We start from the raw sequence: 117103 nt of genomic DNA, 5'->3' as shown, positions 1-117103 counted from the left end.
CCGCCCCCCCCTCCTGCCGCAATCGGGCTGCAGAGAAATTGTTTGGGAACCGCCTGGCTGCCCAGGAAAACTAATCTTGGTTTATGCCCAGTATTGCCTCGCGAGCAGCCTTGGCGCGTTTTCTAACCTTGGGCTCTTACACATGCTTAGATGAAATCCCAAACCTGTGTTCTCGATCACCTGGCGGTGAGTTCCGCAGGTTAACGGCCCGCTTGGGATTCCCTGCCATTTTCTCAGATCACACCCACACAGGCCTGCTTCCCTCCAGCAGGGGCAGCCCGGCTCGCTCAGTCTTTTACATCCACAACAAAACACGCATGCAGGGGATACACACCTCTGGGGTATTTTTCAGAAGATTATCCTGTCAATTTCGACAGGTATGAAGAGGGATGCTCCCAAAAACACAGAAGCGATCACAACTCATTGCCCATATATTGCTTCTCATTCTGTGTGTGTCTGGGAGGGGATAGGGTTGTGTGTGTGTGTGTGTGTGTTCTGTGTGTGTCTGGGAGGGGATAGGGTTGTGTGTGTGTGTGTGTGTGTGTTCTGTGTGTGTCTGGGAGGGGATAGGGTTGTGTGTGTGTGTGTGTGTGTTCTGTGTGTGTCTGGGAGGGGATAGGGTTGTGTGTGTGTGTGTGTGTGTGTGTGTGTGTTTTGCAGTCAGTAACATACACACATATATTCCTAGTTCTAATTCCATGCACATGGAATGACAGAGGTCTATAAAATCAGGACTGGTGTGGAGACAGTGAATAAGGAAAAGTTATTTACTTGTGCCCATAACACAAGAATGAGGGATCACCAAAGGAAATGAACAGGCAGCAGGTTTAAAGCAAACCAAAGGACGTTTTTCTTCACACAGAGCACCGCCAACCTGTGGAACTCCTTGCCAGAGGATGTGGTGAAGGCCAGGACTTTAACAGGGTTAAAAAATGAGCTAAATAGATTCATGGCAGTTGATCCATCAATGGCTGTTAGCCAGGCTGGGTAGGAATGGTGTTCCTGGCCTCTGTTTGTCAGAGGCTGGGAATGGGTGACAGGAAAGGGATCACCTGATGGTTCCAGGACTCGAACCCGCGACCCTGTTCACTCCCTCTGGAGCACCTGGCACTGGCCATACAGGACTCTAGGCTGGATGGACCTTTGGTCTAACCCTGTCTGGCCATTTTTATGGTCCCATACACACCTCCACTGGGTGCTTCTAACCCCCCTCCCAACCTCCACCATATTCATCCCCCAGACAGCAGCCGTCTCTCTAACCCTTCTCACACGCAGACACAAGCCTCCTTTACATTTTCATCCGAGATCTGCACCCACGTCACCTAGGTAGTGCTCAGTTTGCCCTCTCTTTATAATTTAGGCCGCGAGCAATGCTTGGTTTTAACCCCTCCTCCCCCTCGTTTGCATCAAGTTAAATTTTCATTGTTACAAAATTATGGACTAGAAACCTCTCTCCCTTGCAGCAATTTACATTTTTACAGCTGCGGGAAAGCTTGGGAGTGGTCCAGGCAGTGGGACGAAAATTAATGACCGTCCAGGGCGAGATCCCAAAAGTTAAGGCTTTGTCCCCATAAAACCCACACACTCTTAACAGCATGTGGCCCAGTCCCCTGAAACGAGTGACATTCGCATGAGCTCTCCGGCCCCCCTTTGCAGTTTGATTGTCGGGCTGCGTGTGGGCACAGCGAAACCAGCACACCCTGCTAAAAATCAAACCCTTGCAGACGTAGCCATCTCGCACACAGCTCTGACCGTGATCAGAGTCTGAAAGCCACACTGTCAATTCCTAATCTCTCTCACACACAAATGACTCACAATTCTAATCTCACACACATGCACACGGTATTTTTAATCCCACACTTCAGGTGGCTATTCGCACACATGTTGATGTGTGTCCAGCTGTACGTACACACACACACACACACACACACACACACACACTATAAGGGAACCCTGTTTCACTCAATGCACGCTTTGTCCTCACTCTCTGCACACACACACACACACTAACAAACTCCAACATTCTCGATTTTTCTCTGTAGAAAACTTTTTACCAAATTTCTACCCTTTAACCACAAAAAAAGCCAGAGCCCACCATCACACCCAGGCCGGTTACATCCCTACGGATACAGGGCAAAGTCATTCACAAGACGCCGCGCGGGCGCAGAGCGGAAAAGATTCCTACGCAACCAATGCTCCCATGACATGAATCACACATAAATAAATCAGTCAGTTCCAACAGCTTAACCACATGTTGCCGCGCGCTAAGCAGGGAGGCTTATGCGCTTCTCTGGGGAGGGGAGAGAGAGTTTAGCCCTGAGTGTAATGAGTGAAGGAGACACTGTCATGAAACAGACAATAGGCAGATACAAGGGTCTGCATGGGGCCGGAGAGGTAGCAGCACCACAATCTAACGAGGATAGGTAGATAGATAGTTAGAGGGGGTGTATGGGGGGAGAGAGAGGGATAAGGTGTATGGGGATAGATAGATAGATAGATAGATAGATAGATAGATAGATAGATAGATAGATAGAGGGGGGTGTGGGGATAGATAGATAGATCGATCGATCGATGGGGTGTGTGGGGATAGATAGATAGATAGATGGGGTGTATGGGGATAGATAGATAGATAGATAGATAGATAGATAGATCGATCGATCGATCGATCGATGGGGGGTGTGGGGATAGATAGATAGTCCAAAGAGGAAGTCAGACAGTGTACAGACATACAGACTAGAGTCCACTCAGAGACAGGACAGACAGACAGACGGAGTATTACTGACAGAAGGACAGGAATCGCGTAGCCATGGCTCAGTGCCAGAGCAGCTGTAAAATGCCCAGGAGGCGGGTGGGGTGGAAAGCCCGGCTCAGAGCCCCCTTTGCCCCACGGCAAGGCTGGCAAGTGGGGGCTCCATTAGCACCCGTGTCGTACATCTGGGACCTCGGGCAGCAGGTGTGGCTCCTGGGAGCTGGGAATCTCGCAGGCAATCACACGCTTCCCGTCTACCTTGGGCTGAGTGCAGTTTTCAAGCCCAGCCTGGTGCTTATTAACGCCCTTTCCATGCCACAAATCCGCCACGTGGTACCGTGCCGCCAGGGGCACCAGGCACTGGAGGAGTTCTGGCACTTCAAGGCGCAGTACCCCTCCGGGCCACTAGTAGTGCTAGAAGGGTCCCGTCCCCAGGAGCTGCAATCCACCTGGGACACCACTTGAGGGACGCCGTCTGTTGCTTCAGAGCCAGGCTGCAAGTAGCAAAGAGAAACCCTAGAGCAGGAAATCAAGGGCTCTGTTGGGGGTTATTCTTTGACCCCCAGAGGTAGAGACGAGAGTGATTTCGACAGTCCAGCTGGCTTCCTGGGCCAGGCTGTGATCCAGTGATTTTTTGGAGGGGAAAATTTTACTTCCTTTTTGCACTAGACATCACCAATTCCCACGGACAGGGTTTTGGCTGGAGGAAATTGGCCAGTCTGGGGAAGAGACAAAACGGGGATGACACGGCAGGTCATTCTCCCCAGACTCTTATCAATGACCGGGCATCATTCACCCTGGCCCGTCACCTCACGGGAGAGCTAGACAGAGAGAGAGAGAGAGAGAGAGAGACAGAAGCAAGGGGAAATCTTAGCTACATTGTCTTCAATCTAGTGATGCAAAAGCAGGAATCTCATCCAAACGTCAGGGCCGATTTTCATCAACATTTGAAATGTCCACAAACAACTTGCAACATTTGGAATTTCGATCTTTTCCATCCAAATGTCAAATGTGTTTGATTGCAGTGCTTATTCACCCACATTTGGAATCTCAAAACTTCTCAAAACGTTCCTATTTCTCAGACACATTCAGAACTTCGATCATTTTCATGAGAATTTTGAAGGTCATTGAATTTTTTCCCCACTCACAATTGAAAATGCTAGTGAAATTTTTCATCAATTTCAAATTCCAAGAAAATATTTTGACATTTCAAATTTTGATATTTATTTTCCATCCAGATTTCATCATAATATTTTCATCAGAAATTGAATGTGCACCTTTCCCATCAACCCTTCGCATGCCAGTAAAAATTATCAAAAAGGTCCAATTTCAGTAAAAATGTTCAACATTTCTACAAAAAAAATTCATCCATGTTTTCAATTTCAGTATTTTATCAGAATTTTTAATCTTACTGAAATTTTTCCTCAAAAATTTGAATTGCAACATTTCTCATCCACACTGCAAATATCAGTGAAAACATTCATCAGAATTTCAAATTCACACAAAACCTTCCACTGACATTGCAAATTTCTGTTTCCCATCAGAATTTCAAATGTTGTTGAAATGTTTTCATCATACTTTTAAAAATTCCAGTGCATTTTCTTCACCAATTTCAAGTATCAAAACATTTTTTGACATTTCAAACTGGGACTTTTTTTGTCAAAATCATCAATCTCACTGAAATATTTGCTCCGAAATTTGAATTGCAACACTCATATTGACTTCTTCAAATATCAATGAAATTTTGCATCAAAATATCAAGTTTCAGTGCAAATTTTTCAGTCACATTTCAAGTTTTGTTATTTTCCATCTCAATTTGAGTACCCACAAAATTAAAATTCCTCTTCAAAATATCACAAGCATTTCAACCAAAACATTCCAGTGACACTACTAATTCTGACATTTTCCATCAGAATTTTGAATCGCATTGAAATTCCCCCCCTACAAACATTAAAATTCCAATGACATTTTTCATCAGTTTCAAATTTCAACAAAACATTTTCACTGGCATTTCAATTTTGATATTTCCTATCATGCTGGCAAATCTCATTGCAATGTTTCCCAGTTATGCTCTGAAATTCCAATGATGCTTTGCACCAGTGTCCAATTTCAGCACCATATTTTCATCGACATTTTTAATTTCAGTATTGCCAGCAGAATTCTGAATCGCTCAAAATATGATCTATCCGCATTTCTCATTGCATGTCAAAAGCTGTAAAACTTCATAGCCCAATAAACCCAACCATATTTCAATGAAAGGTCTCCACATGGATAAAGTTCATTACTACTTCAAATTTACATGGTGCGGAACAAAAATTCTGCCCCCAAAAATGTGGAATCTCCATCCCATCGCACTAACAGCCTCCGAAATGGACACAAATATTTTAAAGCAGAAATGCAACCCTGATCTCTTTCGAGGGGAATACGTTCGTTCTGACCTCATCCCTATGCACCAAAAAGGAGCAAAGAATGTTGTAAATTAACAGTATTTATTATCTGGATTGTGGTAGCGTCTATGAGCACCAGCCGTGGCCTACGACCCCTTTAGCACCCCCAGCAATAGACGCTGTACGGACACAGAACAAAAGAACTTGTACTCTGATGTCTGCGGCATTCAGCTTGTGCGTGTGGCGGAGGCTGGCGAGGTAAGTCCCAGCCACCGGAATCTAGTTCAGATTCCATGTACAGTAGAGGATGAAATCAACAAGGAGCCAGTTTGCAGCTTCAGAAGAGAGTAATATCCAGTCCTCCCTATGGCATCTCTTCCCAGTCCAGAACAGTAGCCATGTTACACTCCACAGGCCCTCTTCCAAATCCCACAGGAATACCGGCCCCAGAGCAGAACAACAGGCCCAACTACTCCGGTATCCTATCTCTATCCGTGACAGTTCCCAAAGGCCGAGAAGGGGCGATAGGGGATGTTTCCCTGGTCTGTTCCCTCCCGCTGGGGCACCTGGCGTTGGCCACTGTCCAAAGACAGGACACTGGGTTAGAGGGATGTCTGGCCTGACCCCGTCTGGCTCTTCTGATGTCGCAGCTGCTTCAGAGAAATACAGATGAACCCCCCATCCCCACCCTGGGGGAAAATCATTTCCAGCAAATCAAAAAAAAAAATCCCATGTAGGTTCAAACAAAATGTTTCCTTTTGAGCTGTGGTTGGGAATCAGGACGCAAACTCTTTGGGGGGATTATTTTCTGGGGGCTTTTTCCAACCCAAACCATTTGCCGAAATGGATGAGAAACCGCAAAATGTGTCGTGGCTTTGGCCAAAAAAAAAAAGAGTCTCCCACCATAGTTGCCGATTTCTCGTTTTGTCATGGGCTGGCCCCGCCCCCACCTTGCCTCTTCCCCCAGTCCTCCCCCTCCCTCCTGGAACCTGAGTGCCACAAACCAGCTGTTCACGGCGTTCCGGAAGCACTGGGAGGGAGGGGCAGGAGCCGATGTACTAGGGGCGTTGAAGGGGGCACAGGGAGGAGTTTAGTGCTGGGGGGTTCTCCCTTCCCGGGGGCTGCCACCGCTGGGAACGCCCGCAGTATCCTTCCCACAGCCGGATCCCTTCTTGCACTCGTTGTCGTGCTCGGCTCGGCCGTTACCGAGTGGCCGGCCCCCTGGCTCCGCAGAGCATGGGGGGGGTGAAATCAACACACCCCTGGGAGCCGCCTCCAAAGAGCTGCCATTGCTTTCCGAGGGGAAACGGGCCCCCGCTGGACTCCTCCTCCCACGCCAGGAGACGAAAAGTCACGTTTCACCAATGGCCCGGGGGGGACAGGATCGGGGGACGGGCAATGGCAGAGCCAGTCCTGGCTCCCGGGCCCTCTGCTCTAACCACTAGGCCCCACTCTCCTCCAAGCACTGGGCCTAGAACCCAGGAGTCCTGGTTCCCTGGCCACACTGCCTCCCACGACAGCCTGGAGGCCCGGGAAGGCTGCCAGAGAGAGGAAGAGGCTTCGGCCGACAGGAGCAGCGACGTGATTCCGGCCTCTGGGTTTGGGAGGACGGCGGGTTCTTGGCGCTCCCTGACAAAGGCCGAATGGGAAGCAGTGGGCAGGAGGGGAGGGGTAAGAGCCACACCAGAAAGGCTGGCCCAGTGCTGAAATGCGGCTGCCTCTGGGGCGGGGCAGCGAGGGGACAGTGACACCACTCACGGGCTCCCGTAAAGAAATGCAATTCCCCAGACAGATCCCAACATGGTCGGAGTCAAGTCCCCCGAATATATCTCAGGCCTATCCCCCACAAACCCAGCCCAACCCCCCCACAAACCCAGCCCTGAGATCCCAGCCGGACCCCCCCCACAAACCCAGCCCCCAGATCCCAGCCTGACCCCCCCACAAACCCAGCCCCCAGCCTGACCCCCCACAAACCCAGCCCCGAGATCCCAGCCTGACCCCCCACAAACCCAGCCCCCAGCCCGACCCCCCCCACAAACCCAGCCCCCAGATCCCAGCATGACCCCCATGAACACAGCCCCCCAGTCCAACTCCCCACAAACCCCATCCTCGCCCCCCACAAACCCAGCCCCCCAGATCCCAGTCCAACCCCCCCACAAACCCCATCCTCGCCCCCTGCAAACCCAGCCCCCCAGATCCTAGCCTGACCCCCCACAAACCCAGCCTCCCAGATCCAGCCTGACCCCCACAAACCCAGCCCCCCCATCCTAGTCTGACCTCCTGCAAACAGCCCCCTCCCCGAATCCCAGCCCAACCTCCTCCCCCCGGAACGCCACCCCTGAGAGCCCAGCCACGCCCCCACTAACCCAGCCCCCCGATCCCAGAGCAACCTGCCCCCTGCCAGACCAGATCCCATTCAAACAGATCCCGAAATTAGCCTCCCTTCCTTGCCAGCCCCCACAGCACCGCAGGCCTCCCTTGCTGACATCCGGACCCCCAGCTGCCCACCCCCCCGGCGGCCTCACGCCCTGTCCCCGACGTGGTTCTGGAGGTGCTGTAGGAGCACTGAGCCCCCCTGGGGGCCTTTGCTGCACTCCGGGCGCCCCAGAGACACGCTCCCGAGCCGGCGGGTGGCTGGGGCCGAGCTGCGGCCCGGGGGCTGGAGGCGTGGCCGAGCCGGGCCGTGGCGGGAGCCAGGAGCCAGGAAGTCGCCTGGTGCGTGGCTCTTGGGGCCACGCCCGGCCACGTGGTTTCCTTGGCTCAAGAGGACGGCGGAGATCTCAGCACAGCTCTTGCGGCGGTTCCCCCCGGGCCCGGCCGGCTCCCCTCCCGCGTGGACTTCCTGGTGCCGGGCCAGGGCGGCGGCGTCCGAGAAGCCCCGCCCACACTCCGGGCACCGGCAGGGCTTGGGGTGGGAGGCCAGGTGGCGGGAGAGCCCGGAGCCCTCGGCGAAGCTCTGGCCGCAGTCGTGGCACTTGTAGGGCTCGGTGGCCAGGCGCTGGATGAGGCTGGCGATCTCGCCGGAGCCGCGGCGGCCGCCGTCGAGAACAGGATCCACCGCGGGCCGGCCTCCTTCCTGGGACGGTTCCCCCCTGGGGCAGCCTCTTTCCCGGCCCTCGAGATCGGCACGGTCGGGGCCGGGCTCCACCTCGGCGGGGTTTCTCCCGCGGGCCGGGCAGTCGTGGGAGGGCTTGGCCGTGGCCTGGCCTCTCTGGTGGGCGCCCGGCGCCCCGAGGCCCTGCCCACAATCGGGGCACCGCAGCTTCTCGCGGATGTGGCTCCTCTGGTGCTGGGTGAGGGCGGCGATGTCACCAAAGCTCTGCCCACAGTCCGGGCACCTGTACAGCTTCTCGCGCATGTGGGTGATCTGGTGCCGGGTCAGGGCCGCGCTGTCCGCGCAGGCCTGCCCGCACTCGGGGCAGATGCACGGGGCGTGGGTCTGCCGGTGCTCGGCCAGCGCCGCGCACCCTTCCAAACCGAGCCCGCACTCACTGCAGACGCAGGACCCGTGGCGCTCCTGGTGCTTGGCCAATGCTGAGGTATCTCCGAAGCTCTGCCCACACTCACTACAGATGCAGGAGGCGTGGCTCTCCTGGTGCTGGGCGAGGGCGGAGCTGTCTCCAAAGCCCCGCCCACACTCGCTACAGATGCAGGAGGCGTGGCTCTCCTGGTGCTGGGCGAGGGCGGAGCTGTCTCCAAAGCCCCGCCCACACTCGTTACAGATGCAGGAGGCGTGGCTCTCCTGGTGCTGGGCGAGGGCGGAGCTGTCTCCAAAGCCCCGCCCACACTCGCTACAGATGCAGGAGGCGTGGCTCTCCTGGTGCTGGGCGAGGGCGGAGCTGTCTCCAAAGCCCCGCCCACACTCGCTACAGATGCAGGAGGCGTGGCTCTCCTGGTGGTCGGCGAGGGCGGAGCTGTCTCCAAAGCCCCGCCCACACTCGCTACAGATGCAGGAGGCGTGGCTCTCCTGGTGCTGGGCGAGGGCGGAGCTGTCTCCAAAGCCCCGCCCACACTCGCTACAGATGCAGGAGGCGTGGCTCTCCTGGTGGTCGGCGAGGGCGGAGCTGTCTCCAAAGCTCCGCCCGCACTCTTTGCAGACACAGGACCCGTGGCTCTGCTGGCGGGCCCTGCCTCCTGCCCCGCCGCCGTGCCCCTCCTCCTGGTGCCGCCGCAGCGCCGCCTCCTCGGCAAAGCGCTGCCCGCACTCGTGGCACACGTGGGGCCGCTCCTCCATGTGGATGCGCTCGTGGGTGATGAGGTTGGAGCTCTGGCTGAAGGCCTTGCCGCACTCCCCGCACCGGTAGGGCTTCTCGCCGGTGTGGGTGCGGCGGTGCTGGATGAGGTGGGAGCTGCGCACGAAGCTCTTGCCGCACTCCCCGCACTGGTAGGGCTTCTCGCCGGTGTGGATGCGCTGGTGACGGATGAGGGTGGAGCTCATCCCGAAGCTCTTCCCGCACTCCCCGCACCGGTAGGGCTTCTCGCCCCGGTGGATGCGCATGTGCAGGGTGAGGTTGGAGCTGAGGCTGAAGCTCTGCCCGCACTCGGCGCAGGCGTAGGGCCGCTCCTCGGTGTGGCAGCGCTGGTGGCGGGCCAGCGCCGAGCTGAGCCCGAACGTCTTGTGGCAGGTGGGGCACTTGTAGGGCTCCACGCCCATGTGCAGCCGCTGGTGCTTGACCAGCGTGGCGCTGTGCCCGAAGCTCTTCCCGCACTGCAGGCATTCGTAGGGCTTCTCGCCGGTGTGGGTGCGCTGGTGCTGGATGAGCTCCGAGCTCTGGATGAAGGTCTTCCCGCACTCGGTGCAGCGGAAGGGCTTCTCCCCGGCGTGGATCTTCTGGTGCTTCACCAGGTTGGCGCTCTGGGTGAAGCCTTTGCCGCACTGGGCGCACTTGAAGGGGCGCTCGCCCGTGTGCGTGATCTGGTGCTGGATGAGGTCGGAGCTGCGGTAGAAGCTCTTCTTGCAGTCCCCGCACTGGTAGGGCTTCTCGCCGGTGTGGGAGCGCTGGTGCTTGATGAGGTTGGTGCTCTGGCTGAAGGCCTTGCCGCACTCCCCGCACTGGTAGGGCTTCTCGCCGGTGTGGGTGCGCTGGTGCTGGATGAGGTTGGAGCTCCAGCTGAAGGCCTTGCCGCACTCCCCGCACTGGTAGGGCTTCTCGCCGGTGTGGGTGCGCTGGTGCTGGACCAGGTGGGAGCTCTGCGTGAAGCTCTTGCCGCACTCGGAGCAGGTGTTGGGCCGCTCGCCCGTGTGGATGCGCTGGTGACGCACCAGCTTGGACCACTGGGTGAAGCTCTTCCCGCACTCGTTGCAGATGTAGGGGCGCTCGCCCTTGCGCTGCGGAGGGGCGGGGCGGGAGGAGGTGGTGGCGGGGGATGGGGGCTCCAGCGGGGCAGGGCGGCCCCCTTGAGTCCAGGAACGGTTCCCCCACTGCCACTCGGCGCTGGCAAGCTTGGGGTCCGGGGGAGGTTTGTCCTCCGGCGACGTGCGCTCAGCTGTGGGGGAGAAAGAGAAAGATGATGGGAATGTGTCCGGAGGCCTGGGCTCCAGTCCTGGCTCTGGGAAGGGAGTGGGGGCTAGTGGTTAGAGCCAGGACTCCTGGCTTCTCTCCCCAGGTCCTAGTGCAGCCGTGGCCAATCCGTGCCCGCGAGCCGCATGCGGCTCTTCCCCCACATGTGGCTGGGGCTTTTCTCTTTTGCTCAACAACTCTCCCCACCCCGGCTCTTTGCACTATAGGCACAACTATTTTGGCTCTTTGCCTGTAACGGGTTGGCCAGCCCTGGCCTAGTGGGTAGAGCAGCTGAGGCTGCACCCTCCCTGGCCTGCTACAAGGCCAACTAGAGAGCCAAGGAGCTGTGAGACCCAACCCCGATCCCCAGCCTCAGGTTACTGCTGGACATTGTCCAAGCCGGCCTGGCTCGTTCCTCGCCCGCGTGGTTACCTCCCGAGATCTCCCGTTCCTCGGAGCCCTGGAGACCCGGGGCGCTCGGCTCTGGCCCTCGCTCCATCCAGGAGGTCACAGCAGGAGAAGAATCGGGATAATCTGTGCATGGAGAAAAGACAAACAGATAATGGGACAGGGAGGACCAATATGGGGAGTCCTGGCTCTCAGTCTCCCTGCCTTAGCCCACTTGACTCCGCTCCCCTCCCAGAGCTGGGGGCAGACCCCAGGAATCCAGGCTCCCACCCCGCAACCACACACTAACCACTAGACCCCACTCCCATCCCAGAGCTGGGGAGAGACCCCAGGAATCCAGGCTCCCACCCCTCAACCACACACTAACCACTAGACCCCACTCCCCTCCCAGAGCTGGGGGGAGACCCCAGGAATCCAGGCTCCCACCCCGCAACCACACACTAACCACTAGACCCCACTCCCCTCCTGGAGGTGGGGAGAGACCCCAGGAATCCCAGCTTGCAGTAGGGATGGGGAGCTGCCAGGCGGATCAGATTAACCCTGTGCCCAGCCGTGTAGCGCTTTCCCTGCGGATCTCAAGGCACATAACGTGGGCAAGGGAGGCGACTGGTAACCATTTTATAGTAGGGGAAACTGAGGCACGGAGGGTTCATTCATACACATTCAGAAACTGAACCCAGGAGTCCTGGCTCCCTGCTCTAACCATTAGCCCCCACTCCCTGCCAGGCCCTGTCTCCACTGGTGTCTGCGGGGACCACACCGTGTTTACACAGAGGTCACCGAGCTCCGGATCCGCCCCCACAGCTGATTCCAGAAGTGAAGCAGGCTCCCCGACCGCAGCCCAAGGGGTGCACAGCGCCGCCCTCCCGGCCTGGCTGCGTCCGACCAAAGGAACAGCTCCCTGTCAGTTTCCACGCAGGGTCTGGGGGGTTGGTTTTCTTGACTCGTCAAAGCAATTAGAGCGCATTACCTAATTAATCCTGCCCGCAGCCCTGGGAGGTAGGTATTCTTAGCCCGCCCTGACACACAGGCGGCTGAGTCACACCAATGAACTCATCTGCCCGGAGGACACAGGATGAGCTGGTGGCAGGGCGGAGATTTCGGCTCCGAAATCCCTGGCTGCGAGTCATGTGCCCGGCGCCTCCGTGGTTAGCGACCGGGCGCCGAGCCCCCCTCCGGCAGCGGGAGCCGCGGGATGCGCACCAGGGCGGCCCCGCTCGGAAGCCGGCCCTGACGCCCTTCGCGCCGGATTTCGCCGCCTCGCGGCCGGTCCTCAGCTCTGGGAACTTGGACCGGGGCGTTTCCCCTAAAAACCCGGCTGCGTCTTTTCTTCCTCCTCGTGTCTTCAGCATCCTTAAAGCGCCTTCCGAGCCTGTAGTCAGTTACCACGGGGAGTTCTGCGCAGCCCCGCCATGCGACTGGCAGGTAGACACACCCTGAGGGAAACCCAGGCCCTGCTGCGCCAGGAGCTGCACAAACCCAGATGGGGGCGTGGGTCTCGTTTTACACTGTATAAGACCTCACTTCTCCCAGAGATCAAGAGAGGAACCAGGAGTCCTGGCTCCCCTGCTCTAACCACTAGACCCCACTACCCCTAGATCCCAGGAGTCCTGGCTCCTCTGCCCCCTGCTCTAACCACTAGACCCCACTACCCCTAGATCCCAGGAGTCCTGGCTCCCCCACCCCCTTGCTCTAACCACTACACCCGAGTCCCTCCCTGAGCTGGGGTGAGAAGCCAGGAGCCTGGCTCGCTCCCCACCCCGCTCCAGCTATAAAGACAGATACCGATTTGGGGGAGCATCGATTTTTCCGCCCCTCTCTGCCATCTTGAGGAGGGCCCCCTCCCCACACAGCCGGCTCCTACTGTGGGGGAGAAAAAGCGGCCGATTTGCTAGGCGATGTCGTTAAGAACAACTGGCCAGCCAGGCGCCGCAGCTGCGCTTTCAGCCAGCGGGCCTGCAGCATGGCTGCTGGTTTGCTGCCAATCGGTGTTTATTATCACCGAACTGCCCGGCAGCGGGCTCTCCTCGGTCACCCAGCCCAGCACAACGCCAGGCCACCGTCTCTCGTCCTGTCCTCCGGCAGGGAGAACAATTAATCACCCTCCGCTTCGTAACCATCTTCCCCGTGCCTGACACCCGTTTTCCTGTCCCCGCGGGGGCTCCTCCCCACGCTACGCAAGCCCGTTTTCCCCGCCTCGCGCGTCAGCCATGTTCCCGAGACCAGCCAGCCTTTCGGCGCGCTCTTCCGGACTCTGCCACGCGGCCGCGTCGTTCCCAAGGAGCTGGACACCGACCGGCCTTTCGGCGCGCTCTTCCGGACGCTGCCACGCGGCCGCGTCGTTCCCAAGGAGCTGGACACCGACCGGCCTTTCGGCGCGCTCTTCCGGACTCTGCCACGCGGCCGCGTCGTTCCCAAGGAGCTGGACACCGACCGGCCTTTCGGCGCGCTCTTCCGGACTCTGCCACGCGGCCACGTCGTTCCCAAGGAGCTGGACACCGGCCGGCCTTTCGACACGCTCTTCCGGACTCTGCCACGCGGCCGCGTCGTTCCCAAGGAGCTGGACACCGGCCGGCCTTTCGGCGCGCTCTTCCAGACTCTGCCACGCGGCCGCGTCGTTCCCAAGGAGCTGGACACCGGCCGGCCTTTCGGCGCGCTCTTCCGGACTCTGCCACGCGGCCGCGTCGTTCCCAAGGAGCTGGACACCGGCCGGCCTTTCGGTGCGCTCTTCCGGACTCTGCCACGCGGCCGCGTCGTTCCCAAGGAGCTGGACACCGGCCGGCCTTTCGGCGCGCTCTTCCGGACTCTGCCACGCGGCCGCGTCGTTCCCAAGGAGCTGGACACCGACCGGCCTTTCGGCGCGCTCTTCCGGACTCTGCCACGCGGCCGCGTCGTTCCCAAGGAGCTGGACACCGACCGGCCTTTCGGCGCGCTCTTCCGGACTCTGCAACGCGGCCACGTCGTTCCCAAGGAGCTGGACACCGACCGGCCTTTCGACGTGCTCTTCCGGACTCTGCCACGCGGCCGCGTCGTTCCCAAGGAGCTGGACACCGGCCGGCCTTTCGACGCGCTCTTCCGGACTCTGCAACGCGGCCGCGTCGTTCCCAAGGAGCTGGACACCGGCCGGCCTTTCGGCGCGCTCTTCCAGACTCTGCAACGCGGCCGCGTCGTTCTCAAGGAGCTGGACACCGACCGGCCTTTCGGCGCGCTCTTCCGGACTCTGCCACGCGGCCGCGTCGTTCCCAAGGAGCTGGACACCGACCGGCCTTTCGGCGCGCTCTTCCGGACTCTGCCACGCGGCCGCGTCGTTCCCAAGGAGCTGGACACCGACCGGCCTTTCGGCGCGCTCTTCCGGACTCTGCCACGCGGCCGCGTCGTTCCCAAGGAGCTGGACACCGACCGGCCTTTCGGCGCGCTCTTCCGGACTCTGCCACGCGGCCGCGTCGTTCCCAAGGAGCTGGACACCGACCGGCCTTTCGGCGCGCTCTTCCGGACTCTGCAACGCGGCCACGTCGTTCCCAAGGAGCTGGACACCGACCGGCCTTTCGACGTGCTCTTCCGGACTCTGCCACGCGGCCGCGTCGTTCCCAAGGAGCTGGACACCGGCCGGCCTTTCGACGCGCTCTTCCGGACTCTGCAACGCGGCCGCGTCGTTCCCAAGGAGCTGGACACCGGCCGGCCTTTCGGCGCGCTCTTCCAGACTCTGCAACGCGGCCGCGTCGTTCTCAAGGAGCTGGACACCGACCGGCCTTTCGGCGCGCTCTTCCGGACTCTGCCACGCGGCCACGTCGTTCCCAAGGAGCTGGACACCGACCGGCCTTTCGACGCGCTCTTCCGGACTCTGCAACGCGGCCGCGTCGTTCCCAAGGAGCTGGACACCGGCCGGCCTTTCGGTGCCGAGCCCGGCAGCAGAATTCTCTCTCGGGTCTTGCTCTCCACGCTCCTGCCGACAGCCCCAGAGCGATATGTACGGGGCTGCCTCCTGTTCCGTCTGTGAGCCGCTCTCACCCCCGGATCGCTGGCTGCACACGCCCTCCTAGGTCAGGTTTTGGGCCAAGCTGCATTCCTGCCCTTAGACTTCCAGCCTATTTAACAACCGTGCCTCGACCGGGTCCAACTTCCTGGAGAAGCGGGGCCGGAGAATAGCACCTGGCTGCTCCAGCATGGAGCCCGATCACCTGTGTCTGGCTCCGGCATCTTCCAGGAAGTCAGCCAGTCTAGAGTGGAAGGCCTCAAGATGGGAATTCCACCCCTGGCCTTGGGAGGTTGTGGCCAGGGCTGATCACGGAGTGTGGAAAACGTGCTGCCTTATTGGGATCTGTTTGGCTTCTAGATGCAGGCCATGGATTTCTCAGCTGGATTCCAGCCCTGACAGGGCCTGGGATGGTCTCTGACCTCTGGGGATCTCGGGGCCTTTCCATCTTCCTTTGGAGGTGCATGGGCCGTCTCTCCCTCGTTTTCTCCAGCCCTAGCCTCGTTTTCGTGGGTCCTCGACCGCTCGTGCTGCCCCATAGCTGCGGGCCCTACGCCGGTAGCGGTGTCAGGTACAAGCACCCCTGTTTTCTTGTTCACACAGACCAAGGTGGAATCAGCCCTTTCCATCATGGGGAGCACATGCTGAGTTGGGTGCCCAGTATGAACTCCCTTAGCAGGGCTGGGGAGAGAACCCAGGAGTCCTGGCTTGCTTGCTGCTCTCACCACTAGACCTCACTCCCCTCCCAGAACTCCTGGCTTCTGGCGGGGCCACTCTGAACCTGCCCAAACATGGAGCCACACACACAAGCCCGGGACAGGGTGGGCCTGGGGCAGTCTCACCAGCCTCACACGAGCAGGGGAAACCGAGTCCCTGTGCTGCGCATCTCCATCCCCGGACGCCGCTCGCTCTCCCATTTTCACGGAGATGAAAACCTTGCTCACCTGAGGAGTAGCTTGACCACCCCCCTCCCAGCCCAGCATAACCCCGGCTCCCTGTGGCGCGAGGGAAGCGATGGGTAAGGTTTGAACATGCACGTTGCTGGGAGACCCGGCACCTCCAGTCCCCCCCGCCCTGGCTGTGGGGACCCTGCTGGGCTCAGCTACACAAAGCTCTCACTAGGACTGCTAAGGGGTGAGGGAACTGGGCATCTGGACTCTGGGTGCTAACCCCAGCTCGGGGAGGGGACGGGGGCCCGGACTTCTGGGATCTCTCCCCAGGACTGGGATGGGAGCGAGGGGGCTCGTGGGTTAGAACAGGGGGTTTGAGAGCCAGGACTCCTGGGTTGTCTCTTTGGGAGAGGAGTGGGGGCTAGTGGTTAGACGGGGGGAGGGGAGCTGGAGCCAGGACTCCTGGGTTCTCTCTTTAGGAAGGCAGTGGGGGCTAATGGTTAGAACGGGGGATGCGGTGGGGAGCCAGGACTCCTGGGTTCTCTCTTTAGGAAGGCAGTGGGGGCTAATGGTTAGAACGGGGGATGCGGTGGGGAGCCAGGACTCCTGGGTTCTCTCTTTAGGAAGGCAGTGGGGGCTAATGGTTAGAACGGGGGATGCGGTGGGGAGCCAGGACTCCTGGGTTGACTTGTTGGGAAGGCAGTGGGGGCTAGTGGTTAGAGCGGGGGATGCGGTGCGGAGCCAGGACTCCTGGGTTGACTTGTTGGGAAGGCAGTGGGGGCTAGTGGTTAGAGCGGGGGATGCGGTGCGGAGCCAGGACTCCTGGGCTGACTTGTTGGGAAGGCAGTGGGTGCTAGTGGTTAGAGCGGGGCGCTGGGATCGAGGACTCCTGGGTGCTCTCTTTGGGAGGGCAGTGGGGGCTAGTGGTTAGAGCGGGGCGCTGGGATCAGGACTCCTGGGTTCTCTCTTTGGGAAGGCAGTGGGGGCTAGTGGTTAGAGCGGGGCGCTGGGATCGAGGACTCCTGGGTGCTCTCTTTGGGAGGGCAGTGGGGGCTAGTGGTTAGAGCGGGGCGCTGGGCTCAGGACTCCTGGGTTCTCTCTTTGGGAGGGCAGTGGGGGCTAGTGGTTAGAGCGGGGCGCTGGGATCAGGACTCCTGGGTTCTCTCTTTGGGAAGGCAGTGGGGGCTAGTGGTCAGAGCGGGGCGCTGGGATCAGGACTCCTGGGTTCTCTCTTTGGGAAGGCAGTGGGGGCTAGTGGTCAGAGCGGGGCGCTGGGATCAAGGACTCCTGGGTGCTCTCTTTGGGAGGGCAGTGGGGGCTAGTGGTTAGAGCGGGGCGCTGGGCTCAGGACTCCTGGGTTCTCTCTTTGGGAGGGCAGTGGGGGCTAGTGGTTAGAGCGGGGCGCTGGGATCAGGACTCCTGGGTGCTCTCTTTGGGAGGGCAGTGGGGGCTAGTGGTTAGAGCGGGGCGCTGGGATCAGGACTCCTGGGTTCTCTCTTTGGGAGGGCAGTGGGGGCTAGTGGTCAGAGAGGGGCGCTGGGATCAGGACTCCTGGGTGCTCTCTTTGGGAAGGCAGTGGGGGCTAGTGGTCAGAGCGGGGCGCTGGGATCAGGACTCCTGGGTTCTCTCTTTGGGAGGGCAGTGGGGGCTAGTGGTTAGAGCGGGGCGCTGGGCTCAGGACTCCTGGGTTCTCTCTTTGGGGGGGTAGTGGGGGCTAGTGGTTAGAGCGGGGCGCTGGGCTCAGGACTCCTGGGTTCTCTCTTTGGGAGGGCAGTGGGGGCTAGTGGTTAGAGCGGGGCGCTGGGATCAGGACTCCTGGGTTCTCTCTTTGGGAGGGCAGTGGGGGCTAGTGGTTAGAGCGGGGCGCTGGGATCAGGACTCCTGGGTTCTCTCTTTGGGAGGGCAGTGGGGGCTAGTGGTTAGAGCGGGGCGCTGGGATCAGGACTCCTGGGTTCTCTCTTTGGGAGGGCAGTGGGGGCTAGTGGTTAGAGCGGGGCGCTGGGCTCAGGACTCCTGGGTGCTCTCTTTGGGAAGGCAGTGGGGGCTAGTGGTTAGAGCGGGGCGCTGGGCTCAGGACTCCTGGGTTCTCTCTTTGGGAGGGCAGTGGGGGCTAGTGGTTAGAGCGGGGCGCTGGGATCAGGACTCCTGGGTTCTCTCTTTGGGAGGGCAGTGGGGGCTAGTGGTTAGAGCGGGGCGCTGGGCTCAGGACTCCTGGGTTCTCTCTTTTGGAGGGCAGTGGGGGCTAGTGGTTAGAGCGGGGCGCTGGGCTCAGGACTCCTGGGTGCTCTCTTTGGGAAGGCAGTGGGGGCTAGAGGTTAGAGCGGGGCGCTGGGCTCAGGACTCCTGGGTTCTCTCTTTGGGAGGGCAGTGGGGGCTAGTGGTCAGAGCGGGGCGCTGGGATCAGGACTCCTGGGTTCTCTCTTTGGGAAGGCAGTGGGGGCTAGTGGTCAGAGCGGGGTGCTGGGCTCAGGACTCCTGGGTTCTCTCTTTGGGAGGGCAGTGGGGGCTAGTGGTTAGAGCGGGGCGCTGGGCTCAGGACTCCTGGGTTCTCTCTTTGGGAGGGCAGTGGGGGCTAGTGGTTAGAGCGGGGCGCTGGGATCAGGACTCCTGGGTTCTCTCTTTGGGAGGGCAGTGGGGGCTAGTGGTTAGAGCGGGGCGCTGGGCTCAGGACTCCTGGGTTCTCTCTTTGGGAGGGCAGTGGGGGCTAGTGGTTAGAGCGGGGCGCTGGGATCAGGACTCCTGGGTTCTCTCTTTGGGAGGGCAGTGGGGGCTAGTGGTCAGAGCGGGGCGCTGGGCTCAGGACTCCTGGGTTCTCTCTTTGGGAGGGCAGTGGGGGCTAGTGGTTAGAGCGGGGCGCTGGGCTCAGGACTCCTGGGTTCTCTCTTTGGGAGGGCAGTGGGGGCTAGTGGTCAGAGCGGGGCGCTGGGCTCAGGACTCCTGGGTGCTCTCTTTGGGAAGGCAGTGGGGGCTAGTGGTTAGAGCGGGGCGCTGGGATCAGGACTCCTGGGTGCTCTCTTTGGGAGGGCAGTGGGGGCTAGTGGTTAGAGCGGGGCGCTGGGATCAGGACTCCTGGGTTCTCTCTTTGGGAGGGCAGTGGGGGCTAGTGGTCAGAGCGGGGCGCTGGGCTCAGGACTCCTGGGTTCTCTCTTTGGGGGGGCAGCGGGGGCTGGTGCAGCGGAGCCGCCCCTCCCTCCCTGCCCGCCTCGGAGCCGCCCGCCGCCCCCCCTCCATTGTTCCCGCTGCCTGCCCCGGGCCCCACTCACCGCTGCGGCCGGGGGCGCTAGGCGGGCGGCAGCCCCGCGGCCCCCTGGCCGGGCTCGCAGGCGAGCTGGGCGGGCTCAGGGTGACTGCCTGGCGAGCGGAGGAAGGTCCCTTCTCGTATCCTGTCCCCAACCCTCCCACCCTCTTACGCTACTTCCCGCTCCTGCCGCCAGCCGGGAGCCAGCGAGCTCCGCGGGCTCGAACAGCTGGGCGCCGGGTTCTAGCCCCGCCCCCGGACTCCTGGGCCCGCTGCCCCGCCCGGCCGGGGTGTGCGGCTCCCGCTGCCTGGCCCGGCTCCGCTTCGCATCCCCCTGGGGGGCTGCCCGATGGGTGGGAGAAGGAAACATACCGGAGAGTTCGGGGGGGGCGCCTGACACAGTCCCCGGGACCATCATGAGACTCCAGGAGTCCTGCCTTGTCAGCCCCTCACCTGGGCCTTGAATTTGTCAGGAGAGACAAGCTAAAAAAGGGGTGAATAAGAGGAGAGGCCCCATCCCCAACCCAGTCTGGTCTGCCCCTGCTCCAGCTGTCCAAGGCCGCCTTCTGCAAGTGGGCTGCCAGAAGATAACAGCCCACTACTGCTGGCAGCTATGGGAGTCACTCCCTCAGCTCTACTCGTGTCCAGGGGCTGCTCAGCTAGAGGGTAACAACCTACTACCTCTGCCCGCTGATGGAGTCACTCCCTCAGCTCAGCTGGGGTCTGGTAGCTGCTTCAGTGGATGGCCTTACTCCTCTAACATCAGGGCTCCATGGAAGGTAACATGGGCTGGAGGCCACATTCACATAGGGACGGATGCTGAAATCTTTTGTCTTCCTCCCCGCGGTGATTCCTCTATTTATCCCCATTGGCATCGCTTCCACCCCTCTCCGGCCACTGCAGTGAGCAGCAAGAGGAATAGTAAATGCCAAAGGCAGAGATGGAGAAGCACAAAGAAGTTCAGAGCAACGGACTCAGGCTCTCTGCAGACCCAGGCAGGGGGCAGCCCCCCATCTTAAGGCAATTAGCTCAGGAAGGCAACAAAGTTCCCCCTTTATCCCCTCAGGGTGGTTTCCAGGGGAAGGAAACCCCTGTTGTTCTTCAACGCCACCCTGTGTATTTACAAAGGGACGCAAAGTCCTGTCTCCCTGACCCTAAGGGGAACCAGAACAGCAGGAGTCGGTGTCTTTGCTCGCAATAATCCCACGCCTCCTTCCGGGCAGAGCTTTGCCCAAAATCTCGCTCGGAGCTTTCTCCTCGGGGTCCTGCTCCAAGTGCTTTTTGTCAAATGAAACATTTTGATCAGTGGAACTGAATCTGCTTTCCGGGAGAATTCGAAAAGTGTCGACGTGTGTTGGACTGGATTTTCTGTTCCCTGCACGGCCCTACCGAGGACACTGGTGGGCCCTGCTCCCTGAGCAGAAGCTGTGATGCTTAAGAAGGTTAGAACTCTGACAGAAGTCCCGACACTGGTGCATATGCCACTGGGTGTGGGTCTTCTGAGGCTATGGCTGTAGCACCTCCCACACTGGAAGTGCTGGGAGGGGGGCTTCTTCCCTGTATGAATCTGGATATGTTGGGAAAAGCCCCACATAATCCCCTTTCTGCAGTGGTGGCACTTGTGTATGTGTATGGGAGGGGGGTGTCTCCATATTGGTGTCAGCAGTGGGATCTCTCACCAGTGTGCTGTCTGTTCTGAGCACTGGGGGACATCCACTGCCACAATCTGGACAGAGATGGGTTCCCCTGCTTGCTGTGCAACCTGCTGGTGGCTGAGGTATGGGTGGTACTGGAGGAGGCTGGAGAGATGGGGGAATTCTGGCTGCACAGGGAGTACCAGTAGGGTTTCTCCGTCGCCTAGTGAGGGCAGAGCCATTCCCGCAAACATGGGACGTGCATGCCAAGAGCGCTGTCACGTATGTCCTCCAGGATCCCTAGACGGTCCTAAGCAGATCTGCTGCTCCGGGGAATTCTGGGATACATCCTCTTGGGATCTCATTGGGAAGTCCTACCAGATCTGTTCCCTGGGGATTCTGGGATGTGTCCTCATAGGCTCTGACTGCGAATGTCCCATGCACACCCTCTCCCTCAGCATTCTGGGGTACACCCTGGGGGTGGGGGGAATCCAGCCGGGGTTCCTCCCCCGAGCTGTGAAGAGGTGGGATTGGGGCAGGGGGCCACCCTGTAGTATATGGGGGGAGGGATGGCCCAGTGGTTTGTGCATGAGCCTGCTAAACCCAGGGTTGTGAGATCAAACCTTGTGGAGGCCATTTAGGGATTTGGAGCAAAAATTTGTCAGGGATGGTACTTGGTCCTGCTGTGAGGCAGGGGACTGGACTTCCGAGGTCCCTTCCAGCTCTAGGAGATAGGCAACCTCCATTATAAAATTACAAAGAGCCTCTGGCCAAGATCAGGGGCGCTGCTGTGCCAGGGACTGTGCAGTGTAACTAGCCCTCCTGCTGCTGCCTGCACTTTGCTTGCAGCACGACCCCGGGGAGGGTCATTTCCAGAGCAGCTGGTGCCGATGGCGAGGGTTAGAGCCGGGACCCCTGGGTTTTCTCCCCAGCTCTGACACAGACTCCACTGTGTGATTTCCTGGGTAAGTGACTGAATTTCCCCGGGCCTCAGTTTCCCCTTTTAGTCTGACTGCTTGGGGGGGGGGGGGAAACACTCCCGCACAGAGCACCTGGGTGGGGGTGCAGCGAGGGGGGCCCGATCTCGGGGCGCTGGACTCCGTGCACAGGTCCCCAGCCCTGCCGGCCGGACCCGGGAGCGCCACGCGCCGGGCCGGGAGGGAGCGGAGCGCGGTTGCACCGGGCGGAAATGGAGAGAGCCCCGCCGCCCGCCTGCTACCCATAGGGACTACAATTCCCAGCATGCCTCGGCCTCGTTAACCCTCTGCGCGCTGCAGCCCTGGAGAGAGGCCGGGCAGGGCTGGGGGACTGGCCCTGGGTTTACCTGCCGCGGACCTTCTTCCCCACGCGAGCCTCCCTAAGTCCCGGAAGCGGGGAGTGTCCCCTGCTCTACCCACTAGGTCCCACTCCCTTCCCGGAGCCAGGGGGAGAACCCAGCATCCTGGTCCGCAACCCTAGCTCCTGCTATAATCAGTAGCCCCGCTTCCTTGTGGGGAGAGAAACTGGAGGGCTGGCTCCCAGCCCCCTAGCTCTAACCACTAGCCCCCACTTCCTCCCAGAACCAGGCACAGAACCCAGGAGTCCTAGCGCCCCCCTCCCGAAATGCAAATGCATCAACACTCTTATTTCCAGGCCAGATCCTGCCCTCGGAGCCCCCGGCACAGAGCCAGTGCGAGTCCAGCTGGATTCTGATCGCTGCTGGCGAGCCCACATCTCTGCTCTCCCCTACCCTGGCTGAGCGCGACTGTTTTACTTCTCACACCCGGGGGCGGCTGTAACAGCCCAGAGGCACCTGAGGTGCGGGAGGGGTATTTCGGGTGCGGCCTGGGCATACAACTCCAGCCAGGCTCCCCCCTAAGCTAGGAGATTGGCCCCTTCTCAGCGGTGCCCGCTTGGCCCGGCCCGGCCCTGCCCGGCTCAGTGGATCTGTGCACCTAGGAGTGAGCAGACGCGGGAGGAGCCGAGATGGTGCCAGGGGAACAGAGCCATGGTCCTTATGGGAATACCAAGCCCAGGCTGGCAGCAGAGACCAGGCCATGGGCAGTCATGCCTAATGGCTACAGCCAACCTCAGGCCCAGGCGGCAGAGCAGCAGGTGTCGGTAGCCCAGGGCCAGTGGCCAGATGACAGAGCTGAGGAATGGGGCCAGACAACAGAGCACCGTCCCAGGTTGGACTCAGGAGATGGGGCTGGTGTCCGTGGGGGTGTCTAACCCCCCCCGCTGCACAGGGCCCTCAGACCCTCCCCTTGCCCTGGTTTCTGCTGACGAGGTGGCACTCAGATGGAGAGGTGGGGGATGCTTTTGATGTCTAGTGAGAACCCAGATTATTGTCTCCTCTGACCTCCCACCCCCCTGCATCTAGCCCCATAGGCTCTTGGGGCCCCTCAGAGCACATCGCACCCCCCCCCCCACCCTCTCTGAAATTGTTGGACTCCCCTCCCAGAGCTAATAATGGAACCCAGGAGTCCTGGCTCCCAGCCCACCCCACTATATCCCAATGCCCTTCCAAAGCCATGGCGGCCTGTTTTCTCCAGATACTAAAACACACCTAGCGAATTAAAACAATGTCACAAAGATCTTACAAGCCATATATTCTTTTAGCAGAGCTTTTCAAACAGTCGTACCAAGTTGTGTTGAAATCAGACAGCTAGACAACAGTCACTAAAAGTAAACATTTTTAACTCAGTGGGGCTGGCTATTGTATCCAAGAGTTTTAGAAGAGTTGGCCGAGGAGCTGCTGGCTCAGGAAGTTCCAGAAGACTGTAGCGGGGGGTGAGGAGGGATATTGATCCTGGGCAAAACAATGGAGCAGCTGATACAGGACTTCATTCATAAACTCAAGGAGGGTCCTATAACTAATACCTATTGCCACGGGGTTATGCAAAACACATCCCAACAAACTAACTTGGTAACTGTTTTTGTGAGGAGACAAGTCTACGTTTGGGTGATAAAAGAAATGGAGCAGAGCTAACAGATTTCTGCAAGGTGCTTGACTTGGCACTTTGATTGCAGGCTAGAATGATATTCTACGACCAAGCGGGTGCGTATCTAGCGGGGTCCCACCGGGCACGGCTCTTGGCCGCATGCTATTTAACCCTGGTCTCAGTGACCTGGAAGACAATGTAAAATCTCCACTGGGAAAGTCTGCCGATGCCATGCACGTTGGGGGAGGGGCAGCTAAGGCTCGCTCGGGCAGCTGGGCACGAGCGAACAGTGCGGGTTTTCGTACAGCTAGCCGTAAATGGCTCCATCACGGAACAAGAATGCCAAGGCCAGACTTGGAGGGGAGCTCGCTTGCTCCTGGAAAGCGGTGACCCTGTGAATGATTTGGGGGCCACGGTGGACCCAAGACAGGGCTCTCCAGGAGTGCAGAGGTTACTTTACTCTGGATTTGGCCCTGGGGCGACTGTGGCTGGAATCCTGCGTCCAGGTCCGGGGCCCACAATTCAAGGCAGCCAGGCTGGCTGGTCACAGTGGTCCCTTTTGGCTTTGTAATCTGTGACTAGATCCCAGGAGTCCTGACTCCCACCCTGCCCCCGCCCTAACCCCCAAGACCTCACTCTCCCTCCAGAGCCATAGTAGCACCCCGGAGTCCTGGCTCTGCCCCATGAGCTCACAGCCCGGGGAACAGCCTTCCTCGAACCAGGACAGGATGCGCACGGAGCGGGGACGTGCTCGTGGAATTGTAGGAAGCCCCCGTTACAGTCCAGAAGCACCCGCATCCTGTGGACCAGACGCCGATGGGGACACCAGAGCGGTGTCTCTAAGCACCGGGTGAGCCATCCCCCTGTACGTCTGTTCCCCGCTGCCCTGCCCCAGAGGCGGCTGCATCTCACTGCCAGGCTGCAGAGCAGCTGGCTCAGTTTCAGAGGGCCGAGGCTGGTAAATGAGTAGCACAAAGCCACCTTAGCAGTTTCATAGCAAAGTCTATTGTTCAGACCAAAAAAAAAAAAAAAAAAAAGTATATACACAGAGGGTGTAAAATTCACCCCTGGCCAGGCAGCAGGGGGCACTGTGGTGCAGAGGATGCTGCCCAGCTTTCCCTACCCACAGTCCGTCTCCTCCCACTCCCCTCCCAGAGCTGGGAGAGAACCCAGGAGACCTGGCTCCCAGCCGCCCTGCTCCAACCACTAGACCCCACTGCCCTCCCCTCCCATCCCCAGGGTCCTGACCCAACTTCAATACCCTCTTCAAAGCGTCTTTGGTCCCTTTGCATTTGGCAAGCGTGATTCACCTCCTGCCCGGCTCCCCCTCTGCCCACCATGCCCCCTGTAGGGCGCAAAGCCGGGGAGAGGGCAGGGATGAAGCAAGGTCTATGGGGAGTGGGATGCGCCCATTTCCTGCTCCTCGGGGCAGATGCGCTTCAGGGGAGGTGCCCCCATGGACTCATCATCCTCTTCTTCCAGCACCGGCTGGGGGAAGGCTGGGGCTGTCTCGAAGGGCGGTGCATCGTCCTGCCCCTTTGGGGAAAAGGGGAATGGGTGTTAGACTCTGAGAGAGGGCAGCCAGAGGGATGGCACCCCAGCAACCTAGGTACGGCAGCCCTGATCCCACCCCGAGGTCCCCAGCAACCTCCCTGCTTTCTCCTCTGCCATGGGTAACCACCATCCCCAACGTAAACAATGAGACCTTCTGGCCAATGGCCCAACCTCGACCCAACCCAACTCAACCCAACCCTCACCAATGGCTCAACATCCACCCAACTCAACCCAACCTTCACCAATGGCTCAACATCCACCCAACTCAACCCAGCCCTGCCAATGGCTCAACATCCACCCAACTCAACCCAACCTTCACCAATGGCTCAACATCCACCCAACTCAACCCAACCTTCACCAATGGCTCAACATCCACCCAACTCAACCCAACCTTCACCAATGGCTCAACATCCACCCAACTCAACCCAACCTTCACCAATGGCTCAACATCCACCCAATTCAACCCAACCTTCACCAATGGCTCAACATCCACCCAATTCAACCCAACCTTCACCAATGGCTCAACATCCACCCAATTCAACCCAACCTTCACCAATGGCTCAACATCCACCCAATTCAACCCAACCTTCACCAATGGCCCAACATTCACCCAACTCAACTCAATCCTTCCAAATGTCCAACCTCTACACAACCCAGTTCAACACAACTTTTGCCAAAGATCCAATCTACACCCAACCCAACCTTCACCACTGGCTCCACCACCGGCTCCACCACCACCACCACCACCACCCAACTCAACCCAAACCTGCCAGTGGTCCAACCTCCACCCAAGCCAACTCAATCCAGCCTTTGCCACTGACCCTACCTCCATCCAACTCAACCTATCCATTGCCAATGGCCTAGCCTGCACCGCCCTAACCCAATACAACCCAACCTTTGCCAATAGTTCAACCTCCATGCAACCCAACACAACCCAACTTTCACCAACAGCCCAGCCTCCACTCAACTCAGCCCAGGCAGTACCTATGCCCCACACACCACCCAATCCAACCGTTGCCTATGGCCTAACCCAGCCACCACCAATGATGCAACCTCTACCTAGCTCACATGAACCCAGGTTTTGCCAATGACCCAACCTTCATCCCACAAAGCAAAATCCAACTTTTGTCAATAGCTCAACCTCCACACAAAACAACCTCTACTTGGCCTAATCTTCCCCAATGGTCGGACTTCTATGCAGCTCCACCCAACCTTCACCAATGGCCAAAGTCTACCCTACTCAGCCTTCGGCAGTGGCCCAAGCTCCAAACAACCCAGCCACTGCCAATGGCAGTGTTTCCATCCAACCCACACCCCAGTCTCCACCCCACTCAGCCCACCCCCACGCACCATTCACTCCTGGACACCTGACCAAACTTCTCAGTTCCGTGCATCCCCTATCCCTTGGTTCCACTCCTCCATGCACTCTCCCCAACCGGTCACGCCCCAAGCTGCACCCCACTCCATCCAACCCATCTCCACGCCTCACCCCTCAATTCCCGACCCTTCCCCACGCACCTGTGACTCCAGCAGTCCTGGAACAGGGTCCTCCTTGGTCAACATGGGGGGCTCATCTGTCCCCTCCAGCAGCAGCACCCCAGGGTCTGGACCCAGAAAGGAATGAAAACAGTGGGGTACCCTGGTGCCAGCTCGCTGCCCTCTCCTGTAGCCCTCTGGGAAGCACGGCCCTCCCCGCTGCCTGGGTCCCACCCCCTCACTCCCTGGGGGCGCCGAGTGATGCCATGCGGGGAGCTGGGGGTGAAGTGGTCCCGGACTCCTGGGTTCCTCTCTCTCCTTCCCTCCTTGCAGGACTGGCAATTCTGCATCCCTCTCCCCCACCATGGCACTTACCCCCTTCCTGCCCCAGCATGGGAGGCTGCGAGTCCTCCGCTTTCAGTTCCCCCAGCGGAGTGGGGGTCGCCGTCTGGCTGCGGTCAGGGGTGGGGCTGGAGCTGGTGTCGCCCCCCTTGGCCAGGGAGGTCTCGGACAGCGAGCTCTGGTTGCTGTTCTCATCTGCAAAGCGGACAGGGTCGGGGGGGTGTCTGAGATGCCTACGTCCTATCCTCAGTTCTTTAGAGGCACCGCCAGCACGGATACCTGGGCCCATCCCTTCCCTCCAGGTGTGCTAGGCACACGGCTGTCCCGGACGCCTGGGTCCCTTCCCCTCACTCCAAGTACGCGGGGCACGCCGCCGTCCCGGACACCTGGGTCCCTTCCCCTCACTCCAAGTACACGGGGCACGCCGCCGTCCCGGACACCTGGGTCCCTTCCCCTCACTCCAAGTACGCGGGGCACGCCGCCGTCCCGGTCGCCTGGGTCCCTTCCCCTCACTCCAAGTACGCGGGGCACGCCACCGTCCCGGACGCCTGGGTCCTGTCCCCTCACTCCAAGTACGCGGGGCACGCCACCGTCCCGGACGCCTGGGTCCCTTCCCCTCACTCCAAGTACGCGGGGCACGCCGCCGTCCCGGACGCCTGGGTCCCTTCCCCTCACTCCAAGTACGCGGGGCACGCCACCGTCCCGGATGCCTGGGTCCTGTCCCCTCACTCCAAGTACGCGGGGCACGCCACCGTCCCGGACACCTGGGTCCCTTCCCCTCACTCCAAGTACGCGGGGCACGCCACCGTCCCGGACACCTGGGTCCCTTCCCCTCACTCCAAGTACGCGGGGCACGCCACCGTCCCGGACGCCTGGGTCCCTTCCCCTCACTCCAAGTACGCGGGGCACGCCACCGTCCCGGATGCCTGGGTCCTGTCCCCTCACTCCAAGTACGCGGGGCACGCCACCGTCCCGGACACCTGGGTCCCTTCCCCTCACTCCAAGTACGCGGGGCACGCCACCGTCCCGGACACCTGGGTCCCTTCCCTTCACTCCAAGTACGCGGGGCACGCCACCGTCCCGGACACCTGGGTCCCTTCCCCTCACTCCAAGTACGCGGGGCACGCCACCGTCCCGGACACCTGGGTCCCTTCCCCTCACTCCAAGTACACGGGGCACGCCACCGTCCCGGACGCCTGGGTCCCTTCCCCTCACTCCAAGTACGCGGGGCACGCCACCGTCCCGGACACCTGGGTCCCTTCCCTTCACTCCAAGTACGCGGGGCACGCCACCGTCCCGGACACCTGGGTCCCTTCCCCTCACTCCAAGTACGCGGGGCACGCCACCGTCCCGGACACCTGGGTCCCTTCCCTTCACTCCAAGTACGCGGGGCACGCCGCCGTCCCGGACACCTGGGTCCCTTCCCCTCACTCCAAGTACGCGGGGCACGCCACCGTCCCGGACACCTGGGTCCCTTCCCCTCACTCCAAGTACGCGGGGCACGCCACCGTCCCGGTCGCCTGGGTCCCTTCCCCTCACTCCAAGTACGCGGGGCACGCCGCCGTCCCGGACACCTGGGTCCCTTCCCCTCACTCCAAGTACGCGGGGCACGCCACCGTCCCGGTCGCCTGGGTCCCTTCCCCTCACTCCAAGTACGCGGGGCACGCCGCCGTCCCGGACGCCTGGATCCCTTCCCCTCACTCCAAGTACACGGGGCACGCCGCCGTCCCGGACACCTGGGTCCCATCTCCTGAGTCTCCAATGAGGGCCACTTGCACTAGTGTTCACTGGAGGGTTTTAACCTCCCTGATTTCTGCTGGAAGGTGATTTGCAGCCGCGCACGCTGCCTCCTGGGCAAGGGGCAGTTTTCGGACCCAGAAAGCTGAGAGGAAACCACCCAGGGGCATCCCCTGCGGATCTGGTTTTGACCAAGAGGGATGGATTGGTTGCGGACAGGAAGGCGGGCAGGGACGTGGGAGGAAGTGATCACCCCCTGGTAGATTTCGAGAGCCTGCGGAAAGGAGGCCCCGAGAGCAGCCAAACAAGGAGAGCGGGGCCGAGAGGTGGATTTCGGCCGACTCGCGCCACAGGAGACAGGGTCCCGTGGACCGATGGCGTGGGAGGAAGCAGAACCGAAGGGCAGCTCCCCAAAGCCGGCCGTGCCAGAGACTCGCCAACAAGCTACCCCGAGGCCGAGGAAAGAAGAGTCACAGGAGGCTCACGTGGAGGCTCACGGCGTTTTTAGCAACCTCCGCCCCAAAAGGGGCCCATCCAGAGAAGGGAAGGGGGGCAAGTCACTAAGGAAGGACACAGGGGTCCGGAAAGCCAAGGCAAGGAACGAGTGACAGGATGGTGTCGGTCCTGCAGGGATGGCGACAGACTTCACCAAGGCCTGGGCAAGGTGGGGAGGGCGGGGCCTCTGGTGGAAGGGGTGGGGCATCTGGTGGAAGGGGCGTGGCTAACAGGCAGCAAGCCCTCAGCGCTGCCTGGACTGGGCTACAGAGGGCTCCGGCGGCGATTTAAAGGGCCCAGAGCCCAGGCAACCGACTCCTTTGCCTTCCAACTCCACTGCTCCCCCCCCCATTGGTCCTGCTCTGTGGGGGAGGGGTGCTGGCGGCAGGGGACAGTAAGGCAGAGCCGCTCAAGGCCTACGTTGCTTCAGTCTTCTCCCCATGAGACTGGACCACTAGAGACGCTACCCCCGAGGGCTGCAGATCGGGCACCGACGCAGGGCCGGCCTTACCAGGAGGCAAACCGAGGCAGCCGCCTCCGGTGCCAGACCGTGGGGGGCGCCACGAGGACCCGGAGACTTGAGACCTTTCAAAGTTTTGGCCCAAGCGAGGGGCTATGGGGGCGTCATTTGAGCTCCCCGCCTCGGCTGCCAGAACGTTGTGGGCCGGCCCTGTACCAACGCATCAGATCTTCTGACCGATCCGCCCCAAGTCAAGTCAGCTGGGCCGGCCGCTGTCATCGCCCCGGGGCGCAGAAGGAAGGAGCTGGAGAACTTCTGGCAAGACGCGTTGCCAACTTGGGGTTCACAGGCCTCAGAAGACAGGAGAAGCGCTAACGTGGTGCCCATCTGGAAACAGGGGCGAAAGGAGGAGCCGGGGAACCATAGACCAGCCTGACTTGGACCCTTGGGAGGCCACTCGACCAACGCATAAAATATTCAATTTGCAAATCCGTAAGAACGGCCAGACGGGGTCAGACCAAAGGCCCATCCAGCCCAGTCCTGTCTGCCCACAGTGGCCAGTGCCAGATGCCCCAGAGGGAGGGAACAGAACAGGGAACCATCCAGTGATCCCTCCTCCATCGCCCACTCCCAGCCTTGGATAAAAAGAGGCCAGAGACACCATTCCTAGCTAATAGCCATTGATGGACCTAACATCCATGCAGTTATCTTGCTCTTTTTTGAGTCCTGGTCGTCCTAACATCCTCTGGCAAGGAGTTCCACAGGTTGGCGGTGTGGCTGGAGGGAGGCAGATACCTGGAGAATGGCGCATTAATCACTAGCAGCCAGCCTGGGTTTACCAGGAGGTTGCCAAATCAGCCAGGTGTCTGTCTTTGACAAGGTAACTGATTTGATGAAAGGGGCCATGCAGTTGACCTAACACACCATGCCTCCAGGCAGGCCGCTGACTCACTGAGATAAGTAAGCAGGGGAAAGGCGGTTAAATGGCTACCTAATTGGTTACAGGGTGGTCTTCAGTGGGGATCGGTCGGGAGCTGCTCTGGGTCTGGCGTGGTTTAATAGTTTTACTCATGCTGATGGGCCGATGGTGCCACACTGGGGCGGGGGAGAGAGATGTAGAGAGACGGGAAAGGCCCCAGAGGTGAGTGCCAAAGCTGATCAAGGGGAGGGAGACGCCAGCCCTGTGGGCCAAGGCTGGAGGGACATGGTACTTTAGTTTGCAGAGGAGATGACAGGCGCACATGACTTTTATAGAGAACTTTCTGGGTGTCTGGCTGGTGAGTCTTGCCCACATGCTCAGGGTTTAGCTGATCGCCATATTTGGGGTCGGGAAGGAATTTTCCTCCAGGGTAGATTGGCAGGCCCTGGAGGTTTTTCGCCTTCCTCTGTAGCATGGGGCACAGATCACAGCTAGAGGATCTCTACATCTTGGGGTCTTCAAAGTATTTGAAGGCTTCAATATCTGAGATACAGGTGAGAGGATTATTCTAGGAGGGGTGGGTGAGATTCTGTGGCCTGCACTGTGCAGGGGGTCAGACTAGATGATCATAATGGTCCCTTCTGACCCTGGAGTCTATGAGTCTATGAGACAGCGGTTGAAAGCCGGCCCTAGGAGGCGGGGGAAGTTGTTTTCGCCTGCCTCAGAGAGCAGGACCAGGGGCGATGGGTTCCAATGCACTCTCCCCGCCCGGCAGACGGAGATGAAATCGCAGGGAAAACTTCCTAAGCGCCAGCCTGGCAGGATGAGGGAGCAGGATGCAACTGTGCGGGAGGTTTCGGAAGAGGCTGGAGAGAGCCGTCTGTCCGGGCTGGTTTAGACGCAGCAGATCCTGCATCCTCTCCGGAGGGTGGATGACACGGCCCGGGCGGTCCCTCCCAGCCCTCTGCCTGAATTCCCACGTCCCAACGAGAGCCCCTCAGGATGGAAGACCGTGCGTTGCTGTCCCGGACGCCTGGGTCCCCCCCCCCCCCCCACAGCCTGCAGCGTACCATTCAGATCCAGCATGAGGAGGGCGGGGTTGGTCCGGGGGCTGGGCACGCGCCCCCTCCTCTCCCGGCCCTTGTGCCTCTCCCCGCTGCCAGCCAGTCGCCGCTTCTCCTGCGGGGGTGGGGGCAGAGAAGAAAGGGAGTACAGATGGCATCCAAATGGGGGGGAGGGGAGAGAGGAAGAAGGGGGCCGGGGCACACAGCAGGGATGGCCAGACAGACAGGGTGGGAGCAGACTGGCACCCCGTCTCCCGCTTACCTCATCTCGGGGGTCCACAATGGGCACCCACTTGTAGATCCTCAGAGATGTGTCCCCCACGGTCACCCAGCGCTTCTCCCTGCGGGGGGGTTGGAGATGAGGTGGATATAGCCCCACACAGAGCCCCTCACCGCCAAAATTTGCAGCCACTCCCATCTAAACCTGTAGGTGGTGCCGCTCACTGGCAGAAGTAGTAGGTTATTATCCCCCAGGCAGCGCTAAAGGGCTGAGGCCATGAGCTAGCAGCCGTGGCAGGTTATCTTTTGTCTGTCATGAGGGCGGAAACCCTCCAATCGCATCCTCCCCAAGTTAAAATACAGACTCCCTTAAAGAGCAGCAATAGTAAGTTGTTATCTTCTCTTGTCCAGCAGATGACTGTCTGACATATTATCCAGAGTAAAGAACTTGACAGCTAGTCACATCTCAGAAGCAATTTCCATAGAGAAAGGGAGGTGAACAATACACACAATAATTAAATAATGGACGAATAACTAATTGCCATAATTAAGAGCCTGCTCCTGCATTTGGCCACAGGAGTTACTTTAAAGAAGATGGCACCACCTCTGGGGTAGGATAAATGGGGAAAGCCACCCAGCGAGACTGCATGGGGCTGGCTGGCCCAGCGCTGAGATGCATCTGGTTCTGGGGTGGGGCACTTGGGGGAACAGCCGCACATAACACCACCTGGGGCTGACTCGCCTGGCACTGAGATGAAGCCAGCTCTGGGGCAGGGCAGCTGGGGGAACGGCCGCACATAACGCTGCGTGGGGCTGACTCACCCGGCTCTGAGATGCAGCCAGCTCTGGGGCAGGGTACCTGGGGGAACAGCCGCACATAACGCCACGTGGGGCTAGCTCACCCAGCCCTGAGATGCAGCCAGCTCTGGGGCAGGGTACCTGGGGGAACAGCCGCACATAACGCTGCGTGGGGCTGACTCGCCCGGCTCTGAGATGCAGCCAGCTCTGGGGCAGGGCACCCGAGGGAACAGCCACACACAAGGCCGCGTGGAGGTGACTCGCCCGGCTCTGAGATGCAGCCAGCTCTGGGGCAGGGCACCCGGGGGAACGGCCGCACATAACGCCGCATGGGGCTAGCTCACCCGGCTCTGAGATGCAGCCAGCTCTGGGGCAGGACACCCGGGGGAACGGCCGCACATAACGCCGCGTGGGGCTAGCTCACCCGGCCCTGAGATGCAGCCAGCTCTGGGGCAGGACACCCAGGGGAACGGCCGCACATAACGCCGTGTGGGGCTAGCTCACCCAGCTCTGAGATGCAGCCAGCTCTGGGGCAGGACACCCGGGGGAACGGCCGCACATAACGCCGTGTGGGGCTAGCTCACCCGGCCCTGAGATGCAGCCAGCTCTGGGACAGGACACCCGGGGGAACGGCTGCACATAATGCCGCGTGGGGCTAGCTCACCTGGCCCTGAGATGCAGCCAGCTCTGGGACAGGACACCCGAGGGAACGGCCGCACATAACGCCGCGTGGGGCTAGCTCACCCGGCTCTGAGATGCAGCCAGCTCTGGGGCAGGACACCCGGGGGAACAGCCGCACATAACGCCGCATGGGGCTAGCTCACCCGGCTCTGAGATGCAGCCAGCTCTGGGGCAGGGCATCCGGGGGAACAGCCGCACATAACCCCGCGGGGGCTGACTCACCCGGCCCTGAGATGCAGCCAGCTCTGGGGCAGGGCACCCGGGGGAACAGCCGCACATAACGCCGTGGGGGCTGACTCACCCGGCCCTGAGATGCAGCCAGCTCTGGGGCAGGGCACCCGGGGGAACAGCCGCACATAACGCTGCGGGGGCTGACTCACCCGGCTCTGAGATGCAGCCAGCTCTGGGGCAGGACACCCGGGGGAACGGCCGCACATAACGCCGCGTGGGGCTAGCTCACCCGGCCCTGAGATGCAGCCAGCTCTGGGGCAGGGCACCCGGGGGAACGGCCGCACATAACGCCGTGGGGGCTGACTCACCCGGCCCTGAGATGCAGCCAGCTCTGGGGCAGGGCACCCGGGGGAACAGCCGCACATAACGCCGCGGGGGCTGACTCACCCGACTCTGAGATGCAGCCAGCTCTGGGGCAGGACACCCGGGGGAACGGCCGCACATAACGCCGCGTGGGGCTAGCTCACCCGGCCCTGAGATGCAGCCAGCTCTGGGGCAGGGCACCCGGGGGAACGGCCGCACATAACGCTGCGGGGGCTGACTCACCCGGCCCTGAGATGCAGCCAGCTCTGGGGCAGGGCACCCGGGGGAACAGCCGCACATAACGCCGCGGGGGCTGACTCACCCGGCTCTGAGATGCAGCCAGCTCTGGGGCAGGACACCCGGGGGAACGGCCGCACATAACGCCGCGTGGGGCTAGCTCACCCGGCCCTGAGATGCAGCCAGCTCTGGGGCAGGGCATCCGGGGGAACAGCCGCACATAACGCCGTGTGGGGCTAGCTCACCCGGCCCTGAGATGCAGCCAGCTCTGGGGCAGGGCACCCGAGGGAACGGCCGCACATAACGCCGCGTGGGGCTAGCTCACCCGGCTCTGAGATGCAGCCAGCTCTGGGGCAGGACACCCGGGGGAACAGCCGCACATAACGCCGTGTGGGGCTAGCTCACCCGGCTCTGAGATGCAGCCAGCTCTGGGGCAGGACACCCAGGGGAACGGCCGCACATAACGCCGCGGGGGCTGACTCACCCGGCTCTGAGATGCAGCCAGCTCTGGGGCAGGACACCCGGGGGAACAGCCGCACATAACGCCGTGGGGGCTGACTCACCCGGCCCTGAGATGCAGCCAGCTCTGGGGCAGGACACCCAGGGGAACGGCCGCACATAACGCCGCATGGGGCTAGCTCACCCGGCTCTGAGATGCAGCCAGCTCTGGGGCAGGGCACCCGGGGGAACAGCCGCACACAAGGCCGCCCGTCTCCCGCACACCCTGCCGCTCACCATCGGCGCACTCTCTCGATGGCTGCCATCACCTTCTTGATGTCATCCTTGGCCCGGCTGCGGGTCTCGGCCCGCACGGTGCGCCCGGCCATGGGGACGGGACCCCGGGGCGCCGGGCGGGTCACTGCGCGCGGGTCCGGCTCGCTGGCCCTGGCTCCGCGCAGAACCGCCCCGCGCCGACCGAGCTCGCTGCGGGAGGCGGAGCGGAAGCGAACTCGGGCTTCCGCGGGCAGAGCCGGGGCCGGGCGGGCCTGGGGGGCGGGACTCCGGCTTCTCCGCAAGAGACACGCGCACCCCCGCGAGCCGGGCTGGGTCCCGCACCCCCTGCCCCCCCACAACCCCGACCCCCCCACTATATTCCCCCCCGCCAGCGAGGAACCCGGGTGTTCGGCCTCCCCCCCACTATATCCCCCCCCCCCGCCAGCGAGGAACCCGGGTGTTCGGCCCCCCCCACTATATCCGCCCCCGGCAGCGAGGAACCCGGGTGTTCGGCCTCCCCCCACTATATCCCCCCCGCCAGCGAGGAACCCGGGTGTTCGGCCCCCCCCACTATATCCCCCCCGCCAGCGAGGAACCCGGGTGTTCGGCCCCCCCCACTATATCCCCCCCGCCAGCGAGGAACCCGGGTGTTCGGCCTCCCCCCACTATATCCCCCCCGCCAGCGAGGAACCCGGGTGTTCGGCCCCCCCCACTATATCCCCCCCGCCAGCGAGGAACCCGGGTGTTCGGCCTCCCCCCCACTATATCCCCCCCGCCAGCGAGGAACCCGGGTGTTCGGCCTCCCCCCCACTATATCCCCCCCGCCAGCGAGGAACCCGGGTGTTCGGCCTCCCCCCCACTATATCCCCCCCCGCCAGCGAGGAACCCGGGTGTTCGGCCTCCCCCCCACTATATCCCCCCCGCCAGCGAGGAACCCGGGTGTTCGGCCCCCCCCCCCACTATATCCCTCCCGCCAGCGAGGAACCCGGGTGTTCGGCCTCCCCCCCACTATATCCCCCCCGCCAGCGAGGAACCCGGGTGTTCGGCCCCCCCCCCACTATATCCCTCCCGCCAGCGAGGAACCCGGGTGTTCGGCCCCCCCCACTATATCCGCCCCCGCCAGCGAGGAACCCGGGTGTTCGGCCTCCCCCCACTATATCCCCCCCGCCAGCGAGGAACCCGGGTGTTCGGCCCCCCCCCCACTATATCCCTCCCGCCAGCGAGGAACCCGGGTGTTCGGCCTCCCCCCACTATATCCCCCCCCCCCGCCAGCGAGGAACCCGGGTGTTCGGCCTCCCCCCCACTATATCCCCCCCCCGCCAGCGAGGAACCCGGGTGTTCGGCCCCCCCCACTATATCCGCCCCCGCCAGCGAGGAACCCGGGTGTTCGGCCTCCCCCCACTATATCCCCCCCCCCCCGCCAGCGAGGAACCCGGGTGTTCGGCCTCCCCCCACTATATCCCCCTCCCCGCCAGCGAGGAACCCGGGTGTTCGGCCTCCCCCCACTATATCCCCCCCCGCCAGCGAGGAACCCGGGTGTTCGGCCTCCCCCCACTATATCCCCCCCCCCGCCAGCGAGGAACCCGGGTGTTCGGCCTCCCCCCACTATATCCCCCCCCCCGCCAGCGAGGAACCCGGGTGTTCGGCCTCCCCCCACTATATCCCCCCCCGCCAGCGAGGAACCCGGGTGACCGACACCCCCCCCGCCAGCGAGGAACCCGGGTGACCGACACCCCCCCCCACTATATCCCCCCCCCGCCAGCGAGGAACCCGGGTGACCGACACCCCCCCCACTATATCCCCCCCCCGCCAGCGAGGAACCCGGGTGACCGACACCCCCCCCCACTATATTTCCCCCCCCCCCGCCAGCGAGGAACCCGGGTGACCGACACCCCCCCCACTATATCCCCCCCCGCCAGCGAGGAACCCGGGTGTCTGGCCTCCCCCCCACTATATCCCCCCGCCAGCGAGGAAGAGGATGTCTGCCCCCCCCATATCCCCTACACCAGCGAAGAACCCGGGTGTCCGACTCCCCCCCCCCCCACTATATCCCTCCCCCGCCAGCGAGGAACCCGGGTGTCCAGCCTCCCCCCCCCACTATATCCCTCCCCCCCCGCCAGCGAGGAACCCGGGTGTCCAGCCTCCCCCCCCCACTATATCCCTCCCCCCCCACTATATCCCTCCCCCGCCAGCGAGGAACCCGGGTGTCTGGCCTCCCCCCCACTATATCCCCCCGCCAGCGAGGAACCCGGGTGTCTGGCCTCCCCCCCACTATATCCCCCCGCCAGCGAGGAAGAGGATGTCTGCCCCCCCCATATCCCCTACACCAGCGAAGAACCCGGGTGTCCGACTCCCCCCCCCCCCACTATATCCCTCCCCCGCCAGCGAGGAACCCGGGTGTCCAGCCTCCCCCCCCACTATATCCCTCCCCCCCACTATATCCCTCCCCCGCCAGCGAGGAACCCGGGTGTCCAGCCTTCCCCCCCCCCACTATATCCCCCCCCACCAGCGAGGAACCCGGGTGTCCAGCCTTCCCCCCCCCCACTATATCCCCCCCCACCAGCGAGGAACCCGGGTGTCCAGCCTTCCCCCCCCCCACTATATCCCCCCCCACCAGCGAGGAACCTGGTTGTTCGGCCTCCCCCCCACTATTTCCCCCCCACCAGCGAGGAACCCGGGTGTCTGGCCTCCCCCCCACTATATCCCCCCCCCCGCCAGCAAGGAACCCAGGTGTCCCGCCTCCCACCCCCCACCCACTAGATCCTGCCCCCAGCCAGAGAAGAACCCAGGTGTACTGCCTCCCCGCCCCCCCACTAGATCCCTGCCCAGTCAGGAGAGAGCCCTGGTGTCCTGTCCCCCACCACAGGACCCCCCCAGTCAGGGGAGAGCCCGGATATCCGGCCTCCCCACCTTGCTGCAATTCCTAGACCCAGAACCCAGGAGTCCCGGCTCCTACCCCTTCCCCCCCCTTTAATCCTGGCAGTAGCTCAGCAGGGATTACAATGGAGGGGCCTGGGGTTAGACACTGAGCTCATTGTGCTGGGGTGACTCACCCTGGAGCAGGCTGGGGGGGTCACCATTACCTCAGCCGCCCACGGGCAGGAACCTGCTGCGGGGGGGGGGGCTATAGGTCTGGAGTGAGGGAAACGAGGGGGGGGCTGGGCTGGCAGGGGCTGCGGGGTGGGAGTGAGGGGCAGGACTGGGCTGGGGGCAGGAGTGAGGGGCAGGGCTGGGGGGCCGGGAGTGAGGGACAGGACTGGGCTGGTGGGGGCTGGGGGGCAGGAGTGAGGGGCACTGGCAGGGCTGGCGGGGGCTGGAGGGCAGGAGTGAGTGGCAGGGCAGGGCTGGCGGGGGCTGGGGGGCGGGAGTGAGGGGCAGGACTGGGCTGGCGGGGGCTGGGGGGCGAGAGTGAGGGGCAGGACTGGGCTGGCGGGGGCTGGGGGGCGGGAGTGAGGGGCAGGACTGGGCTGGCGGGGGCTGGGGGGCGGGAGTGAGGGGCAGGGCTGGGCTGGCGGGGGTTGGGGGGTGGGAGTGAGGGGCAGGACTGGGCTGGCAGGGGCTGGGGGGTGGGAGTGAGGGGCAGGACTGGGCTGGCGGGGGCTGGGGGGTGGAAGTGAGGGGCAGGACTGGGCTGGCGGGGGCTGGGGGGTGGGAGTGAGGGGCAGGACTGGGCTGGCGGGGGCTGGGGGGTGGGAGTGAGGGGCAGGGCTGGGCTTGTGGGGGCTGTGGGGCGGGAGTGAGGAGCGCCGGCAGGGCTGGGGGGCGGGAGTGAGGGGCAGGGCTGGGCTTGTGGGGGCTGTGGGGTGGGAGTGAGGGGCACCGGCTGGGCTGGGGGGTGGGAGTGAGGGGCACCGGCAGGGCTGGGGGCAGGGCTGGGGGGCGGGAGTGAGGGGCGCCGGCAGGGCTGGGAGGCGGGAATGAGGGGCACCGGCAGGGCTGGGGGCGCAGCTGGGGGTGTGTACCTGCAGCTCGGTGGACCCTGTACCTCGCTGCCTCCTGTCTTTGCACGTAGAGAGGCTTAGGAAAGCCCAGAAGCCCCCTGCTGACGGGTGGGGGGGTCTGTGGATTTCCGCAGAGCTGGGTCACATAGGGAGGGTCCGAGGTGTTACCCCTGCTCCCAGCCACCCCTCTAACCACTGCACCCCGCTTCCCTCCCAAAGCTGGGCTGGAGCGCTGCACTCCTGGCTCCCAGCCTCCCCCACTCTAACCACTAGGCCCCACCATCTCTCTCCAAAGCTGACTAATGGGAATATGGGGGTGGAGGGCCGGGGGGCGGGGGAAAGGAACTGAGTTTCTTCCAGGTACTGTTCTATTGCAACCCAGGGCCTTGCCAGCCCTTCCCAGAGCTCCCTGCTGGCTCTTGCCGGGCAGGGCACCGTGACGCCCCCACTTACTTCCTCCTCGGGGAGGGGGCTTTGCAGCGCTGGGGGCGGGAGGAGCAGGGGGCGAGGCCAGAGGGGTGTAGGACGGAGACACGGGACCTGTGCCCCCCTCCCGCCCCACGGCCCCTTTAAGCCGGCTCAGGAATGTGTTTATGCCGGAGGCTCCCCCCTGCCAGGGTGGGGCGTTGGCCCCGGGTGCCTCCTAATCAGGGGCGCAAAGACTCACGAAGTAAAACTAAGGAGCGTGGGGCGGGCTGCCCGCCCAGGGAGAGACGGGACGGCGGCTCCCCTCCCCCACGGCCCTAGGGGGGGCGATCCGCCTGGGCCGCGTCCCTGCCGGACCGCGCCAGGTTAGGATCAGACAAATCATTCACTGCACAGTCCTACAGGAGCAGCTCCAGCCACCGGACCGTGAGCTCAGCCTGTTGGCATTCCCACGGGCGCTGGGAAAGGGGCGTGGGCGGGGGGTGGGGGGGGCAGGGCTGGGAGGGGATATAAACCCCGGCTCCCGCCCCCAGACCGGGCTCTGCGGGACAGCAACAAGTGTGCGCGGCTGGCACAGCATGGAAGTGCTGAGAGGTAGGGGAGCCAGGACTCCTGGGTTCTCGCCCTGGCTCTGGGAGGGGAGTGGGGTCTAGTGGGTAGAGCAGGAAAGGGGCTGAGGCCAGGAGGCCTGGGTTCTCTCCCCAGCTGTTATAACTCAGTCCCTCCCGCCCCCACCAGACACAGCATTTGGGGATGTTCCTTGCAGGGGCAGATCCTGATCTGGGGGCAGGAGCAAGGCTTTGTGGGGGAAAGGGGGCTCAGGGTGGATTGGAAGGGAGGGGTGATGGAGACAGTTGGGGGGCATCGGAGGGGAGACCTGGGGTACCTGCAATGAGCTGAGGCAGCCCCAGAAAATCCCCTCGCCCATAGAAACTTCCCCCTCAGGAGCTAACTCCTTCTGCCCACCCTGCCCTGCCTCGGGGGCCTCTCCGGGGCCAGGTGTGGGCTCTGCTGTCCACCCAGCCACTGCGGGCTCCATCTCTGGGCCGCCTGCCTTTGGCTAATGATTGACAGATGCAGCGTCTGGGCGCCAGAGGGATCCGGGGCGGGACGAGCGCGCTCGGGTCTCGAACCAAGAGCCCGCCACATGCTCTCCGAGATGTGGGAGTCAGGTCCCACTGGTGCGACCCCTCCTCCCCCCGAGGCCGGGGGGCTGATGTGAGGGGCAGCCGCAGAGCTGTGGCCAGACGCACTGGGGCTGCTTTCAGGGGAATACTTGTACGTGCTCTAACCACTGGCCCATACTCCCTTCCTGAGAACCCAGGAGTCCTGACATGCAGCCCTCCTGCCCATACCCACTCGACTCCGCTCCCCTCCCAGGCTGGGGACAGACCCCATGAAGCACTGGCAATGTTCCCCCGCCCCCAAGGAGACTGGCATCTGCCAAGGCAGAGAAGGGCCTTGAACTATGACGCTTTCCTAGGGGTCCCACTCTCGGCCTTGGCCAGCTCCTGTGGCGTGGGCAGGGGCCCGGGACAGAGCCAGCCGGGCTGGTCTAGCAGGGTTCTCCAGGTTCCTGGCCCGCCCCCCTAGCCATTGGTCTGGCTGGGAACCTGGGGGTGGGGGCGGATGGACGTGATGTGACCAAATATCTGTGCTGGGGCGGGCATGGCCCTGCTGAGAGATCAACGAAAAGGGGAAGTTAGGGGGCTCTGGGAAGGGGAGGGGAGTCTAGTGGCTAGAGCGGAGGGAGGGACTGGGAACCAGGACTCCTGGGTCTGTTCTCCCTGCTCTAACCATTGGGCAGAACTGCCCTCCCGGAGAGCCTGTGGTCATTCTGCTCTGCTGGGTCAGAACAATGGGCTCTCTGGGGCTTGGCGGGGAAGTAGTACACTGGGTACAATGAGGGGCGGGGTGCACCTGACACCTAGGGGAGGAAATGGGTCAGCAGCGGGGTGGGGGGGGGGCTTGCTCTCCCGCAGTCTGTGCTGGCTCCAGTGCCCCCGGGTGGCAGGAGGAGGTGCCATGCTGCAGGCAGACAGAAGGACCCGTTGCATGCAGCTGTTTTCCCCACCGCCCCACCCCAGAGGTGGCTGCATCTCACCAGCATTTTTCCAGGGGGCAGGGAGAGGGATCTTGCGCTGAATTAATTTTCCCTCAAGGCGGCCTCTGAGCCCAGGAGCTTGCTCCAGAGGTTGGCGGCTCTGGGCATGAGTCGAATGACCCCTTTGTGAACTTCCTCTCTCCAGTTGATCGTGCCAACCTGCGCCCTTCCGCCGCCGCCTCCTCCTCTGCCCAGCAAGAGGTGGCCACCAAGATCAAGCAGACGCACAGCCTGACCGTGCTGCTGAAGCGCTGCTCGGAACAGCTGCTGGCAGAATATGTGAGCATGGAGGGGTGGGCCGGGGGGGGAATCGGGCTCCTCTCTGTGTGTGTCTTGCTGTCCCCTCGAGCCCACTTGCCTACACATTTTTGTCTATTGCCTGGCTTCAGTCCTAGGGGAAACCCCCTCCGTCTGTTCCCCTGTTGACTCTTGAACCTAATGGTGGGCCTTCAAGCATGAAATGTGTCATGGATTTCACTGCCGCTCTTACAGCTCAGTGCTTCAGGCAGTTCTCTGGGATCCCAGGCCATGCCCACCGCCCCTGCTGTAACCACTAGACGCTGCTCTCTTCCCAGAGCTGGGGGTAGAACCCCGGAGTCCTGACGGAGTCTCTCTCCATTCCAGGTGCGCCACCAGGGGGAGCCTTTCAGCAGTGCTAATTTCCAGCCCCCTGCAATGACAGTGCCTGGCCTGCCCTCGCCCCCCGTCTCCCTGGAGGCCTGGCTGGCACTGAGTGACGGGGAGCGACTGTGGCACCTCGCCGTGGCCTACGCCGCCCTGCCCGGACTCCTGGGTGCCGTGCAGCAGCAGCAGGACGACCTCAACCCTCTGGCTTCGGAGCTGCACCGGCAGCTGGATGCGGCAGCTCGTCAGTGCCGGGGGCTGGCTGTGAACCTGGAGGGGCTCATGGGCGCCTTGGGGGTGCCTGGCCCCCCCTCTCCTGCCCCCAACCTGGGCTCTCCCCCCCCCAACGCCTTCCTGGCTAAGCTGAGAGGGTACCACGTGTGCCGGCTGCACCGGGACTGGGCTGCACGGAGCCATGACGCATTGGTGCGTCTCACCACCAAATACCCACTGTGAGTGTCCCTCCCCCATCCTCCCCTCTGCCCTGTCGCCCCCCCCCCCACAAGACTCCCTGCATCTGCCCCCAAGTAACCCTGCCCTAACCCTCCCCCACGGAACCCCCCTAACCTTCACACTGCTGGGGGGTCTCCCTTCCCCCAGCGGATCCCGCATCCCCCACTCCAGAGGACTCGTAGGAAGGCCTCCCCCATTGAGTTCTGGGGTGAGCATCTCCAATGCCCCCCTCCTTATCACTACAGACAGTTCCCCCATGATTTATGCAGAGGGGTTAGGAGGGGTCCCCTCTGCACCCCCCGTACTGAGGGACTTTACGCCCATAACAGTAGTTCAGCCTGAGGTATGTTCCTAGACAATATCACAGTGTAATAATAATTAATAAAGTATTTTTGGTAGAAGCTGAAAGTGTATCATGTCCCCCACCCAACCCAGGGATAGAACCCACGTTCTTCCGCCTCCCTGCTCCAACCCACCCCTCTCCTCTCCCTGAGTCAGGGAGAGATCCCAGCACAAGAGTTTTAGCTCAAAAAAATCAGAACTTTTATTGGGTGTCAAAAACACCAATTTAAAAAAAAAATCTCGTGACACAATTACAAAGAGACATGAGTGGGTACTTGTGAGGGAGAAGCATTCCCCTCCACTGGCTAGACTCAGAATTGCTCCTCTGTGTGTCATATGCCCTGTACTGCTAACAGAGATTCCCCGGAGTTCAAACGGAAGCAACCCATGTTTTTAAGGCCGAGAACCTCCTTGCTGTACGTGAGGCTACCCGCTCACCAATGAAATGCCAACCACGAGCGGATACAGAGTAGAGAGAGACAAATGTGTTGTACAGTAGTAGCAGCTAGGCTTACTGTAACAATCAAGCAGTCACAGCCACTAAAATCAGTACATTTATAGGCAATCCGAGGAAATTACACAAGTAACAAGACATTTGACAATGACTTTTAAGGCATCAAGTTTTAGGCTTCATTACAGCCTGATGCAGCATTTCTGGGCGGCTCTTCCCAAGCTGTCCAACCCCTGGAGGCAGCTGCATGTCTGCACTGGCTTGGAGTCTCACGTCACTTTATAAAGTGCTTTTGGAACATGTATTTTGGTTTCCTTCCGTAAACCTACAGCAATTTCACCTTGATAAGGCCTCAAGAGGTCTCCAACTATTAGAAGCCCCAAATTCAAGCCAACATTCAGCTAGTCTGTTAATTAGTATAAATAATCCAAATTCATGTTTCTTTTGGACATAAACACAAGGGGATTTTAAAACATCTATTAATGCTGTTCACATGCCGACTGTAATGGATTTGGGGGCCTATGACGTAAACCCGTGGACCTTAGGACTCCTGGGTTCTATCCCCGGCTCTGCAAGTCCCCTGGCTGTGACTCAGTTTCCCCATAGGTAAACTTGGGCTAATTATATTTCTCTCTCTTTGAAGTGCTTTGAGGTCTGTGGATGAGAGCTGGGTGTTATTGCTGTGATAATTATCATCACATCTGTCACAAGAGGAACTTTCCCCATCTCGGTTTGGGCCAGAACTGATGTGAGGAGGAAAATCGACTGACCTCATCAACCCCTCAAAAAAAAAAAAAAAAAAAAAAAAACCCTTTCGAATCATTTATCTTTGCTATGGAGGGGAAGAAATAGGGTTCATAGGAAATGTAGGACAGAAAGTTCATGGGCCATGTTATTGGACAACAGGAAGTGCATTGGCCATCCTCCAGGCATAGAGGAAGTGCATGGCCTAGCCAGTAGGCCAATAATTTTATTTGGGCCCCATGCATATGATGGATTCCCTGAAGCAGACACGAACAGGAAGTGTGCGGTCAAGTCAACAGGAAGTGTATTGACCATTCTCTAGGCCAACAGGAAGTGCATGGTCCAAGCCATAGCCCAACAGGAAGTGCATTGGCTATCTACTAGGCCAACAGGAAGTGCATGGTCCAAGCCATAGCCCAACAGGAAGTGCATTGGCTATCTACTAGGCCAACAGGAAGTACATGGTCTAAGCCCTAGCCCAACAGGAAGTGCATTGGCTATCTACTAGGCCAACAGGAAGTGCATGGTCTAAGCCATAGCCCAACAGGAAGTGCATTGGTTATCTACTAGGCCAACAGGAAGTGCATGGTCTAAGCCATAGCCCAACAGGAAGTGCATTGGCTATCTACTAGGTCAACAGGAAGTACATGGTCTAAGCCCTAGCCCAACCGGAAGTGCATTGGCTATCTACTAGGCCAACAGGAAGTGCATGGTCTATGCCATAGCCCAACAAGAAGTGCATTGGCTATCCACTAGGCCAACAGGAAGTGCATTGGCTATCCACTAGGCCAACAGGAAGTGCATTGGCTATCCACTAGGCCAACAGGAAGTGCATTGGCTATCCACTAGGCCAACAGGAAGTGCATGGCACAGGCCATAGGCCAACAGGTTGTGCGTAGCCCCCTTGATATGTTAACAGGAAGTTCATGGCCCAGGATTGAGGATCACAGGAAATCCATGTCCTAGCCAACAGGAAGTATGCTGGCCATGCTCCGGGCCAACAGGAAATGTATGGCCCAGTCTCTATACTCACAGGCAATGCCTGGCATGACAGCAGCCCCTAGGCAGGGTATTTGGCCTTGAGTAGTGTGAAGTCCCTCACGGTCCGGTCAATCCAGCCCTGATACTCCCGGCACACCACATAGCCCCGGCACTTCCTCTCAAATGCCCCCACCCCAGTCGCCTCCAAGCTCAAGGAGTCTGCAGCAGGGGGCGCTGGGATTCCCATGGTAGCCATAATGGAGGTCAGGTTGGCCAGGAGGCCTCGGGTCCGGGCCCGGGCTGCGCCCAGCATGGCCAGCAGCTCAGAGCAACCGGGGCACAGCTCGGCTTGGTCATCCCACACCAGCTGGAGGAAGGCGTCAAAGGCAGCGTACGCCCCGTAGCTCCGTGTCAGCCGCTCTGCGTCGCCCATGGTGCGCCAGGCCAGGAACGGCAGGGTGGCCACTGGCACGCCCGCCCACCGCAGCCCCACAGCGCTGAAACCAGGGTCGCTGAATGGGGAGCCCTGGGCGCTCAGCTGGGAGGGGAACACAAACAGTGGGGAGTCAGGGCATGTGCTGCCTTCGCCTAGCGGCCTCCCCACCTCAACTCCCATCCTTCCCCCAATACCTGTCTCCTCCCCCAGCTCTGTCCCAAGATTGCATCCTATCCTCCCTGCACACCCCCTTCCAACACCCCCCAATTTCCCCACCCTGGAATGGGGACTGTATGGACATGCAGAAGCAGAATGCCAAGGGGAGGGCATCTCTGGGCGCGATGGGGGGCTGCCTGGGGTGGGAATTCCCATGGGGCTAAAGGGGCAGCCTCAGACCCTATCCCATCACCGTCCCGCACTCTGGCATTCCCAGGGTCCAGGCATACCAGCACATCCAAGCTGCAGAATTGCTGTCTGGGCCACATCCCACCGCCCCCACCATCCCTGTGCTCTGGGCTATGGCTGTGATCCAGGCCTGTGGACTGGGTAATTGGCTGGGCTGGGGATGGGGATGGAGCCAAGGGACCCCAGGTGGGGCAGCTGAAACACCCTCCCACACATACGCACACACCCACCCACACACACACACACACACTCTCCAGTCGTCAGGGGGAGAGGGACCTTGGAGGACTCACCAAGAGACTGGAGTGAAATCTGTCATCTGTGTTTTCCCTGAGTGGGGTGACTGACTTGGGGGGGATGGGACAGGAGGCCTTCCCCCTCTGGGGCGCTAGAGACAATGACTTCCCGGACCTCCTGAGGCCACAGAGCCCCTGGCACCCTGGGGGCCCAGCACTCACGTAGGTGTTGAGCAATGCTGTAGAGTTGGCCTGCAGCAGCCGGGCCAGGTTGTAAGTCTGGGCGATAGTCGTAGCGCTGGGATTGGGGTCGGGCCGGGCCAGCTGGACCAGGACCAGGGACACAAGCAGATTCTGGGCTGCAGGAGTAAGGGGGGAGAGAGGCTTAGTTGGCAAGTCAGCCATTGGCCTGCCCAGTCACAGCACTTTCCCTCAGCGGGAGACACACTTTTGCTGGGCTGCCATCATCTCTCTGCTCTGGGCAATGGCAACCACTTCTTGCTCTGCTGGGATCCCACCGCCCCCACCATCCCTCTGCTCTGAGCAATGGCAGCCACTTCTTGCTCTGCTGGGATCCCACCGCCCCCACCATCCCTCTGCTCTGAGCAATGGCAGCCAGTTCTTCCTCTGCTGGGATCCCACCGCCCCCACCATCCCTCTGCTCTGAGCAATGGCAGCCACTTCTTGCTCTGCTGGGATCCCACCGCCCCCACCATCCCTCTGCTCTGGGCAATGGCAGCCACGTCTTCCTCTGCTGGGATCCCACCACCCCCACCATCCCTCTGCTCTGGGTAATGGCAGCCCTTCTTCCTCTGCTGGGATCCCACCGCCCCCACCATCCCTCTACTCTGGGCAATGGCAGCCACTTTTTCCTCTGCTGGGATCCCACGCCTCCACCATCCTTCTGCTCTGGGCAATGGCAGCCAGTTCTTCCTCTGCTGGGATTCCACCGCCCCCACCATCCCTCTGCTCTTGTCTATCACAGGCTCCTCCTCTAGCAGCCTCTTTTGCTGGGGTTCTACCCGCACAACTCTGGGTTATACCGGCCATCTGCCCCCTGTAGGAATCCCTGTCTGGCTTCTCTGCTATTTAGTCTGCCTTATGGATCCCCAATCCAGTGCAGAGCCATATTCCACTCTGGAATTTCCATGTGACTCTCTCAGTTGGGCCCCTGCATTTGCTAATAGCCAGAGGATGGGGAGCGATTAAATCCAGAACCAGATTTACACAGTGGTTTGGATTGGAGGCTGTGGATCATACATTACCCACTGGGAGGGCAGTGGGGTGTAGGGCGTTAGAGAGGGGGTGGGTTGGAAGCCAGGATTTTGAGGGTCCATCCTTGGCTCTTGAAAGGGAGCAGGGTCTAGTGATTAGAGCAGGGAAGCTGGGAGCCAGAGGGGAGTGGGGTCTAGTGGGTTAAGAGCAAAGGTGCTTGAAGCTCAGTTAAATCTTCCCAGAGACCCTGCTGCAAGGGCACTTACCTAGGGTGGGCGGCATTTCTGGAGTGCTGGGATCCAGCGGGTGCCAATCAAGATTTAGCTCCCAATCTATTTTCCTGTCGCCCCCTAGTGGTGTGTCCCAGCAACGTCGCCGGTTGCCCCCTGGTGGCTGATCGCAGCAACGTCTCCTGTCACCCTCTAGTGGCTGATCCCGGTATCTCCTCTTCTTGCCCCCCAGGGCTGATTCCAGCCACCCCTCCACCCTCACTGAATTTGCTGTGTCAGCAGGGAGCTTCTCATGTGCTCCTCTTGATCCAGGCTTCTGCTGTTACCTGAGCCCCAGGTGTGTGGCTGCTTTATAGGCAGGCTGGGCCCTGTCCCCACCTGCCCCCCCCCAAGGCACACGCCTCCTATGGGGTGGGGAATGGGACAGGGAGGGGGGCACACCCCAGCCTGAAAGTCCCAAAGTCACATGATGGGGGGGAGTTATATCCTGAAGATTCTTCCTTCTTCTCTGGCCTTTTGTCAGTCTCGGCTTCTTGCCTCTGCTGCTTCCTTCCCCTATGCTTCCCCATGCCAACCCCTCTAATCCCCCTTTCTCGTTCCTCCCCTCCCCCCAGGACTCCCATCCCCCTCCACCAGCCTTGAGCAGCGTGCCCCTGGGCCCGAGGCCAGAGGAAGCCTGACCCACCCCACAAGTGGGGGGGGGGGGGGTCTGGAGGCCAGGCCCTGACTTGAAGGGAGAAATGTGGGATGAGAAGGGGCCAAGGCTGGGGGAGGCAGTGCGGGAGGGGGCAGGGTGGGGTCCCTTTGTGACAGATACAATAGGTGCCCAGGCTGTGCCAGCCGACAGGGATTGGCGTTGCTGCACGTCCTCACCAGATCGGGTTTCCAGCCACAATGTGAGCTGGGGGCAGGAAAGAAGCCAGCTGGGGAGAGGAGCGTGGAGCCAGAACTCCTGGGTTCTGTTCCTGGTTCTGGGGGCGGGGGGAGTGGGGTCTAGTGAGCGAGAGCTGTGGGGCAGCCAGGACGTCTGGCTCTGGTTCTGGGAGTGGGGTCTAGTGAGCGAGAGCTGTGGGGCAGCCAGGACGTCTGGCTCTGGTTCTGGGAGTGGGGTCTAGTGAGCGAGAGCTGTGGGGCAGCCAGGACGTCTGGCTCTGGTTCTGGGAGTGGGGTCTAGTGAGCGAGAGCTGTGGGGCAGCCAGGACGTCTGGCTCTGGTTCTGGGAGTGGGGTCTAGTGAGCGAGAGCTGTGGGGCAGCCAGGACGTCTGGCTCTGGTTCTGGGAGTGGGGTCTAGTGAGCGAGAGCTGGGGGGCAGCCAGGACGTCTGGCTCTGGTTCTGGGAGTGGGGTCTAGTGAGCGAGAGCTGGGGGGCAGCCAGGACGTCTGGCTCTGGTTCTGGGAGTGGGGTCTAGTGAGCGAGAGCTGGGGGGCAGCCAGGACGTCTGGCTCTGGTTCTGGGAGTGGGGTCTAGTGAGCGAGAGCTGGGGGGCAGCCAGGACGTCTGGCTCTGGTTCTGGGAGTGGGGTCTAGTGAGCGAGAGCTGGGGGGCAGCCAGGACGTCTGGCTCTGGTTCTGGGAGTGGGGTCTAGTGAGCGAGAGCTGTGGGGCAGCCAGGACGTCTGGCTCTGGTTCTGGGAGTGGGGTCTAGTGAGCGAGAGCTGTGGGGCAGCCAGGACGTCTGGCTCTGGTTCTGGGAGTGGGGTCTAGTGAGCGAGAGCTGGGGGGCAGCCAGGACTCCTGGGGTCTAGCTTGTGCCCTGGGAATGGAGCAGCAGCTGCAACTGAGAGGTCCCAGCAGAACAAACGAAAAACCAAAGTGTTCCTAGCACTGGCTCACTCTTTGCATGCACGCATCTCTCTCCCCAAGTGCATCCATCAGCACCCCTCAGCCTGCATCCCCATTACCCCAGCCTGCCAGCTCTGGGGGGGGGGGGGGGGGTCCTGTGTGCTCAGCTACAAGACTCACAGACCCATCAATTGTGACTCATGGTGAGAAGAGGAAACAGGAATCACATCTCTTCCTGTGAAGGTCCAGTGGGGCAAATCCCTCCCCACTCCAGCACAGGGGTTTGCTCTGAGTAGAGGGTGATTTCCAGGCAGCTTTGGCATGAGAGGACTCTCCCATGTCCAGGACTGAACATCCCAAGGCATCCTGGTCTTGCCCACTCATTTGCATAGTGAGGTCACTTCCTTGCCCTTCCCAGACCCCCCACTGACATCAAATACAGAATTACTTCCTTCCCCGCCACACACACCTCCAGTCGCTGGTGGGGAAGCTGAGTCAGCTGAAAGCAGGGAAGGCCCGGAAGCCAGAACTGTTTGTGGAAGAGATGTTCCACAAAAACCTCTTGTGCAAGAGCACGTCCACACTGCCACATCCGCATTGCCACGGATGCTCTTGTGCAAGAAAGCTCTGACGGCCATTCTGTGAATGGCCATCAGAGAGCACCTGTGCTTTTGCTGATAGGGGTTTCTTGCGCAGAAACCCCTGTTGTCCGTCCACACGCGCCTTTTTGTGCAACAGCTCTAACACAAAAAGGCGTATTCCTTGTGGAAAGAGTAACTCTTGCGCAAAAAGCCCTGTCTTCTGGCGATCGACTGTACTTTTTCTTGTGCAAAAATGCACTTGTAATGTGGACACTCTGCGAGTTTTTGTGCAAAAACGGCTGGTTTTGTGCAAAAACTCTGCAGTGTAGCTGTAGCCCTGGGTTTTATTATTGGCTCTGGGAGGGGAACAGGGTCTGGTGGGTTACAGCAGAGGAGTGGGACTCAGCAGTCTAATGTTTTCCACCCATGTGTGGAATAAATTTTATTAGGTGCACCAAGGCATGCTAGCTGTGGGGCTCTGCTAAGCAGCTGAGTGGTCGCCCAAGCACTCAGCTTACAGGGAACATTGGCGGGAGCCAGGATTTCTGGGTTCAGTCCCCAGCTCTGGATGGCTAGTGGCGTTGAATAGGGGAGCTGGGAACTGGGACTCCTGGGTTCCATTCCCACACTCAAAACCAACCCCCCCCCCAATTTTGTCCACACCCGGTACCATCTCGGGTATGGGGCTGGGAGCCTGCAGAGAGCACATCCCCTGCTACAAACAGGAACTGTAAGAGTGTCTAGCCGGAAATCATAGAGTGTTTTACGATGGGGTAAAAGCAAACAATGCACCCAGCCTCTTTCCTCTCTGCCTGGAACTTAGCACCTGCCAGGACTCTCAGCCGGTTTTCCCCTCACCGTCACCTTTATTTATTCTAGAGAATTTCCTTTTTGTAAACCTGCCTGCATGGGGACTGGAAAGTGGCATGAGAGATATGGGTCTTTCCCCTGGAGGGGGTGCTGGGTCCGATCCAGCCCCAGGGCAGGGGACCGCTCCCCTTAGGGGGCGCTATGGGGCAGGTGAGCTGTCTGGCAGAACTGGTCTGACCGGAACAGCTTATGGTGTATTCTTTCCAAGAATCCAGACCCAGGGGGTGGAGGCAGCCAGGTGGCCGGGCATGGGGCGGGGAAGCACCTGGCACCCGACAGGCAGGCCGTTTTTCCGCCTCTGTTGCTTCGATTTCCGCCTGGCCCGACCCACCCGGGAGCTGCAGGATCCCGCTCCTGTTTTCCATTCCACTTGTTACTGTGGGGGTGAGAGTCCTGGACCCCTGGGTTCTCTACCTGGCTCGGGAAGCAGAGTGGGGTCTAGTGGGTAGGGGTAGGGAGCAAGGACTCCTGGGCTAGCTCCCAGGCTCTGGAGGGGCTATTAGAACAGGGCTCCTGGTATCTTTCTGTGCCCTGGTTCCTGCCTCAGTTTCCCCTGTTGGGCTAGAACCCAGGAGAGCTGGCTCCCAGGTTTCCTTGCGTAACCTCCCCAGCTTCAGGCCATGGGGGTCCTTTGGGAACCGCTCACCCCAAAGGCAGGTGTGCTGGGAGGCGTGAGTTTGCACAGCCCCCTCCTGGGCACACTGTGCTATGACAGCCCATCACCCCCTGCCCCTTGGGAACCAGACACAGGGTGCTAGGGCTGATTACCCAGAAGAAGGCTTGCATATAAGCAACAGCCCTGTCCAAACTAAGTAGTCCAGACCCCAAGGGCTCTCTGTGCTGGCTCCGATCCCGGGGTGCGGGCCGTGGACTGGGTGGCGATTGGCGCTGGGAGGGATGGGCTGCGAGGTGACTCGTCGTTAGGTTTTTATTATTATTAAACATTTCCGCGTCCCAGTGGCTGTGCACAGAGCTCGGACAGAGGTCTAGAAAAGAAAGGTTCCTGCCCCCGTCGGCTTACAATCTAAGCTAGGCAAACCTAGGACACGCTGCGGGCACGGGCCAGGGAACCGTAAATAAATAGAAAGATCAGTCGGGTTATAGTGTCACAAGTCTGAGAACGTCCAGGATACATGGCTGGCTGCTGGCAGCCAGCGACGCGCTGATCCCCATGGAGCCCGGCCAATTAACACCCGTGTGGTCCGGCCCCACTGACCCCCGGCCGATTAATACCCCTGCGTGGTGTGGCCCCACTCACCCAAATGGAGCCATGGCCGAATAGCACCTCTACGTGGTCCACCCCCCCCCCCTCCGGCTCCCACAGAGTCACAGCCGAGGAATCCCAGCTAGGACCTGGCCCCACTGACCCAATGGCGCTAGGCCGAGTGACCCAGCTAGGTCCTGGCCCCACTGACCCAATGGCGCTAGGCCAAATGACCCCAGCTAGGACCTGGCCCCACTGACCCAATGGCGCTAGGCCGAGTGACCCAGCTAGGTCCTGGCCCCACTGACCCAATGGCGCTAGGCCGAGTGACCCAGCTAGGGCCTGGCCCCACTGACCCAATGGCGCTAGGCCAAATGACCCCAGCTAGGGCCTGGCCCCACTGACCCAATGGCGCTAGGCCGAGTGACCCCAGCTAGGTCCTGGCCCCACTGACCCAATGGCGCTAGGCCGAGTGACCCAGCTAGGTCCTGGCCCCACTGACCCAATGGCGCTAGGCCAAATGACCCCAGCTAGGGCCTGGCCCCACTGACCCAATGGCGCTAGGCCGAGTGACCCCAGCTAGGTCCTGGCCCCACTGACCCAATGGCGCTAGGCGAGTGACCCAGCTAGGGCCTGGCCCCACTGACCCAATGGCGCTAGGCCAAGTGACCCAGCTAGGGCCTGACCTCACTGACCCAATGGCGCTAGGCCGAGTGACCCCAGCTAGGGCCTGACCTCACTGACCCAATGGCGCTAGGCCGAGTGACCCCAGCTAGGTCCTGGCCCCACTGACCCAATGGCGCTAGGCCGAGCGACCCCAGCTAGGGCCTGGCCCCACTGACCCAATGGCGCTAGGCCGAGTGACCCAGCTAGGGCCTGACCCCACTGACCCAATGGCGCTAGGCCGAGCGACCCCAGCTAGGGCCTGACCCCACTGACCCAATGGCGCTAGGCCGAGCGACCCCAGCTAGGGCCTGACCCCACTGACCCAATGGCGCTAGGCCGAGCGACCCCAGCTAGGGCCTGGCCCCACTGACCCAATGGCGCTAGGCCGAGTGATCCAGCTAGGGCCTGACCCCACTGACCCAATGGCGCTAGGCCGGGTGACCCAGCTAGGGCCTGGCCCCACTGACCCAATGGCGCTAGGCCAAGCGACCCAGCTAGGGCCTGGCCCCACTGACCCAATGGCGCTAGGCCGAGCAGGCCCCAGCTGGAGCCTCGCGCACCCCCCACACCCAGGGAACAGACTGTCGGCCCACCTACTTCTGACTGACAAGTTTCCCCTAGCAACCAAAGAACCAATTGACTCCTTAGCAACAATTGCCGTGGTAATCAAACCACCCATCCCCTCCTTCTCTCATAGTGACCCATCGTCCTTGGGAACCGGACAGGCAATCCTCCCTCTAGCAACTAACCAATCCCCATCAGTGGTCAGTCACCATGGCTACTGAACTACCAATCCCCAGCTTAGTGACCAGTTACCATGGTAACCAGCACACCAAGCCCTCTGTAGGGACCAGTCAGCAGCGTAACCAGCCCACCAAGCGCTTCCATAGTGACCGGTCACTAGGGTAACCAGCCCACCAAGCGTTTCCATAGTGACCGGTCACCATGGTAACCAACACACCAAGCCTCTGTGTAGGGACCAGTCACCAGCATAACCAGTCCAACAAACCCCTCCATATGGACCAGTCACCAGGGTAACCAGCCCACCAAGTCTCTCCGTACTGACCAGTCACCATGGTAATCAACCCCCCAATGGTGACCGATCACGTCCCAAGCGGCCCCTCCCTTCACTCCACCCCCCACTGCCAGCCCACTATCCGGAGGTGGCGGGCGTTGGGCCGGGGCGGGGGCGGCGGCGTGGGCAGGGCGGGCTGGCCCGTGGCGCTGGTGCTGTCGCCGGCGTGGACGCGCTGGTGGCGGATGAGGGTGGAGCTGCGCCCGAAGCTCTTGCCGCAGAGGGGGCAGCGGTAGGGGCGGGCGCCGGTGTGGGCCCGCTGGTGCACGGCCAGGTAGGAGCTGTCGCCGTAGCTCTTGCCGCAGACGTTGCACTTGAAGGGCTTCTCGCCGGAGTGGATGATCTGGTGGCGGATGAGGTGGGAGCTCTCGCTGAAGCTCTTCTGGCACTGGGTGCAGCGGTAGAGTTTCTCGCCCGTGTGGGTGCGCTGGTGGCGGCCGAGGTCCGAGCGTTGCGAGAAGCTCTTCCCGCACACCCCGCAGGCGAAGGGCCGCTCGCCCGTGTGCACCCGCTGGTGCCGGATGAGGTGGGAGCTCAGCGTGAAGCGTTTCCCGCAGTCGGGGCAGTCGAAGAAGCGGGGCTGGGCCCGCGGGGCGGTGCTGACCCGCCGCCGCCGGCCATAGGGGCCCCAGCGGCCCCCCCGCTGCGGGGGCCGGCACAAGCTCTCGCAGGCTTCGGCCCAGTCAGGGTGGCTGGGGGCATCCGGCCCCGGAGACTCTTCCTCCTGCCGGGGAGGCTCCGCCGCCTCCTCATCCTCATTGTCGCTCGCTGTCCCCTCGCCTGCTGGGAGACACAGCAAGAGTGCAGGCAGGGCTTGCGGCCTGCCACGGACACGCCGGGCACGGCGAGGGCACAGGCAGGGCTTGCGGCCTGCCACGGACACGCCAGGCACGGCGAGGGCACAGGCAGGGCTCACGCCCACGCCAGAGAGGGCTGCCACGGACACGCCGGGCACGGCGAGGGCACAGGCAGGGCTCACGCCCACGCCAGAGAGGGCTGCCACGGACACGCCGGACACGGCGAGGGCACAGGCAGCGCTCACGCCCGCGCCAGAGAGGGCTGCCATTGACACGCCAGGCACGGCGAGGGCACAGGCAGGGCTCACGCCCGTGCCAGAGAGGGCTGCCACGGACACGCCAGGCACGGCGAGGGCACAGGCAGGGCTCACGCCCGTGCCAGAGAGGGCTGCTATTGACACGCCAGGCACGGCGAGGGCACAGGCAGGGCTCACGCCCGTGCCAGAGAGGGCTGCTATTGACACGCCGGGCACGGCGAGGGCACAGGCAGGGCTCACGCCCGCGCCAGAGAGGGCTGCCACTGACACGCCGGGCATGGCGAGGGCACAGGCAGGGCTCACGCCCACGCCAGAGAGGGCTGCTATTGACACACCGGGCACGGCGAGGGCACAGGCAGGGCTCACGCCCGTGCCAGAGAGGGCTGCCATTGACAAGCCGGGCACGGCGAGGGCACAGGCAGGGCTCACGCCCACGCCAGAGAGGGCTGCTATTGACACACCGGGCACGGCGAGGGCACAGGCAGGGCTCACGCCCACGCCAGAGAGGGCTGTCACTGACACACCGGGCACGCCTGCGCCAGAGAGGGCTGCCACTCCGTGAACACCCATCCGCATATACACGCCACCCCTCCCTCCGCACCTGCTCCCCCTTCCAGCCCATCTAGCCCTGTAAACACCCACCCATTTCTTCACCCCTCCCTCTGTCTCCACAAACCCCCCACTGACCCATTGTTGTAAGCCCCCATCCCTCTCTCCCTCCCTCCCTCCCTGTGCACACCCATCCCCACACCATCCACCCACCTGTCCTTGCACAGACCCCTCCTCCACTCCCAGCCCCTCCAGCGGTGCGTCCCAATACCTGTCCTTCCTACACACGTCCACTCCCTTCATCCACCCCCACACACTCATCCATCCATCCTTACACTCGCCCACTAGGTGTGGAAAACCCCAGTTAACCAATCATATCCCTATCGTCCACCCCATACATGTCTCATCTATCCCTCCCTCTCTCCACCCCCTTACAGTCCCCTTCTCCATCCATCCATCCCCATCCCCATGCCAGCGATCCCTCCAGCCCCATGCACACCCACCTCCCTGGGGTCAGTGTTACCTCCCCCGAGGGGAGGGGCCGGTTCTGCTCCAAGGGCCCATGGAGCCCCCCGAGAAAGGCCGGGGAAGGCCAGGAGTCAGGTAGGGCCGATGGAAGCCAGAAGGATCCCAGCTTTTCCCATCACTCCTGGATGGTGTCACTTGGTGCTCACCTGGGATCTCCTGTTCCTCAGAGCCCTGGAGATCCGGGCCACACGGCTCTTCCCCTCGCTCCATCCAGGAGATCCCAGCTGGTTTGGGAACAGGGAATCCTGCCAGCGGGAGGAAAGCAGGTTTGTTATCTTCCCAGCAGGGCTCACTAGGATTGTGCGTGGAGGGCCAAGAGCATCTCCATGCACCGAATTCCATGGCAGGACACACATGGGGCTGTCCACAAACACAAAAAGAGCCTTGCCTATTTCATGAATCCTGATACAACAGTAATTGACAAGTACTTCCACTGTTACATAATAACCAACACATTTCCCAGTATATTCTATTATCCTGCTACAAAAGTAGCTGACCCTGGATAGAGAAGGGAGAAGCATGAAAAAAGCATATAACACAATATAAGCACAATGCCTTCACTATTCTGTAATAATCCAAACATCTGCCAGTGTATTTAAGTGGCAAGAAAAAAGGGTCTAATATCACTTGGTAGAATTATTTTTTTTTATAATTTTGCAATATAATATCAATGTTGATTTTTAAACTTTTAGATGTTTATCCATTTACATTTTCACAACTGTTCAAAGGGGCCTTAAAACATTTCCCCTCCCCCCGCAATTTTCAATTATGGGAAATTAAGGAGAACGTGTCAGACAAATGTTAAAGCTTTACGTCTGCTAAACACAAATTGTCAGTGTCACATGCTACAATACCCGAAGTAACAATTCACTCATTCAAAAATCTAAAGAGTTGGAGTTTGCCTATAAAGTCTTACTCGATCTGCAAATTTTGATGACCATCAATGGAAACATTTTTTGTCGGTTTGTGCGTATATGGGAAGAAGGAAATTTAGCAACATTTAATGATAAAAATTAAATCCTTCCCAACCTCTGTTAATGATGTATATTGTATTACATATTATACAAGCCAAAGCAATAAAAATAAAATATGTAATGTTTGTATTACATTAATTGTATCAAAACTAATAGAATATAAATAAATAAATCCCCCCCCCCCAACTTGCCATGGAAAAAGGGTAAGAAATGAGGGAGGAAAAACTTTAAAAAAAATCCATTTTCTTTTCTCCTCTTCATTAATTTTTTTTAATTAAAATTAAAAATTACAATTTTTAAAAATAACCCCCCCCAAAATAATGGCCTTGAAAACATTTATTTTTGAAGTTTTTCTTGTTTTCCCCATTTTTTTTATTTCTCTACAATAAAAAGGAAAGGGGAAAATGGAAAAAATGGAAGTTGAAAACCCAATTCCATGTAATTTTGTTTTTTAAAAATAACTTTTTTAAACCTAAAATTTTCCATCATCCTGTTTTGGTCCCCCCCCCCCCCCCCCGCCCATTTCCTCCTCCCATCTCTATTTTTTGTAGAAAAAAGGAGAGGAATTGGGAGATGGGGGAGGAAACTGGAAAAGACAGATCATTTTCTAAGTTCATCATGAAAAAAAACATAGAATGTTTAAAAAAATAACTCAGTTTGGAAAACGTTCATTTTCTAAAGTTTGAGGGATTTTTCTCCTTTATTTCCTTTCATTCATTTTGCCACAGCAAAGGTGGAGGAAATGAGGAAAAGAAATCTGAAAAACAACACAAGTTTTCCGTTTTTAGAAAAGTACTTTTTTGAAACCCAAACATTGTTGTGAAATTTCCCCTCCCCCCGCCCCCTTTTAAATTTTCCAAAGAAAAAGGGGCTGGCCAGGAAATTTTAGAAACTGACTCTACTGATTTTCTTCACTTTTTTGTTAAACAAAAAAATATTTGTTTTAATATTCCATTAACATTTCCAATTGTAAAATGAGGTAATATCTTTTATTGGATCCATTTCTTGTGGTGTGAGAAAGAAACTTTTGAGCTGTGCAGAACTCTTCAGGTGTTCTTTGACATAGCTACATATAAATGTCCACTTTTTAATTCGTTGAGGGCTTTCCCTCTTCCCCTCCCACAGAAAAAGGAGACTAAATAGAAAAAATAAAATTTGAAAAAAAAATCATTTCCCACGTTTTTGAAAAGAGCAGAATAAAAAAGCCCTCACGAATTTGCCATGAACATTTTCTATGTTAAAACAATGAAGAGTCCTGTGGCACCTCAAACTGATTTGGGAATAAGCTTTCATGAGTAAAATCCACTTCATCAGATGACTCGGAGTGGAAGTTCCAGAAGCAGGGGTACTTACTATGCTGAAAATTCTTCGTTTTTAAAATGTTTTTTCATATTTTTAAGTGCTAATTTTCATTTTTCACTTAAAAACGCGCCAGATTAAATGGAAATCTATGACATTTTTCTGTTGAAAATTGTTAATTGTTGACATTTTTCTCTCTTTCTTCCACGTCACCACCAACATGGAAAATGGAAAAACCCTTCCATTGCTCATTTCTCACTTCTGTTAAAAAAAAACTTTAAAAAATGGTTTTTAACACCACATTTTTCATGAAAATAACTATTTTGAAAAAAGGCCATTTTTCAAGAAATCTGTCACTCCAAAAACTTCTGCCAACTTCACCCCCAACGGCGTTATCTGGCATAGAGGAAGGCTGGCCCAATGTTTATAGGATGCTAGCCAGTTCCTCGCTCTGCCACATATTTCCTCTATGACCATGGGCGAGTCATTTAGCCGTTCCATGCCCGAGTTTCCCCACGGGGGCGAAAAGCTCTGCCTCACCGTGGTGATAGGAGGTTAAATGCACTAGGGGCATGAGGTGCCCAGATGCTACGGTGATGGAACCAGATAGATCGCGACTGTCCTTCAACTCGGCAGTTCTCTGGACCGTAGCTAGCACGTGCTGGTGTGCCCGCGCCCGGCGTCTGCGGGGAGGCGCGTCAGCACCACGCTTAGGCACGTCAGCAGCAATGCCTTCTGCGCAGAGGCGTCCCGTTCTGAAAGGATCGGGGTGATCAAAGACAGCCCAGTGGGGCACTGAGGGAGGAACAGGTGGGCAGGGGATTGTGGGGAGGGGGTGCCCCAGATGCACTGTGGGAAAGAGGCAGTTGGGGAGAGCCCGGGGCATGGGGGGGGGGGAGCAGGGCAGGCCCAGGGACACTGTGGGAAGGGGGGAGCAGGGCTGGAGGAGAGAGCCCGGGACTGGATCAGCCCACGGGAAGGAGATGTCGGGTGACAATCCCTCTGCCTGCAGCCCTAGGGAGCTGATGCCCCCCGCCCCCCGCCTTGGCCCCTCACCGAGCGAGATGGCATCTCCGTAGTTCTCCTGCATGACGTCCCTGTAGAGCTCCCTCTGCCTCTCATCCAGCAGCGCCCACTCCTCCATCGCAGCCCCGGCACCTGCACGGACGGACGCACCCCAGGTCAGGGCAAACATCTGGGGGGCTGGGAGCCAGAGCGGAAGGGGCTCCCTGAAAACTGCCTCTTCATAGGGGTGGGGGGTGGGGGGAGTTATAATTGGCTGAAAAGTATTATGGACAAGGGGGATGGCCGGACAGACAGACAGAAAGTCGGGGGGGGGGGGGGCAGAGTTCCTGCCCTGAGGGCTGGGCAGGCAGAGGGCATTAGTGGTGTGAATGGGGGCAGAAAGTCCCACTGTGTCCAGCACATCTAGTGCCAGGAGACACCAGGAACCTCCATGCACCCCCAGAGCTGGCTGGGGGTCCAGCTGCTATTGCCCCCTCCCCGTGCACCCCCAGAGCTGGCAGGGGGCAGCCCCATCCCCGTGCACCCCCAGAGCTAGCAGGGGGCAGCCCCATGCCCGTGCACCCCCAGAGCTGGCTGGAGGTCCAGCTACTCAGCCCCCTCCCCGTGCACCCCCAGAGCTGGTAGGGGGCAGCCCCCTCTCCATGCACCCCCAGAACTGGCTGGAGATCCAACTGCTCAGTCCCCTCCCCGTGCACCCCCAGAGCTGGCTGGAGATCCAGCTGCTCAGTCCCCTCCCCGTGCACCCCCAGAGCTGGCTGGAGATCCAGCTGCTCAGTCCCCTCCCCGTGCACCCCCAGAGCTGGCAGGGGGCAGCCCCCTCCCCGTGCACCCCCAGAGCTGGCTGGAGATCTAGCTGCTCAGTCCCCTCCCCGTGCACCCCCAGAGCTGGCTGGAGATCCAGCTGCTCAGTCCCCTCCCCGTGCACCCCCAGAGCTGGCAGGAGGAAGCCCCCTCCCCGTGCACCCCCAGAGCTGGCAGGGGGAAGCCCCCTCCCCGTGCACCCCCAGAGCTGGCTGGAGATCCCACTGCTCAGCCCCCTCCCCGTGCACCCCCAGAGCTGGCAGGGGGAAGCCCCCTCCCCGTGCACCCCCAGAGCTGGCAGGGGGAAGCCCCCTCCCCGTGCACCCCCAGAGCTGGCTGGAGGTCCAACTGCTCAGTCCTCTCCCCGTGCACCCCCAGAGCTGGCAGGGGGCAGCCCCCTCCCCGTGCACCCCCAGAGCTGGCTGCACCGCCCCCCCTCGCCCCGATCCCCTTTGCCCACTTCCCACAGGCTGCAATTTCCTGCCCCTGCTGCTGCTGCGCCCCCTCCGCTCTGACCGCCGCCCCCGGCCCGGCCCCCCACTCACCCCGGCTCCTTTGCACCCCCCCCCTTGGAGGGGGCTCTGGCGCTGGGACCGGCCCTGCCCCCGCCCGGCAGCTGGCGGCTCTCGCAGCCGAGCAGGCTGGGAACAGGAAGTTGCCTTTGTTATTAGAGTCCCCCGCGCGCCGGGCAGCGCCAGCCCCGCGCCTGTCCCCGTGGCCTCGCTCCTGCCGCCGCGCCCGGCCGGGCTGCAAGGCAGACACCCAGTTACCGGCCCGGCACCCCCGGGTCCGGCCCCCTCCCCGGCCTGCCACCCCCGGCTGGCACCCCTAAATCCAGCACCCCCGTCCCGGCAGCACCCCCAAGCCCGCTCCCCCCCGGCCAGCCACCCCCTGGGCCCACAGTTCAGAGCCTGCCCCCCCCCCCCCGGCCCAGCAGCGCAGAGCCCGGCACCCGCTGTCCTGGCGTCTCTGGGCCAGCACCTCTGGGCTCACCATGCCAGCTGTGTATCAGAGGGGCAGCCCTGTTAGTCTGGATCTGCAAAAGCGAAGAGGAGCCCTGTGGCACCTTAGAGACTAACAGATGGATTGGAGCGTGAGCTTTCGTGGGTAAAGACCCACTTCGTGCATCTGCTTATGCTCCAATCCATCTGTTAGTCTATAAGGTGCCACAGGACTCCTTGTCCCTAGTGTCAGTTATGAATGTAAGAAAATCGTGAGTCCTGGTTCCTTATTGCTTAAGCCTTGCTGTGTCTTGCATTACAAATTAAGCACTGTATCCCTCTATCCATCCTTATACACACCCCATCTAGCTCCACATGCATTCTGTCTGTCTATCTATCTATCCCCATACACACCATCTATCTATCTATCTATCTATCTATCCCCATCCACCCCCTCTATCTATCTATCTATCTATTCCCATACACACCATCTATCTATCTATCTATCTATCTATCTATCTATCTATCTATCTATCTATCTATCCCCATCCACCCCCTCTATCTATCTATCTATCTATCTATCTATCTATCTATCTATCTATCTATCTATCTATCTATCTATCCCCATACACACTATCTATCTATCTATCTATCTATCTATCTATCTATCTATCTATCTATCTATCTATTCCCATCCACCCCATCTATCTATCTATCTATCTATCTATCTATCTATCTATCTATCTATCTATCTATCTATCCCCACACACCCCCTCTATCTATCTATCTATCTATCTATCTATCTATCTATCTATCTATCTATCTATCTATCTATCTATCTATCCCAATATACACCCCATCTATCCCAAGATGCACCCTTCATCCACCTGTGCCTTTACACACCTGTACCTTTATGTATCCAACCACCCATCCTCATCCACCCATGCTCAGCCCCCTCCCCGTGCACCCCCAGAGCTAGCAGGGGGAAGCCCCCTCCCCGTGCACTTCCAGAGCTGGCTGGAGATCCAGCTGCTCAGTCCCCTCCCCGTGCGCCCCCAGAGGTACAGGGAAGAGCGACAAGAATGATTAAAGGTTTAGAGAACATGACCTATGAAGCCAGGCTTCATGAACTGGGCTTGTTTAGTTTGGAAAAAAGAAGATTAAGGGGGGACATGATAGCGGTTTTCAAATATCTAAAAGGGTGACACAAGGAGGAAGGAGAAAATTTGTTCCTCTTGGTTTCTGAGGACAGGACAAGGAGTAATGGGCTTAAAGTGCAGCAGGGGAGGTTTAGATTGGACATTAGGAAAAAATTCCTAACTGTCAGGGTGGTCAAATATTGGAATAAATTGCCAAGGGAGGGGGTGGAATCTCCCTCTCTGGAGATATTTAAGAACAGGTTAGATAGACATCTGTCAGGGATGGTGTAGACGGAGCTTGGTCCTGCCTTGAGGGCGGGGGGCTGGAATAGATGACCTCTTGAGGTCCCTTCCAGTCCTATGATTCTATGATTCTATGATTCTATATGCATACCCTTCTATCAATACCCATCTATCCATCCCCATGTGCACCCTACATCTATATATCTATTTCTCCACGCTCATACATACCTCATATCCCCATACAAACCCCTTACCTATACATCCAGCCCTCTACATTGTTACTTATCTATCCATCCAGCTTCATATACACAACTTTGTATCACCCATACATCATCATCCATCTATATATCCCCATATGGTCGATGGATCTATCTATCGATCTATCTAATCCTCATATACTACTATATCTATCCAGCTAGCCACATATGTAGTGCCCAATCTACGTGTCAATGTACCTGTCTCCACCCCATCCTCTATCTATCCATCCATCTTGGGGAAATAAAAACACACCAGGTCAATTGCAAACATTCCCGTGCTCTGCAATCGAAATGATGCATTCCCATTTTGACATTTTTATTAGATTGCATTATAATTTGTAAATGTCATAAACCGAATGTCTTTTGGGAAGCGGAAAACGGAGCTGTTTCCTATTGAAATATTATTGCCCCCTCCCCTGGGGGATGGCATTTTATTGCAAGACACGTTTTCATGGAAATGTTCTGTTCTGGGGGAGGGGGGAGGGTTGACTAGTTCCAGTCACTTATTTCTATTGCTGTAATAATAAATAAACCCTGGCTCTTACCTGGCACTTTCCATCAAGATATTTACATAGGAGGCCAGGATCACTATCCCTGGGAAACTGAGGCACGGAGCTGCAGTGACTGACCCAAAATAATGCAGCCATCCGGTGATAGAGGCAGGAACAGAGTCCTGAGTTCACAGTCCTCTATCCAGAAATCCTATGACCTACTAGCAGCAGGGGCCGTGTGTTCGTTGCACCTTCCAGAGTCACGCTGACTCACTACAGAGTCAAAACTCACAAGTGGGGCTTCACAAACAAATCACAAGATTGGCTTAAAAATCTGGTAATTTTTTAAATGATAAATTGTGGGGGCTTTTCGTTTGGCTACAGTTAGGGTCACTCTTGTTTTGAACTTCTGTCCCGCATCTATGAGAACTAAACATTTTTTTTCCAAATGGAAGCTGATTTCACATGACTCCAGGAACTTCAAGGAAAATATGTCATGAGAATTAGATGCTGCTCTTGGTGATCCGGGTCTGAATCTGGAGTGACTTCACTGACACTAATGGAGTGAGGATTTCCTTGACCCCAGAGTGGATCCAGACTCACACTTCACCCCATGTGGAGCTGTGTGGGAACCCCCCTCCCCCAAAAACTCACTCTGGGTTTGGGAGCTACCATTCTCATGAGAGGGGGAGATGGGAAAATAGTCTCAAAGGATTTAACTCCCTTCCCAGATTAAAAAAAGGCATGTAATGGGAGAGATTTTTATTTTGAATTTCCTGACAGGCACAACAAAGAAAGCCATAACAAATTTTTTTCAAAAGACAATCTTTCTAAAAGTGCACCAAAAGACTAAAAATAATAAAAAAAGTACACCAAAAAATTCAAAAATAAAGAGTTAAGCTAGCAATTTAGGAAAAAGATTGGATGGCTAACAGCAACTAGCTTGAATCGTACTTAGCCAGCCAATCTTTCTCCTAAATTGCTAGCTTACAACTTTATTTTTGACTTTTTGGTGCACTTTTTTATTATGTTTAGTCTTTTGGTACACTTTTAGAAAGATTGTGTTTTTAAAATATATATGTATATATTAATGTTTGTCTTTTTTATCTTAAATCTCATGTGTTTCAAGTAAAAAACTACAAGGTTCATTTTGATATGCTTATATATTTTGAGCTAGACTTTTTTACAAAAATTTTTTGCACTAGGTATTTACATTTATAATGAAAAACAGTTGTGTGTAAGTCAAGGATAAAGTAATTGAGGTGATCGATCAATTGTTTTGTTGGTGAAAAGGAGGAAGGCTTCGAAGATGCTGTAATTCTTCTAAGGCATCTTTATGACAAACATTGTCACCCATTCATGTGTTTGGATCGATTTTGTCGATCTCTATGCTTTCTAAAGAACGTACTTGACTAGTGCCATAAACGGTTGAGCTGGTGCAAAGTATTGAGAGTCACGGTTCACAACCGCTCTATCCAGCGTAGTCCCTTGTAGTTTGTGGACAGTGACAGCGTAAGCGTGGATTATTGGAAACATTCACCGCTCCACCAAGCCGTATCCAAAATTCACTTGAAATTGATATGTGATTGGCTCGATTATGTGCTTTGCGACATTGCCTTTGAATTCAATTTCAACTGTAGGGATATTGGTTTTGTGAATTTTGTTGCGTCGGAAGTAGGCCCATATGATATTGGTGATGGTGCCAATTTTGCCGTTGACCAAGCCTTTTGCTTGGTCAACATTGTACCGAAGCATAACTTTAGTGCCCAGATGTATTCCAATTCTCTTTGGAATGCCTGCCGTTCAATTGATCTTTGTTGGGATAGCTTGATCAAGGTTAGGCACTCATCTTCTCTGCTTAATGAGGGCATCTTGCACTGTGATTGTGAACATTTGGAGGTTTGCATTGTCTAAACCAGACAAAACTTGATTATTGTGGTTGTCTACCATTTTACAAGTTGGCATGATTCTCAAAGCTTTTCTGGGTGAAAAGTCCCCTTGTTGTTTGCTTTCCTCATATGTACGCAGTAAAATATTTAGTTGTTCTCGTGTGAGTTTTTCCTCTTGAAGATTAAAAATTGCGATAAATGTTACATCCCCTTGCTGTCACCTGTTTTCAGTACATTCACAAAAGCCAATGAAGCGCCAGTGATGCAACGCAGGCCTCATTGAAACAGGTTGCTTATAAATGGGACTGCCTGATACTGGTGGACGTTGAAGGAGATCACTGAAGATGAACCCACCACCCTGCACTCCCCATAAATCAATTCCGGCTTGCTCAGAAATGTTACCCCCCCCCATAAGTGAAATGGTTCCATCCAGATGAGAGCGAAACTCCCAGCAGGGGGGATGAACACTTTCACTGTTGAGGGATGGGCAGAGGTAAAATATTACAGGTTCAAATTTGACCCATTGAATGTTCATTTCTCCAGCTCTGAAAAATCAGAGACTTTTGGTTTTATTTTTTTTGTGAAAGTGGGGATTTATTTATTTTTTTTACTCAAATTGTCAGTGCTGGGGATTTGCATGAGGTCACTACTCCCCCTGCCTCCGGTGAAAATGGAACATTCCAATATGCCAGGGCAGTTGGCCAATTCCTCCTCCCACTGAAAAATGGAACTTTCCAAAGTGGCAGTTGACCAGGTCCCTTCTCAGTGAGATTGGAACCTTCCAAAGTGTCAGTTATGGCAGTTGGGCAGGCCCCGCCCTGAAGGCCTTGGCCACGCCCCTGCCGTGTGTCTGAAGGGATTAGACCCCATCCACACTGGGCACTAAGTGGGGTTTACAACACAGGACAGGAAAGCCCCTATAGAAAATCCAATGGCCAATGGGGTCAGTTATGGGGCAGCTGGCTCATATGAAAGGCCCCACCCAATACCCCACACTAGTGGTTGTCCTAGAGCAAGGAGTGGGGCATAGGACTCCACCCCTCATGCAAACCAACGTGAGATCTCCCACGAGACACCGTGGCCGCATTTCCAAATTGAAATATTTCCATTTTCAACAGAAAATTTTCAGCTGCCGTTATTCAGTATTCAAATTCTACTGGGAAAAAATCAACACGTTTCCTCCTCCTGAACCCCATATTTCAACTTGTTCCATTCATACGGCTACAATAAAAGCTTTTCTCCCATCGGTGGGTGCAAGGTCTTTGACGCACATATGGCTTCAGACTTCAGACTAAACCAGTTTTAAGGAGTCTAAATCACTCTGTTCTCCCTTTATATGAAAAGTTCCATTTGTTAATAAACGATCAGATCTCTGTTTAGGTCAAGAGCTCATTGATTGTGATACAGTCCTGACAGGCCAATAACGGTGGCATATAACCACCTATATAGCATGTGCTGCCCACGTCAGTAACATGTTTATAACATACACAGATCTTTCATTAGTCCTTTGTAATATCAACCATGATCAGTGTCCTCTGTAAGCTGTGAGCTTGTGCAGCCACTCAAGAGAAATTCAAATGGCACACAGCTATTTAAAAGCACATCCATGGCTAGCTTTTGTGTTTCTATTGGTGGTGCACATTTGCACATGGCCTGGTGCACATAAAATATTTATTCCACACAAGGATGGAAAAAGTCTGCACATGGATAGAAAATATTAGAGGGAACATTGACCATGACCCTAGTTTCTCCTCTTAGTTAAATTTCTCTGCATCTAGAAACCAACCATTTCTTACAATGCTGGTGAGACTATAAGGCCCAGTCTTCCAGCCAACCATAGAGTAAAAGAGGAGAAGAGTGGCTAGACAAGACCTCAAGAAAGCTCACCCTGGAGTTGCAGTGTGACCTACAGAAGACCCCACCAATGGCATCTTGGTTTGTTCAAGGTCTTGGTCTTTCCCCGTGCCAATGAAAGACGTTCTCATGGTCAATAAGCACATCAATATAGCATAACTGTAGCACGACCCTCTGTTGGGTCATTAGGGGCATTTGAACACTGGGTCTTCCCGTGATAAAAGCATGATCCTGACCATGCCAATGTCCTGTAAGCAAGTCATACCCTTGAAAGGGCAACTCCTTGTAAGTAAGGCTCATATAGCAATTCCCTGTGGGAGAAATCTGCCCTACAGGGGGCAACTTCCTGTGATCTACACCGAATAGAGGATGCAATTTCCTGTGGACAAGACCCACCCTACAGTGGGCGACTTCCTGTTGGCAAGATACAAATGGGAGGGGTGACTTCTTGTGAGCAAGACCCATGCTACAGGGGGAACGTCCTGTCAGAGAGACCTGCATGGGGTGGGGGGGTATAACTTCCTGTAAGCGAATACCCTCAGGGGTGCAACTTCCCGCAGGCCAAACCCCTGCTAGAGGAGTTGACTCCCAGTTAGTGCCACCCTACTCAATGGCACAACTTCCTGTGAGACCTGCCTTGTGACACCACTTCCTGTGAGCGAGGCTCGCTAGACCGATCGACTTCAAGCCAGACCGTGTCCTCGTGGGGCGACTTCCATCAAGCAACACCCGCCTACGGGATCAGCTTCCTGGGAGCCACAGCTGCCCCAGAGGGAGTACTTCCTGCAAGCTGCCTCCCGCTGCCCCTCTAGTCCTGCCTCTTCTCGTGGGTCGTCTGGTGCTGGGTGAAGGCAGTGCTCTGAACAAAGCACCGGACGCACTGGTAGGGCCGTTCACCGGTGTGGGTGCGCCGGTGAGCTGCCAGGTTGGAGTTCTGGCTGAACGGCTGGCCATAGTCGGGGCAGCGGTAAGGCCGCTCACCGGTGTGGGTGCGCCGGTGCTGGGCATAGGTGGAGTGCTGGGAAAATCACCTTCTACACTGGGCACACTGGTACGGCTGCTCCCCCGTGTGGGCGCACCCGTGGGCAGCCTGGTGGGCCTGGTGGATGAAGCTACGCCCACAATCCCCGCACCAGAAGGGCGTTTCTCCCGTGTGGGTGGTCTGGTGGGTGATGAGGTTAGAGGTTTTGTCACACACTGGGCAGTGGTCGCGCTTCTTGTCGGTGTGCACCCGCTGGTGCTTGACTAGGTAGGAGCCGTCGTAGAAGCCTTCGCCGCATTCCTCGCACTGGATGGGCCGCTCGCCGGCGTGGATGCGCTGGTGCTGTGCCAGCTTGGCACTGTGCCCGAAGGCTTTGTCGCACACGGCCCCACTCGGAAAAGTTCCCCTTTAAACCTTGTTCACCTGGGGAAACTGAGGCAAAAAAGGAAACTAATGACTTACCTCAAGTTCCCCAGGGAGTCTTTGGAGGAGCTGGGGATTGGAGCCCTGAGCCCCTCTGAGCCCCACTGCCGTGGCCGTTACCAGAGGAGGCTGGGTGCCTCTCCCCCCGGACTTTAACCCACATTGCAGGATGCAGCTGGGGCCTACTGTTTGTAAAGCTCCCACATTTGCATTTTGCTCAGGGAGCAGGACTGTCCTGTCTCACCTGGGGATTTCCTTGTCCCTGTTCTTGGAGGAACTAGTGAAGCTTATCTGTGTCCTGGTGCCCAAAGCACGGCTGGGGCCCCAACGTGCCAGGTGCTGTGTAAACACAGAGCTAAAGAAAGTCTCTTCTGCAAAAGGATCCGAGCCAATTACCTGATATCCACTGGCCATCTCTGGGGAGTATTTCCACCAGGCACTGTGGGTATCAGAGGTAGCCATTTGCCTCTGGTTCAGCTATAACTCACAGGCCCATATCAACGTCCCCTCTAATCTTTTCCAGCCATGTGCAGAATACATTTTATGTGCCACCAAGGCATGTGTGAATGTGCACCACCCATAGAAACAAACAAACCTAACTGTGCGCTCTGCGAATCAGCGGGATGGCATTTGAATCATCTCTGAGTGCACACAGCTTGCAGGGAACCCTGGTCTGCATTGTTACAGCACCTCTTACCGTCGCCACATCTTCAGTGTAGACTGGAGACGCTGACTCTCCAAGTCTATGGGCCCGTTCCAGCGCTAGCCAGGGTGATGCCTTTCCAGGAATGACCCAGCTGTTGCAAGGCGAGGAAAGCTCAAGACAAAAGGTCAACGCTGCTCGCAGTCTCAAAGGGTACGTCTACACTACAACGTTAATTCGAACTAACTTAGTTCAAATTACTTAATTCGAACTAAGCTAATTTGAACTAACGGATCCAGACTAAAAAACTAGTTTGAATTAGCGTTTTGCTAATTCGAACTAGCATGTCCACATTAAGTGGACCCTGAACAGGGCTTAAGGATGGCCGGAAGCAGTGCCGGCAGGGCATCAGAGGAGGACTTAGAGCGTGGAGATGCTGTCTCAGGCTAGCCGAGGGCTGTGCTTAAGGGGCCCCACCCCCACCCCGGACAGACAGTTCTCGGGGTGCCCCGCTTGCAAAGCAGTCCTGGCTTGGAGTGCCCGGAGTACCCACACTGGGCACATCACAGCACTCGGCCATCAGCCCGGCTGCACTTGCCGCAGGCTGCCATCTGGGGAGAGGGGGCAATTGGGGGGCTGCAGGAGAGCTTCCACCCCCAGAAGCCCGCAGAGCCAGCCCAGTCCTCCCCATCGGGGGCTTGTGCCCCATTCCTCCCTCACCTCCTTCCACTTACCCTTCCCTAGCCCCTCTTCTTGATGTGCAAAATAAAGATAACGTGTCTTCCAAAATGGAATCTGTCTTTATTGAACAAATCTGGGGGAGACTGGGAAAAGGAGGGTGGGAGAGGAGAGGGCAACTAAAATGATCAGAGGTTGGGAACAGGTCCCATATGAAGAGAGGCTAAAGAGACTGGGACTTTTCAGCTTAGAAAAGAGGAGACGGAGGGGGGACAGGATAGAGGTCTCTAAAAGCAGGAGTTGGGTGGAGACGGTGCATAAAGAAAAGTTCTTCATTAGTTCCTATAAAGAAGGACTAGAGGACACCAAAGGAAAGGAATGGGTAGCAGGCTTCAAACTAGTAACAGAAAGTTGTTCTTCACAAAGCAAAGAGTCAACCTGTGGAACTCCTTGCTGCAGGAGGCTGTGAAGGCTAGAACTAGAACAGAGTTTAAAGGGAAGTGAGGTAAAGTGATGGAGATGGGGTCCATGAAGTGCTATTAGCCAGGGGGTAGGAGTGGTGTCCCTGCCCAAAGTTTGTGGAAGGCTGGAGAGGGATGGCACGAGACAAATGGCTTGGTCACTGTCTTCGGTCCATCCCCTCCAGGGTTCCTAGGGTTGGCCGCTGTCGGCAGACAGGCTACTGGGCTAGATGGACCTTTGGTCTGACCCAGGACGGCCATTGTAAGCTCAGGGCTCAGGGTCGGGGGTCTCAGTGGACCCCCTTGATTTTCATGCACACCTGCTCCTGGGTGGCCAGGCTGGCAGCTCTCCTGCCCTAGACGGCCACTTTCCTGCGCCTAGTGCGGAGATCGTGGACGAGGTCCACAATGTCTGCACTAGTCCAGGCGGGTGCCCGCCTCTTGCGGTCCCGGGCAAGCTCCCGGGAGCCGCCAGCCTGGTCCCGGGAAGAGGGGGAGGGCTGGGGGGCATCGGGTGGGTGGCTCGAGCCATGCCAGGTGCAGGGTCTGCTGGCTGGGTGCTGGCAGGCTTGCTCCTGGCACGGGCACCGTAGCCAGCCCGTGCCCCTTTAAGGGGTCCGGGGCCGGGAGGGGGGCAGACGAGTTTCCCTGGTGTTGGCCAGAGTGGCCACCAGGGAAACCTGGGGAGGGCTAGCCTCCCACTAGTTCGAATTAAGGGGCTACACACCCCTTAATTTGAACTAGCTAGTTCGAACTAGGCTTAATCCTCGTACAATGAGGTTTACCTAGTTCGAACTAAGCACTCCGCTAGTTCGAATTAAGTTTGAACTAGCGGAGCGCTAGTGTAGCGCCTATCAAAGTTAATTCGAACTAACATTCATTAGTTCGAATTAACTTTGTAGTGCAGACATACCCAAACTGACTAGTTTGCACCACAAAAGCATGTTTTGCAAAATATCGGAGTGGGTGGGGAAATTGCGATTTGAGGAGTTTTCCCTCATTTTCTATCACAATATGCCAATGTAATTTTCATTCAAAACCAATCATTTTTCAAAATATTTTTTTGGGGAAATTCTGATTTGGGAAGTTCTTCCTCATTTTTTATCTCTGTCAATTTCTTTCCAAAACCAGTCATTTTTCATTTTAAAAGCATATTTTTGTAATTATTTTTTGGGAAAAATTCTGAGTTGGGGGCATTTTTTCTCAGTATTGTTCCCAACATTAGTTTCATTCTCAAGCCAACAATGTCTCTTTCTTTTTAAAAGGTCCGACAAAACTGGTTTTGTTAGAAAAAATTCAGTTTGGCTGTTTCTGGTTTTCTGCCTCTGATATGCAACAAATTAATGATGTCCAGGTATCTTTCCTCCTTCCTGGTCATTCCTTTCAAAATCCACCATTCTTCTCCATCCATAACGATTGTATTTTCTTTACAATTTTCTCAACACTTTTTAATTTGTTTTTAATATTTGGGGTTTTTATTCAGAATTCCATAGTTCTTCTAATTCCAACACTGTTTTCTTTTTCTTTAAAGTATGTTGCAAATCTTTTGTCAGGGAAAAGATTTGATTGGGGGAAGGAATTCTTCATTTTTTCCCATTCCAAAATGTCATCATTTTGCTTTCAAAACCAAAATAGTTGCTGTATTATTTATGTGCGTTTTTTTAAAGGTGTTTTTTTTTTGTATTACATGTCCTTTTCTTTCCAAAATGTTGGTCCATGAAAATTGTTCTCTCCTCCTCAACCTTTAACTGTTTTACAAAACTTTTTTGTGCATTCTTTCCTTGTACTTTTTCCAAGTCTTTTCCCCTTTTCATTTCCTCTTCCTTGCTCTGTAACATTTCCAAATTTCCCTCCCTCTTTGGAAAAATTATAGCGCCATCAAAAGGAGAAAAAAAGGAAATTATTTGATTCAGCCGTTCTGTAATTTCCCCAAGCTTAGTGCTAGACGCAAGTGAAGTTTTTCGAAAAAAGGCCACTTTTTTCGAAAAAAACCCTATAGTCTAGACATAGCCTATGTAGGATGCTACACCAGAATTTATGTCCATGTTTAAGAGTGCGTCTTCACTGCACCCTTACCTTGAAATAAGCTACGCAATTAGCTTATTTCGAAATCTGATACAGTCTACATAGCAACAAATTTTGAAATAAAGTGCTGTTCCAAATCGTCCCTTGTGGAATGAGGTTTACAGGGACATCAGAATAGCAAGCCCGTCCTATTTCGAAAGGACAGGCATTCTCAAAAGATGCAGAATAGCAATTTTGAGCTACTTCTGGTATCCTGAAAACTCCACAGCGTAGATGTAGCCAGAAATGAGTTTTGTGAAATGTTTTGACTGACACTTTTTGGGATGAAAACGGGATTTGCATCAGTGTCACCAACTTGGGGTTTTTTTGGGGGGAGGGGAGTTTAAAACAAATGACCCCAAAATATTTGATTTTTGATTCAAAATGACTCTTCACTTCCAAATCTTTCTTTTTATTTTTTTACAACAAGTAAAAAAACAAACATGAAATAGTGCCCCAAATGGTTCATTCAGGCTCCAACAAAACAAAGGATTCTCTTTTCCAAAAATTTGGGGGAAAATTAATGTTTTGGTCAGTGCCAAACAATGTGCTAAAATTGTTCACAATTGGCATGGAAATGAAAAAAACCCATCCTTGCTCCAGATGTAGCCTAAGGGTTGACTGTGTCTAGACTCGGTAGAGTAACACATTTGGGTGAGTTTAAACAAGCTGAGAAACAACATGGACTTTAATGTGGTTGGTTTAATACGTACTAACCATGCAATTAAGTTACCTTGGTGGGGATCCATGGATTCATGAAGGCCATCAGGCCCGGCCTCCCGCATCACACAAGCTAGAGGATGTCCCCAAATCATTCCTGGAGCAGAGCTTCGAGCAAAACACCCAACCCAACGATTTTCAACGTTGCCAGCGATGGAAAATCCACCACACTGGTCCCGATGGCTAATGCCTCTCACCGTTAGAAAGTCAACACCTTATTTCTAGTCTGAATTTGTCTGGCTTCCCATCCAGCCACTGGATCGCTGTCCGATGGGCTGGCTCTCACGTCTGGGTCCCCACGTAGATGCTTCTGGGTTCCCGCCCTTACGTCATCTTCAGTAGTCCCTGTCACTTTTTCCAGTGTTGGGGGCGGAGCCTGAGAAGGAAGGGATTGTAATGGGGTGGGGCCTAGGAGTATGGGAGGAGCCATGGGCATGGCAGGTGGTAATGGGAGGAGGAGCCTGTCAGGCAGCGGGACTAAGAGGGAGAGGCAGAACCAGGGGCGAGTCAGTGGGTGGCAACTGGTGAAGAGGGGGCTATTGGGAGGGAAGAGGCAGAACAGGGGGTCTGTCAGGGCCAGGGCCTCGGAGGAGACAGTCAGTGGTGGGACCCGGGAGGGAGGGAACCTCTCAGGGGGCGGGGCCTGGGAGGGGGCGTGGTCAGAGCACCTGAAGTGGCTCGAATTTACGCCGGGATGAGCACACGGGCGCCCCGAGCCAGGGCCGGCGAGCGGGGAAGCAGCAGGCTCTGAGGGGAGGCTGACCCACGCCCCGGCCCCCGGGGCCCTCCTCCTTGCCGTGGGGCAGGCTGGCTGGGTCAGCATGCCGCCGGCAGTGGGACACCAGGTGGGCGCTCTGGATAAAGCCGCGCGGGCACTGCCCACGTTTGAACGGCTTCTCCCCGGAGTGCGCCAGCCGGTGCTGCCTGAGGACGGAGCTGCCTTGCCGCACTGGGGGCAGGACTGGGCCGCTCGCCCATGTGGGTGCAGAGCTGCTTCACCAGATCTGAGTGCTGCAGGTGGTGGGGCGCTCCCCCCAGCGGGGGGCCCCGGGCGGGGTGGAGGGTGGCCTGCGTGGGTCCCCGGTAGCGGGACTCTGGGGTACGTCCTCTTTGGAGCGCCCTGAGAACAGCCCATCAGCTCCGCTCCCGCGGGATTCTGGGACGGATCCCCTGGGTGTCGCCGTGGGAACGGTCCGCTCCCGCGGGATTCTGGGATGGGTCCCCTTGGGTCCCCTTGGTGTCGCCATGGGAACGGTCCGCTCCCGTGGGATTCTGGGACGGGTCCCCTTGGCGTCGCCGTGGGAATGGTCCACTCCCGTGGGATTCTGGGACGGGTCCCCTTGGGTCCCCTTGGTGTCGCCATGGGAACGGTCCGCTCCCATGGGATTCTGGGACGGGTCCCCTTGGGTCCCCTTGGTGTCGCCATGGGAACGTTTCGCTCCCGTGGGATTCTGGGACGGGTCCCCCTGGGCGTCGCCATGGGAACGGTCCGCTCCCACGGAATTCTGGGATGGGTCCCCTTGGCGTCGCCGTGGGAACGGTCTGCACAGCTCTGCTCCTGCGGGATTCTGGGATGGGTCCCCTTGGCTGGGGGGCAGAGAGCGGGGCAGGGCTCAGTAGAGGGCGCTCTCCTTTTCCAATCCAAGCTGTCTCTTGTGCTGAAAATGTGAATTTTACTTCTAGGATAAAGACTTCGTGCAGCGAGATCTCACCCAGAGTTATCTCTGCCGCTGGTTTTAACTCCACACTCACCTGAGTTCCAGTGTCATCTGAACTGTTCTGGGTTAGCATACCCGGAAGGCCAGGTTCCCATCTGGAGTTAATCTGAGGAAGATTCGGAGTAAGTCTGCTGGCTTCACATCACAGAGATCAGAAACCCAGCTGTGACTCCACTGCTGTCAGTGGGCTCACTCCAGATCCATCCCAGGGTCACCGATCTCAGACTCTGGCCCTGACGGGGGGTCACTCCGGACGGGATCAGAAGGAAGTTTTTCTGTTGCCTTTGAAAACTGCTGGAAATAATTCTCAGGGTCAGTGGCTAAGGCAAAATGGTAACATTCTGCTTGGGAGGGATGCTTCAGGTCAGGATTAGTGCCACTGGTGCATGATTTTGACCCAGGAGACGATCCTAAGCTGTGCGCAATCATTTTATCAGGAATCTCCCATTGTTCCCCATCCTCTCGCCTCCCCCCACTTCCCATAATGCCTTGAGCTTCAGGAGTCATGTGAAAAACTCTGCTTGCCTTTAAAAGTGCCCAATCATCAATGGTTGGTCCTTGTTGGAGAAAACCCTGAAGACACCATTCCCATCAGTACCGAAGCAAGAAGGCAATTAAAAAACACAGGGGATTTACTTGAGTTGGTTATGAAATCTCACGATTTGCCACAGCAAGCTGGCGATTTTTGGAGGCATCAGGCATAACTTCTGAACACTTGGGGCTGGTAACGCCATGGAAATTGGCGTCGTCCCTGGCTACTCCCAAGCTATGGAATCAGGGCAGCAGGATTTTGGCTTGGTGCGGACGCCAGGTGGAGGTTTGCCCGTGCAAGCGCTGCGTGCTCGGGTGGCCCTATCATCTCTCATGTAGCCCCATCTGCTTTAACCCTGCCCTGCAAGGGGGTTGTCTGTGGGTCTGGAGAAAAAAGGATTAAGTCCCAAGAAGAGGCGTCGGTCGGCTGGGCTGCCTGTGTGCCTGGGAAGGGCAGTCGACTCTACTGAAGGGTGGGTGCTCTAGGACCCAGGATTTCTGGGTTCTATCCCCAGTCCAGGGAGGTGAGTCGGGATGCTCCTGGAGATGAATGGGGGCTGGGGCAAGGGAACAGGTCTACATTTCCCAAGAGGCCCTTTCTTACTACAACTCCCAGGAAGCCTTGGGTGGGATTTCCCCCTCCCCGCCTCTGGGTCTCCATGGGGGCTGTAGTCCAGTGTGGCTTTCCAGTCGTAACCGGGGGAGCGAAAAGACTCCAACCCCCATGAGGCCGTGCGCGGGCAGCTCCGCCATGTTAGTTGTAGTGCAGGAGGGCGCGAGGACTGCATTTCCCATGAGGCCTTGCCAGACATGAACCTGGCTGCACATTTGTGCGGTACGCGTCTCCCACCGCCCTGTGAGAACAAAGGGGGGGGGGGGTTCCCTTGGGTGGCGGCTCTCGAAACTACATCCCCCATCGGGCGTTGCGCCGCCAGCGCCCCGCGCCGCCATGACACTTGTAGTGCTCCCATGCCCCCTGTCCCGCCTTGAGACGTGGGATTCGGGCAGCTGAGGAACTACATTTCCCATGAGCCCTTGCTGTGCGCCGCCATGACAGTCGTAGTCAAAACACGGACATAAACAGACACCCTGGGGTGGGGACTATATCTCCCATAAGGCAACGCGAGCCCCCCTCCCCCTCGCGCTGCCATGGCGCTTACGGCCCAGGCACCCCCTCCCTTTCTTTCCCTCGCAGGAAAACGCAGGAGCTGGGAGGGGGGGGGGGGTGTAACACAAACTACATCTCCCATGAGGCAGCGCGAGAGCCCGGCCTCCCTGCGCCGCCATGGCGTTTGTAGTCCAAACATTCCCCTCTTCCCCATAGGCATGAACGGGGCTGGGCGGGGGGACTCCATCTCCCAAGAGGCGTTGCGCGGGGCCGGCCGCCATGACCTTTGTAGTCCGCTCGCTCGGCGCCCGCCCCTGGGCGGGAAGGCGGCCCGGCGGCCGGGGAACTACGTCTCCCAGGAGGCCGCGCGCGCGCCGGGGCTGGCGGCGGGCCGCCATGATGGGTTTTGTGTGTTTGCGGGGCCGGGAGGGGGAGGGGCAGGGGCTGAGCCCGGCTGCAGGAGGAGGGGGCGGCGGCGGTAGCAGCAGCGGCGGCGGCGGCGGCAGCAGCCTCGGGGGCCCGGCCCCCCCTCCCCGCAGCGGCACCCCTCCCCCTCTCTGCCTTCTCCAGGGGGGGGCCTGGGGCCGCCCCTCCCCCCCCCGCACGAGCCAGCCCGAGTGGGGGGAGGGGGAAACGAGGCAGCCGCGTAGGCCCCGCCCCCTTATGTGCGGGGGGGCTGGGAGCAGCTCGGGACCCCCCTCAGGCTAGAGCCCCACGTTGGGGGGCTGAGCTCCCCCCTCTGCAGCGGGGGGGCCCCGCGGGCTCGGAAGGGGCAGAGCCCCCCGCAAAGGGGGGTCACCCCGCACCCGGGGGGGCGCTGCTCCCTGCTGGGGGAGGGGCCGGTCCCTGGTGGGGGTGGGAGCTCGGAGCCCCCCCGCCCCTGGCAGAGCCCGGGAGGGGCTGAGCGCTCGGGGGGGCAGGGGACTGGGCGGGGGGGGTGCAGTTAGGGGGCTGCACGTGAACTCGGCGCCCTCCCCCAGCCCCTGCCTCTGCCAAGGACAAGGGAGCGGTGAAGGGTAAAGGGGGGGTGGCCCAGCCCGGATTGGGGGGTGGGGGTCAGGCGTAGGCCGGGGGGGTCCCCCACATCGCACCTCAGCAGCCGCCTCCCAGCCCCCCCTCCAACCCCCCCCACCCCGCCCGCTCTAGGGACGAAGGAAACAAAAGTCTGGGCTGGTTGCAGTTTCTCTCTCCTCCGCCCCATGGAAGAGACTGTGGCCCCCGCCGGATCCCACGCAGCCCCATGGCTCCCCAGCAGGTAAGCGGCCCCCCCCGCGGGTCTCTGGGGGGCCCCACCCCCGAAACAGCAGAGCCACCCTAGGGATGGGTGGGTAGGTGCTGCCAGCCAGCTCTCCCTGCCAGGCCGCTGGGATCCTGGTAAGTTTCTTTGCCTCCGCTGAGATCCTGCCGTCGCCCCAGCCCTCGCCCCCCCGCCCAGCCCCCCGCAGCCCGGCTGCCTTTCGGGGGGCTCCTGCCCGGGAATGTGGGGAGCCGAGATTTGGGAAATGGGGGTGGCTTTCCCAGCTGCCCCCAGCGCAGGCCCGGCTTCCACGGCAGGGAGCAGAGACGCAGCGGGGTGCCCGAGACTGCAGCCGAAGGGGGGGGGGGGCGGGCTGGGGAAATCGGGGGATCCCCCCGTAGGTCCCCAAGCACGAAGGGGCTGGGCAATCACCTCCCACCACCTCCCCCCCCGCTGCCGGCCCCCTTTGTTGTTGCACCATTATTCTGCATTCCCCCCCCTTGCAGGTTGCATGGGGGGGAGGCAGATCCGGGAGCTGCATGCAGGGGGGGGGGTCTGTGGGAGAGAGAAAAGGGGGGGGCAGCCAGCTGGGGAGCCCTGGGGGCAGCAGGGGCCACCAGGAACCAAACTTTCCCTGCTCCATTTCCCGGGGAAGCAGTTGCCGGTGGGGAAGCCCGGGGTTGTGCTGGGCTCTTGCTGGCTCGTGTCTCCCGGCCAGGGGCTTGGCAGGGCCCGGGGCAGCCCCGATCCCACGGCTGGGGTCACAGGCAGCCCCGGGGAGGGGGGCCAGCCGCAGCATGTGGGGCCAGGTATGTGGGGGGGCTGGGCATGGGGAAGGGGAGCTGCAGGCCAGGGGGAGGAAAAGGACTAGAGGGTGAGGGTGTGCTGGGGGGCCCTGCTGGTGCCCCCTATTCCTGACCCTGGCCCCCCATTCTTGCCCCAAGCCGTGCTGGTGCCCCCCCGATTCCTGAACCTGGCCCCCCATTCTTGCCCCCGTACCCTGCTGGTGTCCCCCATTCCTGAACCTGGCCCCCCATTCTTGCCCTCCTGCCCTGTTGGTGCCCCCCATTCCTCACCCTGGCCCCCCATTTTTGCCCCAAGCCCTGCTGGGGCCCCCCATTCCTGAACCTGGCCCCCCATTCTTGCCCCAAACCCTGCTGGGGCCCCCCATTCCTGAACCTGGCCCCCCATTCTTGCCCCAAGCCCTGCTGGGATCCCCCATTCCTGAACCTGGCCCCCTATTCTTGCCCCCCTGCCCTGCCAGTGCTTCTCACTCCCACCCTGCAGCCCCTGCCAGCCCAGCCCAGCCCTGCCAGTGCCCCTCACTTCTGCCCCACAGCCCCTGCCCCCCCATCAGTGCTGTGTTGATATTAATTTCCTCGTTATATTTTCTTTGTTGGCGGCTGTGGGCTAAGGGCGGGTGTGGGGGCAGTGGGGGGAGGCTGATGGGAGGGAGGGGCCCAGTTGCTGGTGGCTGGGATGTCTGGCTGTGGCCTGTCCAGGCAGAAGCTCTGTTTCAGTATCTGCCTTCCAGCTGGGGACTAGTGGTTAGAGCAGAGATGGTGGGGCTGGAAACCAGGACTCCTGGGTTCTATCCTGGCTCTGTCCAGACCCCCTTTGTGACCCCACGCAAGCTATGAAATTTCTGTGGGCCTCAGTTTCCTTCTCTGTGATGAAGACAGGGTTCTTTCCCCCATGTTCGTGGCCATGCTCTGGGCAGCGCCTCTCAGCTGGGCTCTGGGCAGGGTGGGCCGGGGACCTGATGTTGATCTCCCTGTAGTACAAACCTAACATCCATGTGCTCCTCACAAAACTGCAGTGAAATCCTCTTTGATCGGGGCGGCAGTGCAGTAGTTAATAATGCTGCTGTCTCCTCTGCCATCAGTAGGTTTCAGAGGCAATGCCCATATCTCTGCAGAGGAGGAGAAACTAAAATGCCTGAGTTTATAGACCAAGAGCGTGTGTGGCATGGGAGGGCCAGACCTTTGCTTGGTGTGTACAGGGTTTGGGCAAGGACCCTGGCTTGCCATGGTGACCTGTGGAACTCCCTGCTGCTGTGCTTGGGTGTCAAATGCACAGGCAGATAGCGCGTGTGGGTGTCTGATCCAGTGCTGGGGGCTGGAGGCCGGATTACACAGGCCCGTTGGTCTGAGCTGGAGTGGCACAGGGGGCCTGTTCATGTCCGTCTGCCTTTCCCGGCCCTAGGCCTTGGTGCAGTTGTCTTTAGAAACGCAGTTGCCAGTGACTAGGATGTTATGGGCTGGGAGTGGGGTCTAGTGGTTAGATGAAGAGGCGCTGGACTCCACTCCCCACCCAGAGGTGGTGATACAACCCAGAAGTCCTGGCTCCCAGTCCCTGCCCCCCCACGCGCTAACCACTAGACCCCTCTTTCCTCCCGGAGCTTGGGAGAGAACCCAGGAGCCCTCTGTCTGGCCATGATCACTTGGTTCCTCTGTCTGGTACCTTGGTTGGGCTCGGGGCAGCGCCCGGCCCAAGGGGGCCCAGATCTCGGCCGGGCTCGGGGCAGCGCCCGGCCCAAGGGGGCCCAGATCTCGGCCGGGCTCGGGGCAGCGCCCGGCCCAAGGGGGCCCAGATCTCGGCCGGTTTGGGGCAACGCCCGGCCCAAGGGGGCCCAGATCTCGGCCGGTTTGGGGCAGCGCCCGGCCCAAGGGGGCCCAGATCTCGGCCGGTTTGGGGCAGCGCCCGGCCCAAGGGGGCCCAGATCTCGGGCGGTTTGGGGCAGCGCCCGGCCCAAGGGGGCCCAGATCTCGGGCGGTTTGGGGCAGCGCCCGGCCCAAGGGGGCCCAGATCTCGGCCGGTTTGGGGCAGCGCCCGGCCCAAGGGGGCCCAGATCTCGGCCGGTTTGGGGCAGCGCCCGGCCCAAGGGGGCCCAGATCTCGGCCGGTTTGGGGCAGCGCCCGGCCCAAGGGAGCCCAGATCTCGGCCGGTTTGGGACAGCGCCCGGCCCAAGGGGGCCCAGATCTCGGCCGGGCTCGGGGCAGCGCCCGGCCCAAGGGGGCCCAGATCTCGGCCGGTTTGGGGCAGCGCCCGGCCCAAGGGGGCCCAGATCTCGGCCGATTTGGGGCAGCGCCCGGCCCAAGGGGGCCCAGATCTCGGCCGGTTTGGGGCAGCGCCCGGCCCAAGGGGACCCAGATCTCGGCCAATTTGGGGCAGCGCCCGGCCCAAGGGGGCCCAGATCTCGGCCGGGCTCGGGGCAGCGCCCGGCCCAAGGGGCCCAGATCTCGGCCGGTTTGGGGCAGCGCCTGGCCCAAGGGGCCCAGATCTCGGCCGGGCTCGGGGCAGCGCCCGGCCCAAGGGGACTCAGATCTCGGCCGGGCTCGGGGCAGCGCCTGGCCCAAGGGGGCCCAGATCTCGGCCGGGCTCGGGGCAGCGCCCGGCCCAAGGGGGCCCAGATCTCGGCCAGTTTGGGGCAGCGCCCGGCCCAAGGGGCCCAGATCTCGGCCGGGCTCGGGGCAGCGCCTGGCCCAAGGGGGCCCAGATCTCGGCCGGGCTCGGGGCAGCGCCCGGCCCAAGGGGGCCCAGATCTCGGCCGGTTTGGGGCAGCGCCTGGCCCAAGGGGGCCCAGATCTCGGCCGGTTCGCGGCAGCGCCTGGCCCAAGGGGGCCCAGATCTCGGCCGGTTTGGGGCAGCGCCCGGTCCAAGGGGGCCCAGATCTCGGCCGGGCTCGGGGCAGCGCCTGGCCCAAGGGGGCCCAGATCTCGGCCGGGCTCGGGGCAGCGCCCGGCCCAAGGGGGCCCAGATCTCGGCCAGTTTGGGGCAGCGCCCGGCCCAAGGGGGCCCAGATCTCGGCCGGGCTCGGGGCAGCGCCCGGCCCAAGGGGGCCCAGATCTCGGCCGGGCTCGGGGCAGCGCCCGGTCCAAGGGGGCCCAGATCTCGGCCGGGCTCGGGGCAGCGCCTGGCCCAAGGGGGCCCAGATCTCGGCCGGGCTCGGGGCAGCGCCCGGCCCAAGGGGGCCCAGATCTCGGCCAGTTTGGGGCAGCGCCCGGCCCAAGGGGGCCCAGATCTCGGCCGGGCTCGGGGGAGCGCCCGGCCCAAGGGGACCCAGATCTCGGCCAGTTTGGGGCAGCGCCCGGCCCAAGGGGGCCCAGATCTCGGCCGGGCTCGGGGCAGCGCCCGGCCCAAGGGGGCCCAGATCTCGGCCGGGCTCGGGGGAGCGCCCGGCCCAAGGGGGCCCAGATCTCGGCCGGGCTCGGGGCAGCGCCCGGCCCAAGGGGACTCAGATCTCGGCCGGGCTCGGGGCAGCGCCTGGCCCAAGGGGGCCCAGATCTCGGCCGGGCTCGGGGCAGCGCCCGGCCCAAGGGGGCCCAGATCTCGGCCGGTTTGGGGCGGCACCTGGCCTGGGGGGCACTTCTCTTGGTCAGGGCACGGTGCAGAAGTAGCCTTGCAGGTGAAGGGGGTTCACAGCATCTCTGTTAGCCAAACATCTCTACAGTTAATGGGTCTGGCTCATGCCTCTACGATGTAGCTACCTCTGGGGTGGGACAGCTGGGGAAGAGCTGTTCAGCAATAGCCCAGACCCCTTTTTCAGACCATCTATCCTGGCATCCATCCCCCAGTACTAGATCAGACACTCACGTGCTCTATCTGCCTGTGTGTTTGACACCAAACACAGCAGCAGGGAGTTCCACAGGTCACCATGACAAACCAGGGCCCCCTATCCTAACTCTCTGTACCCCAAGCAAAGGCCTGGTGCTGCCATGCCACACACGAGCCCTTAGTCTATAAACCCAAACACACACGCACCTCCCCCGTGCGACAGGGCCTGGGATCTGATTCCAGCTGCTGGCGAGGGCCCCGTGTCCCACCTTAGTGTCTCCAGCCTGGGCCGTGTTGCACAGTCCCTGGCTTGGGCTCTGCAGGGCATGGCACTCGCGGGCTGCCAGCCGTCCCTGCTAGCCCAGACACCTGGGGTGGCTGCTGTCCTACCTCCTCGTTCCCCTGGTGTGGGCTCTGACCTCGGGCCGCTCTGGGAGGGGAGAGGGGTCTAGTGGGTATAGCTGGGGGGGGACTGGTCCTGATTTGGGGGCGTGGGACCCGCTAATGCCGGGCGTCTCCCTGCCCCAGCCTGCAGAGTAGCTGAAGCGGGAGGTAGCCAATGTCGTCCAGCAAAGGGGCGGGGGCTGGATCGCGCCGGCGCCGGACGCGCTGCCGAAAGTGCCACGCCTGCCAGCGGAACGAGTGCGGCGAGTGCCACTTCTGCAAGGACATGAAGAAGTTCGGGGGCCCGGGGCGCATGAAGCAGTCCTGCCTCATGAGGCAGTGCACGGCGGTGAGCGGGGGGCGCGGCAGGCGGGTGCCCGGGGCCAGCCCCTCCAGCTGCCCCGGGGGGGGGGGGGAACTCATCTCGGGGCGGGGGGCGGGTCCCTGTGTGACCAGGCCCTGGCCCCTCCCCCGGGGGGCTCCTCCCAGTGCGGGGGGCGGGTCCCTGTGTGATCAGGCCCTGGCCCCTCCCCCGGGGGGCTCCTCTCAGTACGGGGGGGCGGGTCCCTGTGTGAACAGGCCCTGGCCCCTCCCCCGGGGGGCTCCTCCCAGTGCGGGGGGCGGGTCCCTGTGTGAACAGGCCCTAGCCCCTCCCCCAGGGGGCTCCTCCCAGTGCCGGGGGGCGGGTCCCTGTGTGACCAGGCCCTGGCCCCTCCCCCGGGGGGCTCCTCCCAGTGCGGGGGACGGGTCCCTGTGTGAACAGGCCCTGGCCCCTCCCCCGGGGGGCTCCTCCCAGTGCGGGGGACGGGTCCCTGTGTGAACAGGCCCTGGCCCCTCCCCGGGGGGCTCCTCCCAGTGCCAGGGGGCGGGTCCCTGTGTGAACAGGCCCTAGCCCCTCCCCCAGGGGGCTCCTCCCAGTGCCGGGGGGCGGGTCCCTGTGTGACCAGGCCCTGGCCCCTCCCCTGGGGGGCTCCTCCCAGTGCTGGGGACGGGTCCCTGTGTGAACAGGCCCTGGCCCCTCCCCCGGGGGGCTCCTCCCAGTGCGGGGGACGGGTCCCTGTGTGAACAGGCCCTGGCCCCTCCCCGGGGGGCTCCTCCCAGTGCGGGGGGCGGGTCCCTGTGTGACCAGGCCCTGTCCCCTCCCCCAGGGGGCTCCTCCCAGTGCCGGGGGGCGGGTCCCTGTGTGACCAGGCCCTGGCCCCTCCCCTGGGGGGCTCCTCCCAGTGCCGGGGGGCGGGTCCCTGTGTGACCAGGCCCTGGCCCCTCCCCTGGGGGCTCCTCCCAGTGCCGGGGGGCGGGTCCCTGGGTGAACAAGCCCTGGCCCCTCCCCCGGGGGGCTCCTCCCAGTGCCTGGGGGTGGGTCCCTGTGTGACCAGGCCCTGGCCCCTCCCCCGGGGGGCTCCTCCCCGTGCCGGGGGGCGGGTCCCTGTGTGACCAGGCCCTGTCCCCTCCCCCAGGGGGCTCCTCCCAGTGCCGGGGGGCGGGTCCCTGTGTGACCAGGCCCTGGCCCCTCCCCTGGGGGGCTCCTCCCAGTGCCGGGGGGCGGGTCCCTGTGTGACCAGGCCCTGGCCCCTCCCCTGGGGGCTCCTCCCAGTGCCGGGGGGCGGGTCCCTGGGTGAACAAGCCCTGGCCCCTCCCCCGGGGGGCTCCTCCCAGTGCCTGGGGGTGGGTCCCTGTGTGACCAGGCCCTGGCCCCTCCCCCGGGGGGCTCCTCCCAGTGCCGGGGGGCGGGTCCCTGGGTGAACAAGCCCTGGCCCCTCCCCCGGGGGGCTCCTCCCAGTGCCTGGGGGTGGGTCCCTGTGTGACCAGGCCCTGTCCCCTCCCCCAGGGGGCTCCTCCCAGTGCCAGGGGGCGGGTCCCTGTGTGACCAGGCCCTGTCCCCTCCCCCAGGGGGCTCCTCCCAGTGCCGGGGGGCAGGTCCCTGTGTGACCAGGCCCTGTCCCCTCCCCCGGGGGGCTCCTCTCAGTGCTGGGGGGGCGGGTCCCTGTGTGACCAGGCCCTGTCCCCTCCCCCAGGGGGCTCCTCCCAGTGCCGGGGGGCGGGTCCCGGTGTGAACAGGCCCTGGCCCCTCCCCCGGGGGGCTCCTCTCAGTGCTGGGGGGGAGCCCGACATAATGGCTCCCCTGTGCCCCACCCCAGAGGTGGCTCCTGGCAGTGCTGGGAGAGGGGTCCCTACATAACTGGCCCCTGCCCCTCCGGTCCCCAGAGGCAGCCGCATCTTGGCTAGGGGTGGTCCCTGGGCGCTCCCCAGGGCCCCTGGTGGCAGAGCTGGCTGCTCATCTGGCCCCCGGGCCCGTCCCTGCCACCCGCAGCCCGTCCTGCCTCACACGGCCGTGTGCCTGCTGTGCGGCGAGGCCGGGAAGGAGGACACGGTGGAGGGGGAGGAGGAGAAATTCAACCTGTCGCTCATGGAGTGCTCCATCTGCAACGAGATCGTCCATCCCGCCTGCCTCAAGGTGAGCGCCACGCCCGGCGACCTCCCAGCCTGGGGCCTCCGGGGGCTGGGTGCCAGGACTCCAGGGGTCTGTGCCCCAGACTCGCTGAGCGACCTTGGACACGCCGCTGCCTGGCTCTGTGCCTCAGTTTCCCCGATGTGTCGGGAGGGGAGAACGCCCCCTGCTGGTGCCCAAGGCCGGCTGGGCTGATGCGTCTGAACCCGCTTGACGCGTGTGCGCGATCAGAGCCCCCGGCGCCGGCCCCCCCGGAGCGCCGGCCCCGAGCCCTTTCCTGGCTCGGCACGTCCCATGGTGCTTTGCGGAGCCGGGGGAGACTCTCGCAGGCCCTGGGGGGACGGGGGCGTCCGTCATGCCCCCTGCAACAGGGCTGGGTGCAGGCCGGGAAGGGCGGCTCAGTGTCTGTCTGTCTGTCCGCACAGATGGGGAAGGCGGAAGCCGTTATTAACAACGAGATTCCCAACTGCTGGGAATGCCCCAAGTGCAAACGGGAAGGGAAATCCACCAAGGTACGTGCCCCCCCCTCCAGTGTGGGGGCTGGGAATGGGCCCCGGGCCGCTGCGTTGACCCTAGGGGATTGGCTGGCTTGGGGGTGGGGGGGAGGAGGAATGGGACCCCCGCCTTTCCCAGCTGGGGGGTGTCTGCTGCCACTGTGTGACCACCAGGTGGCGCTGCGGCTCTTTCCTGCGGGGCGGGGGGGCAGTGGGTGCCAGGGTGGAGGGGCTGGGAGGCAAGAGGGAGAATGGGGGGGCTCCGGGGGGTGCTTGGGGGGGCCCACGGGGGTGCTTGGGGGGGCCCACGGGGGTGTTTGGGGGGGCCCACGGGGGTGTTTGGGGGGGCCCCCGGGGGTGTTTGGGGGCGCCGGAGGGCAGGGTTTCCGGGGAGGGCCACCCACTCGGTCTCGCCCCCAGGACTCGGGCGGCGACGGGGCGGGGAAGCGCCGGGCGGACAATGGGGAGGACGGGGTGCGGTGGAAGCTGACGGACGAGCTGGCCCAGCACAAGAAGAAGCTGCTGCCGGCCCCGCCCCCCACAGAAGAGTCCCCCACCAGCGCCCACAAACGCAAGAAGGAGAAGGAGCTGCCGCCCCCCGACACGGGGCCCAAGAAAAAGGTCAGAGCCAGGGAGAGAGTCCGGGAGACCTGGTCCCTGCACTTCCCCCAAAGCCCTCTTCCCCCCAGCCCAGGGGTCCTGGCTCCCCCCAAACCCTACTGCCCCAGCCCTGGGGTCCTGCCTCCCCCCCCAACCCTACTGCCCCAGCCCAGGGGTCCTGCCTCCCCCCCCAAACCCTACTGCCCCAGCCCAGGGGTCCTGCCTTCCCCCCCCAAACCCTACTGCCCCAGCCCAGGGGTCCTGCCTCCCCCCCCCAACCCTACTGCCCCAGCCCAGGGATCCTGCCTCCCCCCCCCAACCCTACTGCCCCAGCCCAGGGGTCCTGCCTCCCCCCCAAACCCTACTGCCCCAGCCCAGGGGTCCTGCCTCCCCCCCAAACCCTACTGCCCCAGCCCAGGGGTCCTGGCTCCCCCCCCAAACCCTACTGCCCCAGCCCAGGGGTCCTGCCTCCCCCCCAAACCCTACTGCCCCAGCCCAGGGGTCCTGCCTCCCCCCCAAACCCTACTGCCCCAGCCCAGGGGTCCTGCCTCCCCCCCCAAACCCTACTGCCCCAGCCCAGGGATCCTGCCCCCCCCAAACCCTACTGCCTCAGCCCAGGGGTCCTGCCTCCCCCCCAAACCCTACTGCCCCAGCCCAGGGGTCCTGGCTCCCCCCCAAACCCTACTGCCCCAGCCCAGGGGTCCTGGCTCCCCCCCAAACCCTACTGCCCCAGCCCAGGGGTCCTGGCCCCCCCCCAAACCCTACTGCCCCAGCCCAGGGGTCCTGCCTCCCCCCCCAAACCCTACTGCCCCAGCCCAGGGATCCTGCCTCCCCCCCCAAACCCTACTGCCCCAGCCCAGGGGTCCTGCCTCCCCCCCCAAACCCTACTGCCCCAGCCCAGGGGTCCTGCCTCCCCCCCCAAACCCTACTGCCCCAGCCCAGGGATCCTGCCTCCCCCCCACCCTACTGCCCCAGCCCAGGGGTCCTGCCTCCCCCCCAAACCCTACTGCCCCAGCCCAGGGGTCCTGCCTCCCCCCCAAACCCTACTGCCCCAGCCCAGGGGTCCTGCCTCCCCCCCCAACCCTACTGCCCCAGCCCAGGGGTCCTGCCTCCCCCCCAAACCCTACTGCCCCAGCCCAGGGGTCCTGCCTCCCCCCCACCCTACTGCCCCAGCCCAGGGGTCCTGCCTCCCCCCCCAAACCCTACTGCCCCAGCCCAGGGGTCCTGCCTCCCCCCCCAAACCCTACTGCCCCAGCCCAAGGGTCCTGCCTCCCCCCCCAACCCTACTGCCCCAGCCCAGGGGTCCTGCCTCCCCCCCCCAAACCCTACTGCCCCAGCCCAGGGGTCCTGCCTCCCCCCCCCAAACCCTACTGCCCCAGCCCAGGGGTCCTGGCTCCCCCCCCCCCAAACCCTACTGCCCCAGCCCAGGGGTCCTGGCTCCCCCCCCCCACCCTACTGCCCCAGCCCAGGGGTCCTGGCTCCCCCCCAAACCCTACTGCCCCAGCCCAGGGGTCCTGGCTCCCCCCCCCAAACCCTACTGCCCCAGCCCAGGGGTCCTGCCTCCCCCCCCAAACCCTACTGCCCCAGCCCAGGGGTCCTGCCTCCCCCCCAAACCCTACTGCCCCAGCCCAGGGGTCCTGCCTCCCCCCCCAAACCCTACTGCCCCAGCCCAGGGGTCCTGCCTCCCCCCCCAAACCCTACTGCCCCAGCCCAGGGGTCCTGCCTCCCCCCCCAAACCCTACTGCCCCAGCCCAGGGGTCCTGCCTCCCCCCCCAAACCCTACTGCCCCAGCCCAGGGATCCTGCCTCCCCCCCCAAACCCTACTGCCCCAGCCCAGGGATCCTGCCTCCCCCCCCAAACCCTACTGCCCCAGCCCAGGGATCCTGCCTCCCCCCCCAAACCCTACTGCCCCAGCCCAGGGATCCTGCCTCCCCCCCCAAACCCTACTGCCCCAGCCCAGGGATCCTGGCTCCCCCCCCCCAAACCCTACTGCCCCAGCCCAGGGGTCCTGGCTCCCCCCCAAACCCTACTGCCCCAGCCCAGGGGTCCTGCCTCCCCCCCCAAACCCTACTGCCCCAGCCCAGGGGTCCTGGCTCCCCCCCCCCACCCTACTGCCCCAGCCCAGGGATCCTGGCTCCCCCCCCCAAACCCTACTGCCCCAGCCCAGGGGTCCTGCCTCCCCCCCAAACCCTACTGCCCCAGCCCAGGGGTCCTGCCTCCCCCCCCAAACCCTACTGCCCCAGCCCAGGGGTCCTGCCTCCCCCCCAAACCCTACTGCCCCAGCCCAGGGGTCCTGCCTCCCCCCCCAAACCCTACTGCCCCAGCCCAGGGGTCCTGGCTCCCCCCCCAACCCTACTGCCCCAGCCCAGGGGTCCTGGCTCTAACCGATGTTTCCTCTCGCGCAGTTGAAAGGCGGGCGGGACAAACACTTGAAGAAGGTGAGTGGCTCTGACCTTCCAGCCATTTCTGTGGGGGAGTGAGGGGGCCCCGGCTCCGGTGGAGGGGGAGGGCCCGCGCCCCGCTTCTCAGCCCCTCCCTCAGAGCTGCCAGTCCCCTTCATCGCCTGCCCCACCCTCCCTGTCCTCCCCGAGCATTGCGCCTTTGCCTGGAGAGGGGGGGGCTCGCTCACGGGGCCCCATTGGGGTCGGGGGCTGCCCAGGCCCCCCCAAGGGCACATTCCTGGGGCCAGGAGCCGCCGCCCGCTGAGACCAGCCTGCTTGGTGCCCCCAGGCCTCCGAGCAGCCGTCGGACGGGAACAAGCTGCAGCCGCTGCCAGGCTGGGGCCGCGTGGGGAGCGGCGACCTGGAGGTGAAAGGGTCCATCTCCCACGCGGCCCTCCACCTGGGGCCAGATCGGGCCCGGCGACCTGGAGGTGAGACCAGGCCGGCCCCCCGGGACAGGCCCCTCGTCCCCATCCCGCGCCCCCCCACCCCGGAGACAGGCCCCTCGTCCCCATCCCGTCCCCCCCCCCCGGGGACAGGCCCCTCGTCCCCATCCCGCGCCCCCCCACCCCGGAGACAGGCCCCTTGTCCCCATCCCGCGCCCCAGCCAGCGCCCCCCACCCCGGAGACAGGCCCCTCGTCCCGATCCCGTCCCCCCCCCGGGGACAGGCCCCTCGTCCCCATCCCGCCCCCCAGCCAGCGCCCCCCCACCCCGGGACAGGCCCCTCGTCCCCATCCCGCCCCCCCAGCCAGCGCCCCCCCACCCCGGGACAGGCCCCTCGTCCCCATCCCGCCCCCCCATCCCGCGCCCCCCCACCCCGGAGACAGGCCCCTCGTCCCCATCCCGCCCCCCCAGCCAGCGCCCCCCCACTCCGGAGACAGGCCCCTCGTCCCGATCCCGTCCCCCCCCCGGGGACAGGCCCCTCGTCCCCATCCCGCCCCCCAGCCAGCGCCCCCCCACCCCGGGACAGGCCCCTCGTCCCCATCCCGCCCCCCCAGCCAGCGCCCCCCCACCCCGGGACAGGCCCCTCGTCCCCATCCCGCCCCCCCATCCTGCGCCCCCCCACCCCGGGACAGGCCCCTCGTCCCCATCCCGCCCCCCAGCCAGCGCCCCCCACCCCGGAGACAGGCCCCTCGTCCCGATCCCGTCCCCCCCCCGGGGACAGGCCCCTCGTCCCCATCCCGCCCCCCAGCCAGCGCCCCCCACCCCGGAGACAGGCCCCTCGTCCCGATCCCCCCCCCCCCGGGACAGGCCCCTCGTCCCCATCCCGCCCCCCCAGCCAGCGCCCCCCACCCCGGAGACAGGCCCCTCGTCCCGATCCCCCCCCCCCCGGGACAGGCCCCTCGTCCCCATCCCGCCCCCCCAGCCAGCGCCCCCCACCCCGGAGACAGGCCCCTTGTCCCGATCCCGCCCCCCCCAGCCAGCGCCCCCCCACCCCGGAGACAGGCCCCTTGTCCCGATCCCGCCCCCCCCAGCCAGCGCCCCCCCACCCCAGAGACAGGCCCCTTGTCCCGATCCCGCCCCCCCAGCCAGCGCCCCCCCCACTCCGGAGACAGGCCCCTCGTCCCCATCCCGCCCCCCCAGCCAGCGCCCCCCCCCACTCCGGAGACAGGCCCCTTGTCCCGATCCCGCCCCCCCCCAGCCAGCGCCCCCCCACCCTGGAGACAGGCTCCTCGTCCCGATCCCGCCCCCCCAGCCAGCGCCCCCCCCCACTCCGGAGACAGGCCCCTTGTCCCGATCCCGCCCCCCCCAGCCAGCGCCCCCCCACCCCGGAGACAGGCCCCTTGTCCCGATCCCGCCCCCCCCAGCCAGCGCCCCCCCACCCCGGAGACAGGCCCCTTGTCCCGATCCCGCCCCCCCCAGCCAGCGCCCCCCCACCCCGGAGACAGGCCCCTTGTCCCGATCCCGCCCCCCCAGCCAGCGCCCCCCCCACTCCGGAGACAGGCCCCTCGTCCCATCCCGCCCCCCCAGCCAGCGCCCCCCCACCACGGAGACAGGCCCCTTGTCCCGATCGCGCCCCCCCCACCCCGGAGACAGGCCCCTTGTCCCGATCCCGCCCCCCCAGCCAGCGCCCCCCCCACTCCGGAGACAGGCCCCTTGTCCCGATCCCGCCCCCCCAGCCAGCACCCCCCCACCCCGGAGACAGGCCCCTTGTCCCGATCCCCGCCCCCCCAGCCAGCACCCCTCCACTCCGGAGACAGGCCCCTTGTCCCGATCCCCGCCCCCCCCCCAGCCAGCGCCCCCCCCACTCCGGAGACAGGCCCCTCGTCCCGATCCCGCCCCCCCCAGCCAGCACTCCCCCACCCCGGAGACAGGCCCCTTGTCCTGATCCCGCCCCCCCCGGGGACAGGCCCCTCGTCCCCATTCCGACCCCCCCGGGGACAGGCCCCTCGTCCCCATTCCGACCCCCCCGGGGACAGGCCCCTCGTCCCCATTCCGACCCCCCGGGGACAGGCCCCTTGTCCTGATCCCGCCCCCCCGGGGACAGGCCCCTCGTCCCCATTCCGCCCCCCCCCGGGGACAGGCCCCTTGTCCCGATCCCGCCCCCCCCAGCCAGCACCCCCCCACCCCGGAGACAGGCCCCTTGTCCCGATCCCGCCCCCCCAGGGGACAGGCCCCTCGTCCCCATTCCGCCCCCTCCCGGGGACAGGCCCCTTGTCCTGATCCGCCCCCCCCCAGCCAGCGTCCCCCCACCCCAGAGACAGGCCCCTTGTCCCGATCCCGCCCCCAGCCTGCGCCCCACCCTGAGGCGGGCTGGGAGCAGGCGCGCCTTAGAGGCGCAGGGCCCCCGTCCCATAGTCCCCGCTCTGCCCCACAGAAAGCGAAGGCTCCAGCGGGGCTGCTGGAGGGCTCGGCCCAGTCGGACAAGTCTCACCAGCGGGAGAAGCTGGAGCGCTTCAAGCAGATGTGCCAGATGCTGGAACGAGTCAAGAACAGCAGCAGCTCCAGCTCCAGCTCCGACTCGGACTCGGACACAGACTCGCGGGGCTCGGAGGGCTCCGGCGGTGGCTCCAGCCGGGCCGCCTCGCCCACCTCCCGGGCCCAGCGCCTGGCCGCCCTCGGCTTCAGCGCCAGCGAGGAGGAGGACGAGGAGGAGGAGGAGGAGGAGGAAGGCCGCAATGGCGGCTCGGAGGCGGCCCGCAACGGCAAGCAGCCCAAGGGGCCGCGGGCGAACTGTCAGGAGAAGGAGAACCACCACCGGGCCGCCAGCCGGGGCAGCGAGCGAGCCAAGCAGCAGGCCGGAGGCCGCAAGGGGGGGCGGCCGGCCGGGCAGACAGGCCTGCACATGGTGGCCCGGACTCAGTTCCTCAGTGGCCCCTGGTGCCCTCGCCCCCCAAGCCCCTGCTGCAGCTGGAGCGGCACGTGGTGCGCCCGCCCCCCGACAGCCCCGAGCCGGACTCGCTGCCCCTGGACAGCGGCTCGGACCACGTCATGCAGCGCGACGTCTGGCTGGCTGTCTTCCAGCACCTCAGCTACCGCGAGCTCTGCGTCTGCATGCGCGTGTGCCGGACCTGGAGCCGATGGTAAGGGGGGGGCGCCGCCCAGCTGCAGTAACCACGGGCATCGCTGGGGGCGCTGTGCGGATGTGAGGTTGCAGTACTGCTCCACGGGGCCAGGGGGCGCTGCGTTGGAGTCCCACCAGGGGCCACTAGAGGGTCCTGGGGTTGCAGGGTGGAGGCTGCCATGCAGTAGGATCCTCATGCACCACTAGGGGGTGGTGGGCAATATGCAGGTCCCAGGTGCACCACTAGGGGGCGCTGTGCTGCAGAGAGCGGGGCAGGGCCCATCAGGGGGCACTCCCCTAGTAGGCAGGACTGGCCCAGTGCCCCAGGGCGGCGCTAGGGTACGCTGCGGGGCAGGGCCCAGCATTGCTGCTCTCCCCTGGCAAGCAGGGCTGGCCCAATGCCCCTGAGTGGCGCTAGGGGGCGCTGTGGGGCAGGGAGCAGGGCAGGGCTCAGCAGGGGGCGCTCTCCCCTGGCAGGCAGAGCTGGCCCAGTGCCCCAGGGTGGAGCTAGGGGGCACTGCGGGGCAGGAAGCAGGGCAGGGCTCAGCAGGGGGCGCTCTCCCCTGGCAGGCAGGGCTGGCCCAATGCCCCTGAGTGGCGCTAGGGGGCGCTGTGGGGCAGGGAGCAGGGCAGGGCCCAGCAGGGGGCGCTATCCCCTGGCAGGCAGGGCTGGCCCAGTGCCCCAGGGCGGTGCGAGGAGGCACTGTGGGGCAGGGAGCGGGCCAGGGCCCAGCAGGGCTGGCCCAATGCCCCTGAGTGCACTAGGGGGCGCTGCGACTGACTCTATGGGTGGGTTTCCTGAGCCTTGACCTGCAGTGGGGCTGTCAGGGACTCAAACAAGGGCTGGGTTCGTGGCCTGTGTGTCTACCATGGCGCAGGAGGAGGGGGTCCCATGCACAAGATGTGGGGTAGAAGGTGCTGGGGGTTGTGGGTCCCATGGGGTGGGAGAGAGGGGGTCCCATGGGTGAGATGTGGGGCAGGAGGTGCAGGAAGGCTGTGGGTCCCATGGGTGAGATGTGGGGCAGGAGGGCTGTGGGTCCCATGGGTGAGATGTGGGGCAGGAGGGCTGTGGGTCCCATGGGCACTGCAGAAGGTGCAGTGATCTCTGGGGCCACAAGGGGGAGCTGTGGGGTGGAGACTTGCTGCAGGAGTTAGGAGGGGCAGGCCTGTACCGTATTGTCTGGAAACCGGAGCCTTTACCATATTGCTTGTAAAAACACGCGGGGTCGCTTGGCACCTTAGAGACGGGCCGATCTGTTCGGGCTTAAGCTTTCGTGGGCGACGCCCAGTTCACCAGAGGGTGGGAGCGAGGCCAGTAGCAGGGGTCTGCAGAAGCTGCGTGTGTGAATGAGGCGAAGCAAGTCGGGGCGGCAGTGGCTCCCCCTCAGCGTGTGGGGTGGGAGGCGAATAGCCAGAGAGGGGACGTTGCCTTTGTCCTGTTACCCAGGGAGCCAGACTGGCCGGGTAAGTGCTGGTTAACAGTCTTTGGAGCAGGCTGGCGACTTCGAAATCCAGGCCTGAATTGCCTGGCGGGTTCAGACGTCCCCTGCGTGTTCCCTGCCCTGACGTCGGACAGAGACCGTCCAGCGGGGCCAATGCCCAGGGCCGGGGACCTGGCTGGCACTTGATGCACGTGTCACATTGCCGAGGTGCTGTGGTTAGCTCCTGTGTTGGTGTCGCTTGTCTAGACGTGCGCAGGGAGCGGGCACCGGGGTTTGTGGCAGGGGCAGGCCCCTGGGGGGGTGTCTGAGGTGTGGTGTGTGGCTGCAGGCTTGGGGGGCTGGGTGTAGAGGATTGGCCTGTCTCCCAAGGCCCGGGGGGAGGGGGAGAAATCGTTTTCCGGGGAGCTGGAGTGTCAGTGATGCGCGGGAGGGCTATAGGTGCTGACCAGCGCCCGGTGCTGCCATTGGCCGAGGCGGCGAATGGCGCCGTTACCAGCTTGTGCTCTTGGGGAAATGCCGCGCCGCTGCCCGGGCGCGTAGCCAAGGAGCCGAGCGCAAGTTACCATTTCTGCCCGGGGACCGTTGCTGCAGTTCTGCCGTCTGCCCACCGGAGGGCGCAGGGCCCCAGCAGGAAGTAGTCGCTGGGAGGAGAGCGTCTGCACAGCCTTCTCCTCCGCGCCTGCGGGGCCTGGCCCCATACGGGGCTGGGGGGTCAGGCGCCAGCTCCCGAGGGCTAGGAGGGGGGACAGACGGGGCAGGGCCACGCAGGCATCGGGGGAGGGCTGCAGGGCCCATGCGGACCAGCTGTCCGAGGGCTGGTCCCATTGCCCTATTGGAGGCAGTGGCTGGTACCGTTACCGTATTGATTGTATTAGTGCTGGGCAAGGGGTTGTGTAAGATGGGAAGATAGCCGATCTTTTTACCGTATTGATTGTATTAGTGCTCTGCCTGGGAGCTGGGTTAGATGGGAAGATAGCCGATCTTTTTACTGTATTGATCGTATTAGTGCTCTGGGGGCAGTGTTAGATGGGAAGATAGCCGATCTTTTTACCGTATTGATTGTATTAGTGCTCTGGGGGCTGTGTTAGATGGGAAGATAGCCGATCTTTTTACCGTATTGATTGTATTAGTGCTCTGGGGGCTGTGTTAGATGGGAAGATAGCTGATCTTTTTACCGTATTGATTGTATTAGTGCTCTGCCTGGGAGCTGGGTTAGATGGGAAGATAGCCGATCTTTTTACCGTATTGATCGTATTAGTGCTCTGGGGGCAGTGTTAGATGGAAGATAGCCGATCTTTTTACCGTATTGATTGTATTAGTGCTGGGCAAGGGGTTGTGTTAGATGGGAAGATAGCGATCTTTTTACTGTATTGATTGTATTAGTGCTCTGCCTGGGAGCTGGGTTAGATGGGAAGATAGCCGATCTTTTTACCGTATTGATCGTATTAGTGCTCTGGGGGCAGTGTTAGATGGAAAGATAGCCGATCTTTTTACCGTATTGATCGTATTAGTGCTCTGGGGGCAGTGTTAGATGGAAAGATAGCCGATCTTTTTACCGTATTGATTGTATTAGTGCTCTGGAGGCTGTGTTAGATGGGAAGATAGCCAATCTTTTTACCGTATTGATTGTATTAGTGCTCTGGAGGCTGTGTTAGATGGGAAGATAGCCGATCTTTTTACCGTATTGATTGTATTAGTGCTCTGGAGGCTGTGTTAGATGGGAAGATAGCCAATCTTTTTACCGTATTGATTGTATTAGTGCTCTGGGGGCTGTGTTAGATGGGAAGATAGCCGATCTTTTTACCGTATTGATTGTATTAGTGCTCTGCCTGGGAGCTGGGTTAGATGGAAGATAGCCGATCTTTTTACCGTATTGATTGTATTAGTGCTCTGGGGCTGTGTTAGATGGGAAGATAGCCGATCTTTTTACCGTATTGATTGTATTAGTGCTCTGGGAGCTGGGTTAGATGGGAAGATAGCCGATCTTTTTACCGTATTGATTCGTATTAGTGCTCTGGAGGCTGTGTTAGATGGGAAGATAGCCGATCTTTTTACCGTATTGATTGTATTAGTGCTCTGGGAGCTGGGTTAGATGGGAAGATAGCCGATCTTTTTACCGTATTGATTGTATCCGTGCGTAAGTGGGATGGGGTATTGGTACCGTACTGACTGTAGTAGAGGTGCTCTCTAATTGTCTCCATGCCCGCCTCCTCCAGGTGCTGTGATAAGCGCCTGTGGACCCGCATTGACCTGAGCCGCCCGAAAATCAATCACCCCGTCTATGCTGAGCGGCATCATCCGCCGGCAGCCGGCCAGCCTGGACCTCAGCTGGACCAACATCTCCAAGAAGCAGCTCATGTGGCTCATCAACAGGCTGCAGGGTAGGGGGGCTGGAGCCAGGCTCCTGGGATCTTTCCCCAGCTCCGGGAGGCAGTGGGCCCCGAAGGTTGGGGGGGCAGGAGATGAGAGCCTGGCTTCTCCCCCTGACTCTGCATCTCTGCTGCCTCCTGCAGGCCTGCGGGAGCTGGTCCTGACGGGCTGCTCGTGGTGCTCCGTCTCGGCGCTCAGCACCGCCAGCTTCCCTGCACTGCGGCTGCTTGACCTGCGCTGGATCGAGGACGTGAAGGACTCGCACCTCCGGGAGCTGCTGCTGCCCCCCACAGACAGCAAGCCAGGTGGGGATGAGGGGGTGCTGTGATGTGGGGGCAGACTCAGCGGGGAGGCAGTGCCCTGGAGCGGCAGCAGGGGGCGCTGTGATGCGGGGGTGGGGGAAGACAGTGCCCTGGAGCGGCAGCGGGGAGTGCTGTGATGCGGGGGTGGGGCAGGGGAAGGCAGTGCCCTGGAATGGCAGCAGGGGGCGCTGTAATGCGGCGGGGGGGGCGGGGGAAGGCAGTGCCCCGGAGTGGCAGCAGGGGGCGCTGTGATGCGGGGGGGGGGGGCGAGGGAAGGCAGTGCCCTGGAGCGGCAGCAAGGGGCGATGTAATGCGGGGGTCGGGAGAAGGCAGTGCCCCGGAGCGGCAGCAGGGGGCGCTGTGATGCAGGCGGGGCGAGGAAGGCAGTGCCCTGGAGCGGCAGCAGGGGGCGCTGTGATGCAGGATCGGGGGAAGGCAGCAGGGGGCGCTGTAATGCAGGATCGGGGAAAGGCAGCAGGAGGCGCTGTAATGCAGGATCGGGGGGAAGGCAGCAGGAGGCGCTGTAATGCAGGATCGGGGGAAGGCAGCAGGGGGCGCTGTGATGCAGGGTTGGGAAAGGCCGTGTCCCGGAGCGGCAGCAGGGGGCGCTGTGATGCAGGATCGGGGAAAGGCAGCAGGGGGCACTGTGATGCAGGGTTGGGGGAAGACAGTGCCCCGGAGCGGCAACAGGGGGCGCTGTGATGCAGGGTTGGGGGAAGACAGTGCCCCGGAGTGGCAGCAGGGGGCGCTGTGATGCGGGGGGGGACAGGGGAAGGCAGTGCCCCAGAGCGGCAACAGGGGGTGCTGTGATGCGGGGTCGGGGGAAGGCAGTGCCCCGGAGTGGCAGCAGGGGGTGCTGTGATGCGGGGAGGGCGGGGGGAGGCAGTGCCCCGGAGTGGCATCAGGGGGCGCTGTGATGCGGGTGGGGGCGGGGGGAGGCAGTGCCCTGGAGCGGCAGCAGGGGGCGCTGTGATGCGGGTAGGGGCGGGGGGAGGCAGTGCCCCGGAGCGGCAGCAGGGGGCGCTGTGATGCAGGGTGGGGGCGGGGAAGGCAGTGCCCCGGAGTGGCAGCAGGGGGCGCTGTGATGCAGGGTGGAGGCGGGGGAGGCAGTGCCCCGGAGTGGCAGCAGGGGGCGCTGTGATGCGGGGGGGGGGGGGGCGGGCGAGGCAGTGCCCCGGAGCGGCAGGAGGGGGCGCTGTGATGCAGGGTGGGGGGCGGGGGAGGCAGTGCCCCGGAGCGGCAGCAGGGGGGCGCTGTGATGCGGGTGGGGGGCGGGGGAGACAGTGCCCCCGCAGCGGCAGCAGGGGGCGCTGTGATGCGGGGGGGGGGGGGCGGGCGAGGCAGTGCCCCGCAGCGGCAGCAGGGGGGCGCTGTGATGCGGGGAGGGCAGGGGGAGGCAGTGCCCCGCAGCGGCAGCAGGGGGCGCTGTGATGCGGGGGGGGGGCGGGGCGAGGCAGTGCCCCGCAGCGGCAGCAGGGGGCGCTGTGATGCGGGGAGGGCAGGGGGGAGGCAGTGCCCCGGAGTGGCAGCAGGGGGCGCTGTGATGCGGGGGGGGGGGCGGGGGAGGCAGTGCCCCGCAGCGGCAGCAGGGGGCGCTGTGATGCAGGTGGGCGGGGGAGGCAGTGCCCCGCAGCGGCAGCAGGGGGCGCTGTGCCGGGGGCGCTGACCTGTCCCCTCCCCCAGGTCAGACGGAGAGCCGGGGCCGGCTGCAGAACGTGTCCGAGCTGCGTCTGTCGGGGCTGGACATCACCGACTCCTCCCTGCGCCTCGTCGTGCGCCACACGCCCCAGCTCGCCAAGCTGGACCTGAGCCACTGCAACCACGTGGGTGACCCGTCCGTGCACCTGCTGACCGCTGCTAACTCCCCCCTCCGCGACAGCCTGGCCGAGATCAACCTCTCCGGTGAGCGCCCGCCCCCCGCGGCCCTGCCCCTCCACCGCCCCTCGCGCCTGCCCCCCACCGCTGCCCTGCCCCCCGCCCCCGCCCCTCGCGCCCCGCTCCCCCCGCGGCCCAGCCCCGCCACCGCCCCTCGCGCCCCGCCCCCCCCGCTGCCCTGCCCCGCCCCCGCCCCTCGCGCCCGCTTCCCCCGCGCGCCCAGCCCCGCCACCCGCCCCTCGCGCCCGCTCCCCCGCGGCCCCAGCCCCGCCACCGCCCCCTCGCGCCCGCCCCCCCCGCTGCCCTGCCCCGCCCCCCGCCCCTCGCGCCCCGCCCCCCCGCGGCCCTGCCCCGCCCCCCGCCCCTCGCGCCCCGCCCCCCCCGCGGCCCAGCCCCTCCACCGCCCCTCGCGCCCGCCCCCCCCGCTGCCCTGCCCCGCCCCCCGCCCCTCGCGCCCGCCCCCCCGCGGCCCTGCCCCGCCCCTCGCGCCCCCCCCCCCCCCGCTGCCCTGCCCCGCCCCCAGCCCCTCGCGCCCGCCCCCCCCGCGGCCCTGCCCCCGCCACCGCCCCTCGCGCCCGCCCCCCTCCGCGGCCCCTGCCCCGCCACCGCCCCTCGCGCCCACTCTCCAGTCCTGCCAGGCCGCCTCCTGCCCCGAGTCCCGCCAGTGCCCCTCGCACCCGCCCCGCAGCCCCCCAGCCCTGCCCTGCCCTGCAGGCCGCCTCCTCCCCCCGAGTCCCGCCAGTGCCCCTCGCACTCGCCCCGCAGCCCCCCAGCCCTGCCCTGCCAGGCCGCCTCCTCCCCCCGAGTCCCGCCAATGCCCCTTGCACTCGCCCCGCAGCCCCCCAGCCCTGCCCTGCCAGGCCGCCTCCTCCCCCCGATTCCCGCCAGTGCCCCTTGCACTCGCCCCGCAGCCCCCCAGCCCTGCCCTGCCAGGCCGCCTCCTCCCCCTGAGTCCCGCCAGTGCCCCTTGCACTCGCCCCCGCAGCCCCCCAGCCCTGCCACCCGCCCCTCGTGCCCAACCCGCAGCCCACCGCCCAACCCCGCAGTGCCCCCCAGTTCTGCTCCGCCCCCCCAGCCCTGCCGGCAAACCCTTGCGCCCAACCTGCAGCCCACCCCCTGCCCCACAGCCCCTGCTAGCCCCCCCCCCCAGCCCTGCCGGTGCCCCTCACTCCGTCCCCGCAGCCCGGCTGTGGGCCAGCCGACAGACACACGTGTTACTCCAGGCTTCCTTAGCTCTGGCGCTCCCGTGAGGGCTGGGGCCCCGTGTCCCGCGGGTGTACAGGGGCCGTTCGCCTGCGCCCCTTGTCTGACCGTCCCCCCCGCCCGCAGGGTGTAACCGCCTGACGGACCAGTGTCTGCCTCTCTTCCGACGCTGCCTGCGCCTCTCCCCGCATCGACCTGCGCTCCTGCCGCCACATCACCCCCGAGGGCTGTGCCCGCTTCTGCGAGGACTCGGGGCCCCCGGCACCCCCGCCTGCCGGGCCGCCCTTCCGCTGCCCCGAGGAGAAATTGCTGATCAAAGACAGCTAATGGCCGGGCGGGGCCAGAGACTTGAAGAGACCTTTTACTAAAGCCATGCACTGAATCACGGGGGCTGGGGGCCTTCCACGGCTGGGGGGAGCAAGGGGGGCTGGGGGGACCCCGCTCCCCCCGTCTCTGTGCCGGGAAGGGATGTGGGGGGCTGTTTGGGCCTCTCCGTGCTGGGTAAGGTCGGGGGCGGCTGGAGCTGGTACTGCCCCCAGGGGGTGATGGGAGCCAGGATGGGGGGGGGGGTTGGTACTGGTGGGTACATGAGCGCCCATAAAGAAACCCTGTCTTAACCACCCCCCACTTCCCCCCCGGGCTCGGCGCCTCAGCCGGCTGCCTTGGAATTGGCTGCTGCCTCCATGCCCCACACATCCCATCCGTGGGGGGCTCTAGCACTGATGGCTTATCCCCACCTCCCCCCGCACTCACACTCCCTGGAGTGGGGGAGCCCCCCCCAGATCTGTCAGCTTTAAATAACCACTTGCAAGGGGGGAGTGGGATAAGTGGCACCCAAACTTCTTCCTAGTTCGGGGGGGGGGGCTCCCTAATGCCCTTCCCCCTTCGGCCGGGGGGACTTGGATCGCCCCCCCGCCCCGAAACTTGAATCTCCTATTTTCAAAACGGTTACGCTTCCCCTGGCTCCTCCCACTCGGGGAAGGGGGTGTGGCTTTGCTCGGCTCCTCCCACACCCGTGTGGCAGGGCAGTGGTTCTACCTGTGGATTGAGGCAGGGGTGGGGTACTCCCTGGTCAGTTTCCTCTGTGCCCCAAGGAGGGGGGGGTGTGGCCAGTCACCCCCCTGGATGGGGTGCGCACGATCAGCTCCACTTCGGTTGCAGTGGGTGGTAGGACTGGCTGGCAGCAGAGACCCCCCCACCCAGCTAGTCCCAGATTTGGGCAGATGTGGAAGGGGGCCATGGCGTCCTCTCTCCATGGGGCAGCTGCTGTGGGGCAGGCATCCCTCTGTGCATCGGCAGGGGGGCTTTCGTTTGATACTTGAAACCTTCCTCCCCTGGCTAACATGTTACTTGAATCGTAGCTCTAGGTTCTGCCGTTGGAGGCGAAAGACACAAGGAAAAGGTATTTCCCTCCCCCGCTCCCCATTTTGTTTCTGTTCAGTGTTGAAAGGCCAAGGAAAAGTCAGGGTGTCCCCCCCCCCCAGCCCCTCGGGCATCGCTCCCCCAACTGGGTCTTCCTCGCTGCCCTCCCCGTGGGGCAGCCGGGCCAGTGTAGGGCAGCTTAGATTCCAGGTTGGGGGTGTCTGCGGGGGCTTGACGGAGGATCTCAATTCTGTGTCTGTTTTGGGGCCCCCTGCACCAGGTGGAGCCCTGGCTGCAAAGGGAGAAGAGGAATCCGGGGCGATGTTGCATAGCCCCCCACCACCCATTCCTTTGAGTGTCACACACGCCATGCGGACACAGGTGCCTGGGCCGCTCCTCAGTCTCCTCTCCTGGCAGGGCCAGGGATCGGCTAACCCTCCCTCCAGGATCTGGGGCGGCGGGGCCCCCCCGTTCTAGCCCAGCTCTGCCATGGCCAGTTTCCAGCGGGGGTGCTTTTCTGGGCAATACCTCAGGGTTGAACAGTAGAGTGCAAATCCCACCAGGTGCATTGAGCTGCAGCTTGCTGCTACAGGGGGACGGACAGACAGGGCCAAGTGGCAGCCGGGGCTCAGACAGAAGGACACTGCGATCCCCAAGACAGACGGATGCGGCGATTCCGTGGCCAGTTCCCCCAGACAGATGAGACAATCCCACAGACAGACGTGGCAACCCCAGACAGACCCGGCCGTCCCGCCTAGCGATGACCCAGAGCGACGGGGGCGATCCTGCACGGATCCGTCAGGCACATCCTCCGGGCACAGACCGCCGGATCCTACAGCCGCGGCAATTCCCGCCGAGCCGGATTGCCCCGAGCGTGCGCAGTCCCTCACCCCGCTCCACGCGCCCCCCCTGCGCAGCCATGACCACGCCCCCGGCTGCCCCCGCCCCACCCATCTCCCTGGGGGCTAAACACAGCTCACCCTGGCGGGGGAGGCCAGCGTCTCCCCTCGCTGTGCTGGGCGTCGCAGCCACTAGATGGCGACAGGGTTCACACGTTTCCTCCGACCCCTCGGCGGCCCGCCCCCTTTTTCCCGCCCCAGCCAAGGACCAAAGCTTCCCTCACCCCTCCTTGGGCTTCAGAGATCCCCGTCTCGCCTCTCACCCCCCTCCCCGCTCAGAGCCAGGGCGCCAGGCGACCTCCCTCCCTGACCCCGGGGTGCCGCATTGTACTATACTATTTGCGATATAAAAAAACCACAAAAATCAAAAAAAAAAAAAAAAAGAAATTGTGGTTTTGGTCTTAAGCCTGTTTCTATTTCTCCTCCCCCCTCCAGTTTTTTCCAAAAATGCAAAATAAAATGGTTGGGTTTTTTTTATTATTTTATTTTAATTTTTTATGTTTATTTTCCTTTACGTTGTTTGGGGTTGTAGAGCAACCTGGCCGGGGGGTTGTTTTCGGCTTTTTTGGTCTCCTGGGGTTCGGAGCTCTTCGTCCCGTGTGGCGGGGGGCTGGCTGAGTGCTCGCAGGCCACAGTGGGGCTCGGGTGGGGCGGGACCCACAGAGGGGCGCTGCACCGCCCGGTCTGGGATGAGGCTGTCTTCTGCCAGGCCCTGGGTACGTAGTCTCATGAATCTAATAGACATTGCCTTAGAGACCCACCATCCCTGTGTCCGTCCATCCGTCCACCCCCCCCATAGCTACCCCCCCAGCCTGCTGTCTGTCCCATTCCTGTGTCTGTCCGTCCACACCTCCCCATAGCTACCCCAGCCTGGCGTCATCCATCCACACACAACCATAGCTACCCCCCCAGCCTGCTGTCTGTCCCATTCCTGTGTCCTATCGTCCACACCTCCCCATTGCTACCCCCCCAGCCTGCTGTCTGTCCCATTCCTGTGTCCGTCTGTCCGTCCGTCCACACCCCCCATAGCTGCCCCCAGCCTGCTGTCTGTCCCATTCCTGTGTCCGTCCGTCCACACCCCCCATAGCTGCCCCCAGCCTGGTGTCTGTCTCATTCCTGTGTCCGTCCATCCACACACCCCATAGCTACCCCCAGCCTGGTGTCTGTCTGTCCGTCCACACCTCCCCATAGCTACCCCCCCCCCCCCAGCCTGGTGTCTGTCCCATTCCTGTGTCCGTCCATCCGTCCACAACCCCCCATAGCTGCCCCCAGCCTGGTGTCTGTCCCATTCCTGTGTCCGTCCGTCCACACACCCCATAGCTACCCCCAGCCTGGTGTCTGTCTGTCCGTCCACACCTACCCATAGCTACCCCCCCTCCCCCCAGCCTGGTATCTGTGCTATCCCTGTGTTCGTCCGTCCACACGCCCCATAGCTACCCCCAGCCTGGTGTCTGTCCCATCCCTGTGTTCGTCCATCCACACACCCCCTAGCCTGCTGTCTGTCCCATCCCTGTGTCCGTCCATCCACACCCCCCCCCCAGCCTGGTGTCTGTCCCATTCCTGTGTCTGTCCGTCCACACCACCCCATAGCGACACCTCCCCCCCCCAGCCTGGTGTCTGTCCCATCCCTGTGTCCGTCCGTCCACACCTCCCCATAGCGACACCCCCCAGCCTGGTGTCTGTCCGTCCACACCGCCCCATAGCGACCCCCCCCCCCCCAGCCTGGTGTCTGTCCCATCCCTATGTCCGTCCGTCCACACCGCCCCATAGCGACCCCCCCCCCCCCCAGCCTGGTGTCTGTCCCATCCCTGTGTCCGTCCGTCCACACCTCCCCATAGCGACACCCCCCAGCCTGGTGTCTGTCCGTCCACACCGCCCCATAGCGACCCCCCCCCCAGCCTGGTGTCTGTCCCATCCCTATGTCCGTCCGTCCACACCGCCCCATAGCGACCCCCCCCCCCCCCCAGCCTGGTGTCTGTCCCATCCCTGTGTCCGTCCGTCCACACCGCCCCATAGCGACACCCCCCCCCCAGCCTGGTGTCTGTCCGTCCACACCTCCCCATAGTGACACCCCCCAGCCTGGTGTCTGTCCGTCCACACCGCCCCATAGCGACACCCCCCCAGCCTGCTGTCTGTCCGTCCACACCGCCCCATAGCGACACCCCCCCCCCAGCCTGGTGTCTGTCCGTCCACACCGCCCCATAGCGACACCCCCCAGCCTGCTGTCTGTCCCATTCCTGTGTCTGTCCGTCCACACCGCCCCATAGCGACACCCCCCCCCCAGCCTGGTGTCTGTCCCATTCCTGTGTCTGTCCGTCCACACCGCCCCATAGCGACACCCCCCCCCCCAGCCTGGTGTCTGTCCCATTCCTGTGTCCGTCTGTCCACACCCACCCCATAGCGACACCCCCCCCCAGCCTGCTGTCTGTCCCATTCCTGTGTCTGTCCGTCCACACCGCCCCATAGCGACACCCCCCCCCAGCCTGGTGTCTGTCCACCCTGGGCAGAAATCAGCCCCGCCCGGAGAAGACTCGGCGCTGCGCTGTGGGGGCAGGCCCCTGGGGGGGGGGGCACGTCCCCTAAGCCCTCCGGGGGGCCCTCGCCCGCAAGGCCGGTGCCCTGAGCCCACCCCCCCTTCAGTGCGGGTCGCCAGAGCCTGGTTTCCCCGCACACGCCGCCGGCAGAATCTCCCCGCAGCGCCGGGCCGAAAGTTCAGCTGGGAACTCGGCGGGGTCCAGCCGGATCCGAACCCGGACCCCCGCGTCTTGGGACGGGGGGAGGGGCGGGGTCTTGCCGGCCTCTCACTTCTCCGGAGGCCGCGTCCCCTTTAAAAAGTCCCGGGACACGCGAGCCCGCCCCCGCCCGGCCCTTCCCTGCGGCGGCCGCCGGAGCCGCGCACTCGGCATCAGCTGCCAGCGGCCCCGGTTCTAGCCCCGCGCTCCGGGACTGCCAGAGCCCCCCCCCCGGGACAGCGCCCGCCCCCCCCCCCCGCTCCTTGTTACGGGACAGCCCCCCCCCGGCTCCTGGCTCCGGGAGCGCCAGAGCCCCCCCCCCCCGAACAGCTCCCCCGCTCTGCTTTTGCCCCACCGGCTTCTTCTGCCCCCCCACTGCCTCCCCCGCGTGAACTGCACCCCCAGAGCCCCCCTCCCCCTGCGGGTTCCACTCTGCTTGGCTAGGAGACCCAGCTCCCCCCTTCCCAGCTCCCCTGGGTGCTTCCCTCCGGCTCCCTGCCCCCCCCTTGCTGCTCTTCCTGCCCCGTTACCCCCGCATCCCCTCCCCCGGCTTGGGGGCTCGGAGGTGGCCCCGCACCCGCGTCCTGCCCAGCCCTCATGAAGGCTGGTGGGGGCGCTGAGGGCGAGGGGGAGCTGGGGGGCGAGGGGGAGCGGGAGCCCCTGAACCCGGAGGCGGCCGACACGCTGGGGGTCTCCCCCACCTACCGGGACTTCGTGCGGCACAGCTACCTGGAGCTGATGGGCGCCAACCAGCACTCGCTGCATGCCCTGAACTGGCGCCGCCTCTACCTCAGCCGCGCCAAGCTCAAGGCCTCCAGCCGCACCTCGGCCCTGCTCTCCGGCTTCGCCATGGTGAGGAACCCGGCCCCGCTAGCCCTCCCCCCCGCGCCAGCCCGGCCCCGCTAGCCCTCCGCCCCGCGCCAGCCCGGCCCCGCTAGCCCTCCGCCCCGCGCCAGCCCGGCCCCGCTAGCCCTCCGCCCCGCGCCAGCCCGGCCCCGCTAGCCCTCCGCCCCGCGCCAGCCCGGCCCCGCTAGCCCTCCGCCCCGCGCCAGCCCGGCCCCGCTAGCCCTCCGCCCCGCGCCAGCCCGGCCCCGCTAGCCCTCCGCCCCGCGCCAGCCCGGCCCCGCTAGCCCTCCGCCCCGCGCCAGCCCGGCCCCGCTAGCCCTCCGCCCCGCGCCAGCCCGGCCCCGCTAGCCCTCCGCCCCGCGCCAGCCCGGCCCCGCTAGCCCTCCGCCCCGCGCCAGCCCGGCCCCGCTAGCCCTCCGCCCCGCGCCAGCCCGGCCCCGCTAGCCCTCTCCCCCGCGCCAGCCTGGCCCCGCTAGCCCTCCGCCCCGCGCCAGCCCGGCCCCGCTAGCCCTCTCCCCCGCGCCAGCCCGGCCCCGCTAGCCCTCTCCCCCGCGCCAGCCCGGCCCCGCTAGCCCTCTCCCCCCGCGCCAGCCCGGCCCCGCTAGCCCTCTCCCCCGCGCCAGCCCGGCCCCGCTAGCCCTCTCCCCCGCGCCAGCCTGGCCCCGCTAGCCCTCCGCCCCGCGCCAGCCCGGCCCCGCTAGCCCTCTCCCCCGCGCCAGCCCGGCCCCGCTAGCCCTCTCCCCCGCGCCAGCCCGGCCCCGCTAGCCCTCTCCCCCGCGCCAGCCTGGCCCCGCTAGCCCTCCGCCCCGCGCCAGCCCGGCCCCGCTAGCCCTCTCCCCCGCGCCAGCCCGGCCCCGCTAGCCCTCTCCCCCGCGCCAGCCTGGCCCCGCTAGCCCTCCGCCCCGCGCCAGCCCGGCCCCGCTAGCCCTCCGCCCCGCGCCAGCCCGGCCCCGCTAGCCCTCCGCCCCGCGCCAGCCCGGCCCCGCTAGCCCTCCGCCCCGCGCCAGCCCGGCCCCGCTAGCCCTCCGCCCCGCGCCAGCCCGGCCCCGCTAGCCCTCCGCCCCGCGCCAGCCCGGCCCCGCTAGCCCTCCGCCCCGCGCCAGCCCGGCCCCGCTAGCCCTCCGCCCCGCGCCAGCCCGGCCCCGCTAGCCCTCCGCCCCGCGCCAGCCCGGCCCCGCTAGCCCTCTCCCCCGCGCCAGCCCGGCCCCGCTAGCCCTCCGCCCCGCGCCAGCCCGGCCCCGCTAGCCCTCCGCCCCGCGCCAGCCCGGCCCCGCTAGCCCTCCGCCCCGGGCGCCCGGCCCCGCTAGCCCTCCGCCCCGCGCCAGCCCGGCCCCCGCTAGCCCTCCGCCCCGGGCGCCCGGCCCCCGCTAGCCCTCCGCCCCGGGCGCCCGGCCCCCGCTAGCCCTCCGCCCCGCGCCAGCCCGGCCCCGCTAGCCCTCCGCCCCGCACCAGCCCGGCCCCGCTAGCCCTCCGCCCCGCGCCAGCCCGGCCCCGCTAGCCCTCCCCCCCGCGCCAGCCCGGCCCCGCTAGCCCTCCGCCCCGGGCCAGCCCGGCCCCGCTAGCCCTCCGCCCCGCGCCAGCCCGGCCCCGCTAGCCCTCTCCCCCGCGCCAGCCCGGCCCCGCTAGCCCTCTCCCCCGCGCCAGCCCGGCCCCGCTAGCCCTCTCCCCCGCGCCAGCCTGGCCCCGCTAGCCCTCTCCCCCGGGCGCCCGGCCCCGCTAGCCCTCCGCCCCGGGCGCCCGGCCCCGCTAGCCCTCCGCCCCGGGCGCCCGGCCCCGCTAGCCCTCTCCCCCGCGCCAGCCCGGCCCCGCTAGCCCTCCGCCCCGCGCCAGCCCGGCCCCGCTAGCCCTCTCCCCCGCGCCAGCCCGGCCCCGCTAGCCCTCCGCCCCGCGCCAGCCCGGCCCCGCTAGCCCTCCGCCCCGCGCCAGCCCGGCCCCGCTAGCCCTCCGCCCCGGGCGCCCGGCCCCGCTAGCCCTCCGCCCCGCGCCAGCCCGGCCCCCGCTAGCCCTCCGCCCCGGGCGCCCGGCCCCCGCTAGCCCTCCGCCCCGGGCGCCCGGCCCCCGCTAGCCCTCCGCCCCGCGCCAGCCCGGCCCCGCTAGCCCTCCGCCCCGCACCAGCCCGGCCCCGCTAGCCCTCCGCCCCGCGCCAGCCCGGCCCCGCTAGCCCTCCCCCCCCGCGCCAGCCCGGCCCCGCTAGCCCTCCGCCCCGGGCCAGCCCGGCCCCGCTAGCCCTCCGCCCCGCGCCAGCCCGGCCCCGCTAGCCCTCTCCCCCGCGCCAGCCCGGCCCCGCTAGCCCTCTCCCCCGCGCCAGCCCGGCCCCGCTAGCCCTCTCCCCCGCGCCAGCCTGGCCCCGCTAGCCCTCTCCCCCGGGCGCCCGGCCCCGCTAGCCCTCCGCCCCGGGCGCCCGGCCCCGCTAGCCCTCCGCCCCGGGCGCCCGGCCCCGCTAGCCCTCTCCCCCGCGCCAGCCTGGCCCCGCTAGCCCTCTCCCCCGCGCCAGCCCGGCCCCGCTAGCCCTCTCCCCCGCGCCAGCCCGGCCCCGCTAGCCCTCCGCCCCGGGCGCCCGGCCCCGCTAGCCCTCCGCCCCCGCGCCAGCCCGGCCCCGCTAGCCCTCTCCCCCGCGCCAGCCCGGCCCCGCTAGCCCTCTCCCCCGCGCCAGCCCGGCCCCGCTAGCCCTCTCCCCCGCGCCAGCCTGGCCCCGCTAGCCCTCTCCCCCGGGCGCCCGGCCCCGCTAGCCCTCCGCCCCGGGCGCCCGGCCCCGCTAGCCCTCCGCCCCGGGCGCCCGGCCCCGCTAGCCCTCCGCCCCGGGCGCCCGGCCCCGCTAGCCCTCCGCCCCGCGCCAGCCCGGCCCCGCTAGCCCTCTCCCCCGCGCCAGCCCGGCCCCGCTAGCCCTCTCCCCCGCGCCAGCCCGGCCCCGCTAGCCCTCTCCCCCGCGCCAGCCCGGCCCCGCTAGCCCTCTCCCCCGCGCCAGCCCGGCCCCGCTAGCCCTCTCCCCCGCGCCAGCCCGGCCCCGCTAGCCCTCTCCCCCGCGCCAGCCCGGCCCCGCTAGCCCTCTGCCCCGCGCCAGCCCGGCCCCGCTAGCCCTCTCCCCCGCGCCAGCCCGGCCCCGCTAGCCCTCCGCCCCGGGCGCCCGGCCCCGCTAGCCCTCTCCCCCGGGCCAGCCCGGCCCCGCTAGCCCTCCGCCCCGGGCGCCCGGCCCCGCTAGCCCTCCGCCCCCCGCGCCAGCCCGGCCCCGCTAGCCCTCTCCCCCGCGCCAGCCCGGCCCCGCTAGCCCTCTCCCCCGCGCCAGCCTGGCCCCGCTAGCCCTCTCCCCCGGGCGCCCGGCCCCGCTAGCCCTCCGCCCCGGGCGCCCGGCCCCGCTAGCCCTCCGCCCCGGGCGCCCGGCCCCGCTAGCCCTCTCCCCCGCGCCAGCCTGGCCCCGCTAGCCCTCCGCCCCGCGCCAGCCCGGCCCCGCTAGCCCTCTCCCCCGCGCCAGCCCGGCCCCGCTAGCCCTCTCCCCCGCGCCAGCCCGGCCCCGCTAGCCCTCTCCCCCGCGCCAGCCCGGCCCCGCTAGCCCTCTCCCCCGCGCCAGCCCGGCCCCGCTAGCCCTCTCCCCCGCGCCAGCCCGGCCCCGCTAGCCCTCCGCCCCGGGCGCCCGGCCCCGCTAGCCCTCTCCCCCGGGCCAGCCCGGCCCCGCTAGCCCTCCGCCCCGGGCGCCCGGCCCCGCTAGCCCTCCGCCCCGGGCGCCCGGCCCCGCTAGCCCTCCGCCCCGGGCGCCCGGCCCCGCTAGCCCTCCGCCCCGCGCCAGCCTGGCCCCGCTAGCCCTCCGCCCCGCGCCAGCCCGGCCCCGCTAGCCCTCCGCCCCGCGCCAGCCCGGCCCCGCTAGCCCTCCGCCCCGCGCCAGCCCGGCCCCGCTAGCCCTCTCCCCCGCGCCAGCCCGGCCCCGCTAGCCCTCTCCCCCGCGCCAGCCCGGCCCCGCTAGCCCTCTCCCCCGCGCCAGCCCGGCCCCGCTAGCCCTCTCCCCCGCGCCAGCCCGGCCCCGCTAGCCCTCTCCCCCCGCGCCAGCCCGGCCCCGCTAGCCCTCTCCCCCGCGCCAGCCCGGCCCCGCTAGCCCTCTCCCCCGCGCCAGCCCGGCCCCGCTAGCCCTCTCCCCCGCGCCAGCCCGGCCCCGCTAGCCCTCCGCCCCGGGCGCCCGGCCCCGCTAGCCCTCTCCCCCGGGCCAGCCCGGCCCCGCTAGCCCTCCGCCCCGGGCGCCCGGCCCCGCTAGCCCTCCGCCCCGGGCGCCCGGCCCCGCTAGCCCTCCGCCCCGGGCGCCCGGCCCCGCTAGCCCTCCGCCCCGCGCCAGCCTGGCCCCGCTAGCCCTCTCCCCCGCGCCAGCCCGGCCCCGCTAGCCCTCCGCCCCGGGCGCCCGGCCCCGCTAGCCCTCCGCCCCGGGCGCCCGGCCCCGCTAGCCCTCTCCCCCGCGCCAGCCTGGCCCCGCTAGCCCTCTCCCCCGCGCCAGCCCGGCCCCGCTAGCCCTCTCCCCCGCGCCAGCCCGGCCCCGCTAGCCCTCCGCCCCGGGCGCCCGGCCCCCGCTAGCCCTCTCCCCCGCGCCAGCCCGGCCCCGCTAGCCCTCTCCCCCGCGCCAACCCGGCCCCGCTAGCCCTCTCCCCCGCGCCAACCCGGCCCCGCTAGCCCTCCCCCCCGCGCCAGCCCGGCCCCGCTACCCCTCTCCCCCGCGCCAGCCCGGCCCCGCTAGCCCTCCGCCCCGCGCCAGCCCGGCCCCGCTAGCCCTCCGCCCCGCGCCAGCCCGGCCCCGCTAGCCCTCCGCCCCGCGCCAGCCCGGCCCCGCTAGCCCTCCGCCCCGCGCCAGCCCGGCCCCGCTAGCCCTCCGCCCCGCGCCAGCCCGGCCCCGCTAGCCCTCCGCCCCGCGCCAGCCCGGCCCCGCTAGCCCTCTCCCCCGCGCCAGCCCGGCCCCGCTAGCCCTCCGCCCCGGGCGCCCGGCCCCGCTAGCCCTCTCCCCCGCGCCAGCCCGGCCCCGCTAGCCCTCCGCCCCGCGCCAGCCCGGCCCCGCTAGCCCTCTCCCCCGCGCCAGCCCGGCCCCGCTAGCCCTCCGCCCCGCGCCAGCCCGGCCCCGCTAGCCCTCCGCCCCGCGCCAGCCCGGCCCCGCTAGCCCTCCGCCCCGCGCCAGCCCGGCCCCGCTAGCCCTCCGCCCCGCGCCAGCCCGGCCCCGCTAGCCCTCCCCCCCGCGCCAGCCCGGCCCCCGCTAGCCCTCCCCCCCGCGCCAGCCCGGCCCCGCTAGCCCTCCGCCCCGCGCCAGCCCGGCCCCCGCTAGCCCTCCGCCCCGCGCCAGCCCGGCCCCGCTAGCCCTCTCCCCCGCGCCAGCCCGGCCCCGCTAGCCCTCTCCCCCGCGCCAGCCCGGCCCCGCTAGCCCTCTCCCCCGCGCCAGCCCGGCCCCGCTAGCCCTCTCCCCCGCGCCAGCCCGGCCCCGCTAGCCCTCCGCCCCGCGCCAACCCGGGCGCCCGGCCCCCCGCGCGCCAACCCCCAGCACGCGCCCGGCCCCCGCGCTAGTCCTCTGCCCCGTTCCAACCCTCTGCCCCGCGCCCCGCACTAGCCCTCTGCCCCGCTCCAACCTGGGCGCCCAGCCCCCCGCACTAGCCTTCTGCCCCGCGCTAGCCCTCTACCCCGCTCCAACCTGGGCGCCCAGCCCCGCGCACTAACCCTCTGCCCCGTGTCCCTGCCGGCACCAGGGAGAGGACCCAGGCCTCTGGGCGCCCAGCCCTCCCCGCAGTAGCCCCCTGCCCCGCTCGGCACCTGGGGGAGAGCCCAGGCGTCCGGGCGCCCAGCCCCTGTGAGGAGCAGGAGTGTGGCCTAGGTGTGACTGCGCTGGGGTCAGGGCACTTAGCGAGGGGTGGGGCTGTCTCTGCTGGGCCCTGGACTCTCCAGCATCGCTGTAGGGCCCGCACCCTGCCTGCTGGCTGGCCCCTGAGCTCTGGGAGCCGGGATGACTGGGGGGGAGCAGGGCCCAGCGGTTAGAGCAGGGGTCTGGGAGCCAGGACTGTCTCAGAGACCCAGAGCTGCCCTTCCCCTTCCTGCTGGGCCAGTAACCTCTTCCCTTTCCTCTTGCAGCCTGCGTTCCGGCCGGATTGTGGTTAATTGGCAGGGCGGGGGCCTGTGCCAACGGATGTGACACAGCCCTGGTGACGAGCTGAGGAGCTCTCCCCCCCCATAGCCCTGCCGCTGCCCCTCACTCCCCCCCCCAGTCCCTGCCGGTGCGCCCTCCCCCCCCACAGTCCCTGCCGCTGCCCCTCACTCCCCCCTGCCAGTCCCTGCTGGTGCGCCCTCCCCCCCACAGTCCCGGCCAGCCCAGCCCTGCCGGTGCCCCTCACTCCTGACCCGCAGCCCTGCTCCCTGCTTTCCCCTTCAAGGCCCTCATGCGTCTGTGAGGTTAGTTTTCCTCCCATCCAGCCGCGTCCCAAGATGAAATCAGCCAGTTGGGATTGGAGACACTGGGGTGGAAACCTGCCCCTGGGTATGGTGCACTGTACCTGTCCTAGCTCCCGCCACCCTGCTCTACCCACTAGACCCCACTCCCCTGCCAGAGCTGGGCAGAGAACCCAGGAGTCCTTACTCCAGGCCTTGCTCTAGTTTCCTATTTACTCCCCTCTAGCACGGGGATGCGGGCGGGTGGGTGGGTCAGTCTGTGACCCCTTCCCTTCTGGGGCTGGGTTGGAGGGCCCAGGGTAGCCAGGTACCTTCCTCCAAGACCTGTCCACCCTCCTGGCCTCGTGGGCTGAATTCCTGTCTCCCCCTCCGGGGGCAGCTAGTGCTGCCCCATGACCGTGACCCATCCCGGCTCTCCTGGAGCCCTGTCCCCGGGGGCAGCTGCCGGCGTCCCCCACTGCACCTTGTCCCCCACCCCCGCCCTGCCATGCTAGTGGAAACCCCAGGCTGCATAATACCGCTCGCCTGCCTCTGTCCCTCCTTCCCCAGACTGCGTGAAACGCAATGACCCAGCGGCCGGAGCCTGGGGACGTATTTCGTGTTTGCTGAGCCCGCCCTGCGCTCCCGCTGCTGACTCGGGCTGCGGCTGAGCGCTGGGAACGGAGTGGGGGAAGGGACATAGGGCCGTTCCCCTCCAGGGGGCGCCGGCTCCCTGCAGCTCTGGTGGGGGGTGGGGGGTGTGCACTGCACTCTGGCCCCACCCCTTCCACCTGAGGCCACGCCCCTTCTGGGAGCAGAGAGCCAGGCACCAGCCCCCACCCCTCCTGACCCAGGGGCCTGTGGAGGCTGTCGGCGCCCCTGGTTGCCTGCTGGGGCTTTGGGCTGGGGCAGAGGGTCAGGGTGCAGGAAGGGATTTGGGGTCCCAGCATCGCTTCCCACAGCTTCCGGGAAGTGGGCCCCAGGCCCCAGCAGCCCCGTGGCACACGGGGGGCCAGGAGGGCTCCACGCGCTGCCCGCAGCTCCCATTGGCTGCGGTTCCTGGCCACTGGGAGCTGCGGGGCCGGCATTCTGGATAGGGGCAGTGCATGGAGACCCTGCCCAGGCAGCCAGGGGGCAGGGCTGACAGTGTGTGCGGCGCCCCCTGCAGGTGGCGATGGTGGAAGTGCAGCTGGATGACAAGTACGACTACTCGCGGGAGCTGCTGATGGCGTTCAGCGCCTGCACCACGGTGCTGGTGGCCGTGCACCTCTTCGCCCTCATGGTCAGCACCTGCATCCTGCCCAACATCGAGGCCGTCAGCAACATCCACAACCTCAACTCGGTCAACGAGTCGCCCCACGAGCGCATGCACCACTACATCGAGCTGGCCTGGGGCTTCTCCACCGCCCTGGGCATCTTCCTCTTCCTCGCCGAGGTGGTGCTCATCTGCTGGGTCAAGTTCATGCCCGTGGGCCGCCCGACGAACTCCAGCACCCATGCGCGCGGGGCCGGCTGGGATGCCGCCGTCACCTCCACCGTCATCATGGTGCCCGTGGGCGTGGTGTTCATCGTCTTCGCCCTGCATTTCTACCGCTCCCTGGTGAGCCACAAGACCGACCGGCACCAGCAGGAGCTGGAGGAGCTCAGCAAGATCAAACACGAGCTGGACGGGGAGGCGAGGGCCGTGCAGACGGTGTAAGGCCGGGTCCGCCCCCCCCCCCAGCTCCGAAGGAGGCGCAGGGACGCCCGCCCGCAGGGGGTTCTTTCCTGGCTGATCCCCTGTGCGGCTGCTCGGTGAGCCAGACGGGAACTCCCGGCCTGCAAACTCAACTCTGGCTGCATCCGTGGCCTTGAACCGGTGGGGGTAGGCGGTGTCCTGTGTCCTGGGAGAGGGCTGCTGGCTGGCGGATGTGGCCTTTCTGGGGCCGCTCCCGGCTATCTCCTGCCTCTGCTGCTTTCGGGCTGGGTCTCCCATACCCCAGACACGAGGGGCTGGTTCTTCTGGCCTGACTGAGCAATGCCAGCTGGGGAATGGCTCCCTGTCCCCTCACTTCCCACCTGCTACTGCTCCCGGCCCCGCTTCCTCTGTAATGCCGCCCAGCCGGGGCGTACCGATCGGGGTACAAGTACAGCCACAGGCGCGCCCATGCTCGCCCCCGTGGGCCGGGAGCTGGGGTGGATGCCACACTGCTTCATCCCTGCCCCCTAACGGGGGCCCAGATCGCCACTTCACTGGCCTCTCCAGCAGCGGTGGGCTTGGGGTAGTTGTCCTGGAGGTACCTGGGCTGAGAAGCAACAAATTCATGTCATATCAACCCCAGCCCTGTCCTGGAGCGGAAAGGCCCATCCCCTCTTCTGGGGCCACGTGTCCTGCTCCCCACTCTCCGTTAAACGAAACGACCGACTAGCTGACAGCACCCTTTGTTCCAGCTACTGTTGATGCTCCTCCGCCGAGAACAAAACAGTAGCTAGCCTTAATGTAGGGCCTCTAAGAATACGGTTCATACCCTCTTCCTGCAGGAGCCAGCGTCAAACCAAACCAAAATCCACCCCAAAGTGTCTTGTGCTTGGCTCATGTCAAGCAGGAGCAGAGGGCACAGGTGCTTAAGCAGAGCACAACAGATTATATTTTTGTAGGACCTACACTGTGGTGTTGGCTGCGGGTGGGAGGGGAAGCACATGTCGCTTTGCTGAACCACTGGTTTTGGTAGGGCCTGTAGTAATGTGTTGGCGCAGGTCCTGCCAGCTGCTTAACTGAAACAGCCGGACAGTGTTTTTTTTGTAGGGCCTATAATATGTTGGCGCAGATTCAGTCGAGATGCAGGCAAGCAGCTAAGTGGAAACAAAGTGCTAGTGCTTTGCGCAGGGCTTAGAGTACAGTGCACGCCCGCCCCGCGGGGAGGCGCGACAGATCCGGGCTTTGCCGGACGGCCAGTCCCGCGTGCGAGAGAGGCTGCACAATTCATAGCCATGCTGCGGTGCCTTAGAACCAGCAGCCGCTGGGCGGGGGGTGGGGTCTGGTGCTCGTGGGGAGGGGGGCTGGGAGTTGGAACTCCTGGCTTCTGCCCCCAGATGTGGGAAGGGAGCGGCCCCTGGCCATGCGACTCGGATCCCGCGTTGGGGAGGGTGGCCTGGCTCCAGGCTGCTGGATTTTCTGGTATTTTTTGTGCCTTTTTTTTCATGTTGTAAATAAACGATTCTTTGGCAAAGGGCCTGGCTGGGACTGATCTGCAGGGGCGGCTCTTGGGGGGGGCTGGTGACACGGGGGGTTCTCGGGGGGCGAAACGGTCTCTGATTGACAGCTGGATCCACAGGCATCACCCTGGCTCCCTCCACCAGGGGGCTGGGAAGCAGGACTCCTGGGTTACCTCCCTGGTTCTGGGTGGGGTCTGGAAGTTAGTGGCTTAGAGCAGGGGGGCCCGAATCTTCCCCCCACCCCACCGCAGGCTGAGCCTTGGAACAGTCTCTGTTGATACCCCCTGTCCCTGATCCAGAATAAACATTTACCCTGCCTGGAAATAGATGCTGCTGGCCGGAGAAGGAGGGGGAACTGGGCCCAGGGCCAGGATGAGAGGGGAGCCTGGGAAACAGGGCCCAAGGGCCAGACTGCCTCTCCCGCAGGGCTGGAGTCTGGGTTGGAAGGGGCAGCGGGGGAGCGGATGTGGCCACCCCCACCTCTCCCAGCAGGGGGCGCTGTGGGGAGCAGGGCAGGGGTGCTAGCTGCAGTGGTGGGGGGAGCTGCCAGCTACACCAGCCCTGGCCTGTCCTGGGGGAGGGAGGGGGGTGTTGGGTGTTATTCAGGGAGGGGCAGGTGTAGGGTGTGGACCGGTTTTAGGGACGCCATGAACCGAAACCCCCAGGGCTGCGCTCAGGTCTGGACTAGTCAGGATGGAGAAAATGAAGTAAGACTCCTGCGTGTGAAACCTTAGCTGGGGCCCGGAACATGGGCCCCTCCCCTTGTAGGGGCCCCCAGCTCCCTTCTGGCTGTAGGGAGTGAGGAACGGGCATGGGGCCTCCCCTCACCCGCCCATCCCGCGGAGCGCCGGCTCCTGGCCTGCCCTCTGGCTGGGAACTAGCTGGCTCAGGGACAGAGGTAACCCCAAAAGGCAGAGAAGTTTGTAGGCAGAGTTTGAAGTTAGGTCTGAAATAGCGGGGTAACCGCTGCCCTCTGGTGGGGAATTGAGTTAATTACACCAGGTGAGCAAAGAGGTGACCTACACCAAGCAAAATAGAATCAGCGTTGCTCAGTGACTCCTACTTCATCTCTTCTTTATGGTCGCTCCTTGTTTCCTGCCGGCCTGGACGGAGAGCGGGATCCCTGGTGTACGGCAGAGACGATCCCTCTCCCAGACCGCTCGTGTCCTACGCAGACAAAGACAGGATCATTCTTCCTGCTTCAGAAGAGGAAACCGAGGCCCAGAGAGATTCAGCGATTGGCCCAAAGTCCCAGAGGGAGGCTGTGGCTAAGCTGGGCATAGAAACCAACTATCCTAATTCTGTGCCCTGTCTTAACCATATGAACAACACCCCAATGTGTTTGTGCCACGTTTTTTCTTCTTTACTTTGCGTACACAAGCCCCTAGTGTATTTTGTAATTCATGTCATTTTAGCCTTGGAATAAACCATCCTTTGCCTGCCTCTTAGGAGTCCCCTGAGATGTGAATCAGGCCTGTCCCAGCCTTCAGTTGAAACCATGTTGGATATTTCACATAATGAACTTTAACACCTGCCGACTACTGGGGAGAAGAGTTAAATAGGGAGGTTAGTAAGGGACTAAGACCATGAAGTGGCCTTTATAGGTACACGTGGGTCAGTGGCTGGGGGTGAGGGGTTAGGAAGGTTGCTCTTGTTAATTCTTCATCTATGCTCCACACGCTTTTATGTGACAATGAGACTCATCCATCTCCCACTGCAAGCATCTACTTGAATCTGCTGGAGAGAGGAGACATCTGCAGATGTGATCTGCATATTGTCCCCACAGAACCAGTGCCTCCCCCGCAGTGTTAATGTCCCCCATGCAATGTTAATGTGCTTGTTGGTGGTAGATCTTGGGTACAATGGGTGTAATACCCCATCCTCTCAATAAAGATGGTGTTGCCAGCACACAGTGCCCGAGGGGGGCAACAGCTGGGTTCAGTGCCCGGTGTGCGTGCTCCAATAAACACACCGGTGTGGAGAAGCAAAAAAAGTTTATTTGAACGCTCAAATAGGTGCCAGGAGACTAGACATCTCAGATCAAGCACACCAACGGAAGCAGTTTCCCCTCCTTATACTCCCAGGTTGTTTACTTGCAGGAAAATAGTGAATTGTAGCAAGGTTCCCACGCTGGGACATGTTGCTTCTCCTCCCCTCTACAGAGACACATCTGAATTCTTCTTCTGTACCACTGATAGTAACTAGGCAACCTCAAGGTCTGTCTGTCTTGCTGTTCCCAGCTATTAGCGAGCCAAAGAAAAGTTATGCCTGGGGCGGGAAGGGGCGGAAGGTGGGGGAAGAGGGGTGCTTGGGCCTAGAGCGGGGGGGCTTCATCGATCCTTGTGATCTTCCACTCCCCCGAGTTACCTAGGATCATGCCCAGTGACCCCAACAATGGGCAGGACCCAAACTGTGGCTTGCTGGTTTTCAGGGCTAGTGGGCGTCAAGAAAGACTTGGGGGCACCTTGTATCTGCTTGCACTCAACTCTGTGTTGACTCCTTGGGGGCATCTAGACTGGCAAGATTTTGCGCAAAAACTTGCCAGCTGTCTACACTGGCCGCTTGAATTTGTGCAAGAACACTGACTTTGTAATGTACAAAATCAGTGCTTCTTGCCCAAATACTTTCACGCTCCCACTCGGGAAAAAGCCCTCTTGCGCAAGAATACTTGCTCGAGAGGGCCAGTGTAAACAGGGAAGAACCGTTTTGCGCAAAAAAGCCCCGATGGCTAAAATGGTGATCGGGGCTTTCTTGCGCAAAATC

At 62.5% G+C, this 117103-nt stretch overlaps 6 protein-coding genes and 1 long non-coding RNA gene across 8 annotated transcripts; 4 read left to right on the top strand and 3 right to left on the bottom strand.

The window, feature by feature from the left end:
* Positions 1-7482: 7482 nt before the first annotated feature.
* Positions 7483-60616, bottom strand: LOC142829296 (uncharacterized). 2 transcript variants are annotated; one of them, XM_075928715.1, is made up of 5 exons: positions 60475-60616; positions 59159-59260; positions 55976-56074; positions 53865-54481; positions 7485-10465 (listed from the first exon to the last, which is right to left on the bottom strand). In XM_075928715.1, exons 2-5 carry the CDS (start codon positions 59244-59246, stop codon positions 7658-7660), a joined length of 3612 nt encoding a protein of 1203 aa, XP_075784830.1. In that variant the 5' UTR covers positions 59247-59260; positions 60475-60616; the 3' UTR covers positions 7485-7657. The 2 variants fall into 2 exon arrangements, with proteins under 2 accessions (XP_075784829.1, XP_075784830.1); XM_075928714.1 differs by lacking the exons at positions 53865-54481; positions 55976-56074; positions 59159-59260; positions 60475-60616 and adding exons at positions 11070-11171; positions 19172-19309 and having other exon boundaries at positions 7483-10623.
* On the top strand, positions 19453-23755 carry LOC142829299 (uncharacterized). Its single transcript, XR_012903733.1, has 2 exons — positions 19453-21745; positions 22413-23755. It is a non-coding gene; the product is annotated as an uncharacterized LOC142829299 (long non-coding RNA).
* On the bottom strand, positions 23353-35304 carry BCL7C (BAF chromatin remodeling complex subunit BCL7C). The gene is made up of 6 exons (XM_075928716.1): positions 34956-35304; positions 32014-32092; positions 31758-31866; positions 27110-27271; positions 26777-26862; positions 23353-25240 (listed from the first exon to the last, which is right to left on the bottom strand). The coding sequence occupies exons 1-6, from the start codon at positions 35045-35047 to the stop codon at positions 25094-25096; spliced, it is 675 nt and encodes a 224-aa protein (XP_075784831.1). The 5' UTR covers positions 35048-35304; the 3' UTR covers positions 23353-25093.
* CTF1 (cardiotrophin 1) lies at positions 39739-42883 on the top strand. The gene is made up of 3 exons (XM_075928717.1): positions 39739-39895; positions 41551-41684; positions 42030-42883. Exons 1-3 carry the CDS (start codon positions 39880-39882, stop codon positions 42483-42485), a joined length of 606 nt encoding a protein of 201 aa, XP_075784832.1. The 5' UTR covers positions 39739-39879; the 3' UTR covers positions 42486-42883.
* Positions 45080-47717, bottom strand: LOC102462786 (cardiotrophin-2-like). Its single transcript, XM_025190330.2, has 3 exons — positions 47556-47717; positions 46297-46433; positions 45080-45538 (listed from the first exon to the last, which is right to left on the bottom strand). Exons 1-3 carry the CDS (start codon positions 47569-47571, stop codon positions 45080-45082), a joined length of 612 nt encoding a protein of 203 aa, XP_025046115.2. The 5' UTR covers positions 47572-47717.
* A 15878-nt stretch (positions 60617-76494) lies between the features above and the next one.
* Positions 76495-101667, top strand: FBXL19 (F-box and leucine rich repeat protein 19). The gene is given in 14 exon segments (XM_075928712.1): positions 76495-77326; positions 82394-82598; positions 84561-84704; positions 85124-85210; positions 85613-85813; positions 88198-88230; positions 88523-88664; positions 91053-91758; positions 95398-95440; positions 95442-95562; positions 95695-95856; positions 97537-97755; positions 99058-99116; positions 99118-101667. Coding segments are annotated over 13 exon segments (2232 nt in total). The 5' UTR covers positions 76495-77326; positions 82394-82424; the 3' UTR covers positions 99259-101667.
* Positions 101668-104299: 2632 nt separating this feature from the next.
* ORAI3 (ORAI calcium release-activated calcium modulator 3) lies at positions 104300-114312 on the top strand. Its single transcript, XM_075928713.1, has 2 exons — positions 104300-104776; positions 112314-114312. Exons 1-2 carry the CDS (start codon positions 104522-104524, stop codon positions 112842-112844), a joined length of 786 nt encoding a protein of 261 aa, XP_075784828.1. The 5' UTR covers positions 104300-104521; the 3' UTR covers positions 112845-114312.
* Positions 114313-117103: the final 2791 nt, after the last annotated feature.

The sequence above is a fragment of the Pelodiscus sinensis genome, chromosome 4 (assembly GCF_049634645.1).
Source record: "Pelodiscus sinensis isolate JC-2024 chromosome 4, ASM4963464v1, whole genome shotgun sequence".
Classification (NCBI taxonomy): domain Eukaryota; kingdom Metazoa; phylum Chordata; order Testudines; family Trionychidae; genus Pelodiscus; species Pelodiscus sinensis.
The sequence above is the reverse complement of the archived record's forward strand: the minus strand, read 5'-3'. Positions and strand labels throughout refer to the sequence as shown.

Coding starts and splice junctions, on each gene's coding strand:
- BCL7C (XM_075928716.1), bottom strand. CDS start 35,047: ATGGCCGGGCGCACCGTGCGGGCCGAGACCCGCAGCCGGGCCAAGGAT. Junction 32,093..34,955: donor ATCGAGAGAGTGCGCCGATG/GTGAGCGGCAGG, acceptor ACCCCCCCGCAG/GGAGAAGCGCTGGGTGACCG. Junction 31,867..32,013: donor TTGTGGACCCCCGAGATGAG/GTAAGCGGGAGA, acceptor CCACCCCCGCAG/GAGAAGCGGCGACTGGCTGG.
- CTF1 (XM_075928717.1), top strand. Junction 41,685..42,029: donor AACAGCTGCTGGCAGAATAT/GTGAGCATGGAG, acceptor TCTCCATTCCAG/GTGCGCCACCAGGGGGAGCC.
- LOC102462786 (XM_025190330.2), bottom strand. Junction 45,539..46,296: donor CAGCATTGCTCAACACCTAC/GTGAGTGCTGGG, acceptor TTCCCCTCCCAG/CTGAGCGCCCAGGGCTCCCC.
- LOC142829296 (XM_075928715.1), bottom strand. CDS start 59,246: ATGGAGGAGTGGGCGCTGCTGGATGAGAGGCAGAGGGAGCTCTACAGG. Junction 54,482..55,975: donor TGAGGAACAGGAGATCCCAG/GTGAGCACCAAG, acceptor TGTGTCTCCCAG/CAGGCGAGGGGACAGCGAGC. Junction 10,466..53,864: donor TCCGCCACCAGCGCGTCCAC/GCCGGCGACAGC, acceptor GCCCCTCCGCAG/CGCAAGGGCGAGCGCCCCTA.
- ORAI3 (XM_075928713.1), top strand. CDS start 104,522: ATGAAGGCTGGTGGGGGCGCTGAGGGCGAGGGGGAGCTGGGGGGCGAG. Junction 104,777..112,313: donor TGCTCTCCGGCTTCGCCATG/GTGAGGAACCCG, acceptor CGCCCCCTGCAG/GTGGCGATGGTGGAAGTGCA.